This window comes from Homalodisca vitripennis, chromosome 6 (assembly GCF_021130785.1).
Source record: "Homalodisca vitripennis isolate AUS2020 chromosome 6, UT_GWSS_2.1, whole genome shotgun sequence".
NCBI classification, from domain to species: domain Eukaryota; kingdom Metazoa; phylum Arthropoda; class Insecta; order Hemiptera; family Cicadellidae; genus Homalodisca; species Homalodisca vitripennis.
The window spans coordinates 116,614,696-116,758,874 of record NC_060212.1 but is presented as its reverse complement, the minus strand read 5'-3'; the positions used below and the strand labels follow the sequence as shown (position 1 = coordinate 116,758,874).

The window sequence follows — 144,179 nt, the reverse complement described above, 5'->3', positions numbered from 1 at the left end:
GTATAACTACCTATTTCTACTGTTTATTTTCTGCATAATGTTATTAACATAAAAAATACATGTAACAAGTCTATTATAATACAAACTTACTGTTTGACTATGTCACTTACATGTATAATAAGACTTTGTCACTCTGCTATTTCTGTAACATGACAATATAACTTTATTTATTTATTTGATTCTATGGGTCCATTCTGGCACACAGTCCCAGATCTGTTAAGGATTATTTAGAACCATTTATCAACCTGCACCATTAGATCATTGCAAATGTCTATTTATACAGTAACACAATACCTTCCATGATTAATCTTTACATCTACCATATTATATAAATCTCACAAAAGCAAACTCAGAAACTTTTTTATTAAAAATCAGGTTCCTACGACGCAACACCAAGAAAATAAAAATAAGCTTGTTATTCCACAACACCGACTGACCAAATTTTGAACATTCCATATGTGTGAATTGTGTAAAAAATAGTTTTTACAAGCTTCCAGAAATTGCTCTTGTTAACTTACCATAACTAATTAAAAAAAGGAAACTGTATTTGTGGCTTTTGCGAATAATTCCATTTTACTCAATTGACAAGTATTTAACGTACTATGAATTTCAATATTCAGTTTTAAATCATTAGGTTTTAGGTTGTTTTACAAAATATATGTTTATTTCACAACTATTATAAGGAACATGTTTTGAATCTGTTTTGTGATTTTCCATAACGAGAGATGACCTATTATTAGTGAATGATTTATGCTACAAAAGTGTATTGACAATGCCCATTTCATTGTATATGTGATCAATGGCAATAAAGATCTTATTATTATTATGTTATTCTCTCAAAGAATTATAACAAAAGAAACATCAGTAAACACTCAATGAACAAGGAGAATAACAACACAAAGTCTCACAAAAAAACTTGTATATGCCTCAAAGCATGTAGCATCCAAGCAGTTTGGTTTAATAACCTACAAGACTGCGAGTACCAACTGGACAGCAATTTATTCTTGTTTCCAAAAGAATAGAGCCCCAAATAAACAATAAACTAACACAAGAAAACAGTTGGCATCATGAAAAAAAAACCAGCTGATAACTTGGCAAGAACGCAAAGGTACCTCACATGGAAGTTGTTTACAAGACTAAATAAAGTTTTCATGATGGTATCTCAACCATGGCAATTAACACGTTCACGACAATGGCCTTGTTTTTGGAAATTTTTTATTTCGGCCTCAAATTTTTTAATAATACAATGGCAAACAACCGTAATCTTTTTTATGTTAAAACATCTTAGTATACACGAGAAATATATGTGGGGTTTGCAATTTTGCACACAACAATTATTTCACAAATGTTTTTTAAATGTTTTCTCCCGTGTACCCCCCAAGGAAAACTTAAAAAATCAATTTACCTTCAAAAGGTAGAATCATGCACCCAACAATCTAAGTGAGTTATTTATTTAAGCTATGGGGATCACATATAAACAAACCACCAAGACAGGCAGAAAAATAAAAAACGCAATCTAAGGAAATGCATAACGTGTACCCCCAATTCGGCACACCAACACGCTTTATAAAGCCTGGAGTGTATCCGATCGGGCACTTTTTGAAAGTGGACGAAAGGGGTACATGTCATTGTGAGAGTAGGAGTTAGAAGATAATTTTTTTAAAGAATTTTATTGTTTTTTTTTTCTGTCTGATATTCTGAATGGCTGTATCATTGTTATCATAATATAGCATCATATTAATCTCTAGTTTGAGCTCAAATGATGCAGACTCTTTCTTGAGCATACTAGGTGCTGGTTTTTTATTATGATTTCCATATCATTTTTTGTTTCTTTTCAAGGCGGGCTGGGAAAGGACAATTACAATGGCACCGGCCCCTTTATTTCTGTACTATGGAGAGCTAAGAATGTTTCAGCAAGTCAGGATTCACTATGTTTACTATGTAGCTAAACACTAACTATAATATGTACAAACCTAATTTGTAGCTTCTATACATGCTGAAAAAATTGGACAAAACCAGAATTTTAAAAATGAAACACTCACACCACTTTTAAACAATTTATAAACTATGTCTCAAAAGCAACACATAAAGTCAACTGATTAACAGATCACATTGTAAAAATTGCGAAAACAAATCTAACGATACAATTTATCATATTAGCAATAAGAATTCATACCATAATGCCAACAAGCTCTTGAAATATCAAATAACAAAATGAAATTTGCATAGTATCTTTTCTCCTATTTTTTATTAATACATCCAAATACCTATGTCCTCAATCCCTACCAATTCCAGTACATATAATGTCTTCAAGTAATTGCCTAATTTGTATTAAAAGTAAAAAAAAACTTTGATTTCAAGTGTGTTCTCAAACACAACAGATAGAAAATACTACATTCACATGTACTAAATTTATCATCTTAAATGACAGGTCCATTAGTAGAATCTTTGTAACATTTCTATCTTAAAATATTAAATATATTATTATAGAATATTTCAATTGACAAAATTATAGAATTTATTACTTGCTGTGTAAAGATATAAAAAAAATAGAATTTTCTTTTAGTAGTTTGAAATTTAAATTTATCAATGTATAAATCGAGAGTGTACAACTCTACTACTTTCCATTTGTATTGTTCATTTTCATTTTTATTTGTGGGTGAAACTCACTAGTTTAATATACAATAAGCTTAAATCGTTTAAAAATATTTTACAAATTTCCCCAAAAACATCACTTTGTTTAAAAACTAAATAGAAAACAAACATATTCCTGTTTCAACTCGTTAACATTAAAATCAGTATTTTTCCGGAGAGTATCGTATAGATTTCTAATAAATTACTTTGTTTTATTAAATTTTTAATAATTGTCACTATGCATTGGTACTAGGACATGACAAATTCTACCTTCCATTGAATGATCCTTGGATGAGGGACTGTTACAATTTTATTATTATGTGAATGAATAAAAAATGTGTTGCTTTGATTTTGAGTGAATACGACCTAGTTATATATACGGAAATTAAAATCAATAAAGTAAAGCCAGCTTATTCATTTAAAACAAGAAAGTACACTTTATAATCTTGAGGCCAAAGTTGATTTGTAATAATAAACATTTAACCACCCAAAAGTTTGCTGCCTAACAGTTAGTTAAAAACTTACAACAAAGTAAAAAGTTCAACAATTACATTTTATTTATTATCTGCAGTCTTTTAAAAATCTTTTGTCTGGTCAAGCTTATATGTTACTGGGAGTGCCTGTAAAAACTGTAGAGGGATTTTCAGGAATAAGGAAGATCCAAAATCTAGGCACTCAATTTCCTGTTACAGACTTGAATTTTGCCAGAGCCAACATGTTCATGGATTTGGCAATGGATTACATGGATGTTAACTACTATCATAAGGATAAAAAAAAATTAAAGCCTATAAACAACGATATAGATGTTTCTTCTATGCCATTATTTATCTTTCTGCCAAGCCAATATGAAATAGCTGAGTCAAATTGGTGACAGAGCTGAAATTGTTGCTTGTATTCTTGGTTGACCAACAGTGTGGACCATGCATAATCATCTTAGTAGGTTAACCTATGAATATTGGTGCATGCCGGCATTTACGGTAATGGGCAACTATGAGTACACTTATGGGGTGTGAAAATGAAATTTGAGAAAATTTCTTTCAATATTTATTTACCCTTTGGATGTTTTGGAATTACGAATCAGAAAACCATTCGACCAAAGGGTACATTCATGCATTTAGTGATTTCTTCTGTATATTTATCTTAGGGGTTATTTTTCTACAATTTGCATAGTTTTAGATGGTTGCAAAAGAACAAGAATTATTAGTCGACCAAAAACGTTTGTCATACGGAATAGGAAGGATTGCAATGAACAAGAACTTGGAATTTGAAAAATCCATCTACTGATATGGATACAAACAGCCATAACACATTACATCATGATATGGTTGTTCGAGTTTTTTGAAAATGCTTATGAAATATAACTAAACACTCTTTATTCAGTTTCATAAAAATACATGTTTCGTTAATACGTTTAGAATTGAAAAAAAGAAAGATAAGTTACTATATTTTTGTAAGTTTGTCAACGCTTATACTGGAGTATACAAAAGTTTTTGCCAAGGGAGATTAATAAATGGGTAGTGAACATATGTAAAATTATTTTAGTCAAGAAAACAATGGTTTTATACTGTCTGCTAAAACTTGCAACAGATTGTTTGGGTGGTAAAATACTCATTCAGAGAATGTCTTTTATATATGAAACAATAAAATTTTAAATCTACATTAGTAAAAAATATTTTTAAAAACTTAACAAAAAGCATATACATAAGACCTAATCTTGAAAACTCATTTGTTAATTATTGCTTCATATTCCCTGAAAAACCAAATGATAGCTACATATATATTTTTTGGTAGAGTAACTATTTTATTTTTTCTATAGTGTGCTGAAAATTTGTCATAAATGGTTAGTGTCTATAAGAAGAATTTAAATATGGATGACATTAGTGTAGCGAAGTGAGATTAGCCAAAGATTACGAGCAATTAATTCAGAGGGCTTACCAAGAATCCAAAATTATACTGTTATTGTTAGATTTTCAATATCAATATCAAGTTATCAAGATAAGAATTTATGGTTTTAAGAGTACCTTAGCATAAACATGTATATATTCTTAAATATGTTCTGAAACAGTATTCCCATTTTAACTTGAGTGACAATCGAGTAGTATAAAACGTATGTATTGATACTTTTATACAGTTTATTCCAGCAGTTAAGAAAAAGAAATCTACGTTTTTGCGCATAAATATCATCATATAAAAAAACTGTAAACTATTTTTATTATTACATAAATACGAAATGAAACATGATTTAATGGTTAATTACTTTAGTTTTTCAAACGCGATGTTTTGGAAAATTCAACTATAAAAGAAGGCGGCTTACTTCCCCCCCCCGAGAGGAATGACCGCATGGAACCCAAATGCTACCACAAGTTTTTCACTCTATGGTAGTTTGTAAAAAACTAAAAAATACAAAAATAAATAAAAAATTTATGAATATAAATTGCTGGTGTATTTGTTGTACCATAAAGGCAAAGAATGGGTTGCCAAAGAGTCTACTTTCGACAGTAATATAAAATTATGGCGTAAATACATCTGTAAATAGTTAATAATAACATTCCAGTTTTTTGGTTGGTTAATGTGTAACCCAATATTTGTTGTAAACATAACGTCTTTTAAAGTCCTTTCCTTAATGTAATAAGTATAAAATCTCAAAGTCATCGCTATAAAAAGAAATTGCTGAATATGGCGTTTTTTTGAAACTTGTAATTTGAAGATTTAAATTATATGGATAAAACAAAAGAGTATAAATGTTACCTCACAATGAGTTTATAACCTCCGTAAATCGCAAAACAATAGCAACATGTTAATATTCTAATTTGCAGTTGTCAATAAGTGTTGATATTTGTTGAAAACTATCTAACAGATTTGATGAACTTCACACAGTATCCCAAACAGATAAATATATTAATACACAGTTTATCTCATTATAAAAAATATGTATAAATACAATTAACTTTTTCTTTCTAGTGCCTGTGTACATTTATTTCTCGAAGTCTGCATAAAAGTTCTGAGGTCGAAATCTCTGTAAATTTGCTAAGCATCTCAGAAAAAATCTATGTACAACTAACACATTGGATTAATATCTGCGTTTTTGAGTTTGCAAGAAACAGAAGAGTAGGATATAACAAAATAATCCCAATACTTGTTGAAACATTACATAAATGCATCTTTCATACATAATATAAACTAGTTATCTGACACAAAGTTGACTCTCGGTGTATTTTCGAAGAGAATCTCGTATTGAAACGACCAGTGATTGCTCAGTACTTTTATATATTATATGTTGTTTGGTGAGGTGGGCTCAACAATAATTGGGGGATATGGGAAAAAGGATTATCGTAAAACCATTTAACTTCAATATCTCAATATTTTAATTTTTTATCTCCTCAAAATTTTATTTAAAGAGTTAGTTTGGTAAAATAAAAAACAATATATTGAAATATTCAATATCGTTTTAAATTACAACAAGTTTAAGAATATGGTCATCTCAGGTGATTTCACAAAATATGAAGTTTGAAGTGACGTTTTGCGTATTACAGCAATAATTTTATGCTTATGATTTTTTAAAACTCCCATTGTGAATCAGACTGCGACCTATACATATCGTCATCGCAGTATTAGAGGCATAGTGACAAGCTTATGTTTGACAAATATAGCGAGTCTGTTTTGAATTTTTTTTATTTACTTATACTAGGACAAAAAAGATATCATACCACATCATTGGAGGAAAATCCTATCTCTTTAAAAGGGAGAACTTGCGAAGTGTTTGCTAGTCATTCTCAGACCGAGATATTTACTGGCAAGTGATTGGCAAGGCTGTAACACTAAAAATTCTCTGAATCTAATTCTCGAAACCAGAGATTATGAAGTGGATTCATATATAATACCACTTTTGGCTTGATTATTATAAACGGTTGTTTCCAAGATATGCAAACTGAAAAGGATCTTGGAAACTATAAAAGATACACCTAATAGAGTCCCCCTAATAACCATCTTATTACAACTGGCGGTGAAGTGGTAGTCTACTTAATATTTTTAACATCCATATGAGTATAGACCAAGGTGACAGGTGGACAATTAAACATCTGGTATCCAAACCAGTTGCTGTTTGAGAAACTTTCTATACTGCGTCTATGTCAACACTCAAAGACTGCACATATGGTCAAATTATGTCCGGGGTATGGCTGTATAATGTGATCAACATTATTCTGTATTGTTATATTCAATAAGTTGAAGTCTATGTAGGAAGGCCAATGAATCATCTATGTACTACCAAGAACAACATTCACGATGATGTGTTACCCCCCCACTCGTCCACCACGATCCTGATCCACAACTGGCTGTATCGTGTACCCTGATCGAGGAGAATTAAAAATGTTGTGCTCGATCCGGGGTAACACGTTGCTATGCAGTTTACTTGTGTCTTTTGTATTGGCCTGTCTTGGTGTGATTTGTTAAATTTGATATTGCGCTTAAATAAGTACCCTCAGGGGCTATTGTGGTACTTCGTTTGGAGAGGGCATGTTGGAGTGCGTAATTTTTAACGTCAACCAATTTTGGGGGTACAATAGAGAAAACATGATGAAATAACATATGGAGGCAATATTATTTGTGCATAAATTGCAAAGCGTACATACTTCTTTCTCATTATACTATTAGATGTTTAACGTAAAAAAAAAAAATCAATTACCGGTTTTTTAACCATATGATGTGAAACCGTCCTAATCTAAAATCGGCAAACTAAAAGTCTGGGAAACAAGCTGTTGAGTGAACGGTGGATAAAATGGAGATTATTATAATGGGCGCTATATTTACACTAATAATATGACCATTCTCAAGCAAAAGTATTTCTTTCAAATAAAGCCATTTATAAATATAAGTAGTAAGATTTGTAAAGAAAATTATGTATACAAAACGGCGGTGAGCAGCGAAAACCAAGATTTATAAGAAAATGCCCCAATGTACAATTCCAACTCAATATCTTCAACTAGGTTTATCTATTTCTACATGCAGAAAATACATATAGTTATCTAAAATTACTAAGGAGTTTTCTACACAAACTTTTAACAGCAAGTTTGCTTAACTTTTCTCTTATTGCACAAGTAAAGGAAAACTTAGTTAGGAAAAATCACGCGCAATCCTTGATATTGTATTTAACTTACAAAATAATTTCTTTATATTCTCTTTCAACGATAAAATAATTAATTTGTAAACCATCACTTTGTGTGAGATATCAAAGCAATTGCTAACTCTATTCTATTAACTACACTTTAGTATCATCAAAATTGCTAACAAGCTACTATTGCTCCTACGAAAATTTAAAAAAAATTATTCATATAGTAATTTCTCAGTTAGGTCAAGTAAGACATTATGGGAAGAACTACATTATGTTACATACTACTTAACACCCACAACTTTGAGGGTTAGTTTTGGTATCCTGAAATGATTCCTAAACAAAGAGGTTTGTTGGGAAAGGCGGTAATCCTAGTCTCTACCAGCTGGCATTCTTCTTTAGAGCACTTGTAATCAAAAGATGAGGTTATTCAAAGATAAAGAGTCAGGTTCTCTTATTTCTCTGGTCACTTCTACCATAAGTCGTCAGTACTAACTGCCGGCTCGGGTCCTAGCTGATTACGGTCTGCATTCACTAGTGGCACTTAGAATTGTACCACTATATACCGGATTGGGTGTGTGAGGGCTCACACAGAAACTCTGGCAATCTTGAGGTTAAATTGCTAAAAACAAGATCATGATACAGGCAAAATTACACATTCATACTCGCGTAGCATAGCGTAGGTTTGAAATTACTTATGAATGGTTGAAACTAGTAATGGTGGATTAATCATATGTTTGTCGAGGGAAACTGGATTCTTGGACCGAAATTTATAGAATAGGCAACCTAGATAAGGCGTAAAAAATGAAAGTTCACAATGGGTAAAGTGTAACAGGCTAAATTGGGCTGCCAATTTGGGGGAGTAGGGGTGCTTAATTGTAGCAAAGCTGGGGTACCTTCTGATAAATTGGTAGAATCCTTACTGTAGATCTACAGGATCAATAATTCTCCCCAAATACGGCTGTCCTATGGGAAATGTGTCGTAGTTGTGAATCATGGAAAAATGGTAGAACAAATAAATAGTGATGTGTCCAAAGTCGCCTTCAGAGACCTCAGCTTGGGCTAACTCTAACCGAGCTTGTATATTTTTAGAGAACCTCATTTCTATTGGGTTGATTAATTGTATATTGAACACAAGGCACGTGATATACCCAGATTTACGAGACAGGAAGCTCAGGAAGCACTTATTCGAAAACCCGACAGCATCGGACCTAGCAGCACTTACAATGCCTCCCTTCTCGGACATAGGATCAAGCCTCATTCTAAAAGTCCTCTCTGAAACACTAAAGTTTTAAAAAAACCAATGAAAATAATGTCTAAAATCGCAAGAAAAAACACTGCCTGGTGTCCCTGAGTTTTTTACTTGAATTGGATGAGTTTCTTGTAGGCACACTCAGGATTGAGATATTCAGATAGCATGGGTTCAAATCCTGGGGGTCTGTGTCCCCTGAGAACAACTTTTGAATATGAATGGGGGTTTGGACCTTGGCATAGTCAGTTGTATGAAAAGGTCGAGAGAATTGGATCTTAGATTTTGTAAGATAAATGCCGTCCAAAAATTTTTAGAATTAATATGTGACTTAACTGCAGTACAATATCTCCAAAATTGTGCGACTCACATAAATATATTCTATTCTAGTATGTTCATATTTGAAAATCTGTCCTGAGATTAACCCATTGCGGATATTCACTTGACGAGCTGGGCTTGGTCACTCAGCGGCCCCGGGCCTAACGATGACGAGGCCTCAGGTACTGCAAAAGTCGATCTGCTTATGTAAACGATGTTCCCCCATCAAATAGTTCTTATTAGTAGTTCTAAATAGCATCGGGCGATCTCGTCTTCACTTGCGTCAACTAAAGTGAGTGTGAGATGGTACAATGAGCGGCAGCGATATGATGAATTTTTGTACCTCACCATTGCGTGTTCGAAGCGGCCGCTTACCGATCACATTAACTATTCGTGCCCGCTGGTGCCCCCAATACAATAGCGACTAAACACAAGTCACAATCCCGCAATGGGGTTAACTTTGTGGGCAACAAGTTTTGGAGCCAACAACTCAATTTTTACAAATTTTGGGTTAAAGCGTTTTCCACAAAAAACTAGGGTTTTGCTATCCTAGTTTCAGAATGGAGTTTCCTCCGAAAATGAACACCATTTTAAAAATTTTGGGACTTAAACTAATTCTTTTCTTATTTGGATACTTTAGTCATCAACACCAAAATCATTTCCAATCAGACCAAGCAGTTCTCAATGGAAAACTTTACATACTGAAATATTTGTACTTTTATGAGATGGAAAACTGTATAAAAAATCTTTTGAGATCACTAAACAGTAAATTTATTTGGATGGATATTGTATATCTGAGCTTGGTTCAATAGATATATATTCTACGAAGACTACCGCATTACGTGGTTTTACTGGGAGGGGGTCGGTGAGGGAAACACTTGCGACAGTGGGGTGGCGTGGAGGCAATAACGAAAAATGAGCACCCAACATTATATATATTGGGGGGGATAACCGGAAACAAGGCACCAACATTAGTTGTAATGGGGATAACCCGAAACAGACACCATTATATTGTCGGTGGAGGGGAGGATAACCGAAAACGGACACTCACAATAAAGCCATATGATGGGTGATAAACCAAACGGGATACCCAAAACTCCGTGTGATTGGAGAATAAGACCAAAAACAGCACCAACATTATGGATGGTATCGTGGGGATAACCGAGAAACGGCACGCAATATCGATATGAATGGCTATAACCAAACGGACACCCCCAAATTGTGGGCGGTGAGGGATAAACCGAACAGGGGGCAGGAGAAACAACACAAAAATCATGTGGGATTGTCCAATAAACCGATACAAGCACTAACATTGTGTGGTAGGGAGATATCCCGAAAACAGCACCAATATTGTGTGGGCTGGGAATAACCGAAAAACGGCACCAATATCAATATGAATGGGCGATAACCAAGACGGACAGTACCCAAATCGAACCCCCCCCCCCCCCCCCCCCCCCCCCCCCCCGGGCCCCCCCCCCCCCAAGTACCCCCCCCCCCCCCCCCCCCGTGGGGGGTGGGGATAACGCGAGACGGTACAACAAAATCATTGTGGTTGGCAATTAACCGATACAGCACCAACATTGAGTGTGGATTGGATAACCGACAACAGGCTAGCCATTATTGTGTGGTGGGCGATCAACCGAAACGTACCCCAATATCATATGATGGTGATAACCAACACGGTACACCCCAAAATTGTGTGGGGTGAGGATAACCGACAACGGACAACAAAATCATGTGGGTTGCAGATAACTGAAATAGCGAGCAAAACATTATGTGGTGGACTATAACCGAAAAATAGTCACACCAACATTGTGTGCGTGGGGATAAACACGAAACAGGCAACAACATTGTGTGGAGGGGATACCGGGAAACAGCACTCTGGGTGTGGACACTGTGGAGGAGATAACGAAAATCTATAGCACTGACATTGTGTCGTTGGGGATTATTTGGGAAAATCCATTGAACATTCATAATGGATTGGGAGATTGCAGGTGGGGAGCAATTATGTACTCTACACAAAGAGATTTCTAGGCTGGGAGGGAGAAGTTCAGATGGCTTGTCTACACAAGTGATTTGTTTAATTAGGCAATATAAAATTAAATTTTTCTAATTAAAAGTTATTTACATCAGTTGCCTTAAAAAATACATATATTAATGACATGTTACAAATAATAAAATCAAGGTATGTCTTAATACAAATCAACCATGGTGAGGGACCACAATTTTATACAAAATTAGCTATGCCTCACTCATATGTAACTTACTGTCATTAATAAATATTTAACAACAACCAGCAAAGGAAGTTAAGTTAAAACTAAGAATAAAGATTATATATGTGCTGAATCTTTAAAGCCATATAGTGCCAAAACTTGCATTACAACTACAAAATACAATCACACTGCTGAGAAACAATTACATCACAAAAAATCAACAAAATACACCTAACATAAGTATACGTAAAAAACAACCTAAATGTTTGTTTAACCTGCAGTGAGGTTAGTTACCAGCACTACAATTATTAGTAATGAAAGGCATTGGAGCGAACAGAAACAAGTCCCATTCTTGCCATTTTTTGACGTGCTTGTTTTTTAAATGTTGGGGGGGGTTAATTGTTACATAAGCTTGTATTTAATGAGAGGCCCTTGTGCAACTGTTTCATTAGAACCCAGTAAACCAAGAATGGGGGGCTGGGTAAAACGAAACAAAATTGAGTGGGATCTCCGAGTAATTTTCTTAGCAGATATAGACCAATCACTGCTTATTAGTTGCTGCACTAACCTTATAGCATATAACAAAAATTATTTGTAACATTTTAAAATAAACACCAAAATAATAATTTGGTAGAAATCTCAGCAATAAATGTTTTAAACCTGTATGATGGTTTAAAATTTTTCATACATCATAAACTTTTGTGATAGTGCTTAACCAAATTATACTCAACAATATTCACATGACTGCCAAAACGGCCTGTTGTCCTATGCCAGCCATCTTTATATTTAGCCACATAATACCAATATATAAAATCTAAACACTTTTATCTGCCCATTGTTGGGGCGGTGGGTTATATATGAGTGGAAAGGAGGGTGCTCCTCATTTAAACGTACAACTATTAATATGAATGCCAAACATACCTTTTGGACATAGTAATTGGTTTAGTTTTAGAAAAAATCAATCAAACTTTTTTGGTATTCTTTCGTAGTTAAAGATAACTATAAAAGTATTCACATTTACAAAAAAATGTAAATACTCTAACAATAGCTTATTTTATCCTGGGCATCCTTGTCCTATGGTTCGTCGTTTATTTCTAGCATTTTAAATCAACTATGTTAGAAATACCATAATATTATTTACATCATAACGTGTGATGACTGAAAAGCTAAGGACTTCGAGAACTTTATATCTCCCTTATTAGACTCAAGATTTCCTCCACACTCTGCCCTAAAAACCTAGTTCAATCTTCACTACAGAAACCTTTGGGGAGGGCTATTCAATAAAGAATCATGGAAATATTAAAGATGAAATTTCAGAGGTGCTTATAAAAAAAGTTTTCACCTCTCTGGACTTCAGAGCCCCCATTCATTTAAACTTATATCTAAAATGAGAACCCAAGAGATTAGAATATATCTTTCATGTGACTACTACCACTTTCCAATAGCGGATCGCTTGGTAAAAAGGTTTAAAAATAAATAATATGGCTCATGGTTGTCTGTTTTTTCAATAATGAAATTACATGCTAAGGGACCCGTGGACAACTACTAAGTAAACACAATACCATTTAATGGTATTCTTTTTATCTTAATTCCAACACAATAGAAATTATTTGGGGTGGGAGAATGTTTAATTTATTACACATAACACTTATAATTATCGCAACACTCATTATATAAGGAAATTTTTCACTTTAAATAACTAAAGGGTACATTGGCCTTCTTAAAAAAGAGAGCATGACTAGAAGTCAAATAATTCTTTTAATTTTAAAACTTTTTAATAATTCCATAGTCTCCACACAACTATAAACTCGCTAGTTAGTATATATCAGAAATTGTGTAAACATCAAAAACTAAAGGAAAAAATTACATGATCATTAATTAGGTCCAATATATGAACATCATCCCTATGAGTTATTAGTTTCATTCAAAACTTCTAAATCAGGACAGGAACCATGATGGCTTTAGATCAGCTAGAAAAGTTCAGCAGTAACAAGATTTTCCATATTAGTTTAAATTAATAGCTTGGATGGGAAAATGGAAACATTTTGAAAACTGAAAACCAACCTGTGGGTTCTTGGAAAGGCCTCTAAAGATACAAATTAAACGTATCCCCCTAATACTAGATTAAGCTATCAGATCCCTGGGCAGCGACAGACCTCTAGAAGCAACTTCTGGCCTCTGATATGAACATATTGCGGCCAGCTGACAACAGCTTCACACTGTCTTCTTGAAGGTCCGAGACCTTCTGACAGCTCTCAGTCTCTAGAACTCAAGGGCCCTGGGAGCTTTTTGCGAGAGGAGTCTCGCAAGAGGTCACAGCTTTTGGCAACCTTCATGGCCTCTGAGAGTTCCTTGGATTCTAGCATTCTTATCATGTCTTTGGACGAAGCTTCCCCTGTGGCCCTTCGAGGGATTTTTAGCCTCTAGAATGACTCTCACTCCTAATTGACCTCTGGGTGGTAGCTACAAAACGTCTGAGGAAAATATTCAGGCTCTGAGAGCTTGTCTGCTCCCTGGGGCATTTCTGGGCTATCCAAGTTCGATAATCCAATAAATAACAAACAAAACATTACAATTTGTTACCTCCAAGAACTGAGGCATTTAAAGGAAAATAGAAAACAACCCAAACCAGCTGTAAAATTTACCTTATCAGATGTTTAGAAAGGGCTGTGAGGAATGAAATTATTAGGAGGGGGGGGGAAAACATTCCGATATATACAATAATTTATCTTCTGAAAAAAACATTTTAATCACATGTCACACTTCAATAATTGTTCTATGAGTAGTTTTCGGTTGATTTTTCAAAAATGGAGATCATCACGATTTTTTATTTTAACACATATGTACCAAGTGACATATATATTTTTAATAATCAAAACACTATTACATCAACTTCGAGTTTCAAAAATTGATTTAATAATCAAGACTATCCAATAAATAAGAATTGTTTTTTATCAGAAGACACGCCATAAAACAATTGGATTTTCGGAGTGAAAATATTTTTTGATATGACAAAAATAAAAATAAATTTTCCATAAAAACATTCTGAAAAATTACTTTCTTCAGTTTTTATCTACCCCGAGCAGATGGCATCATTGAACACACATTAATATTGTATATTAGGTTAAATTGATTGCAGAGTTGATGTATAACACCTCTCGTGGGTTAAGAGCCGTCAACTCATTATAAACTTGTGGGACCAGGAACTGGCCAAAGCGCCCAAAGTGGACACCCTTGTTTTTTGTGGTTGAGGAAAGCTCAGAATAACACAAACAAAAAAGTGGCAGAAAAGCATTTTTTTTTTGTAGTTTTGAGAAACATTAATGGTTATGTGTCGGAGGGAAATTTTAAAATTCTAAGTAAGGATGTGCACTCTTTCCAAAAATGTTAAGAGTTAGAATTACTTAAAATACTTGTAACAGTACATTATCGAATAAAACTTGACCACAAGATTATGAATTTTATTTTTAAAACAACAAATTTTATATCATGCTCCCGCATTTATCCATTATATTGCAGTAGAGTTATCTCAAAACTTATACCATAAAAAATACTGTGTTGAGTAAAGCCAATGTTTGTCTCCCTCGTACGTAGCTTTGACAATATTGGGTTTTTTACATATGGTTGAACATAACATTAAAAAACCTATGAGCATAATAAATCACACTGAAAAAAAAAAATCAATAACTCGAGATTGCGTAAAAACAAGAAAAAAAAAAATTCCTTCTGTTACAAAGTTTGAGAAATGTTCTCAGGGACAAGTCCTAAAATTTTGAGTGGCTTTGTGATTGGGGGGCTTTCAAGGCTAAAAAAAACAGTCAATGCTCCTTGAATTGAGGGAGATTCCATATATATATCATTCATTCATATCATTTTGGTGATTTTAATTTGGATTGGTCGTCTTTGAAATCTAAATTTTTGCTATGAAGTCTAATTGTTATTAAAATCACAAGGGGCTTCTTATTGCTAGGTGTTTTTGAAAATGTGTACATTCAAATAAGTGAACGTTGAAATTAGAAATATTTACTTTGTGGGTAAAAAAAAGTGTTAACAAAAACCCATGTGCTAGTGCCTATTAATTCAATAAGAAAAATATGAAAACTAGATATTTCTTTCTTTATTTTGATTAACATAAATAACAATGCGGTATTGCTAATATAGTTATATGAAAACAAACATGTAACCAGCAATAAACTGAGTATGAAGTAAAATTTGTGATACCAAATAACTTCCTATAATTATAAAAACACTACAAAAAAAAAGGGGTACATACAATAAAATAGAAGTAGTAGTCGATTTCAAACTGATTTAAACAGTCTTCTATGGGGGGGAAGTATAAAATATACTTTCCATGCCATATAAACGATTAAAAACTGGTTGCCAACTAGCATTTTACTACGATAATTAAAACAAAAATGTTGGAAAATTCTCGTGTTTTATTACTTTCCAAATGCCGAATGAAATAAATGACAACCAAACAAATAGGATACAAAATAATTTCTTGTTATCTTAAAAAATTCAGAAAGTTCTAAGTCCACAACACCATTTAGATGTAACTCATAATTCATTATGTACAAAATGTTTAAAACTGTGCCTTAAAAATTGGCATTTTACTAACATATCACACGAAATATCCGACACATATCTAGCCTATGTACACAAATTGGCTGTGATAATTCAAAAAACTAGTAACAGGGAAACTATCTATCAGTAGTTAAAAACAGTACAACTAATGGAAGGCACACATGAGAGAGAATTGTAAGACGAACAGAAAAAGGAAGAGAACGGCACTGTATCATAAGTCGTGGCATAGCAACATAAAAAAAATTTCCCGGGCTTTTTCGAATTACAAAATAGAACAATTTATAGTGCCTCCTAAGTAATTAGAGTAAAAATTCACACACCATTAACTCTAGGTACTGATTTTTCCACTACAACTACTGGAAGTGACCCCCATAAACTACTTGCTCTACAATAAATAACATTTCTGGGCATCAACACTTTATATTCCACCCCATCGCTACACGGAAGAACAAAATTTACTACTTCTAAAAAAACAAGCAATGTCACACTTGTAATATAACACGAACAATGGGAAACGAAGTTTGGTCAAAACTCAGATATAGAAAATATTTTAAACTGAGAGTTTCAAAGTAAAATTATTGTCACTCGCATCCATACAAACATAAATGTATATTCTGAATCCCAAAACTCTTCGAAACTGATATAATGAAATACCTGATACCATAATGAAGTGAGAGTTCCCTCATCTAAATAATTTGTAAATATCATTTAACAATTAATGAAATCGGTGAATGTTAGCAAGAAAACATATATTTAAATGACTTAGAAAAATTCAGTTTCATTGGAAAAATGACACAGAAGTATAGGAAATGAATAATACTTTTAGTAGGATTTGTGCATACAGAAACAAACAATATACAGTTAATTCATAATTACACTTAACATAAATTAGAACCATAAAAACAAAACAGCAAAGGTCTAAAACTAACAAAATTTAAAGTTCTATATTATTTATCTACCTGTTATACGTTTTGATCACACTTCTCTTTAGACAAGATCAACAACTAACAGAAATTGTGCACAGTACTACGACTAAATCGAAATACTGATTATGAATTAAGCTTAAATTTACCATGATGCATGATAAACCATGAGTTACAATCAATATTCTTCTGTGTAACTCGAAAAAGAAAATGTACTTACGAACCGTTACAAATGATAGAAGTATGTCGACAAATAATTATAAAAGTACAGTTAATGTTACGAATGAAAGTAGCGGTGAACGACTGCTTGGGTGTCCTCCCACTAGCAAACAACTCGCAGTGTACGTTACACGCAAGCTTGTTTGATGTGAGGGCTAATATATCAAAGCAATCAACTGTTATAAAACATGTCTCTTAACAAGCACAACATTTTATCAATTATGCTGAGAGGGGTGATCCTTTTGATTGACTTGATTCGTTATTCATCAGGTAAATTATATATTGATAAAACATCCACATACAAAACAGTATCACATTAGAGCCTGATTTATCATAGCGAATCTTGAGAGACAAAGAATCAACCCACACCTTTGGAATGAATAGAAAAGTACCTTAGTACAAGATAAATAATGTGTTATAGTACATGCAAGACTAATAATTGTTAAAGCTGTAACATCCTAGACAATTACAACCCTATTGAATGCCAACGGTCCCGATTTTACTCGACGTTCAGGAAAAAAACAACCCAAAATAAAAAAAACGTAATAATTTTTAAAACGAATATTAATAATAAATTGAGTTTGGGGTGGTGTAAGAACTGGGTTCTATTCTCAAATACATTGTTAATAGATAACACGTCCGCGATCAATTTGAACATTAAAACCGAAAACCAATCCTAGAACTCTCATAGAAAACAATTTTATCTGGTTCTGACCATGGCTATCAAGAACACAATGTGACATATAGTTTTCTTACCATATTGCTATAACTCACCTCATTAAATTAGAAGGATAATAGAACCATTTTTGTGTCAAAGATTTATAGATAATTTGCAATACTCTTTCCATATGGAGATGGGACACAAAAAGAATATGAGTTTTTATTGGTAATAATAATGAGGATTGAAAAATGAAACTTCTAAAATAAAATCCTGGGAAAATTTTTTGGAAGTAAGGTCTATTTTTTTGATATTCTTTAAAATTCTAAAATTTTTATGTATCCTTTGGTTATATTAATATGTTATAAGGCGGCGTTCCAACCAGATCTTTGGTAATTGTTACCATAGGTACACCATTATCTCAGAAACTACTGGGGCCATGCCAAACATCCTAAATTTAATTTAATACATACACTATATCAGGTAATTTAAGCGCACACTCACTGAGTTTTATTATTTCTATTGGTTGCTTGTAAATCTTAAAAAATAAATTTTTTATGAATTTGTTATTATCAAACACCCATAATTGTGAAATATCACAAACTTTTCTGGCATTTAGAATAAATTTTTTTTTAGGTGTACCTAATTATAAATAGGCAGGCCAATATCAAAAAAACTACAGGAAGATGCCAAAATACCTATAAAACATTGTGATAAAAAAGCGATTTCAAAGTCTATGATTGTCCAAAAATATGTTTCTGATGAAACTGTGTACCCATTGTAGAGCAAAAAACTGTAAAAAAAGTAAATTTGCGGGAGAATCGCAAAAAACGAATATAATGGGACCTGAATTTAAGCTATGATCATATAATCTTCTTTTCAACCTATAATATGATATGTTAATTGGTTTTTTATATAATTTTAAATGTGATCTTTAAATAATAAGAAATAGGCTATATAAGCTTTTAATATTTAGAATTAATCTATATTGGAAAAAATTTGTTAATCAAAAGTAACGCGATGCGGGTTAGGCCTATAGTCCATAACAGGAGTTAAAGGATAATATCAAAAAAAAATAAATTAAAGGCTATATTATTTTCAAACATTTTTTATTTTAGAATACATTTATAAGAGGAAATAACAGAGAAAATTATTAAATAGAACGTTATATCCTCAGCCACAAATAAGCAGTAAACAATAACAAAAGTTATAGAAAAAAACATGCAATTTATTTACCTGTAGCATTAGTGCATTCCTGGATCATATGCAGGCTCCACTTCAAAATTCCGTCCTCAATCCTTCCATTTTAAATTCCTGGTTTGGTCCTCCTTGCTTGTCTTTGAAAGTCACTTAATACGCACAATTTTCTCGTCGCACACGCGTCGTAGTCAAAACTATTTCATTGCGTCAATTGTCCTCATTGCAAGGTTCAATGCCTACAGCTCTAATCATATTGCATTTTTGCTAATTTGCCATCATTAAAAGTAGAAATAGCATCATAAGCACCAAACTCAAGTGTGTTCAATGTCACAAAAATCTTTTTTTGGCAGTTCTCTAGAACCGATGACATTATTGAATTGCTTTCATTGACATTTCTAGCGTCTTACCGGTGTAAACATTTTTGGGAAGAAGGTCAGGATTAGCTATAAGCCCTGAAAGATTGGTTTCAAGGCTAACATTATAGCTTGAAGGAATGCTGGTTCTTAATAGAATATGGCTCTTTAGTGTGCTTTGCCTTGTATGTATTTACACCATGTATTTTCTCCTGACGGGCAAAGGCCCATGCTGAGGATTGTCGACCGTCGAAAGTTTATGAAAGATACTATGTCCCAAACAGCTTGCCTTCATGTTCTGAAGGATATCAGTATTTTTCCCTAATAGCATTATCCATAAAGGAGGTTTGCAATTGATCAATTATGCCATCTGTTAGTCTATTCTTTCCACCTAGTTGGTTTGCCCGCCATCAGAAAGTGTTACGCCTTTGTGAGTCTCTTTATAGTTTCCTTAGCCTAGACCCCATTCTCTTTTGAATATGGCCTATACACTCCAGTTTCTGTATTTCCACTTCACCTAAGGTTTACTGTCTGCAATAGTTTTTGAAACTATTTGTATCTCCATCACCTAAATACTCTAAGTACCTAACATTATAACTTATTTACTGATCGGTGAAAATAGCTAAGGCTCCAGCTGACTCCATACCTCCGCTCGAGCCTTGATAATTTGCCGAACAAATAGCCTCATGTTGTTGTTTGTCCAAACAATTACAAAATTTTAGATAACACTTCTATGTCCATAACTTTTCCTGTGTCAACACTTGTACAAGTAACAATTCCGTTTAGAGAGCTAAAGCCACGCCGTTGCCAAGTGCCATCAATACCTACTTTTAAGTCGCGTTCGTTCTTACCTAAGGTTTTATTTTCCTCAACAGCCTCATCCACAGCAGTTTTCATGGATTCATCCATTACCTGTTTTAGCCTTGTCTTTTAAAAATTTATTATATCGAAACGGTTTTGTTGGAGGTTGCGGAAGATTCATTACGCCACATAACATTTTGCCTGCAGCCATACCTTTCCCGATAGACCTCAGTCCATACACTAGTCTAATATTTACATCAAATAGAGTCTTTTTTTCTAAATTAATATTCCTAGAACTATTAAATTTATGTACATATTTACAATGGCAACAATAAATCTCCATCTCAAAAGCCAGGCCAAAATGTTGAGCAGCACGCACTTGTAAACCACTTTTCTTGCAATTTTTACAAAGTGATGAACTAAAAGTTGATCTGATAAAATTTGCATGTTAATAATTTCATTGTCATAGTTTTCATCACAAATTAAACATCTCATACTTATCTATGTTTATTTTCTTTGAAGAGCTTGACTGAGATTGTGTTGACATTTCAGGCCTAGGGGTAGACTCATCTTTTGACATCTCATTAGGGTTAGGACTGGCTGGTTTTCTTTTCTACCACCAACTCCTTTACGGGGTTTAGCATAACTACTTTTAACACGAGGCATATTTATACATAAACAATCTTGTTAGCAATAATAAATATAAATTACTAACTAACACTCACTATATCACTTCACAAAGCACCAAAACACTAAGCAAAACAATAAACAAACAGTATAAAGTCAGAAGCAGAACTCAAAGCTGATGAAATAGAAAGTTAGTTCAGGCCTGCCAACACAACAAAAAGCAAATTATAGCACACAAAAATAAAAGGTCATATGTATAATAGTACATGTGTGAATAAACGCAAGCGCTGTCACAAATTTCTTCCTGAAACAATGTAAGCATATTTTAAAACTTTTTTTTTGTAGGTTTACAATTTTCAAATATGGGGGGTGGGGGGGGGGGGGGGTGGGGGGGGGGGGGGGTGGGGGGGGGGGGGGGTGGGGGGGGGGGGGGGTGGGGGGGGGGGGGGGTGGGGGGGGGGGGGGTATATTTCAATTAGTCTTTAGTGATTTTGTATTGAACTACTTGTTTCTCTACTTTTAAGGCTTTTCAATCTCTATTTGAGCACTAGAACATTCCTGTAGGTCATTAAAGTAGTTTTGTAATGCCCCTCTCTTTAACTCCAGTGACTCTAACCGTGACAGAAAACTCGTTGAGAGACTGCCTATGGATAAGAAGGACAAATTTCTTCAGGGTTTCCATACCTGCTTGTCAACATGCCTATTCCAGGCAGATTTATTTTTACTAGTGTTAAACGTTTACCGGAGAAGTGTATTACCTTTGTGAAATGTTTGTATATATGAGCGCATTTGACAGAATTGATAGTGGTCTATTTTCATTGCTAAACTCAATGGCCTTGACATCAATTGAACACTGCTGGCTTAGTTTGGATCCTATCTTTCAAGTAAATAGCTTATGATGAATTACGAGACATCTCTGTCCTTGAAGTTTAAAGTTATTTCAGATGAACTACAAGGGTCTCACATTTGGCTCATACTTAAATAACTTATTTATAGCTTATGTCGTCCAAATTGACAGCAAGTAGTTGCAATTCAACAATAATCAGAGTTTTCTAGATTATTATCGCAGCCTAGCTCTTGAATCTTGGTGCTACAGTAACTTGATGTGAATAAATGCCAAAAAGTAAAACCGCTAGTGATCTCATCAGGCATCTAAAACAGCACAATCTTACTTGTACTTACTTACTTGTACTTGATGGCATGTCCAGTTGGCCTGGTAACGGCGTTGGACGAGTCATTAGTGCCCTAGGAAAGGGTCACGGGGGGGGGGGGGGGGTGTTAACTTTCTGTTAAAAAACTCTGACAATGAGTAATAACTTTTTTTTATTAAAAAATTTTTGAGTTCACTCTTGAATTTGTTTACAGGAATTATGTTTCTAATGGAAAGTGGTAGTTTTTGATAAATTTTAAGACCTGACTAGAGTGGTTTTGTTTCAAACATTTTTAGGTTATGCTGCTCAGAATACAAATGTTTGTTTCTAGTATTGTACCTACGGGTGTTATTAACAAATTCAAGATGGTTGAACTTAATGTAGTTTGCCATTTCATAAATGTAAAGACTAGGTATAGTACAGATTTCCAGCCTTTGAAAGTGTTGCTTGCAATGGGCTTGAGGGGGCAGTCTCAGCATTGCTCTGATTGCCTTTTTTTGAATAATGAAAATTTTGCTCAAGGCTGACTCCTTTGCTCCCCATAGGGCGATTGAGTAGGAGATGTGCGATTCGACCAAGCAGTGGTAGACATTTTTCAGGAGTTTCAGATTTTTGAAAGCACTGAGGCTTCGAATGACAAAGATTCCTTTTGAGAGCTTGCTTTCTAATGCCACCAACTGCTCAGTCCAACACAAACCCTCGTCCAACATCACCCCCAACAGTTTTGCTGTTGAGGTCGTTTCCAACTCAACATCACCAATGCAAATGACAGGGGCTCCTGAAAGCTCAGTTTTGGATTTTCTTTGCTGGGTCTGAATGACCATGCATTTTGTTTTTTCTGGGTTGAGTTTGAGAAAATGTTGGGAAAAGAATTGGGCAAGATTGTTGATTTTGGTGAAAGAGTCAATTTCGAGAGCCTCCCTACTTCTTTGTTTGGTGATAAGAGTGGTATCGTCTGCAAAAATGAAAAGATTTTTTTCGGGAACGGCAATCAAAATTGTTGTTGCTCAATATTTGAAAAATTTAACTCTTGCCCTTTCTTTAGTGAAAACTCAAATTACAATATTCAAGACTTGTTGTGCTGTAACAAAAATTATTTATAATTATATGTAGTTATTAAACAATTAAAAGCATATGAATCTTTTGTAATTATTTTTTTATGATTGCAGATTATAAGGACAGCACATTCATGCTATGCAGCTTATTATGAATATGATCAATCAATTTTAATAATTTGGAACTATTTCTTGGGAAGTTTCCTACAAAACTATATACTCTCCATTCTTTGTGTATTGTAAAAAATCTCTGCCTCATACATCGGTTAAAAAAATGAAGGATTCCTCACTGATGTTCTTTTTAAGGAAACTTATTTAAACCAACAATTCAACAACTCCTTCTCAAAACACTATTAGTGTCCATCTACTTACATTTAAATACAATTTTTGAAAATGTAATCATTAACGTAAGACATAGTGTCATACATCGGTTAAAAAAATGAAGGATTCCTCACTGATGTTCTTTTTAAGGAAACTTATTTAAACCAACAATTCAACAACTCCTTCTCAAAACACTATTAGTGTCCATCTACTTACATTTAAATACAATTTTTGAAAATGTAATCATTAACGTAAGACATGGTTTGCACTAAATATAGGGATTACATAATACTGTGGGCTGGTTCTTAAAGTAATTTCCAATGAGATGTAGTAATAGAGAGTAACGATTATACAGAAGCATGTCTTAACAATAACTGTTTATCTGCGATACATGTAGTTAACACCTTCACTACTGGTCTATATTGAGACCAACAACTCACAATGAGATTCTGCAATGTATATCACCTGCCGGAGTCGGTGTATTAAGATCAATTGCAGAATCAATGCAATAAGAAAAATAGCAGGACTTCAACCTCAAGAAGTTGTAGACAAACGCACCAAAGTCTTAAAATCTTGACTTGACAGTACAAGCAATCTACATCCTAGAGAGTATCCTCCATGCTTCAGGGCAAAACTTTAATAAAAACTGTGATTTTTTAACTACCAAGAGATACATGCAACTTTGCCTTACCAGAGCACATAATAGAACTCTTTGCCCTCCATATGATGATTCATACTATTCAATTTACTACCACCTGAACTCAACAAAGAGTACTTGAAATACATGAAGACACAACTACGAAACTGCTTACTTGCAGATCCAATCTACAAACTGAATGAATTCAAAACACACAACCAGGGCTTACACATCACACGCTGGAGGAAATAGGCCCTACTGTCAATACAAGACCTACCAATTTAAATTTTGTATGCCTTATTTTATTTCATTTACACAACTTTGTATTCACATGTATGAAACTTGCATTTTTCAATGAAACTGTTAATAAAGAATGTTGACTCTAACAATGGCAAGTGTTGTTTGACGGTGGTGTTTCATCTGTTTCTTCTCTCCTTGGTGTAGGGTTTCAGTAATATACTTTTGACATACAATTTTGTTGGTATGTTTACTTTTTACCATTCTCATTTGTATTTCGTTGTAGAATTTCTTGCATGTTTTAGTGTTTGAACATGAAGAACAGAACAGATATCAGATCTCAATAGCCATGTTGTAGCCATCTGCCTATTGCACCACCCTCATGACAGAATTTCTGGGAGATTTTTTCATTTCTTCCCATTACGGCTCCCAGAACCTAAAATCACCATAATCTGAAGATTTATATGTAGGCATGTGAATCCAATAACTGTAATCATTTTTAATATATTATTCAGATTAATACATTGACTGCTGTGGACACAGTTTACTATTATCCCAGCTGTCCTGAAGTTGGTACATGACTAGTGCCATAGAGAATGCGTTAACAACATTCTGTAGCTAAAGATGTATCATAATTTAACACATCTGACGCTAATGAGGAAGACGCAGCTTAGTATTATGATCCGGCTGTCTTGAAGTTGGTACATGGCTAGTGTCATAGTTAAGGTGTAAACTTGGTACATATACAGTATTTGTACATTGCTGGATAACTTAGTCAGTTTGATCAAACAATAAATAGTTTCAAGTTGCCAACTGTTTGTATTGGTGGAAAGTTTTTGTCTCAGTTATTTCATATAGACCATAGGATCTGACATGCTAGACCATACAGTTCCAAGAAGTATTCAATATCATTGCGGAAATAGGAGTGAATATGATAAGTGCCATGAGTTGTAACTTATTAAAATTAAGGATGCTACAGAGATAATACTTTACACATACGTTGGATAAGTTTCAGTCAACTGTTGAGTGAATTGGATTGCACAAGAGTAGTAAACATGTATCAACTACGTTAATTTATTACCATTGCTAACAACAAATAAGCTATTCATTTTTGTATTTTACTAGTTATCTTTATGTGCCTTCACAATTTTTTCTCTTCTCATTGATTTTTATGAAGTTTTGCCTTAAAAGACCGCCATTTTGGAATTATGAATAGTAGATTCTTTAGTAGACAGCTAAATCCTAATAAGACAAAATGTGCAGAATTACAATGCCTTAATTTAAACTGTTTCTGAATTATGATTTTTTAAATTAAATATACAGACAGACAGATAGATAATAAAGCAAATATACCTAGTGTTATAGAAACTGTTTTGTTTATTTGCACCTATTAACCACATACTAATATATTCCCCTATATTTTTGTGTACTCTGTATAGTAGTTCAATATATTTATAGCTTTTTGTACACTATTGTTTTTAACTGACTATCTTATCACTGCTATCTAGAACATAAACATTTTGTTTGGCTGATCAGCTTGCACTCAACCCCCCACCTAACCTAGCAGAAGTTAATAGAAAACTATTCATCTGGTATTCCTAGAAGTGTCAGAGTGAACTCATAATGATCACAAGTATTTACCAATCCAATCTGCACATACTGCTTTGATGTACACTGCAATGTGCTAAGGGAGGTGGATCTCTTTTTAATCCAGTCACATGATTTAGCCCTTCATAGTTATTATTTGTTGGTTCAAACAAACATTCAAGGGTCTATGCCCAATGAGAATCAATAGAATTAAAAGTAAGAACAAAACACATTTTGACCTGTCTTGGTTCGTGTGGGTAATGTGACTGTATTACTGTACTATTTGAACTTAACTTGCCAGCTTTGTTATATGTAATAAGTTAAGCCAGTAATGACACTTTCTAAATACACTCTTAATTATAGCATTCATTGATTAATGAAATATTTTATCATAGCCAATATTTCAAGTTCCAGTTAAATTTAAAATTAACTCAGCATTATTGATAGTGTTCTGGAAATAAGGTTGACTTTAAATGCAGTAAATAAGGTTACTGTCTTTCTCAGAATGATAACCAACTTGTCAAATTACTGAATTTGTATTGACACGAAATTGATCATGTTAATGGTTTAAGCAAAACACTTTTGAGAGTTGCTTTTCTGTTTTAGAAGTTCAGATCTATAATATCTATTGATTACCTTAGGATATCATATTTTGGATTATTCCAATCACGTATTGCTTATGGCTTGATACTTTTGATTCAGTATTATATATTTAGAAAAAACATTTCATCATTCATTTTGACTAGCAACTTGCATAATTATAATACCAGAAATAAAAATAATTTGTTATTGAGCATTGTATATTAAGCAAAAACAGCATAGTCATATTATAAGCACTCCAAATATTTACAACAAATTGCAATATCTGGTTAATAGTTATCCAACAAAACTGTTCAAAGTCAAACTGTACAACTGGCTTCTCAAAAACCCATTTTATTATTTGTTAGAGTTTTTTATAGTATGATATAAATGAACTTTTAGATAGTTTAGTTTTATAAAGTATAACTATTTACTGTTTTTTTTTCTGCATAATGTTATTAGCATACAAAATACATGTAAAAAGTCTATTATAATAATACTTACTGTTGTATTAGACTATGTCACTTAGATGTATAATAAGACTTTGTCAATGCTTTCTGTAAAATGACAGTAAAACTTTATTTATTTATTTGATTCTATGGGGCCATTCTGCAATAGTCCCAGATCTGTTAATCATCCAAAAAAGGATTATTAGAACCATTTATCAACCTGCACCATTAGATCATTGCAAATGTCTATTTATACAGTAACAGATACCTTCCATGATTAATCTTTACATCTGCCATATTATATTATCCACAAAAGCAAACCTCAGAAACTTTTTTATTAGAAATCAGGTTCCTACACGCAACACCAGAAATAAAAATAAGCTTGTTATTCCACAACACCGACTGACCAAATTTTGAACATTCCATATGATGAATTGTGTAAAATGTTTTTACAAGCTTCCAGAAATTGCTCTTGTTACTTCCATAACTAATTAAAAAAAAGAAAATTGTATTTGTGGCTTTTGAATAATCCATTTTACTCAATTGACAAGTATTTAACTATGGATTTCAATATTCAGTTTTAAATCATTAGGTTTTAATTTTAAAATATATGTTTATTTCACAACTATTGTAAGGAAAATGTTTTGAATCTGTTTTGTGATTTTCCATAACGATATGACCTATATTAGTGAATGATTTATGCTAAAAAGTGTATTGACAATGCCCATTTCATTGTATATGTGATCAATGGCAATAAAGATCTTATATTTTATGTTATTCTCTCAAAGAATATAACGAACAAACATCAGTAAACACTCAATGAACAAGGAGAAACAAAACAAAGTCTCACAAACTTGTATATGAATCAATGCATGTAGCATCCAAGCAGTTTGGTTTAATATCCACAAGACTGCAGTACCAACTGGACAGCAATTTATTCTTGTTTCCAATATAATAGAGCCCCAAATAAACAATAACTAACACAAGAAAACAGTTGGCATCATGAAAAAAAACCAGCTGATAACTTGCAAGAACAAAGTAACTCACATGGAAGTTGTTTATAAGACTAATAAATTTCATGATGTATCTCAACCGTGGCAATTAACACGTTCACGACAATGGCTTGTTTTTGGAAATTTTTATTTGCCTTCAAATTTTTTGATAATAATGGCAAACAACCGTAATCTTTTTTATGTTAAACGTCTAAGTATAACGAGAAATATATGTGGGGTTTGCAATTTTGCACACAATTATTTCAAAATGTTTTTTAAATGTTTCTCTGTGTACCCCACGGGAACTTAAAAAATCAATTTACCTTCAAAATGTAGAATCATGCACCCAACAGTCTAAGGTATTTATTTAAGTGCGGGATCACATTTAAAAAACCACCAAGACAGGCAAACAATAAAAACGCAATAAGGAAATGCATAACGTGTACCCCATTGGGCACACAACACGCTTTATAAAGCCTGGAGTGTATCCGATCGGGCACTTTTGAAAGTGGACGAATGGGATACACATCATTGTGAAAGTGTTAAGAAGATGATTTTTTAAAGAATTTATTGTTTTTTTTCTGATATTGCTGTCTCATTTATCATAATAGCAGCAATATTAATATCTAGTTTGAGCTCAAATGATGCAGACTCTTCTGAGCATACTAGTGGTTTTTATATATTTCCATATAGTTTTTGTTTCTTTTCAAGGCGGCTGGGACAGGACAATTACAATGGCACCGCCCTTATTTCTGTACTATGGAGAGCTAAGAATTTTCAGCAAGTCAGGATTCACTATTTTACTATGTAGCTAACACTAACTATAATATGTACAAACCAACTTTGTAGCTCTATACATGCTGAAAAAATTGACAAACCAGAATTTAAAATGAAACACACACCACTTTTAACAATTTATTAACTATGTCTCAAAAGCAACACATAAAGTCACTATTAACAGATCACATTGTAAAAATTGAAACAAATCTACATACAATTTATATTAGCAATAAATTATACCATAATGCCAACAGCTATGAAATAAATAACAAATGAAAGTTGCCATATCTTTTCTCCTATTTATACATCCAAATACCTATTCCTCAATTCCAATTCCAGTACATATAATGTCTTCAAGTAATTGCCTAATTTGTATTAATAGTAAAAAAAACTTCGATTTCAGTTCTCAAACACAACAGATAAAATACTACATTCACATGTACTAAATTTATCATTAAATGACAGTCCATTAGAATCTTTGTAACGTTTCTTTAAAATATTAAATATATTATTATAGAATATTTAATTGACAAAATTATAATTATTACTTGCTGTGTAAAGATATAAATAAAAAATAGAATTTCTTAGTAGTTTGAAATTTAAATTATCAATGTATAAATCGGAGTGTACAACTCTACTACTTCCATTTGTATTGTTCATTTTCATTTTTTAGTGAAACTCACTAGTTATATACAATAAGCTAATGTTAAAACTATTTTACAAATTCCAAACATCACTTTGCTTAAAACTAAAAATAGAAACAAACATATTCCTGTTTCAACTGTTAACATTAAAATCAGTATTTTCCGAGTATGTATTGATTCTAATAAATTACTTTGTTTTATTAAATTTATAATTGTACTATGCATTGGTACTAAACATGACAAATTCTACTTCCATTGAATGATCCTTGGATGAGGACTGTTACAATTTTATTATATGTGAATGAATAAAATGTTTGCTTTGTTTGTGAATAGACCTAGTTATATACTGAAATTAAAATCAATAAAGTAAAGCCAGCTTATTCATTTAAAACAGAAAGTACACTTTATAATCTTGAGCCAAAGTTGATTTGTAAATAATAAACATTTAACCACCCAAAAATTTGCTGCCTAACAGTTAAAAACTACAACAAAGTAAAAGTTCAACAATAAATTTTATTTATTATCTGCAGTCTTTTAAAAATCTTTTTGTCAAGCTTATATGTACTGGAGTGCCTGGTAAAACTGTAGAGGGATTTTAGAATAAGGAAGATCCAAAATCTAGGCACTCAATGTCCTGTTACAGACTTGAATTTTGCCAGAGCCAACATGTTCATGGATTGCAATGGATTACATGGATGTTACTATCATAAGGATAAAAAAAAATTAAAGCCTAAAAACGAAATAGATGTTTTATGCAATTATTATATTTCTGCCAAGCCAAATGAAATAGCTGAGCAATTTGACAGAGCTGAAATTGTTGCTTGTATTCTTGGTTGACAAACAGTGTGGACCATTGCATAATCAGTTTAGGTTAACCTTGAAATTGGCGCATGCCGCATTTACGGTAATGGCAACTATGAATACTTGTTGTTAAAATGAAGATTGAGAAATTTCTTTATATTTATTTCCCTTTGGATGTTTTGATTACGAATCAGAAACCATTCGACCAAAGGACATCTGCATTAGTGATTTCTGTATTTTTCTTGGTTTTTTTCTACAATTTGCATAGTTATTTGTTGCAAAAGACATAATTAGTGACCAAAAACATTTGTCATACTTATGTAAGTTCAATGACAGGAACTTGGAATTTGAGAAATCCATCTATGATATGGATACAGCCATAACATACATGATATGGTTGTTCGTTTTTTGAAAATGCTTATGAAATATAACTAAACACTCTTTTAGTTATAAAAATACAAGTTTGTTAATACTTTAGAATTAAAAAAAGAAATATAAGTTATATATTTGTAAGTTTTCAAGCTATACTGAGTATACAAGTTTTGCAAAGAGATTATAAATGGATTTAAATATGTAAATTTTGTGTCAAGAAACAATGGTTTTATACTGTGCTAAAATTGCAAATATTTTGTGGTAAATACGCATTCAGACTTTTTATATGATATAAAATTTTAAATATAAGTTAGTAAAAAAATATTTTAAAAACTTAACAAAGCATATACAGAAACTAATTTTGAAAACACATTTTTATTATTGCTCATTTCCTGAAACCAAATGATAGCTACATATATATTTTTGGTGTATTATTTATTTTTATAGTGGCTGAAATTTGTCATAAATGGTAGTTCTATAATAAGTTTTAATATGGATGACAATAGTGTAGGAGTAAATTAGCAAAGATTACGAGCAATCAATTCAAGGGCTTACAAGAATCATTATCTTATTGTTAGGTTATCAATATCATTATCAATATAAGAATTTATTTTTAAGTACTAGCATAACATATATATTTCTTGAATATTTTCTGAACAGTATTCCATTTTTATGCAATTAGTATATTATGTTGATACTTTTATACATTTTATCACAGTTAAGAAAAGAAATAGTTTTGCGCATAAATATCACAATATAAAAATAACTGTAATATTTTATTATTACATAAATAGAAATAACATGATTTAATTTACTTTAGTTTTCAAACGGATGTTTGGAAAATGAACTATAAAGAAGTACTCGAGGAATGACCGCATGGAACCATGTTACAAGTTTTACTTATGTATTTGTAAAAACTAAAAATACAAATATAAATAAAAATTATGATAAAAATTGCTGTGTATTTTTGTCCATAAAGGCAAGAGTGGTGCCAAAGTACTTCACAGTAATATAAAATTATGTAAAACATTTTAAATATTAAAATACATTCCATTTTTTGGTGTTAATGTAACCCAAGATTTTGTAAACATAACGTCTTTTAAAGTGCCTCCTTATGTAATAGTAAAATCTCAAAGTCATCGCTATAAAATTGCTGAAATGGGTTTAGAAAGTAATTTAAGATATTATTATATGGATAAACAAAAGTATAATGTTACTACAATGGTTTATCTCCGTAATCGCAAAACAATAGCAACATGTAATATTCTAATTTGCAATACGTTGATATTTGAAATATCTACAGATTTGATGAACATCACAAGTACCACAAAATATTAATAATACACAGTTTATCTCATTATAAAAAATTTAATACAATTAACTTTTTTAGTGCTGTGACAATTTCTCAGTCTGCATAAAGTTCTGAGGCGAAATCTGTAAATTTGTAAGCATTCAGAAAAATCTATGTACAACTAACACATTGTTATTATTCTTTTTTGTTTGGAAGAAAGAGAAGGATATAACAAATATCCCATACTTGTTGAAACATTACAAAATGCATCTTTCATATAATATAACTAGTTTGAACAAATTTCTGGTGTATTTTCGAGGATCTCGTATGAAAGACCATTATGGTCAGACTTTTATATATTATATGTTTTGCTCAACAATAATTGGATATGGGAAAAAGGTTATCGTAAAACCATTACTCAAATCATATTTTAATTTTTTTCCTCATTTTATTAAGAGTAGTTTGTAAAATAAAATACATATATTGTATTCAATATCGTTTTAAATTAAACAAGTAAAAATGTCATTCAGGTTTTTCACAAAATATTAAGTTTGAATTACGTTTTGTTATACACATTATTATGTTATGATTTTTAACCCATTGTGAATCAGTGACGTAACATATCGTCATGCAGTAGTTGGGCATGGTGACAAGCTTATGTTGACAAAGCGATCTGTTTTGAATTTTTTATTTATTATATATAAAAAATATATATACCACATCATTGGGAATCCTATCTCTTTAAAGGGAGAACTTTGCGAAGTGTTTGATGTCATCTGATATTTACTGCAGAGTTGGCAAGCTGTAAAATAAAATTCTCGAACTAATTCTCGAAACCAGAGATTATGAAGGGATTAGATAACCACTTTTTTTGATTATACAGTGTGTTCCAGATATGCAAACTGAAGGGATCTTGGAAACTATAAGAGATACACCTAATAGTCCTAATAACATCTTATACACTGCGTGAGTGTAGTCTACTTAATATTTTTAACATCCATATGTATGACAAGTGACAGGTGACAATTAAACATCTGGTATCCAAACCAGTTGCTGTTTGAAACTTCTATATGCTTGTATGTCACCCAAAGCTGCACATATGTCACATTATGTCCTGTATGGCTGTAATTGATCACATATTTTGTTATTTCAATAAGTTGAAGTCAATGTAGAGGTCCATGAATCATCTAGTACTCAATAACACATTCACGATGATGTGTACCCCATCGGCCACACGATCTTTCACAACTGCTGTCGTGTACCTGATCGGTTAAAATGTGCTCGACGGGGTACACGTTGCTATGCATTTACTTGTGTTTTTATTGCCTGTCTTGGTGGTTTGTTAAATTTGATATTGCGCTTAAATAAGTACCTCAGGCTATTGTGTACTTCGTTGGGGGCATGATTGCGTAATTTTTAAGGTACCAATTTTGGGGTACATAGAGAAAACTTGAAATAACATATGGCAATATTTTTGTGCAAAATTGCAAAGCTTACATACTTTTCTCATTATACTTAGATGTTTAACGTAAAAAAAAATCAATTACGGTTTTTTACCATTGATATTGAAACATTCTACGGCAAATAAAAGTCTGGAAACAAGCTGTTGTGAACGTGTAAAATGATGATTATAATGGCTATATTACACTAATAATTGACATCTCAAGCTATGTATTTTCAAATATGCATTATAAATATAAGTAAGATGTTAAAGAAATTATGTATACAAAACTGTGATAGAGCTAAACCAATATGAAGTAATGCCAATGTACATTCCACTCAATATCTTCAACATTTTCTATTTCTACAGAGAAAACAATAGTTATAAAATTACTAAGGAGTTTTCTACAAACTGTTATAAAGTTGCTTAACTTTTTTTATGCACAGTAAAGGAAATCTAGTTAGGAAAAATCACGATCTGATATTGATTTAATTACAAATATTTCTTTATTTCTCTTTCAACGATAAAATTATTTACCTCACTTTGATATCAGAGCAATTGCTAACTTATTCTATTAACTACACTTAGTATCACAAATTCTAAGCTACTATTGCTCTCGAAAATTAAAATAATTTATATAGTATTCTCAGTTAGTAAGATTTGAAGAACTACATTATGTACATACTACTTAACACCCAAACTTTGGTTAGTTTTGTATCCTGAAATGTTCCTAACAAAGAGGTTTGTTGGGAAAGTATCCGAGTTCCAGCTGCATCTTCTTTAGAGCAATTGATCAAAAGAGAGGTATTCAAAGAAGAGTCAGGGTCTTTTTGGTCACTTCTACCAAAGCGTCAGTACTCTGCCGTCTCTGTCCTAGCTGATACGTCTGCATTCACTAGTGGCACGTTAGAATGTACACTATTACCGGATGGGTTGATTTCACACAGAAACTCTGCATCTGAGGTTAAATTGCAAAACAAGATCAGATAAGGCAAATTACATCAACTTCTGCATACGTAGGTTGAATACTTATGAATGGTTGAAATAGTAATGGTGGATAACATTGTTTTCGAGGAAACTGATTCTGCTAAATTTATAGAAATGCACCTAGATAAGGCGTAAAAAGGAAAGTTCACATTGAAAGTGTACATGCTAAATTGGCAATTGTATGTTGCTTAATTAATCAAAGCTTGGTACCTCTGATATTTTAGTAATGGCTTACTAGAGATCAATATTTCCAAACCTGTCCTATGGAATTTCTTAGTTTGAATCATGGAAAAATTGAACAATAAATAGTTGTGTCAAAGTGCCTTCAGAGACCTCAGCTTGCTAACTCTACCGAGCTTGTATATTTTAGAGAATCCATTTTATTGTTGATTAATTGTATATTGACACAGGGCAGTGATATACCCAGATACGAGACAGGAGCTCAGGAGCACTTTCGAACCCGACAGCATCGACCAGCAGCACTTAAATGCCTCCCTTCTCGGACTAGGATCAAGCTCATTAAAAGTCTCTCTGAAACACTAAATTTAAAAACCAATAAAATAATGTCTATCGCAATTAAAACACTGCCTGGTGTCCTGAGTTTTTTACTTGATTGGAGAGTTCTTGTAGCACACTCAGGATTGATATTCATAGCAGTGTTCAAATCCTGGGGTTGGTCCCATGAATGTTTGAATATGAATGTGTGCCTGCATGCAATTGTATGAAAAGTCGAGAGAATGGATTTAGTTTGTAAGATAAATACCGTCAAAAATTAGAATTAATATTGACTACTGCAGTACATATAAATTGTTGACTCAATAAATATATTCTATTCTAGTATTCTTTTTGAAATCTGTCTGATTAACCCATTGCGGATCACTGACGAGCTGGGCTTGTCACTCAGCGGCCGGGCCTAACGATGACGAGCTCAGGTCGCAAAAGCGATCTGCTTTTAAGTTTCCCTCCAAATAGTTCTATTAGTGTCTAATAGATCGGGCGATCGTCTTCACTTGTCAACTAAGAGTGTTTACAATAGCGAGCGATATGATGTGGCGCACCATTGCTGTTCGTGCGGCCGCTACCGTACATTAATTCGTGCCCGCTGGTGCCCGCGCGCTAAAACAATACAATCCGCAATGGGTTAACTTTGTGGGCAACAAGTTTTGGAGCCAGACAACTCAATTTACAAATTTTGTTAAGCGTTTCACAAAAACTAGTTTTGCTTCCTAGTTCAGAATGAGTTTCCACTGAAATGACACCATTTAAAATTGGCTTAAACTATTCTTTTATTTGGATATTTTCATCAACACCAAAATCTTTTCCAAATCAGACAAGCAGTCTCAAATGGAAAACTTTACATACTGAAATATTTGTACTTTTTGTAAAACTGTATAAAAATCTTTTGATCACTACAGTAAATTTGGATGATATTGTATACTGGCTTGTTCAATAGATATATATTGAGACTACAGCATTACGAGTTACTGAGGTGAGGGAACACTGACATTGTGTGGTGGGCATAACGAAATAGCACCAACATTATATATTGGGGATAACCGAAACAGCACCAACATTGTGTAATGGGGATAACCGAAACAGCACCATTATTGTGTGGTGGGGATAACCGAAACGGCACCAATATCATATGATGGTGATAACCAAACGGATACCCAAATCGTGTGATTGGGATAACCAAAACAGCACCAACATTATGGGGTGGGGATAACCGAAACGGCACCAATATCATATGATGGCGATAACCAAACGGACACCCAAATCGTGGGGTGGGGATAACCGAACGGACAACAAAATCATGTGGTTGCAATAACCGATACAGCACTAACATTGTGTGGAGGGGATAACCGAAACAGCACCAATATTGTGTGGTGGGGATAACCGAAACGGCACCAATATCATATGATGGCGATAACCAAACGGACACCCAAATCGTGGGGTGGGGATAACCGAACGGACAACAAAATCATGTGGTTGCAATAACCGATACAGCACCAACATTGTGTGGAGGGGATAACCGAAACAGCACCATTATTGTGTGGTGGGGATAACCGAAACGTCACCAATATCATATGATGGTGATAACCAAACGGACACCCAAATTGTGGGGTGAGGATAACCGAACGGACAACAAAATCATGTGGTTGCAATAACTGAAATAGCAGCAACATTATGTGGTGGATATAACCGAAATAGCACCAACATTGTGTGGTGGGGATAACCGAAACAGCAGCAACATTGTGTGGAGGGGATACCGAAACAGCACTGACGTGTGGAGGGGATAACGAAACAGCACTGACATTGTGTGTTGGGGATTATTGGAAAATCATTGACATCATATGGTGGGGATTGCGGGAGCAATTATGTACTCTACACAAGAGATGTAGGCTGGAAGTCAGATGCTTTCTACACAAGTGTTTGTTTAATTAGCAATAAAATTAATTTTTCAATTAAAGTTATTACACAGTTGCCTTAAAAATACATATATTAAGATGTACAAATAATAAAATCAAGGTATCTTAATACAATCAACAGTGAGGACCAATTTATACAAAATTAGTATGCCTACTTATGTACTACTGTATTAATAAATAATAACAAACAGCAATGTAGTTAAGTTAAAACTAAGAATAAATTATATAGTGCTGAATTTTAAAGCCATTATTCCAAAACTTGCATTACACTACAAATATCATCACACTTCGAGAACAATTACACAAAAAATAACAAAATACACCTAACTATAGTAAAAACAACCTAATTTGGTAACCTGCAGGTTAGTTAAGCACACAATTATTAGTAATTGAAAGGCATTGGAGCTACAGAAACAAGTCCCATTCTTGCATTTTTGTCTGTTTTTAAATGTTGTTAAATTACATAAGCTTTTTAATGAGAGCCATGGGCACGTTTCATTACCAGTAACCAAAATGGCTGTACGGAAACAAAATTGGTGGATCTCCAGTATTTTCTGAGCAGATATGAACATCACTGCTTTTATTGCTGCACTACCTTACATAACAAAAATTATTTGAACATTTAAAATAAAAAATAAAATTGGTAAATCTCAGCAAAATGTTTTAACTGTATGTTGTTTAAAATTTTCATACATCATAAACTTTTGATGTGCTACCAAATTTTACTCAACAATATTCAATGATGCAAAAAGCCTGTTGTACTAGCAGCCATCTTTATTTTAGCCACATAATAACAATATTAAATCTAAACACTTTTATGCCCATTTTGTGGTTATAGAGTAGTGGAGGGTGTCTCATTTAAACGTACACTTAATATGAATCCAAACTCGTTTTTGGACATATTAATTGGTTAGTTAGAAAAAATTCAAACTTTTTTGTATTCTTTCTATTAAATACTATAAAAGTATTCACTTTACAAAAAATGTAAAGACCTAACAATGCTTTTTACATGCATCCTTGTCTATGGTTCGTTTTATTTGCATTTTAATCAACTATGTAAAATACCATAATTTATTACATCATACGTGTGATGACTGAAAAGCTAAGGACTTCGACTTTAGTCTCCCTTTAGACTCAAGATTTCTCCACACTGCCCTAAAATAGTTCAATTACTACAGAAACCTTTGGAGCTATTCAATAAAATATCATGAAATATTAAAGAGAAATTTCAGAGGTGCTTATAAAAAAAGTTTCACTCTCTGACTTCAGAGCCCCATCTTTAAACTTATATCTAAAATGGAACAAGAGATTAGAATATCTTTCAGTGACTACCACTTACCAAAGGATTGCTTGGAATAATGTTTAAAAATAATATGCTCATGGTGTCTGTTTTTCAAAATGAAATTACATGCGAAGCCGTGGAAAACTGCTAGTACAATACCATTTAATGGTTTTTTTTCTTAATTCACAAATAGATTATTTGGGGAATTTTAATTTTACACATACATTATAATTATGCTACTATAATAATGAGATTTTCACTTTAAATACTAAAGGGTACATTGGCTTTAAAAAGGCATGACTAGAAGTAATATTCTTTAATTTAAACTTTTTAATAATCCATAGTTCCAAATACTATAACTCGCTAGTTAGTTATACATAAATTGTTAAACATCAAAACTAAAGAAAAATTACATGATCATAATTAGGTCAATATTGAACACATCCTATTTATAGTTTCATTCAAACTTCTAAATCAGACAGGACCATATGGCTTTTCAGCTAGAAGTTCAGGTAGAAGATTTCCATATTAGTTAATAATACTGATGGAAAATGGAAACTTTTGAAAACTGAACCACCTGGTTCTTGAAAGCCTCTAAAATACAAATTAAACTATCCCTGGAATACTATTAAGCTTCAGGTCCCTGGCAGCTACAGACCTCTAGAAGCACTTGGCCTCTGTGAAATTTGGCCTCTGACAGCTTCCTGTCTTTGGAAGTCCGAGACTCTGACAGCTCTCAGTCTCTAGGAACTCAAGGGCCCTGGGAGCTTTTGGTCTGCAAGAAGTCACAGCTTTTGGCAACTCATGGCCTCTGAGAGTTCTTGGATTCTAGCATCTTCATGTCTTTGGAAGCTCCTGGCCCTTGAGGGATTTTAGCCTCTAGAAGCTCTCACCCTATTGACCTCTGGTAGCTACAAACTTCTGGGAATATTCAGGCTCTGAGAGCTTTCTGCTCCTGGGGCTTTTGGTATCCAAGTTCGATAATCAATAAATACAACAAAACAAATACAATTTGTTACCTGGCAAGACTGCATTTAAGGAAAATAGAAACAACCAAACAGCTTAAAATACCTTATCAGATTTTTAGAAAGCTGTGATTAATGAAATTATAGAAAATTCATATATACATAATTTTCTTAAAAAACATTTTAATCACATGTCACACTTCAATAATGTTCTTGAGTAGTTTTTGTTGATTTTCAAATGATCATACTATTTTATTTTAACACATATGTGACATATATTATTTTAATAATCAAAACTATTATCAATTCAGTTTAAAATTGATCTAATATCAAGTTCCAATAAATAGATTTTTATCAGAACACGCATAAAAAATTGGATTTTGGAAATATTTTTGATGAAAAATAAAATAAATTTCCATAAAAACATTGAAAATTACTTTCTTCAGTTTTTATCTCCCCGCAGATGGCATTTGAACCACATTATATTGTATATTAGTTGATTGCAGTGATTATAACACATTCGTGGTTAGAGCCGTCACTCATAATGTAGACCGGTGGCAAAAGCCCAAAGTGGACCACTTGGAAGCTCAGAATAAACAACAAAAAGTACAGAAAAGCATTTTTTTTTTGTATTTGAAACATTATGGTTATTGGAGATTTAAATTCTAGGTAAGGATGTGCACTTTTCAAAAATGTAAGATTAGAATTTTAAAATACTTGAACAGTAATTCGAATAAAACTTTACCACAAGATTTGAATTTTTTTTAAAACAACAATTTTTCATGCTCCGAATTACCATTATATTGCAGTAGAGTTTCAAAACTTAACCATAAAAATATGTGTTAGTAAGCCAAGTTTGTCCCTTTACGTAGCTTGACAATATTGGTTTTTACTATTGTTGAACATAAAAAAACCATGAGCATAATAATCCACACTGAAAAAAATCAATAACTGAGATTGTAAAACAAATTCCTTCTGTTACAAGTTTGGAATGTCTCAGGACAATCCTAATTGTGGCTTTGTGATGGGGCTTTCAGGCTATAAACAGTCAAGCTCCTTGAATTGGGAGATTCCATATATATATCATTCATCATATATCATATCATTTTGTGATTTATTTGATTGGTCGTTTGAATCTAAATTTTCTAGAAGCTATTGTATTAAATCACAAGGGGCTCTATTGCTAGTTTTAAATTATTCAAATATTGACGAGAATAAGATTGAAATATTTACTTGTGGGTAAAGTGTACAAAAACCATGGCTAGTGCCTATTAATTCAATAAGAAAATATGAAAACTAGATATTTCTTTCTTTATTTGTTAACATAAATAACATGCGGTTGTAATATAGTTATGAAAGCAAATGAACAGTATAAACTGATATGAAGTAAATTTGATCCAAATAACTTCCATAATTATAAAAAACTACAAAAGTACATACAATTAAATAGAAGTAGTCGATTTAAAACTGTTAAACAGTCTTCATGAAGTATAAATAAACTTTCCATGCAAAAACGATTAAAAACTGTTCAACTAGCATTTTATACGATAATTAAAAAAATGTGAAAATTCCGTGTTTATTACTTTCCATTGCCAAATGAAATAAATGACAACCAAAAAATAGAACAAATAATTTCTTTTATTAAAAAATTCAGAAGTTTAGCCACAAACCATTAGATGTAAACTCAAAATTCATTATGTACAAAATTTAACTGTGCCTTAAAAATTGGCATTTTACTACATATCACACTAAATTCTACACATATCTATCCTTGTACAAAAATGCTGGAAATTCAAAAAACTAGTACAGGTAAACTTCTATCAGTAGTTAAAAACAATACAACTAAAGGAAGCACACAGAGAGAATTGTAGACTAACAGAAATAGGAAGAAAAATGCACTGTACATAGTGTGGCATACATATATCGCTTTTCTAATTAATAAATAAACAATTTATAGTGCTCCTAAGTTTTAGAGAAAAATTTCACACACAGTTAATGTAGGTACTGATTTTCCACTAAACTTGGAAGTGACCCATAAACTACTTGCTCTACAATAAATAACATTCTGGGCATAACACTTATTACACGAGAACAAAATTTATACTTCTAAAAAAACAAGCAATGCACACTTGTATATAACAAGAACAATGGAAACGTTTGTCAAACACAGATTTAGAAATATTTAAACTGAGTTTCAAAGTAAAATTATTGTCACTGCATCATAAAACATAATGTATTTCTGATCCAAACTCTTCATAACTGATATAATGAAATACTGATACCATAATGAAGGAGAGTTCTCATCTAAATAATTTAATTTCATCAATTATTAAAATTCAGTGATGTTAGCAAAAACAATTTTTTAAATCTTAGAAAAATTCTTTTCATGGAAAATGACATAGAGTATAGAAATGAATATAATTTTATAGGATTTGTGCATACAGAAACAAACAATACAGTATTATATTACATTAACATAAATTAGACAATAAAAACAAAACAGCAAAGTTAAACGTAACAAATTAAGTTCTAATTATTATATCTGTTACGTTGTTATAATTTTTAACAATATCAACAACTAACAGAATGTGAGTATACTAAATCAAATACTGTTTGAATTATGCTTAAATTTTACCACGATGATGATAAACACGTTACATCAATATTCCTGTGTTACTGAATAAGAAAATGTACTTACGAACCGTTACAAATGATAGAAGTTGTCAACAATAATTATAAAGTACAGTTAATGTTACAATTAAAGTACGGTGAAAGACTGCTTGGTGTCTCACTAGCAAACAATCGCAGTACTTACACGCAAGCTTGTGTGTGAGGGCTGATTATCAAAGCAATCAACTGTTATAAACATGTCTCTTAACAAGCCAACATTTTATCAATTATTCTGAGAGGATCCTTGATTACTTGATTCGTTTTCACAGGTAAATTAAATTGATAAGATAATCACAACAAAACATTATCACATTAGACCTGATTTATCAAAGATTTGAGACAAAGAATAACCCACACTTTGATGAATAGAAAGTTCTAGTACAAGATAAGTGTTATAGTACATGCAAGACTAATAATTGTTAAAGCTGTACATTAGACAATTAACCCTTTGAATGCCAACGTCCGATTTTACCGGACGTTCAGGAAAAAAAACACTAAAAATAAAAAACTTAATATTTTTAAACGAATATTATAATAAATTGTTTGTGAAGAACTGTTCTTTTTAAAATAAATTGTTATAGTACACTTCCGATCAATTGACTTTAAAGAAAACCAATCTAGAACTCACATATAAACATTTTTGGTTGACATGGCTATCAGAAACAATGTGACATTAGTTTCTTACATGTTGCTATAACTCACTCATTATTGAAGATAATATACATTTTTCAAGATTTATAGATAATTGAATACTCTTTCCAGTGATATGGACAAAAAAAGATATGAGTTTTTTGGTAATGATAATTAGGTTGAAAAATTAAATTTAAATAAATTCTGGAATTTTTTGATGTAAGTCTATTTTTGATATTCTTAAATTTAATTTTATGGTATTTTTGTTATTTTATGTTAATTAAGCAGAGTTTTCAAAGAAAAATTACAAAAAGAGGATGCTGATAGCTTATTATAATCAAACTGTGAATTTTTTAATGAAACCTTGCAAAATGCCTTCAAAAGGGCTGGCACTTTTAGGTGCACCCACTAGAAAAACACCTGGCACTTTTCAGTACACGCACTGAATAAATACTTGGCACTCAAAGGGTTAATTAGTTTGACAAATTTATCGTGTTAACGAAATTCTAAAGAAAAATTCAAATGGAACTCTTGAAGTTATGGAAAAAGTCATTGCAGTACCCATTTTTTTAATCTTTAAAAAATGAACAAATCAAATAATCAAGGAAATTCAATGACAACAACAAACATTACAAGCACAAGACATATAAAAATAAATATATTTATAAAGGAAGTAACAGTGACTAGTAGAGTGACAGGAATGCGAGATTACACAGCAATCTGAAACAAAAATAAATATTCCGTTGTACAAATCTAACAAAGATATTTTAAATTTAAACACTTGGTGAAGTTTGAAACAATTTATTATACAATAAATGTGGGGATTATCTTATATATATATATATATATATATATATATATATATATATATATATATACACTCTTCTAAGTACTTTAAAGTATGTACAAAAACTCAGTGCTCAAGATTAATTTTCGAGTTCACAGCTCCTCATCAGAACCACACTGAATTAAAACATACAAACAGAACTCAAACCAAGAACAAAAGACATAACCAAAATAAAATTTTAACAAATAAATACCATAAACAACAAGTTTATATATATATATATATATATATATATATATATATATATATATATATATATCAGACAGTAAAAGAGTGAAGTTTGATAGCTACCCCTTCAAAGTCATAATAAACGATATCACGCATGCATTGTATTGATATACACAAGACATTGGCATTGTCCTTACAAGTTATTTTTTTCCTCTCATTTGTCCATAACTTTTGCTAGAAACAGTGTAGAGATGTTTTCTTAGTATCATTGTGTTTCTATTTAATAGACCTTTAATATGACATGTCACAAGATAGGGGTTGCAATTTGAAAATTTAAAGTTAACCCCCCTTTAAAAACGGGGTGAAATGTTTTTTCCCTCAAAAAAATCTAAAAAGTAATTTAATAAGTATGGTGAAGATTCTACATTGATATCTCAATCTGTTTGGAATATATCCCGGCATATCAGGACTTAATTTACACCCTTAGATGTAAGGGGTTGTTTGCCCATAACATTTACTAGGATTGTAGTAGAGATGTTTGTTCATGCCATTGTGTGTCTTTTGTATTTACCTTTCAAATGACATGTCACAAGATAGGGGTTGCAATTTGAAAATTTAAAGTGACCGCCCCATCTCCAAAAAAAGTATTTTGAATAGGTATGGTGAAGATTGTAAATCAGTATCTCAATCCGTTTGGAATATATCCAGACATATCAGGACTTAATTTACACCCTGCATGTATCAGACAGTAAAAGGGTGAAGTTTGATCAAATTGATTATATTTGAATGCTAATAATCACAATCTTTCTGTGTTATTTATCAACAACTAAAAATATCTTCAAAAGTGGGAAACAATCAATTCTCACCAATTAATTGCACTTATGCCTCAGTGTTGGCATCGTCGTAGTTCTGGTATCGCTCATTGTCGGGTGGGGAGGAGTCTGTACCGTAATTGCGTTGTAGGGTTTCGCCTGGACTGTAGACGGTGACCAGGTCTGGCTGCCGCGGCGCGGTCTGATCGCCAGAGCTGGCAGCACCGCGCAGTAACACGTCCGGCACAAACTGGTGTCTTGCCGCGCCACCGTGCCGGGGACTGCTCAGACTAGGACTGGCACTCGGAGCTGGCTTCGCCTGCAGTCACACGATGTTTGTCATTATGTAACATAGAGATTTTCTTTATTTTTAAATAGAAAAAGTACATAAAACTCATTAATTAATTAATTTTAATTCTCTAAACTCTTCTAAACATCTAAGCAATAATCATCTGAGATGCATGTAAAATTTGTATCACAAAAAAAGTTTGTTCACTTTTATCAATTTAAAACTAAGGCATCCGAATAAGTATTTTGAAGTAAAAATAACAATACTATTACGTTTATGAAATTCCACTTAGATTGCATATTACCCGGAATTTTGTATTTTTTTACTTACAAACAGTATTTTCTAAACCAATTACTATTAAACCTGGCAAATTAATATCTACATCAGTAAATATACAATATTATTTAGAAACACCATTGGTACAAATATGTATTTACATTAATTATTACCACAAAATCAATTTCCATAGACATAAGACACTTTCACAGGAAGTCTGGTGATATCACTCAAAGTCAGTTCAGCTTGCTGCAATACGTAAACCAAAATTTAATTGTTTTTTCCCCAACTAAAGTAAAATTTGTCATACCTCCCTTACTGTCAATATTAATTCACAGTGTTTGACATAAATACCTTTCTTATAAAATATCACACCTTTTTGTGTTCTTGATCAATTTTGATTGTTTTGACAATTTTAACCCTTAGTGCGCAAAACAATAGTTTTAAAAACCTACTACTATTTTGTGCTTAATTTTAAATATTTCTTCTAAAATTACTTTCCAAAGTTAATATTTAATATATTGATTAAATAATGTATAAAAATACATTTTATGTTTACAAAGAAATTGCATGTAATAATAAATTTGAAATTTTTGTTAGTAATTGATTCATTTGTTCAAAAAGTATAACTTTATAAGAAACATACAAAATTATGAATAACAACTGAATTAATACAAAGAAATCCAAACATTTTAAGCCATATTTTTGCAAAACCATGTACGAGACATATTTCTAAAATAAAAGCTGTTGGCTTATATTTAAATATTGGTATGTCTGAATAGAATTTCTCATTTGCAGAAACATTTGATGACTTCCTTTCATCTGTTGACTTTAGCTCCTTCTCTAATATACAAATCTCCACATTTAATCCATATTATTATCTCCACACACTTCATTAATGTTTTAATACGAAATATTTGGAACAATTTAAATAAATATGTTCAACATACTGACAAGACCAATGTAAAATGATTAAAAATTAAAAATATAAATTTGAGTAAAACAACCCAAATTAAAAAACAAAGAAAATGTACTGTGTTTGATGATGGTGTGAACAAACATTGCTACTAACACTAAACTATTGTGTAATGTAAACCCACAACCATTGTAGTGAAAGTATGACACACACAATGTGAGTGTGTAACAAACAAAATGTACTGTGTTTGATGATGGTGTGAACAAACATTGCTACTAACACTAAACTATTGTGTAATGTAAACCCACAACCATTGAAGTGAAAATATGACACACACAATGTGAGTGTGTAACATGCATTAAGAAGTTTATTATATATAAAGTTTGGTATCATCATACTTAATTTTATCTAGTCTAATAATTTTTTCCAGATGATAAGACATTTCTGAAAAACTTAAGATTTTGGAATTAGATCTAATTTTCAAAAAATGATTGAATAGCGATGCTGTCAATATCATACTTTCTATGGTTAAAGGCAGCTACATGATCTTCAATCTTGAAAAAAATTAAGATTTCCAATCAAGTAACTACAGATGTAGACAATAAGCTATAAATTAAAGTTTTGTGTAATACTACATTGAATAAGACATTAGTAAATTAATTAATTACTGTACAAAATTAATTTTAATTGAAACATAAACAGATACAATGGAGTATGGCATTGAACCACCCAACAAAATGTAATAAAAGAGATACCAAGTTTTACTGCCTTGTAATCTTTTTAACCATGAAATTAACACAGTTCTTCCTTGGTCACAGAGGAACCTATATATATCAAGTTTCAAGTCTCTAGGACCTTCTAGCAAACAGACAGACCTTTTGGCCTAAGGAATAACACTATTGATTTTGAGTTCCGAATGTCAAAGGGCGGTCCATAACTCTTAATAGAAAGATCCTTGAGACTTAAAAAGAAAAAATTGTTTTGAAATATTAACATTAAACAAGTGAATAATTTTTATAGTCTACTGATTGTTGAAAGCATATTGCCATTGCAGTAACAAATTATTTGCCTCCTGACAGACATAGTTTGAACAAACAATTTAACTTTGTATGTGTTAATAGATTCCTACAAGATAGATAGCTAATGGGCTAATGGAGAATAAATCAATACTACCCCGAGTGGTTTAGCAAGCAGACTAGCATGCATGATACTCAGTACGTGTATACGCTAATAATGTATGTGTCCAGCTACGCTACAGAGATGCTTACAGAAAACAATGTTATTTTTTATTCTGAAGTTTTAAAATCTATGTAAGTTCCAATAACTGATCACCAAGTATTTATTTTCCAAGTGAATTATTAAATTAAAACACAGTTGTGTATTTGTGTATATGTGCGTATTTGTTTGGCTGGTCATAAACATAAACCAAAGAGCTCTCTATGGCATTTTGAAAAAAGTATTCAATCTTTTACATACAAATAATATGTACTTCTCATTATCAAACATTGCACTCAAATTAATTGTGGACACATATGTAATACATCCAGAAAGTAAGTGTACTAAGGCTCTCACCGCCAGATGGATTTCCCTCCCGGATATGTTGGCTACACTGCCATGTAGCCTGATTCCTCCACTCTGTAACGAGACCGACTGAAGGTCAGTACGTTGAGAACTGTTGATGCGACAATACGTTTTTATGAAAAATGTCAATCTAATCTCCTGTTATCTCGTTTGGAAGGGAAAACCCTGGTTGAGATTTATAATGTGGTGAAAACTACATATGGATATAAAGCTTTGAATCGTATACGAGCGTGTTCAAGTGGTGTTGTGAGTTTTAAAACGGTCTTATGTCTGTGCGTAATGATCAGAGGTGCGGAAGACCTTCATTGTGGCCAAATTGAAAATTCCTTCCGTAAAACTCGCAAATTTACTGTGGATAAACTTTCTGCAATATTTCCAAACATTTTCAGATCTCTGCTACACACAACCACCACAGAAACCCTCAGATATTGGAAAATGTCCGTGAGGTGGATCCCAAAACAGTTGACAGACCAACACAAGTTGGATTGTATGGAAGGTTGGTAAGAGATTTTCAGACGCTACAAATTCCATGGAGATAAATTTTTCCGCTTCATCATTTGGAATTATGCAGTTTTTACCTCAGAGAGGTCTTGTCAAGATATAGGTGTGTCAATAGGTGTTTTTAACTAGTTCATTTGAAAGTGTTTAAACTTTTTATTTAAAGTGAATTCTGTCAAGATTTTTGGTAAAATTGTATATCAAGACAGTGTTAAAGTGGTTAACAAATAGTTTCTGTTTTTAAGTTAAAATTATTTAAATCATCAAATATTTAAAGTTACAACCTAAAACTAACCTTTCTGCAGCACATTTTGGTAGCAGGTATTTTAAGTAAAGTCATACTTTTATAGTTCAATTTTGGCTATTTGATTATATTTGAAGGAAGAAACCCTATTTAACAACAACCAACAACTGATTCTGACTTTTTCATTTTTCATAAGATAGGACTGGGGGTTTTCCAGTGTAAGCAGGTTATCTGGACACCAAACAGCTGGTGGTACTGATACAGCTTATCTGGCTTTATCTGTTGCCCTGATAACAACTACTATAGCTCAGAAGGTTAAGTGCTGTACTTCTAATTGGGAGATACCTGGTTCAATTCCCTCTAGGAGTGTAATCTTTTTGCTCCACTGAAAAATAAATTTGCTTTAATTTAAAGCTTTATTTTGTTGTTGTAAACAAATTTGACTATTTGTACAAAAGTTTTTAAGACACACATTAGGCACACAGAAATAATATGGCAAAATTTCTTGTGGAATTTGTGAAATTAATGTAAGGTCATCAGCAAATCTTATGTACTGGCCTATGCAGCAAATGGTTTCATTTTAAATGCGTAAGTTTGACCTTATCCAATGTGAAAACTATGGAAAAGGAGGATTTCGTGGGAGAGTGGAAATGTATAACTTGTCAAGATAACATGCAAACAAATGAAATCCCTAAAGGTGTATTAATTAAAAATAATGAAGAAAATTTTGATCAAGTAAATTCTCCCTCTCTTGCCGATGAGATTAACAAATCTATCATACATGAAAATGAGGAACTTAAACAAGAACTACATTATAGCGAAGAACAATAGCTCTCTCTATGTACTAGAACTCGAAGATAAGATACGACATGATGAAGATACCATTTGAATCACAAAAAAAAATCATTTGATAAAAGAGAAAAAGAACTAATAAGCCAAATACAATCTTTAGAAAAAAAACTTAAAAATGAAAAAAGAAGATAACGAGAACCTCATCTCAATTATTGAAGAGGAAACAGAAAACGAATTAAGAAAAGAAAATAAACAGCTAAAAAAAATAAATGGGGAATTGCGAAACAAGTTAAAAGAATTAAATGAACAGAAAAAAAAAGCATCCCACGACACAACAGGGACTATCAGACGCAGATTATTCTGGAGGAATTAAAAAAGGAAAAGCTGGAAAGTGAAAATTTAAGAACAGGCATCTTAAAATCCTACAGGAAGAAATCAGGTGTTTGGAAAATAAAAATTCAAGAAATACAAACATCTAAGAGAACCTGCTTGAGTTGCTTCCCAGCCATACAACAATCACATTCCAATATGGACCTTTCAGGTTCATTCATCCCCCTGGATAACACAATCTAGAAGAGGAGCTGGCTGGCCCAAGCATCCACAGTCACCTCAAGGTTTACAGTGCACAAATGGGTTTTCACCCTTGGCTGTGGCTGACGAGGAGGGGGAAGAAGATGATGTGGGGCAATAAAGAAGTTTCACAATCCGAATACTACATCTATGGCGACAGCCATGGGCGTGACCTGGCATATCATATTAACCAAAAGCGCAAGTCGAATAATGCATGTGGTTTTGTTAGGCCTAGAGGTCGAACCAAGGATATATTAAATTGATACAAACTTAGAGACAATAAATTTGAAAAAAGAATGATGTCTTAAATCCTAATATGTGGTACAAACGATGTGGCCAGAAATGAGGCTAGCGAAGCCTTGAGGGGTCTAACTCGTACGTTAAACAAATATAAAACATACAAATATTGTACTTGTGGACTTACCAAATAGGTACGATCTGAAATCATGGTCGTGTGTAAATAAAGAGGTTAGGAAAACAAATATTTCTTTGGAAGAGAACTTTGTCGACAGCATCCAAACGTCACGCTGGTAAAAGCAAGTGAGGCAGAAAGGCATTTTCACACCCGACAGGGTATGCACTACAACTACAGGGGGAAAGTTTGGCTAGCAGAAAAAAATATCAAAAGCAATAAACAAGATGGGCAGTAATGCACAAAGCCAAGCTCTGGTCAATATGGAGCTGAGCCTTAATGAAGAGGAACTATCTGAGAAGTACACTGAACAGGGCGGTGCAGAACTTCAGGGTTCTTCACTGAAGAGGCAATGAAGGCATGAAGCACCCTGAACAGGGCAACGTTGAACTGCAGCAGCCCTCGTCGCTTGGCGTGGAATTGGCAGGAAACTTGGAGGCCTCTATGGGAAAACTACCGGGAAGCATCAACAACCCAGATAATGTAGCAAACTTACAAACATCACCTCTTTGTATTTTACATTTAAACACCCAGTCAATTAGAAATAAATTAAACTTAATAAAACCTATTTTTGAATGATTTTTATTGTGTGACATTTTCATGGTGAATGAACATTGGCTGTTTGACGAGGAAGTTTCTTTGTATATTCCAAATAATTTTATTTTAGCTAATTCCTTTACTAGGAATAATCTATCTAAAAGAGGTGGTGGATGTTCTATTTATATTAAGCCAGAGATTGAATTTAAAACAATTGATTTAAGACCTTTTTGTGTAACAGGCCTTTTTGAGGTAGCAGGTATTCTCTTGCCTAAACTTAAGTTAATAACTGTCACTCTATATCGTACGCCAGACTCTAATGTACCACAGTTTTTAAATACTCTTGATTTATTTTTATTATTTTTACATGACAAATACAATAATTTACAGTATATATTTCTTCAGACTTCAATATTAATGTACGACAAAATAAACCAGAAGTGAAGTGGTTTTTAAATATTTTAAGATCAACATAACATGTATTTGTTAAACAATGAGCCAACTAGGGGCGAGGCTTGCCTAGACAACATTGTAACATCAATCAGTAGAAATAAAACTAATTGTAATGTTATAGAAACCACATTTATCTGATCATTCTGGTGTATTTGCTCAATTTTTCGACATGTATGTATGTAAAAATAAGCCTAAATTTGAAAAAAAATGTATTAGAGATATGAGTGATTGAGCAATTTTTTAATTTTAAGTATGACTTACTTCAAACAAACTGGAGTATTTTAAACTTGTTTTAATGATGTAGAACAAGCCTTTGATTATTTTATGGAGTTGTTGACGATTTCTTTGAGAAAAAATTGTAAAGTTAAAGATGTTAAGGTTAAGGATAAGCAAAAGAAGGTAAAATTAAAATGGCTCACACCTGAGCTGAAACAAATCAATGAGTACAAAATTAGCCCTCTACGATAGATATAAAATTAGCAAAGGTACAGCCCAGGAACCAGACTACAAAAAAGATTATATCAAAGCAAAAAGATTGTTTAAAATACGAATAGATCAAGCCAAACGGTTGGAGAATGAATGTTACATAGAAAACTCTAGTAATAATAAGTGTTAAAGCTGCTTGGGAGATAATTAAAAAAGAGTCTAATTCAACAGCCCAGAGTTCAGAGTGTATTATAGATTCTAGTACCTTTAATGATTATTTTGTTAATATTGTGAGTAGTTTAAATCTTAATAAGAGTAAAAGTGTACCTGATAATAAAGCTTTAAAACCTAGTTAATAAGTATATTATACATAAAAATATTGATACAAACCTAACTTTTAATTGGCATGAGATTAAAGCAGAAGAAGTTTTAAACTGTGTCTCTAGATTAAGTAATTCAAGTAGTGTAGATATATATGGATTCTCGAATTAAAACCATAAAAAAATGTTATTGAAGGAATAGTAACACCTCTTACATGGTTATTTAATAAGATGTTGGAGCAAGGGATTTTTCCAAAGGCATTAAAGCTAACTAGAGTGTGTCCAATATTCAAGAAAGGGGACAAATCAAATCCCTCAAGTTACCGCCCAATCTCCTTAATACCTATACTTGGTAAAATATTTGAATTAAACATTAAACAGCAACTTCATTTTTACTTTGTCCAAAATAATGTATACTGTCAAGAACAATTTGGGTTTATTCCAGGGGGAAGTACAATCAAAGCAGTAGAGACTGTAATTGATAATATTCTAATGAGTTTTGAAGAGCGTATGACAACATCTGCTATGTTAATTGACTTAACTAAAGCCTTTGATTGTATAGATCACAAAATTTTAGTGGATAAGTTTTCACAGTTATGGAATTAGAAATAATGAGCTTAATTTACTAAGGTCATATCTGAATGACAGAAAACAGATGGTTTGTACAACGTAATGATAAATCTAGCTTTAAGGAATATTACCAAAGGTGTGCACTCAAGGCTCGATCTTAGGTCCTTTTTTATTTGTAATGGCAGTCAATGATTTTCTCATTCAATGTGACATGTAAGTCAGTATTATATGCTGACGATACTACTCTGATTAACAGCACAAAACATTTAGATGAATTAATGGACAAAGAAAATCAAACATTAAAAATGGCATTAGAATGGTTTGAAGCAAACTCACTTGTTGTAAATAGTAATAAGACGGAGAAAATAGTTTTTTCTTTAAACAATCTATTATTAGAAGAGAGTACTTCAACTGCTAAGTTATTAGGTATTTGTTTGGACAGTAAGTTGGATTGGGCCTATCATATTGATTACCTTTGTAAAAAAACTATCTAGAATAGTTTATCTTCTAAGAAAGTTAAGAAATTATGTATCTATTGAAACATTGTTATTAGTTTATAATGCTCTTTTTCAATCGCAATTAAGATATGGTGTAACTTTATGGGGAAACAGTACTAGTGCACAAAGAGCATTCATATGGCAAAAAAAAGCGATTAGGTCAATAAAAAATGTATCAGACAGAGAAAACTTGTGTTCCTCTATTTAGAGAGAATAAAATTATGACACTGCCAAATCTTTATATTTACTGTTGTTTAGTAAGTGTAAAAGAAGTCCTCCCCAGCTTTACAATTAGGGAACAAGTACATGGGTATAATACGAGGAGGAAGTATTTTTTAGATCTTCCTCAAGTAAGATTAGAAAAAACTAGAGGTAGCCATATTTTTATGAAAATTAAACTGTTTAACAAATTACCACAAAATGCATGGATTGTACCTTTAAACAATTTTAAGAGAGTATTAGAGAACTGGTTCAAGAATTAAATATTTATTACTCAGTCTCAGATTTCTTAAGCAGCGATATTTTTACATGTTTATGCTTTTAAAATTAATATTCGTTGTGTGTCCCATTGATTTGTTAAAATTATAAACCGTAATTGTTTGTTTTGTATTTGTTTTATTTATTCATGATATAGTATGTATTTTAATTTATTAACTTATCTGTATATACATAAATGAATAATTTTTTTAAATTTTGTCTCTCAATGTATTTATTTATTCAGTTATTTATTATTTATTTAGTTTTAATATTGTTGACTTTTAAAATTTTATCCATGTTAAATGTGTTAATAGTTATTTATTATTGTTAATTTATATAGATCTGTTGGTTGTTTGGTTATTATTGTTATTAATTGTATAGATCTATATATTTGTGGTAGGCTGGATTGAGTAGGTAGAATCTGAGTAGTTTGTTTTGTTTTAGTTTAGTGTTTTAGTTTTAGAATATTTTTAGTAACTTGACGAAGTCCATTGCACTATTGAATGTGTTTAAAGAGCCAATAAAGATCTTGAATCTTGAATCTGAATTTAATTAACTGGAATTTTTCCCTTCCGAACAACATAATCAATGATGCCGTGTATTTCCCTCTTGGAGGGAGATTGGATTGACATTTTTCACAAGACATTGTCGCATCGACAGCTCTCAACGTACTGACTTTCAACCAGTCTCGCTGCAGAGTGGAGGAATCAGAAAAATATCCCTCCAGCCATGAGAGCTTCAGTACACTTTACTTTCTGAATATGCCTTGTACTTTGAAAAAGAGCAAAACCGAGACAAAAATAAATAGCGCAATCGGTTCTCACTTGAAATAAAAATATCCCATATGCATAAGCAAGACAAGATTTCCAAAACACTTCTCAACCTTTCGAGTGCCACGGTGTTGCATATGCAACTGTGCAAAATGTGTGTAAAGTGCCAGCCTCAACCTCAAAGACATTCATGTTTAATTAATAATAAAAATAAATTTATTACAGTTTGACTTTAATATTGACAATGTCACATGAATTCAATATTTATTTAGGAAAACTATATTATTAATAGTTAAATTCAAGTATAGTAGAAGTCCAATTATATGAGCTGCCAGGTTAACCAAGACGGTTTCAAAAAATTAATAACCCTTTAGGATGCATACACAAAACTACACGAAGATACCAGATCTGTTTTTCATGTGTTGAGACGCAGAACACCGCATCACACAGTTTGCACGTCTCTGTTGGCTATTGTTAGTTCGAAAATAACAGTAAAGGGTTAGAAACTTCCAATTGGTTGTAGCTGAATACTAAGTCATGTAATTTATTGCAAAAATATATCATTTTATGAATCAATATAAGTTTTTCTGCGAATTAAGACATGTGAAGGAAATAGGATTTTCTTGGACACTTGCCATCGTTCAGTGATACAAAAAACAGTAACACTATGTTTTGTGATCTGGAATGAATCAATAAAAAAATACCCAATTCCGTTTTTTTTTCTGCCATTTTGTTTCTGCCATGACGATCACCATTTAATTGGCCATTGGTCATTCAGTGCAGACCTATTGTGAACTGTTTCTTTAGTTCAGTTTTAAAGGTTAGTGTTTGTTTCATTAAGTGTATTTTAAGGGATAAATAATGTGAATGGAGTTGACACACAACATGGTTGTGATTCCTGACTTATGCGTGTAATAACGCTCTGGTATGATTTGTTTATTTTGCTCTAGATTGTAGGTATGTATTAGATTGATTATCCACCGGAGGTAGATATCAGATTGCAGTTTCCATATTATCCAAGATTTTCATCATCCAAAGTATGAGAAATGTTTCCATTTATCTTGGTCAGTTGTATTTCTACTGTACTTCAAAAATAAATGACAGTTAAAAGAAATTTGGTGATGTAATTTTTATGTTATTCTTTTATCTGTTGTGCAGTTTAGTTTAGTATTAAACAATTAAACATTTAAAAGACTAAAAGGTAGTGATAAAATCTTGTTAACCCAGAGTTGACATCATTCACAGAAAATATTCAATGACCATTTACCACTATCTACATGTAACTGTCAGCCACAAATAATTAATGTGAGTTTTAATAATTTTCTTTTCTCTCTCCATGATATACGAATCTTTGTTATTATGATGTTGATTTGTTCTGATGTTTTACAGCCCTTGATGGTGGAAACTGATGGTGGGCTGTAATTTAACAAATATATAGAAAGTGCAAAGCAGTTTGTTTAGTTAAATTTGTTTTCACTGCATATTATACATGTATTTTGTTTATATTTTCATAAAATTTTCCATGGCATATGTTGTAAAGGCCAAACAAATGATGTAGTCTCTACAAGTTAGGTAAAATATAAAATGTTCTAAACAATCAAAAGAAATAAATGTTCTGCAAATTTGCTACTTCATTAATTTGTACAAAACTGGAACAATATGTGTGCCATATTCTTGGTTTTATAACAGTATTTTTCCAAACGATTGTCAATTTATTAAAGACACTCTGCAGTTTGTGAAAAATACATTTTTACTATAAGCCTATATGTGTGTTATACATTATTTTTATCATGAAAATGTGGAGATAATTATGGTATAAAACATTATGCATAACCATAAATGATAAAAAAATTACTACACTAAAAAATATTCTTTTTACTTTTTTAAGTTGTGGGACTGCATCTGGTAAAAAGTGTCATAATATAATAAATATTAGAATCTGAGATAGCTAAGTTATTCTTCATAGTATCTAATTTCAGAAAATATAAAATGGTATCCAGGTTCTCTTGAAGAAAAATTAAATATATTGTAAAAACCGCTAATAACAAATGAAAGGCTACATTTGTTACTATGGATACGATTTTTTTTTTAATTTACAAAAAATATCATTTTTACACTAAAAGATACAAAAAGTTATAGAAATATGTACACTACAAAACAATAAATAAATTATAACTGATTTTGTATTTTTGAAAAGTGGTGGGACATACCTAAATATGTTACTATGGTTACAAATGTTTTGCAAAAATTAGCAAAGGAAAAAATAATTTTTACATTAACCCTTTCCGGGCCAGGTGGCAATATATTGCCGCCATAGATCGCGTCTGATAAGTGCCAGGTGGCAATATTTTGCCGTCGGTGACATACGCGAAAAGCGCCAGGCGGCAATATATAGTCGCCTTGATATTCGTTGTTTTCTTAAATAAATACGACGTCAAATGATTAAAGTTTTATGTTTTTTTATTCCCTGGTATATTTTTAGATAATTAATATGAATATAATTTTTATTTTGGAGGTCTATGCATTTTTATTTCGTAATTGTCACGTGACATAATCAGCTGACTCGATCTATTGTTAATTCTTTATGCTTAAGTGTAATCGTACTATTGTATGCTGGATTCTTCTTCATTATTTTATTTTGTGGTTGTAAATATCAGTAGTGTTAGTAGTTACGTGCTTAGCTATTGTGTGTAGTAGTTACAATGACTGACAATTTCCGATCTCACAGGAGTGAAATTGTAAGTAACATATTTGTAAATAGAAAAAGTGTAAATAAATTTCAAATAAAATTGTGTAAATATTTCTTGGTAAATAGTGTTTTTAACTGTATTGAAACTATTTCTGGATCCTACAATCATCTGTTTACTGGTACATCTATAATGTGAATATTTATTTTTAAGTTTCTTGTAGTGTAAGAGTCAGTTGCTTTATCACTTGTTGCGAAGTACAATTATGCGTATTTATACAAAATGTGTCATAACAAATTTATTTATGAGAGAAATAACACAAAATTTTGTATGATTGTTCCTTTCTAAATGTACAATATAATAAAATAGCTTTGCACTGTAAAATTATTTTTCCTTTTTTAGTTATTTACAAAAAACTTAAAAAAATATATTTTTTTATGTAATCTATTAAAAAAATTTTTTTTTTTAAATTTTAAATTACTTAAAACTACATCTATATATATTTTTGTTGATATTATATATCTATACGAGTAATTTGGTGCAACTTTTAGGTCATTCTCTAATTTTTATGAAAAGTTATAAATTTTAATCTAAGAGACTGCCAAATCGCCAATTGTAGCCTGGTACTTTTGACTAGTCACAAGCGGATATGATATGTGAAAAAATTTTGCAACATCTCATATTTGGTCCTGGCCCTGAAAGGGTTAAATGTTTCCAAAATAAGAGTATATCAAAATTTAGCCTACTATAGCCTAAAACAAAGCTATAAACCAACATAGTAAACCATATCCATGATATATCACTAATTTTCAAAATGGCTACATGAAGACATTTTTCTAGCAAGTTTTATGACATCACTGTGTTACCAAAACAGCAAAACAAATTTCACCATTGTAACCAGTGATTCTTTCTGTTTGAAGTGGTACATAAATAGTGGTGGTAATGTTGATTGGTGTACTATAGGAACTGCCAAAACACGTGCATGTTAAATCAACATTATAATGTTGATTGCCAGTTCAAGGGTTAAAACATAATATTCAGTATACACTAACAGTTTTTCTTTTGATTGACTGAGCATACAATTGGGATTAAGAAATGGTAAAAACAAGTAGTGGTATTTCCTTTTTAAATACACATGTGAAAAATGCTCTTAGCTGGTTCAGCATTGTAAACATTCAAAGTTGCTCTGTGTATTAAATGTTTCATCCTACAATTAGTTCCCTCTATACAAAGAATGGGTAATGTTCAACTTTTACCGGTGAACTTACTATCCACCTACACCTCAAATTTAACTCTATAACTTGCCAGGAAGTGGCTAATATTTTGTGACAGAGAGATAATGATAGGATGGGTCCTGTGCAGTTTTATAATACACAATTTAAGTAGGAAAATACATAACATTTTTAGAATACAGAAAGATGTTGATCTGGCCTTCAATTGACCCTCTCCCCACCCAAAAACACAATTTTCCAAACACAATACTTTCAGAATGGTGACCATACAAGAGTAATGTGGATTCACAGTATAAATATAAAAATCAGATTAATTTAAAAAAATTAAAAACTATAGTATATTGAAAAAAGAATAACAGTATTTTGGACATTTGCCATTTTTGTATGTTACAAAAGGTAAAATGTGTGTTATACCTTTTGTAACATATAACAATGGCAAATGTCTGAATCCTGTTTATTCGTTCAAACCTTCCATGATCAATAACAAACTTTAAACAAAGAAAGGAAAAAATAATATTATAGTATATTAAAAAGAATAGTATAATATATTGAAAAAATAGTATAGGCTATTGAGAAAAAAAGAGAATAGTATCGTATATCGAAAAAAGAATAGTTTAGTATCTTGACAAATGTATCCACTCATTGTCTTTGACTACATTAGTTATTCTTAGCTCGATCAAGACTACGATCTAATTATTTCCTCTACACTACACAATATCAAAAATTAAACTTGCTAATTTCTCCAGTATAGTGGAAATGCTGCAATAAACAAACAAGCATTCAAATGAAATACTTCTCACTACAAAAACTATCCAGGCTTATCAGGCTTGTTATTTGAAACATTTGACAAAACATACAGTTGTTTGTAAAAAATAATTACAGCACTAACAGTAAAAAATCAATATATACAAAACTAAATGTTAACAAATGGAGGGACTAAACAGCATTAATGATTTATAATGATGACAATTAGTTTAAAATATATTTACAATTTTATACACTAACTAAATTAATGATGATTTTCTGATGATTTCTTAATTGTTATTGCAACGCCAAGCGGTTTATATTTTTAACAATTTACAGCTCCAACGCATAGAAATAGCCTACCAAGTATCACTGCTATTGTATGCTATACTTCTCTATCCCTAACCAAACATGTTCATGCTTATTCATTGACAAACTCATCACTATCTCGTTGGTGTTCACTCACTGTGTCCCCTACCTTTTTCGCTTCCTTTTTTAACTGAGGCAATAACAGAGTCCAATATTACATGTCTTTATCAAGAACACATCTGAATCTCTTCAGATAAAAAATACACAGGCCCGATTTTGTACCTGGCCAACGTACAATGTTCTTGATATTTCCATATTTACTCTAATTTATAAAACATAATGAAATATTTACCTGGACTACTGGTAAGGGGAAATGTAATTAAGGTCTTGGTTGCTTGGAAAAGGAGAGATTGAGGAATGTAATTCAGCTTTCTAGAATAGACAAAACAATATGTATCAACATACGTAAGTAGTATTTATGTTTTCAAACTGTTGAAACTAAAATAAATAAAAATAAAATATTAACCTTCTACTAGTTGGATGTAAAATAACTAGAACAAAAATTACACAAACCTAACCAAAACAAGAATAAAAAATAGTGAAATAGTCTTAATATTTTTTTCAATTTATCAGTACTATACACATTTTTAAGTACAAAAGTTACATTTATATTATTGTTTAAAAGCTTCGTAAGTCGTCAATCAACTTTAACTAATTTAGTACTTTTCCAGTATATTATGTTAGATGTCTTTATTGGGTTGACTGTATGGTGTTGGCCTTTTTCATGGAATTAGTCATTCTTATCTTATAAGAGTTGTGGTCAATGAGTGATGGTAGCTCTTGAAATTTGTCTTCTTATCTTGACTCGCACAGTTAATTTTTCCTGTTGTATCTGGAGTGCCTCAAATATCTCATATGAAACCATTTCTTTTTAAAATGTACTAATGAAAATGCTCAAAATATTGGAGAGGCTACACTCTTGATTGTTTCTGATGATGGCAACATTTTTAGAGATGTCAAGAGGGATAATGCAGTTACCCCACTCATATTGACTGCAGTCATCAACTGGTATTGCGATAATTCTATAGATCTCAATGTTTCTCAAAGTTGTGACATTATTGACCACCTCAAAAGGACCTACTTATTCTCAATTATCTCACTGATGATGAGCCTCTATAGAGAAAGAATGGTAATAATGACCCTAAAATTGCATGTAAATTCTTTTGAAATTTGTATAAAACTGGATGTTGTATGTTAGGAAGAAGAAGAAAAAAAATATTCAGAAAGATTCCAAATACACTGCAACAAAAGAGATCTAAATTCTAAGGTTAGCTACTAAAAGTTAACATATATCATCATATTCTTAATAAATATTTTTTAAATGTATTAAAAAGCTCAAAGCAAAGTGGCATCATCACCATAAACATCTCAAAATCATTAAAACTTAAACACTATGAAATTATCAATTTCAATGATTATTTCTATAACAAATAAAAATAAATAAAAAAACCGTTAAAGCAAGGGATTTCTCATATTGTTTAAGACATGTTCTATCACGTTTGAGCTCTATGACACAATTATCTAAAGTTTCAGTTCTGTATCACAAATATTTTGCAAGTTATATAATTTTTATATGAAATAATTTAACAAAATAAACAAAGTATTTCAGTACAACACGTGTTGAAAGGATTATTTTCTTTAATTCTGATGGGAAAAAATACACAGACTGAATTGTCAGAACGTGCCGCCTGAGACTGACCTGGTGGTAGATGGGGCTGATGAGACCGCTGCAGACACGCAGACTACTGTGCAAGATCGCAATGATGATAGTCAGTACGAAGCCGGTGAGAGCGTAGATTGAGATGGAGTTGAACCCCTGTCGCATGATGGATAGTAACATGAAGCTGGCCTGCAGCAGCACGATGGAGACTACCACGTAGTTTATGGCCGTGGCATGGATCCTTGTGCTGATCTTGCTCGGACCATAAGCAAAGTATAGGTTGTATCGGTCCACACAGTGCTTCATCCCCATGTACAGCAAACCTGACATCACCACATCAAGTAACAACATATACTCTTGATTGTTTAAAATGAATTGAATTTATCTCCCTAAAATTACTTATGAATAAAAATTAAGACATGGGGCTAATTATTCTATATGAATTTAGAGACCATTTCAAGATTTTCATTTGCTAAATAATAATCTAGTAGCCAAAAACCAACTTGCATTGTATAAGCACACAACCTTGAAATCGATAGAGAAATTTTTCCATAAAAAGGAAATTGATTATCAGCCAAGCTAGTTTTGGTGGAGGTCAAAATGGGAGCGTACCAAAAGGGTTAAAAATATAAAAAGATAATTTTTTCATCAGATTATATTTTTTCTAGCTTGATACACTTAAAATCAAAGTCAGACATATAAATAATAGATGTATCATTGTCTGATAACTAGATAAAGAGACTGAAATAGGAACATTTTATTATATACATTAAAAAAACTCTTAGGCTATTTTTTAACGTAATCCCCATTCAAATTGAGAAATTTATCATAACATGATACACGTTTTTCAATTCCAGCTTTGTAGAAATCTGCCACCTGAGATCTGCACCACTGATTAAGTAATTTCATGAAGTAAACTTTGTGAAATTTGTGGGAAATGTTCTGAAAGTTCAGTCATTGTGAAATGGCGATTTTCACAACCTTTGTCATTGATTATCAACATCAAATCTTCAGTCACTAGACTAAGCCGACCGCTATGACTATCGTCATGAACATGCAGCCATTTTTAAAGTCAATACAACACTGCCTTACACTGAGCCCACTTTACAAGTGGTGGGGTTTTAAATTGCAGTACACATTTTAATTAATCACAGCCAGAAAAGTAATAGAGATACAGACTGCATGCGACTACAGCACGATGCATATTGAACGCCGAAGTGTTTTGACACCAAGATGATGGCTGTTGGCCCTCACACTGCCGCACCATTCAAAAATGTCTATTACTTTCTGGATGGACCTCATACAATAGAAATTGGCTTTCAGCTCCAAGACTGTAAGCTTATCAAATCCTCAAAATTAGTTTAGAGGATGTATAAAACCTGTAAAAAATTTATTTCAAAGCTGGCCAGTAGTAAATTTTCTATACTGGGGTTTATTCATACAAAAAGTGACCCAAGTGCAATATTATCAAACGATCACAGAAAATACTTTCAGTAACATAAATTTAAAAAAAAACTGTAAAAGGATGTAAATAGGATGGGTGCTAGTTCATATAATGTTGACCACTGTTTAATTCTGTGTTATTCAAGGTCGACTCGCAACTGAAGAAGGCGGGTGGGGATATTTACTTATATTTTCACCGAATAATTAAGGCCTCTTTTGAAGCCTCAATAGAGGTAGAAAACATTGAGCTCCTTCCTTGCCTTAATCACTTTTCGTGCATGGTACAGTAACAGTAGGAAATGTTGAGATTGTTGGATTGATCTGTTGCCCAATGTTAACTGCAGCTGCTAAAGGATGTGGCTAGCAGTTTTGTTCATGTCACAGGTCATGACCTAGACTAAGCGCCCCTCTTTCGCCTTTACTATCCCTAGTTTAATACTTTGCACATTACAAAGCTTATGGGCTGTTTAAATTTGTTTTGTTTTTTATACGTGGACAGACAACAGTTTACATTGTCACTTTGTCAAAGTAAAACTCACGCTACTCGTGACTTCTTCTTACATTGAGTTAAACTTCAAAAGATTCGAGAAGAATATAACAATTACAAACTAATCCTATACAAAAGAGATTTGGTTGTAACAAAAGTATATCGATGTCCAAATTTGTAATCCAACTTGAAGAATATCACTGTTAGTAACAAAACCACAAGTAAAAAGAACAAATAAAGTTAAGTTTCATATAAAGTACTTTAAGAAAATGAGCAAACAAATAAAAAAAGAGTACTCACCAAATGGTGTGATGAGTGGACATGACAAGCTAAACACTGTAGTCATCGCGAAGATGAGCAACATCCAGGCATACTGAAGTCCGAACGGAAACTCCCACATGATTGTGTTTCTAAGGGACACTGATTCGGCTTTAGATCTACAAACACATTATTGATAGTTATGTAAATGACAATCAGAGAGAAAAAAGTCTGTTTAAACATTAAGATTAAATTTAAATTAATTTACAACATGCATACTTTCAAATCGGGTTGAGATTCTTTTTAAATACATGCTTACTCCTCTGTAACTATCAAAGAACTGATGGGAGAATTCACAGAAACATAGAGGCACCTAATACGCTTAAGTTTAGTATCACTGAATAAGTGATTCAATCTGTATAAGCCATTCTAAATAATTTTCAGTCATTGCCTAAAGCTGTTGAGTAATAATTAAAGACAACAATGTCAAAATTTTCTCTGTCAGAATAACATTTTAACGTAAAATATATTTATTAAATGTATAATTTTCTAAAGTTGCATAGATTAATTTAAAAGCGTTTCTTTGTATTATGTCTTGTGTAAGACCTAAACTATTTGATGGAGTGCTATGACGGGAAAATCAGGGTAAACGATGAAAGGTCACTCTCTCACAAAGCAAATTTTACATTTCTTTATTTGTCTTCTGTAAGACCTAAACTATTTGACAGAGTGCTATGACGGGAAAATCAGCGTAAAGCATGAAAGGTTTTTGCTCTCACAAAGCAAATTTTACATTTCTTTATTTGTCTTCTGTAAGACCTAAACTATTTGACAGAGTGCTATGACTGGAAAATCAGGGTAAACCATGAAAGGTCACTCTCTCACAAAGCAAATTTTACATTTCTTTATATGTCTTGTGTAATATGACTTGGATTATATATCAATTCATAGAAAATGTAGTCAATGATATTTATATGACTACACCTCAAAATGTCATCTACGAAATTATGAAATTTAATCACTTTTTAGGAACTTGATTTAGTTTCACTAATTGACAGATAAATAAGTTGGCTTTAATAACATCAAAGGAATAAAACCCTGTTTACCATACAATACTGTGATAAATTACAATTAAAACCTAATAGGTTCTAATATTGGCTAAACAATTTGTAAACATTCAGTTGAGCAAAATAAAAATCTTTAACCTGGCCAAGCACAAGCGAAGTGCATAGACGAACAGCTCAGGAAATCTTATCAGTTCCAGGCTTGTTCCGATGAATGCTGAGGTGATGACGTAATTGACGAAGAAAGCACCTTTGTCCGGCATGAACAAACACTCCCAGCGATAGGTCTCATTGTGCGAGTGGAGGGCGAACAGTACAAACGCCTGAGCACTGTCGACACAACAACAGGATGTGATGATATGGAAACTAGTTGTTGCAATAACACATAAAAAAATATGCTAGTCAACTACACTAGTTCAATTCAAAAATTTAGAACAAATGTAACCAAGAGTTAGGATTTAATGAAATTTAAAACTTAGTCCAATCAAAATAGTCTTAATATACAATAATACACCTTTTAGCACTATTTGATAGATTTTATTTAGTACAAAGTATATTTCGAATTCAATAAATTCATCTCAGGTTGAACCTACAAGTACCTGATGATGAATTCAATGAATTTGAAATGTACATTGTACTAAATAAAGTCTATCAAAAAGTGTTAAAAGGTGTATTATTGCATATTTATATCAAAAATATAATTTCGAGGCTACATCTCTAATACGAAATAGTCTGTCTGGATGTCCAATTTCATAGGTTTAATGAATTTTGTAATGAGATGCGCTCATATAACTTTGACCCTCCGACTGATAATAAAAAACTCCCAGAATTATACACTGGATTTTGTCTTTATGCAGCATATTAACCCTCCGGCTGACAACGTCGTAAATTACGACTCATTTTTTCCCGCCGTGAACTGGTAGAGTCGTAATATACGACTCATTAAACATCGTCTACTAATTACGTCATAGTTCCGATAATTACCGCTCGAATCGCATAAAAGTTATATCACTTTAATCACAAGATCCCAAGCCTTCTAATAATGTATTCACTTTTATATATATATATATATATATGAATATTTGTTCTTTTACTGGCCGCTAAAAGCTCCCGACTACTTCCGTGTGACGTGACTCGGCAACTGTTAGTGCTTGTATATAGTCTTGTTTTTTTCAATTGTAATTTTATTTGTAAATAAAAGTGTTTATAACTATGTATTTTCTTTTTTTGCATAAGTAAGTGAACATTATGCATATTTTAGATTTTTTAATAAAATTAATTTTGAGTTTTTTTTAATAGCATAATATAAAAAAGTGTTTTTTGAAAAAAAAAGTTTTGAGTTCTGACCATCAAACAACCACCATTATTCAGGTAAGTCAAATTATAATTATTTTTATATTGTACAACATATTCTGCAGAGTAATTTGATGTATAACACTTTTGTGTTTTCTCTCCAATAATTAATTGTACAGGATAAAAAATTAAAAACTCTGCATGAAGCTTCAAAACAGGGTGCCAGTCAAGGCTCAAATGCGTGCCAGCCGGAGGGTTAAAAAAATGTGCTAAATGCTAAGTAATAAGTGTTATATATAACATTTTTGTTAGAAACCAGAGAAAATTTTAAAATAATACAAATATGCACTTACTTATGGTAATATGAGACCGTTAGATCACTTTGTACCTGTGTATATCACTTCCCTGTACCAGAGAACCCTTTGATCAATATTAATGTGCAATTTACTAAATTACTTGCTGGATGGGTTATTTATTAAGTTCAGCTGCCTAAAAATACTTTTAAAATACTACATAGATCAATTTTGCAATCATACAAACAATGTTTCTACATTTGATGAGATTAGACTGAAGAGGGAGGTATAAAGGACTTTTAGTCTTCAAAGCATCAAGCTTACTGCGCACCCCAGGTTTTGCTAGTACGGCCTGGCTACCCTTGTATCTTAAACGATACGTTGAATTCATCACCTGGCTTTGAGGTTCCAATACGGTTTTCCTATCCTCGAACCTCTCACAATCCAAAATAATGTGTTTAGCAGTCTGCTTTGGCTAGTCTACGCCTAGGATCTTCAGTAATGAGTCCTAATATATGTGCAAGTGTTTCCTGAATTGACCGAGTCATGATCATGATTTCACGACAGAATGTTCTGCACACCTGGTGAGTCCTAGCGCAGGCAATATGAGAACCATGAACAGGAGGAAGATAAAGGTCTTGCGCATGATAGAGTGATTCCGCTGTGACCTTGTCCAGTGGCTGAGCCACTCATCGGAGTGCGACACAATGACCGGAAGTAGTGCAGCCACAGTCCACAATAGCAGTGTCGGCAGGAACTCTGAGATCACGGGACCCTGCACAAAACCGGAAAATCACAGCCTTCCACATTTCAAGCTTGCAGTATTAAAATTATGAGAACTAAGTATTTTTTTTATTAAAAATTACACTGATGTTTACAACAATACTACCATATTTTATAGATTGAAACTGACACTGTAATATCTGAAAGATTATGTGAATTGATGAAATTTTTCAAATCATACGAGATCCAGAATTTGACAGATCTAGAACAGTAGGAAATTGAACTTGGGTTAATCCTCTATATGCTGTATATTTTTATTTAACGCTAGATACTATCTGAAATATAAAAAGATTTTGAACATGTTTGATATATGGTACAATAAAATATACAGATTCACATAAGGTACATAATAAAATGATTCACATAAAAAAATTATCACTTTATATGAAGATATTTTTTAAATTACTTATTTCTTAATACTTTAAAAAAGTAAAATAAATATATACTTTGTGTACAGCTTTATTTTTTACTTTATACGTTACCAAAATTATATGATTATCATAACAATAATTTATTTAAAGGATGTAAATGTAAAAACAGAATGAAAAATATGTAAGTATATTGAAGTCTTTGATGACGGAATGATTGTGAAGGTAACATGATTTTTTCTAACACTTGCCATCGTTCAATGATACAAGAAATCAGTAACACTTACGAGATCTGCAATCTGATCTCTTCCCCAGGTGAATAAGCCCCTGATATCCTCGGCTTAAAAAGCCCCCCACCAGAGGAAGAGATCAGAATGCAGATCTCAAAACTAATTTGAAAGAATCCAGTTATATTGAACAAAATTAAACAAGGACATAATAAAAACACTGTGTAGGCCTACTTCTCAAGCCTGGCTATATTCCTAGCAATCTATTACTAGTCAGGTATCTACTATTGTTTCTTATACCCTGATCTGCAGTGAAAGAAGTACCTCATCACAATTCATAACCTACATTTCAATGTTATATTTGCTCACTTTTAAAATAAAACTCCAATTAAGGTTTATTGGACAGAATGTTACCAGCGTCTGCCTTAATATCACTATTAACTTACTGTGACTTATTCATTGTCATAACAAAAATTTAAATTCACTACAGCACAGAAGTTGACTCATTAATTTATTCGTAAGTTTGTATTTTCATCTTTATATTTCAAATATAACACAATAAATTGTAAACTGAAGCACCAACTACCGGTACATGCTGACATCCAATAATGGTAAGTTAGTTTCAAAGCGTTTGAATAAAAACATTCAGTACAACTGACTTAAAAGTTAGCCAATATTTTAATAATTCTTTTAAAAAGATTAAACAAAACTGTAGTAACCAGATTGTTTAATCTTTTTTATTACTATTTTATTCACAAGCATTTGGCACAAACATTAGTTAGTGAAGAGCACACCCGACATGACAACACATGTATAGCTGAGCTACGACAGCCACATGTAAAGCTGGAGGCAACAAAGTAAGCTCACTTGTACTTAGAACCCCAGGAGTACAATGACTTTCCATCCACCATTAAGGTATTTACTTATAACAGATTAAATAAACATGTTCGAACTTTATATGCTATTTCACTAAAATAATGTTTTTCGGGTCTAGCCAAACTTATTTCATGGTTCAATCAACTTTTAGATATAGCTACCTAAATTTAAATATAATTAGCAGTTACCAGCGGCTTTGCACACAATTTTGTAGGTTTTAGTTTTAGACGTATATGAGCACATCTGGTTCGAGTGAATTATATTTCCAACGCCGGTGTAGAGTTGTCTAGTTGCCACGATCAAGAAAATCTCTCAAAAGTGCATATTTATGGCCATTTTAATATAATGTGGTCTTAGGATTTTTGTTTGTTGTCATGATTTTGCCTTGTTTCCTGTTCAAGAAAATATGTATACATACATAGGACTGAGACGCTTACTTCTATCAAGACAATTAAGATGGGTTTTATAACATACTTTAAGCTTATAGTAATAGTTAGACAGTGACTTTGTCTTTTATCTGTGAGGTTTGCTCGATGATTTCGCATTGCCAATCGAGCTGTTTCACGAGCTGCCTCTCTTTGCTCTTGTCATTGAAAAGCATGCAGTCTTGCCATACTAATGCGGCGCCCTTCTTGTGCAACTTCTTGTTCTTCTTCAGTGGTTTCATTTGTGATGTTTCAAATCCTAATTGCATTATGGTTTTGTTGAGAAAGGTTAGATCTTCTCGGTCGCGGCATTGTTAATAGGAATAATTCTTGTACAAAACAAACACATTACCTGTGAACTTAGTGTTAATTCAAAACAAACCATAGACAAAATTACGTGAACTGTCACTTGTGTTTTGTAATATCACATCACTATTATCACAGATGTTTGCCTCTTTTATTATTTTTATTGATAAAATATCATATTATTAATACTTATTATCCTATTCCAGACAAAGACAAATCCAAAAACACAAAAATCATAAAATTTGGTCTAGCCGTTCTCGAGTTATAAATGGTGTAACTAACGCGACTTTCTTTTATACATACATTACTAGCTGTTACCCACGGCTTCGCACGCAAATCTTAAGAACCGAAGTCCTTATATTACTTAGTAAAAGCAATTATGCGCGATTGGCTGCGGGTAACAGCTAGTTCGTCAATAAATTCGTAGTATTTTATAACGAAAACTCTTGATTTTCAATAAAATACCAATTACAAAACCAAATACCCAGATACCCACGGCTTTGCACACGATTTCCTACAGAAAAATTGGGACATAGGAGGCATATTTCTTTTGAACGTCGTTATCACCCTTCTGAGATAAATGATAGTCACTGAAAGATACTCCAAGCTCATGATCTATTTAAGATTTAAATGTTAAAACAGTCTCAATATGCACCTGTGAAATAACTGGAATTTTTCTCCAATATTCTATGATTTTTGTATACAATTGAACTATATTAGACCATCGTGGACAGGAGTCAAAAAGTTGGAATTCATTAGCGCACATACAATGTAACAAAATGATATTTTGAAACGAAAATAGGTATATTTTAGGTACATATTATTACAGTCTAATGATTATGAGCTTCAGATGTTAAGCGAAATGGCGTATGGTTTTTATTTTAGGCTTTGCGCGTGTTTCACTTCTGGATCAAATTAGTTATATCTCCGATGCCATGATTGAGCTTGCTTTGTTGTCTCGATCGAGAGAATATGTACACACGGAGTTTTGAGAACCATACTTCTGTCAAAAAAAACAACTAAGGTTGGTTTTGTAACATTCTTTATATTTGTAGCCAACGTAAGATAGTAATTTTGATATCTGCATTGCTCTTCTGATCAAGCATGCGCAAGGTTTATATTAATTATTAATAAATATTGCAGTTAAAGGTGAATTTTTACGTCAAATTTGAATTGTATTATCTGGATAGTAAAGTCTATGTTTAACAGTGATTGCTGTTTCTCTTAAGCTTACTCTATGCTTTCAAACTATAAGTGTAAAGAAATTAAAATTAGTAATTAAATTATGTAAACATATTTGTTTGTCGCATTATATATGTTTACAAAGAACAGCTGAGTAAATTTGAACAGGCTCTTTCACTTAATAACATATGTTTGCTACAATGCATTTCTTACGGGTATTTCCGTAACTTTTAGAGACCAGTGGGGCGGAATCCTGAATCGGGAACGGGATAAAAAAGTATCCTATGTCCTTCTCCCAGTCCTTAGCTACCTTCCTACCAATTTTCAGCCAAATCGGTTCAGCCGTTCTTGAGTTATAAATAGTGTAACTAACATGACTTTCTTTTATATATATATATATATAGATAATTATTCATATAAGTTTGATTTGTAAAAGGGTTAACTGGAATCCACGTACAACTTAAGACTTTAGTTATTTATGTATTTACTATATGTGAGAAGTACAAGCATTTTGTTAATCTGTTATCAAACCAGTTTTAAGTGGTGTGTTTTAATGGTTGATGATAACAACTTACACAGGCACTTTATGGATAGTAATTATTACCTGCACCACTTGAAGGGTAAATGAAACATAGGTTTGGTTTTTGCCTCCACGTGTACATTTTTTATCAATAATGACAACATTTCAGTGTCAATTTATCCTCCGCTTCTGGTTTGATGGAAACATAAATCAGTAATGTACACATAACTTATCCAATTTGGACAATATCAGCACATTTCGAGATTAACAAAAATAACTATAACTTACAGTGAAAACTATTTAATTTTTTGACGGTATTCTTAAACTGTAATTGCTGTAATTGTCTACTACAATAATTACGACAGATTTTTCTCTAGGGGATAAACTAAATCAGTGATTTGAGAATACCAACTGTGTTTCAGGAATTGACAGAATAGATTACAAAGACTAACAAAACCGTATTAAAATAATAACAATGATGAAATCTAATATAGTGAAAATTCCCTCTGGCTTAACCGTTTCAGTTGAAACTTAAAAAGCCTCATTATAAGATATTATGATACTATAAACAATATGTTGAAGAAAAAAGTACATGCACTATGAAAAGCACATATTGTTCCTGTATTGCTAATAATATCTGAAATATCTCTTACCATTTTCTCAACCTGGTTGAAGACTAGAGTGTCCATGACACTAACGACAACAGGAGGAGTCGTGAGGAAGAATAGAACAACAAACAGGAACACATTGAGCATCACAGCCTTTATGAAGAAGTTTTTGCGCGACACAGACAAGTTCTCCCTGTGAAATATATAACAATACATCGACATTCACAAGTAAACTGACAATTGGAACATTTTATTTACTATCTTTGGTTAGATCTAACAAGCTCATGAGTTATATAAAAGCATTTCACCAAGTTGTTAATGTGCTAAACAATAATTACACTGTGGAACAGTAATTATGTCACGTATACAGTAATTGTGTTTTGATGATTAATCCTTTGAGCATCGGCTGCTTGAAACCTAGGTCTACTGAGAAACACAAATGTGGAATTGGCCACAAGTTTTTGTTTAGAAACTCATTGCATATTTGTATATAGATAAATAAATCAATTTTGTGCTGTTTTGAGGTAAATTGGATGCTCTAAAAGGATATTTAATAAAAATATAATACATTATTTATTACTTTTGAAATAAAGTAATATAGGTTTTGAAATCTTGCGTTTATTGTAAAATTAGGAAAATAAACATATTTTTATTTAGACCTAGAGATATTTCAAAAATAGGACACTAGTGTTGTAAATAAATGTTATCAATAAGTGTCATTTTCGTCTTTTTAACATACAAACAAGTTCTTAAAGTTTACCCAGTGCAGTTTTATAATCAAGGTGGTATCAGAAAATTCCCGGACTGTACTCACCATTATTTTGAATGTGACTGTACAAGCCAGCGCTCCAGTAGACTTTGCCACAATAGCCGCTGAGTCACTGTGCCGAGTTTTGTTGTTGTGAGTGGTTAGATTATGTCTACCAGTTGTGCTTTCTTGTTGTGTGTTATCATTATGTAGCGAATTTTGTGATGGCAGCTAAGTTCGAACAACAGGCTTGCATCAAGTTTTGGTTTACACTTAAGAAATCACTAACGCAAAACTATTGCAATGCTTCAAGAACATTCACTGAGCAGAACACAGGTTTTTGAATGGAACATTCTTTTCAAGGCTGGCTTAACTTTAATTGAAGATGATCACTGAAATTTTTTAGGATGGCCTACCACAAGCAAAACAAATGAAATTGTTGGAAAAATTCTGTACCTCATTCATGAAGACAGTCGTCAGACAATAAATGTCTTATGTAATAGTGTCAGTATTAGCTATGGAAGCTGTCAAGAAATTTTAAGTAAAAATCTAGGCATACATCAAGTTGCGCAAAATTTGTGCCTCAGCTTTTGACTGTTGATTAGAAATAGTGACCCCACATTCATATCCAGGATCATAACTGGTGATGAAAGTTGGTTTTTATGGTTATGATCCAGAGACATAACACTTTTTTACATTAAAGGCATTGACCATTGTGAGTTCGTGCCACCTGGTGTTATAGTGAACTCTGATTTTTATTTTGATATTTAGAGGTGTTTGAGAGAAAATGTGCGTTGGAAAATGCCTGATTTGTGGAAAGATAAAAACTAGCTGTTGCATCACCACAATGCTCCAGCTCACGCTTCCAAAAACAACATTGCTATCGTTCAACAACCTGCCTGGGTTCGTTGAATCAACTCAAATCTAGCTTCCTTCGAAGGGGATAATGGCCAATAACAGCCCAGGTAAGAAAACAAAACCTAGTCCGCGAAATTTCTAATACCACCTTGTAAGTACTTTGTGGGAATTTTTGTCCAGCTCTCAGCATGAATTTAGATTCCTGCATTCCTCTATGGATATTTACAGTAAATGGTGGTTTATTGTGAACCTTTTTACAGATCTTAGATATATTTTAATTAATGTTGAGTAATTTCTGACCTGAATGGGGCAATATGAGTCTTAAACTCATGAAAAATGAGAACCAGCATTGTAAAAAAGTAAAAATAGATAAATACTGATGAGTAGTATTAAAATTGCTTGCAGTATATTGCTTGCATTTTATCTTGTGTAATGGAGTACGTTAAATTTTAAAAGCCCCATAAGAATATAACTACCGGTATTAAAAAAGATTACGATTGAACATAAAAATTATTGTTGTTTCCATACTCTTTTTAGCTTACTGATATCACTAACGATTTGCACACAATCAATAGAAATGAGGATCATAACTGACCAGCATATATCCCTGGGGGAAGGAGAGAACTGCACCTTCCACTTATGAGGTTTGAGCCGTCGGCTGACTGAGGAGTCCGGGGGGTGGATGGTGCAGCCGTAGCGGAGCTGGTGATCCGAGTAGACTCGCTTGGCTGCGGCCAAGGACACTAACGTCACAAACACTATACCCAGAGGACGCTTCAGTGCTGTTGTCCTCTCAAGGTCCACCTGCAAAACACACGAAAGAATTCAACCAACTGTAAACGTTCTTAGTCTTAATAATAAATATAAATTGGCATCAAGATAAACTATGCAGTCTCAAAATTACGTTTTTCAATAAAAATATTACTCTCCGCTCAAAAAGTATAGAAACCCGAGTTTGAACGTACACAACACACTAACTAATTAGCAGAGCTTTAATAACGGGAGTTACATCAAATCTTTTCTTGTAATCTCGCAGACTGCCTAAGCAACACAGTCTTGGGCATTCTGGTGATTTGTGCATTCATACGAACAGGTGCCTGATTTTATGAATTTTACGAGTTATGAAATTTTATAAGATAAAGTTTCGTTGAAAATCGCTAGAAACCTGTACCATTTTTCATCCTTACCAACATAAAATTGGAAGTGATGGTTTTTAAATAATTTGCTTTATACATCTAGATGCAGAAATAAACAAGCAAAATTTTAATGTAACTCCCATTATTTTAGTTCTACTAGTTAGTTTGTGGTTAACATTCAAACTTGGGTATCTATAATTTTTGTTCTGAGAGTAGTTACAAACTAGGTTAAGAAAAATAAAGCGTTTATGGCACGTCAAATCCTTTATATTTGTAAATTGGTATAAGTTATAATGGCATTTTATATAAAGTGATTTATTAGTAACTATAATGGTTGAAGGATTTGATTGAACATTGAAATACTTTTAAAAGCTACTGCTAACTAAACACTGTTTAGCTAGAAAACTATATTAACTTTATAATTGCAAATCCTGTAAATGTAGAGATTACTTGACAGTGTTCACAAATATTTCTCAGTTTATTGTAGTACTGTCTGTGCAGTTAAACAAATAACAGGATCCGTCCCAGAATCCAGGGATCAACCAAAATCAGTCTTAAATTCCCAGGATCAAAAGTATTGATCTAGAATTATTGAAACTTAAAACAACTGGAGTATGTGTTTTTATAAGTCAGGATGAGCTGAGGGTTGGATCGCCTTATGTACGCACAACTTCGCCTTATGTACTTCATCATAAAGTTCGTGCACAGGGTTCACCCTAAAATAGTTTTTGTATGACTTTTTAAAGAGTTAGGTATAAGAAAAGAGGAATCCACGTGCCTCTTTCAGCCACGTGAAGATGGTAATGCAAGTTTCCCAGTCCTAGCCAAGATTGTTAACCTTCACACCTCTGTCAATGAGGGAGAAACTCTAACTTCAACTGTATGTCTATTGATCACACGAAGACGTAACTTCCTGGAGTATTGACTGACCTGGGCTTGCAACCGGCTCTCCTCATCTGTGTAGTAATCGATGGCATCAACAGTTGGGCAGCCGTACATGTCACAACATGCGCAGATGTTACCACACAGGTACGGCCGCATCTCCAACCGCACCCCTGTGTCCTTCAGGTAGTTATCACAGTACAGCCGAGCTTGATATGCAGTTTCTCTGCAACATAGATGCAGCAGATATTACAATACAGGTATGTTTTATTTTCTTTATAGATATATTCTTTAATTAAAAACTCATAAGAAGTACACACACTGTTCTTTTATTATATATAAATTTTTATTATATTTTAACAAATGATGCCTACCAAAATATTTTTGAAAATGTTTCCAGTTATGTAGGCAAAATAGCACTTGAAAAAAATATTTTCTCAAAACAACTGATATACAATACTACTATGTACAACTAAAACTGTACATATACGCCAAACATTATTTTACTATCCACAAACCGCGAAGATAACATTACATTTTTTTTATAGACCTACATTTTCTCCTTTTTCTCGTAGACCTAGTCTAAACTCATGAGATTCAAACACAGTTTATAAAATACACAACCTATCACTGAGTACTGAATAAGTGAAACTTCATTTAGAATAAAATAGTAAAAAATTAATTTCCTTCAAAAAACTATAAAACAAATCTTATATTTAAATTTTAATTGATTTATAAGTTAATATATAACACATTTTTACTTACAATATTTATTTTTTCAGTTTTACAAGGGAAATAACACTGAAAAATTATTCCACTATAAAACATAATATCAATTGAAAGTAAAAATTAAACTAGATACAAACATAAAAGTTTTGATTCATACTTAAAAAACTGTTAAAGTATTTTGTTTTTGTGAAATCAAAAACTTTTTATTTTTGTGTTGTTTTACACTAAATTTAAACTAAACATCTAATAAACGTAATTAATCACAAAATTGCTATAAATATTGTTTCCTTGTAATCTGGTCCATTCTGATTGTTTACATACCAAAACATATATAATATGGTAAAAAATTCATAGCTAAATATATACGGACGTCAGCATTTTCGCAATGTCCATATTTATATGGATGTTGACATTTCTCTGTAGTTTTTCAAACGTCCGTATATATGGACATTGATTGGCACTAAAAGGGTTAAATTTGGCATGAAATTTTATTCCCACATATACGAGGAAGAGTTCTATGATGGTGCAAGACAAAATGTGGAATTTGGTCGAGCATCATTAAATCCCATCATCATTCAGTAGGCTGACATAATTTCGCTTGTCTGTGGGAGGAAGAAACAATTTCTTTTCCGTTTGATGTATGTCTGTCTTTCTGTCCACAGGGCATCTTGAGAGTGACATGAGATTTAGACTTAAAAATTGTACATGAAAGCTCAGTGAAGCCTGCTACGAGAAAAGTGGCGTAGAGTTCTCCTACTACTTTGCTTCATTACTGTTCAAACACAAATTTATTCAAGTAATGTTGGATAAAATTATTTTTATCCAACTACATATCATTATCATATTTTTATCCAATAAATTATTTATGTACAACACACTTTTACCTTCAAACTAAATAAACTTACCTTTCTTTATCCAAACGGCTAACTTTGGTAATATTGTAAGCCAGCTGGATTCCTTGCACTTCAAATTCTGGATAAGCTTCCCTATAATAAAGAAAATTAGATCAACTTCTTTGGTTTGAATATTTAAAAATAATTGTTAGTAATAAGTAAAAATTAAACAAAATATAAAGAGTAATTTTAAACTCAGATTATTGTGTATCTGCTAGATGTTATTTACAAAACAAAACAATTGACTTTTTATACTCTTTATATACACAAATATAGAGCAGTTAATGTATATCACAACTTGGTAATTTTCACTTTTATTAAATTACAATAAAAACTACTGCAATCATTATTTTAAGAGATATTTACTTGAGCATCCACTGTAAACCTTTCATGAAGTTTTTCTTATTTGACAATATTAAACTTAATGATATTTAAATTTAAGACTGTATAAATACAGCACTGATTCCCTACATTTTTTCAGTCCACTAGGAACATATCATTAGCACTTAGAAATTCAAACAAGTGAGTGTAGGAGCACACAGGTGCATATCATGATTAAACAATGTTCATTTTTAAGATATCACACTAATTTGGTACAAATTGTTCAGAAGGTTCTAAATTATATATTTAATTTTTTTTATATCTCTATATGCAATATAACGAGCATAGGAAATGCAATAAAAACATCCATAAAAATTTATTAATAAACTTTTGTTGAAAAGCTGAAAAAATGCTTAAAAACACAAGTTTATACTAATCATAGACATTGACCATTTGAGTGGAAATGATAGGTTTGAATAAACAAATAATAAAACAAAAAATACTATTTGAGTAATATATAAAAGGAATTCAGAAGTGAAGCCTTATGTTGTTCAAAGACAATCACACATGGTTTATTTTCAGAACCAAACCTTTCGTTCAGGATGGCTAAACTTTCTGCCACAAGAAAGAAAACTAGTTACTGTATTACATAAATGAAAAAATCAACAAATACTCTTACCAAAACCATAAAAATCTTGAATGTAATTAAATACCAATGTAGGCGTAAATCTATAGATATTACGTTCAATACACATACCGAAAGTGCCTATGTAAGTCATCAGCATCACAGGAGCGTCGAGGAATGTTGGAAATCATGAGAGTGCGTGAGACAGTGTCACGGTCCTCCACCTTGAGGTTGACAGAGAAACGTCTCATGATGTAGATCCCCAGAGGGAGATAGAGAAGAGCCAGAGTCACATGAACCCATAGCCAGTTAGAGCTGAAACATACAATAGATCCATATAGGAACAGCAAGGAATGTTGGAAATCATGAGAGTGCGTGAGACAGTGTCACGGTCCTCCACCTTGAGGTTGACAGAGAAACGTCTCATGATGTAGATCCCCAGAGGGAGATAGAGAAGAGCCAGAGTCACATGAACCCATAGCCAGTTAGAGCTGAAACATACAATAGATCCATATAGGAACGCCAAGGAATGTTGGAAATCATGAGAGTGCGTAGACAGTACCAAGATTCTACATCTTGAGGTTGAAAGAGAACTGTTCATGATGTAGATCCATACAGGAGATTTGGAAGAGTTAAAGTAAAATAAAACCCATAACCAGTTAGAGCTGAGCAAAGACATACAAAATTATACATTTTCTGTAACCAGACTAAATTTGTCCTTTAGGCTATCTTGTAATTTGAAAGGTATATACTTAACTATATATTCTGGGCACATGCCTCTCCCTTTTTTACATGCAAATAAAATTCCCCACTCAATGTAAAACATTCTAATTGAAATATTAACCCTGGTTACTTATTATCATTATATAATACTGTTCATTTTCAACAAAAGGATTCCAAATACAGTTTGGTTTGCAGTAAAAAAACTATTTTTTATAGAGTTTAGAAAGGAATCTTGCAAAACTAGGAAAAAAATGTTTGGCATTTAAGGAAAATACTAAGGGCAGTCAGAGTGTTAATTACTGGTAATTGTTTAACAGAATTTACTTTGAGACACAGATAAACTTTGTGATAATCACAATTTACTTTTTATCAGCAAATATAAAACTGTACTTTTTATTAAATGGATAATTTAAAACTAATTTTGTGAATTTTGTTTAATAAATCACAAGAGATGGGATAAACACAATCAAGAAGTGGATCAAAGGTCAATACTGCAGCTGGTTTGACATTTACACGGGTGTTATTTATAATGTTTCTGTCATCCTTTTATAGCTCCTGGGTCTATTTTGAGATAACATCAACACTATGCTATATAAAGACAGATAATGTGTTCAAATACTATAAGTAATTCTTTTCATATTTATTAATAACTTTGAGACAGTAAAATCATTTAGTGACCAAACAATTTGCTCAGAGTATTTATTGCAAGAGATAAAATGTTTAAATATGTGAACAGTAGAACTTATAAAATACACTTGTAAATAGTCTACTAAACGAATATAGTTCAATATACATGTAATGTGTATATCCTCTTTTTGTTATAAAGCTGGTATCATGTCATGTGATCACATTTACAAAATATTTAATTGCACTGTATTTTGAAACCAATAGTGGGTGTATCCAGTGATGGCAATACTTGTTTCCTGTTGATAACCAACACTATTTTGAGATAACAGTGTGTTTACTTTTCCTAGTATCAGTTACAGGTCTACATTCCTAAATGTTCAAGCGTAAATATCATATAACACGTTCTGACAACTAACTGAAGTTATATTTTACAATTTCCCAATGATCTTTGATTGGTTTTCCTTCTATCCAGAATAGTTGTAGAATTGTAGAATTTTGCAGCAGTACAAACATTTATAAATAATAAAAAATATATATTAATCCTTTCGATCCCTTCATTTTAAGCAAAATGGTTACTGAAAATCCTACTGATTTGGTAAAATGTAACAGCTAAATACTCAAGCACTAAATAGCCCATTTTGTAAATATTTGTGTTTTGTAGTTCTTTTTTTACTTAATTTTGAAAATATTTTCAAGATATTATTTTTTTAGCGTAAAATATAATAAATTAAACTCAAATGACGGCAAGAAATATTTAATCTATTAATGTAAATACATTAATAGATTAAATATATCTCTACAAATGTATATAATGTATATGTAAAGTGCGTCGCGCACCCGATGGGGTACAAGATGGTATCCATTTCCTTATTGCGTTTTTATTGTTTGCCTGTCTTGGCGCACTACTGTGTACCCCGTTTACTTAATTTTTAAGATAATTTAAGTTTTTAGTTAACCATTGAGGTATAAAGAGAACAATATTGAAAAACACATAATTAAATAATTGTTTATGTACAAAATTGTGAAGCCTACATACCTTTCTCATTATACTTAAGACATTTGACATAAAAAAAACCGATTAAGGTTTTTTTTGTTATTTTTTTATATTTTTCTTTGTACCCTCAGGTACCGAATTAATATTTAATTTTGTAACAGAAATTTTTATGTGTGGGCTTAGGGTCAGTTAAAAAAAATTAAACTACCATATAACACGTTAAAATGTAAGTATTTGGTTGTCTAGCATCAATTGCATATCTGTCACTAAAAATGACACAGCAACAATCAAAACAAACAATGAACAGATGAAACAGTAAACAACAATCGATTTTGAGAGAGTTGGCGAACTTCAAAATCGAACATGCTATATTTTAATAAAACATTGATATAATAGTAAAATGCCTAAATAATCGTTATCAGGAATATTTTTTATATTTTATTCTTATCAGGAATATTATGTTTTTGTTAACCACACAAAATTTCATTAGTTTATCTCAATAAAAAAATTAAATAAAGAATTTTTTTATATATTCAAACTCTTTCAGGAATTAAGAGTTAACTCAGAAAATATTTTTAACAGCAGAATTAATATTTTTTTACTCCAAATTACAAACTTAGGGTGTAGGGCAGTGCTCGTCATCGGTAATTATGTCGATACTAACTGATGACATGCAATATACGTCATTGGTAGCCAATGAGTTAACATTGACAAACCATACAAAATTTCATTAGTTTGTCTCAATAAAAGAATTAAATAAAGAATTTTTTTTATATAATTAAACTTTTTTTAGGAATTCACAGGATAACTATCTCAGGATAACTAGTAAAAATCAAACTAACATTAAATAGAAAACACTGATGAAAAAGAAATATAAACATGTAAATAATAATAAAAATTACCAAGTAATAAAGTCAAACAACAATGTAGCCTCATTAACAATAAGCTATATAATTAGTTCTTATTTACAGTTCAATTACATATAAAAACATAGCTAGTCGCAACACAACCAATTACACATTTTATAGCATTTTTAAAATACTATATAAATTTTAATTCCCAACTAAGACTGATTCTTTTTTATCATATTGGTACAGTACAAGTGTAAGTTTGGTTGCGTTTTATATTTTCAAGTAATTAACGTGTAAACGTCCATATATATGGATGTTGGTATTTTATGCAGATTTTTTTTATATTAGTATAATCATTACAATTTATTTACATATGATACATGAAAAATATAGGAAATAGAAAGCGCAACCACAATATTATTTTTAAAAGATTGATAATTGTTATTTCAGTTATTTATCTATGCCAGAGAATAAGCAAGATTCATTCCTTTTTAAACAAAATGTATGACAAAAACATATTAGCGTGTTTTTCAGTAGGCTACAATACATGAAAGAGTTATCTCTTTCCTTTTGTTAACTACCTCCAATTGTTCTTTCTAGTACTATTAGTCAAACAACATTAATCCTCATACAACAAAAAGCTCACTTGACGCTTCAGTTTTCCATCGTGGAAAGAGTCTTTAGTCTCGAATGGGTTAAAATTTAATTCAGTACGACACTCACTTGTGTGAACATATTTAGTAATAGTCTGAATCAGTACTTATTATCATAATGTGACCATCTATTACATGACTAATTTTTTGTTTAATGACAATAAAATGTTGTATATACCTTGGGTCCAGATTGCTGACAGTGGTGTGACCGAAAGAACGTTCTTCAGTCTGCAGATCACCTTGGAAGTTGATAGGCAACACCACAGTCAAAGATATAACACAGATTATAGCCACTAGAACAATGATATGTCGCTGGAAAGAGAGGTACTGGACGGCATCGTATCCGCTCTTCGCCAAAATATTTTCATCTCTGAAAAGAAAAGACGCAAATGACAACTATGGCGGTTTTAGTAAAACACATATATAATACTTTGTACATGTTTATAATACTTGATTAAACCAAACTATCGTAAAATATATATATATATATATATATATATATATATATATATATTAAAATGAGTAACATCTACGAGTACAAAAGAGTTGGTTGCCAAGAGATAGTCTGAGACAGTTGGACTTTGAGCATGGACTAATATAAACGCAAATCCTGCTTGAAAGTCATAAAAAAATCTTAAATTTCACTTCACAAGGTCCTTGAATAAGTCTATGTTCTGTTGAGGTGAGCAAAATAAAACCATTAACTTACATCAATAATTCCCGGTGATTCCACGTACACACTAGTTATTTTGTGAATAGAAAAATCTGTACGCATACAATTATTTGAAATAGCGTCCAAATATCAGTAAATAGAAACTTTAAAATAAAGTTGTGTGTACAAAAAGTTATTGTTAAAACTTATTTGAAGTCTTAAAAATCAAAACTGCATTTTTTATCCACAAATTATATTAGCTTTAAGCTATTTTTAAAATAATGTTAGTTACGTTTTCAAAATAATATTTTTTTTATTATTTGATAAAATAATATTTTTCTACCACAGTAAAACCTAGTAGTACCAAGAGATTCTTTTGTACTGTTATTCTGTAATATGACACTTTAAATCAATGTTTTATTAGTCTTGTAAATCATTACTTGTACTTGACTAATAAGACTTTTCAAAGATTAATTTTGAATAATTATTTGTGATTTGATTTTTTTAATTAACTCTGTACTGATACAAAATAAATTACTTCAACACAGGCATATATAAGTTTTTTTTCTTTATAGCTTTATAACAATTCTTTTCCGTGTATGCAAGTGTGGAATATAGTGCATTATGTAAGTACTACAAAGTGAACGCTGATCGACATATGATTACTATCCTTTAAAACAGTACCAAATGTAATAGTATTAGAGAGATGGGTAAATTTAATAAAAAGTTTGGAAAAAAATAGGTTGGAAACATCTCTGGTCCTATATAAAAATTTACCAAGCTTATACAAGCAAACTCAGTTTCACTTAGCAAATTATTGTACATTACGAAACTTGGCCACCAAATTTGACAAGAGTAACATTAAAGACCTCTAGTTCGCACCATTGTTCTTCTTTTTATAATACCTTTAAAATGAGATGTCACTTGCTAGGGGTTCCTATTTAAAAATTTTGACTTACCTCCAAAATACCCCATTTGGGGGGGGGGGGGAGGAGGATGAAGGGTGGTCAAAAATTTTCAATAATCAAAAAACTCCTCAGCTGGTCATATAAACATCCCCAAAAGTAAATCACTCCATCTCTATTGATAAAAAAATTAATAGGGGGGGGGGGGGGACTTTTAAGACACCTGGTAAAATGAAAAGGTGGAATGAATGCTTACTTAATTTTAAAAATCGCTATGATCCATGAACAGAACCCCCGGTCGATATGTACAGTTGAGTCAAGTGAAGTGACAGAGTTTACCTCTGTCGCTCCTACCACATCATCCAGTGTCCCGTAAAACAGCTGGGTCCATCTGTAACACACGGACACACTGTGTTACTTTACTGCAACACTCTTCTTGGACAAGTATTAAACACAGGGTGATATGTCTAGTAGTAAAGGAAAACGCATATTAATTTGTGATCAAATCTTTAAATGGTCTACTATAGTTGAGAAAATAAATGCCTAAACAATAAAATTAATGTTGTAGATGGAGCTTATATTGACTTTTCTCCATTCAATCATTACATTGAAAAATCACAAATTAATTTTCATCTCCAACATATCATTGGTTGTAAATCTGTTATCTGATTAAACAACAATAATCCAGAGCAATTATCTACCAACTAGCATGACAGATGATAATTGGGGGAGACAACTGTGAAATGTCCAAGGCTTCGACCTTCAAGTTGACATCCTCCGATAATTGTCTACTTTGGTGCCTTAAGAACTAATACAATTCAAATGACAGATTTATTTTCTGTGGTATTTACAAGAATGGTGAACAATATCAAATCTTTGTTTAGGGACAGTAAAACTTGTAAGCACCTAACAAACTGAACACAACATATATAATTACATAAAAATTTTATAAAAACAAATAAAAACCATAATAAAACAAACAACCATATAACACAGAATGAGCATGCTTAAACACAATAGAACAGTAAAAAAGAAAACACCAATATATAAAAACTTAGAGTAAATTTTTGTATCCAGTATAAGATTAATAATTAACTTAACTTAGTATGTAAATATATTGCATATAATTAAGGGGTTACAATTAAACACAGCTTTAACTCATAATAAATTATCAAAAATAATTACTTTTAACAGTAATTTTTTTGTATAAAATATAGTATTTGTGAAGTTCCAACAACTTTCTAACATTCCATTAAAAAATATCACATTCTGAGTTAAATTTGTTTGTTTGCAAATGGTAAAACATGCCTCTTTAATAACTGGTAAAGAAAGTTTCTGAAATTCTCAGACCTCCTAGCGGCTAAATGGTTAAGTATATCATAACAACACTAAGAATAAAAAAGTCTTAAAATTGCATGTTAAATCCGAATTGTTGGAAACTATAAAGATTTCCAGAAGAAATTTCAAAATTTACCACCATATTGGAAAATGGCAACGGAATTGAAAAAAATTACACTATATAATTTGAAAAAGCCTAATAATAAGATGGGGTTTCCCAAATTAAAGTTTGCTGTAAACTTAATAATTTCTGAGTACCCAATAGCTTGAGTTGATCACCCTGTATAGGGGTATGACTTTCTGGACTAAAAGTTCCTACCAACATATCAATGAAATTCATTTGTATTCTTTTCAACAATATGAAGGAATCAATTTAAAACATCTTGATATTAATAATTTCTTTCTTCTCAAGTTATACTATAGTAAAAATTTAATTTCAGAAAAATGCAACTAGAGTACAAAATCTTTTATATTTGTACACAGATATATATATATATATATATATATATATATATATATATATATATATGTGTGTGTGTGTGTGTGTGTGTGTGTGTGTGTGTGTGTGTGTGTATATATATATATATATAATAGGCATGTTACTTTTATATTTATATATATATATATATATATATTTATATATATATATATATATATATATTAGTAATATTCTGTTTATTTTTGTAGGATTGTTCCAAGAAAATGTCTTTTTTGGACGGTACAAATGTTAATTGTGAAGATCTTAGTTGCTCGCATAGGGTTACTGACTTTAAACACTGGTCAGTAAAATTGCTAGAGGCTATTTCACTGGTAACTACTAAAATATGTGAATTGGATGTACTGAAATAGATAAGATGTATGATTTAAACACATTTAAAACCCTTTGGAAAATTCTGAATAATTCCGAAAACTCTGAACATCTATTAATAAATATATGTTGTTGGCTCCATGAAAATTAACAAACATTTTAAGGATTCCTCTTTATTTATCAAAGGACACTTTTGTCAAGAAGAGTGTCTTCCCTTGGAGAACCCTTGGCATGTATGTTTATTATGTATTTTTAAATTAAAGAAATAGAAATATTTTGAAAATAGATACTTTTGAATAGAGATTTATTTACTATTTTAACTTATTTTTAACTGAGTATACATGTAACCAAAACACAACATTAGCAAATGGAAGCAAAAGCGTTAATCATTAGAAAAACAAGCAACGTACTTGTCTCTATAGATATTCTATAAGAAAGCAATGTTATTAAACTTCTTGACTAGAATGTGTATGGTGTATGTAGTAACAGCATTTAAATACAATATTTGAGAAAAAATAAACAAGTTGAATAAACCGTGAATATTACAAAGAATTTTTCAGTAATTTATATTATTTATCAGTTAATATATTGTATTTAACAACATTTTACGTGTTTTCAAAATATCAGCAAAGATTCCAATAGTGATTGCAAACCTGAGTCACTTGATAGTAAACGTGAGTCAAAACTATTGTTGAGAGCTATCAAGTTGATTCTGCTGTATGTAGTAGATCTGGGCCAGTGCAACACATATAGAAAATTTCCATACTTTCATGCTCTTGGTTGAGTAAAGAATACAATTTTGCATCACTGGCTTCTTACTATACTTTGATCAAGTCTGCTGCACTATTTATTTCTTTAAAATTTATGGTGTGGAATTAAGAAAATTGTGAGGACTCTACGATTGATGATGAATAGGCTGTTGAGGTAGCCTGTGCACGAATGTTGGATACTTGCCAGCATTATTAGGATGACACAAAATGCATTTCCTAATTCCTAATTGACCATGGCAAGTTTTACCTGTACTTGCACTGGATGGGCATAGTTGCAAATCTGCGTGTGAGCATTTTGTGGTTGATAGAAGGGGTATGACACATATTACTGGGGGTTTGGCAATGATGTTATAGACAAAATGCTCACAAACATTACCAATTGGGATCCAGTCACTGCATTTGTAAGGTCTGTTGTGAAGCACAAGAGAAAGAATGTGTGACTGAGAGACCTTTGAAAAGATCAGAGCAGCTGGCGAGGATGTTTTTCTTTTATGACACGCCACGTTTTTAAATATTTAATGAGATTTGAATCTCAGGTATCATATCAGTGAAACATAGAGTTTGGTTAGAAGATTTTTAACCCATTAGATCTAAAGAAAAACAAATATTGCAAGAAAAACTAATTATTTAGAGTAACTCCAGATAACAGTTTGCATATTTGAAGTAGAAAATGGTGGGTCACTCGCTAGCAGACTATATCTATATCAATGAACATAGTTTTAATCATGTTCCATACTGGTTTGGATAGACTTTATGGAACATTGACACACTGCTGGACCACACTATATATATATATATATATATATATATATATATATATATATATATATATATATATATATTGTGGTTTTGAAAATAACACCTCAAGAATTCTGATCTATTCTTACTGAAGCTGAAAGACTCAGGAATGTTTGTTATGAGCATTCAGTTCACACCTGATATTTCAATCAGACATAAAATAAATAAGAGCAGGTACATTTTTATTTTGATACTCTGATCTTTGAATTGGAAATAAACTTAACTTTACAGACATACAGATGTATCTAGACTCTACATTTCTGGCAAAGAAGTTTGTTTAGATCAGTAAGAAAATCCTCCTTTCACAAAATGATCTGAATTTTGGCACTAACAGCAGCTTCACACCTGTTACCAACACTCTTTCAATCAGTGTTTCAAAGGCTTCCATTCCAAGTTCGCCTTTTATTTTTTTTTAAGAGAGGCCGATAACCTTTACAGGCTTATTCTGGCCATTCTTGTGGACCAATGACCTGCGCAAGGATCTTAAAAAACAAAATAAGCAGGTAGGTCAGTACAGCAGGTTAACAGTACTGACAAAAATCGCAACAGTACAGGAAAGATTTGAACCTGCGCTATTTCTAACTGTTATCCAAAGACTGATGCCTTGGATCGTGCAACCACTGACTTTCCTATTAGGTGTAACAAAGATTAGCAATTATCACTACACTAATTTCAATACACTTCAAATTTCAAATCCTACTCAATTATTTGGGCCAAATCTTCCTTGGTAAATTGCTCCAAATCAATCCCATTCTCCTGCATTAAGCACGTTTGTACAGCTGCCTTTCCCTCAGCCAGAACCATCCCCACCAAGGCTTCTTACTGACCTCCGTACAGCATACTGTGGCAAAACCATACACAATTCTTTGATCCAGTGAACAGCACTTCTACCAACACCGAGACTCATTTTATGCTTTGAAATAGAGTTAGAAATGCTGAAAAATGTTACCATACTTTTTCTAATAGCAGTTGTACAAATAATAGGTATTAATCTATTCATTATCAATGCCCGACTTGTTGAAAATTAATTTTTAAAAGTAAGTCAACCATCACAAAAATAAAAAAGAGAAAAATATCAAACCAAACATAGGTTTTAATTTTAGTTGAAATAATAGTTTAATTTACTGTAATACATATGGACAAAAACATTCAAGCAATGTTCAAAGACAGATGTAGAGGTCCATAATATTAATGGCAGAACAATTACTTGCATAAATACTATTACAATATATTTAGTTTAAACATTCTCTTATTGTGTTTAATTTAAACAGTATTTGTTAGTAGATAATGTAATAGATAGCTCTAGTGGTTAGTACGTCCAATTTTGGATGGCACTCAGTGTACTGCAATGCACAATTTCATTTCAACACGCCCACTGTTTTCATAGTCGCAGTAATTTACCGCCTCTCTCCAATAACTTTCAATCCTTTATACTTCTTTTAAATGGATGTTGAGTATTAAAATGTGTACAATGATGTTCGAGTTATGTTCAAAAAGTATCAAGAATTTTTAAGTTTCACAGGATTCGAGAGTCTGATTGTCAAGATTTATTTTATTATGTTGGTACTCATGCTGCTTTCTTTACTTTTTCAATGGCAGCTGTTAAGGTTAGATGTGTATCAAATTTTGAGTGAAAAATGAAATAAAGTTGATAAAGTCTGGAAAATGTTAACAAAGGCATATGGTGAGTCTGCTATGAGTAAAACAAGGGTTCATAGTTTGATACTGTACTTTTATTACAGTTAATAAATCCTTTTTAAGAACGGCAAATGGCAAAATATTAAAGGAAATTATACTAAGAAGTCTACTTTATGTTTATATATATATATATATATATATATATATATATATATAAGCTAATATATATATATATATATATATCTATATATATAAAAATGAATGTTTGTATGTTTGTCCTTTATGGAATCGTGAACTATTGGACCGATCATGATGAAAATTTGTACGTATATGTATTTTTCCACGGAGAAGGTTTATAAGCTATGCCCATCCCTTTCCCGATTCAGGATTCCGCCCCACTGGTTACAGAAATACCCATAAGAAATGCATTGCAGCAAACATATGTTAACGTCTTTTCAAATTTTTAATCAGCTGTTCTTTGTAAACATATATTACACTTATAGTTTTAAAGCATAGAGTAAGCTTAAGAGAAACGACAAATTTTGTTTAAACTGTTTTTTGCAATCACTGTTAAACATAGACTTTACTATCCAGATAATACAATTCAAATTTGACGTAAAAATTCACCTTTAACTGCAATATTTATTTAATATAAACCATGCTCATGCTTGATCAGAAGAGTAATGCAGATATCATAATTACTATCTTACGTTGGCTACAAATATAAAGAATGTTATAAAATCAACCTTAGTTGTTTTTTTTGACAGAAGTATGGTTCTCAAAACTCCGTGTGTACATATTCTCTCGATCGAGACAACAAAGCAAGCTCAATCGTGGCATCGGAGATATAACTAATTTAATCTAAAATTTATTATAGTAAAAAAAAAAAATTTACTAAGTAATATAAGGACTTCGGTTCTTAAGATTTGCGTGCGAAGCCGTGGGTAACAGCTAGATAGAGGCAGGAATATGGTACATACCTTCATAATACGCCCAAGAGGCTCACGATGGAACGACTATCAATTATCTCAGCAATGTTTAGAATGTGATAGAAAAAGAATAAGTGAATATAGTGTACTGTTTTCAACGGGAAATTGCGTGCGAAGCCGCGGGCAACTTTTGCAAAAAATTATTGAAATGCGCAGCAAAGCGCGCCGGGCCCGCTAGTATATATATATATATATATATATATATATAAAAGCTAATATATATATATATACATATATATAAGCTAATATATATATATATATATATATATATATATATATATATAAGCTAATATATATATATATATATATGTTTAAACTTCGCATGCGTATATAGATTAGTTTCTTGCAATAACACTAGTATTAAAATATATTTTGATTTGTTTATGTTTGAAAGAAACCAATTAAAGCAGTTTTGTATCATTAGCAAATGTGCCACCTATTAAGAAAGCACAACTTTTTCCGCCTAAATTACGTTATAAACAAAGAAGATTTTCACCGACAAAAAGTTTCATCTCAAAAAATAAATACTAAATTTGAGTGAGAAAGCCAAAACAAGCTAAAAACTAGGATATGCTTTATTTTATCATTTATTTCACAACATTTTACATATTCATAATTTTTAGCTTAAAAAAAATCATGTAGTAAATTACCAGATACTGTAGATTATAACCAAATATTTAAGTGTCCGTTAATAAAAAAGGCTAAAAAAGAATGAATTGTGATTAAAACAATTCTAGGAACTTTTTACACATACTCGTATACATTTTTATAGAACGTATAATTCTCATACAATATTATTGTAATAATTACATAACAAGATATTTATTTTTATACAGATACAAATGCAAGAGTATAAAATAAAATTTAAAAAACCATAAGCAAAACATTTTTTCTAAGTGTAACTCAAAGTAAAAGATAAAAAGCTTTCTTCTATTTTAAAAGTTATGAATCGCTAGAATAATCTAACTTGTAAATTTAGATATCTAGTTCATTACAATTGATGGGAGAATTTACTAGTTAGTAGTAAAGAAGACAGAATGGTCACGCATGTTAAAATAATAATAGGCATGAAGATACGAGTATTATGGTGTCACAGCAAATTTAACACGGATGCCAATCTTTAACATGGAATTTCTCCAGTAATTTATGAATCAATGTGTCATAATTTCCTTTCAAGCACATTTTTTACTATGTTAGTTAGATAAATAACTTCACACAATATACTTTCTCTAAAGACAATCAAAAATTATTTTTGTAGATTCTGTTTCCGTTTAGAATGTCATTTGCATTAGTGAATTAAAAAAATGATGTTCTTAGGGATTTTTTCGAACAGCACTTAAATTGTTGTAACACGATTTTAATTTAAAATTTTTTGGTTCATTACATTTACAACAACTTTTGTTCCTAAATGTTTAAAAAATTTTTTGAATGTTTCTAAATGGTTGCCATATAAAGATTTCAGAATTATTATATAATAAGGTCAAAACAATACAAGTGAATACAAACGTGATTTTGAGTGATATCAACCAAATCCATATTTTTAAAGACTACCACTTTGCTTATAACAATTTATATCCATTTTAATATGATGGCATTTCTAATTTCTTGAACATAGAAAATATATTAACATGCCAACCAATAAAGAGTTTTATTTTATCGGTGTTGTAAAAATTCAAATTAAGAACTACAAATGTATCTTCAATTTGACATTTCAAGATCACAGGCACACATGGAATTTACCATTCTTCCATTTGTAACTGAAGGAATATTTTCAGTTAAAAAGTGATAAATTTAAACAGCTTTCTACAAAAAAATGCAACTTTTAAACCTTAAAGATACTACACTTTTCATTATATGATTGATCTGCGACATCCAGCAATAATGTGTGTCCTTGAATAGTCCTCGATATTCATTTCTTCTTGTTTGATCCCATGTTCTGTTATTGATAGAAGGATAGTGTATACATTGTATAGAAGATGGTTTTGCCTGCCACCATATGTTCTGGTAGAGAATAGTTCAATTGTTTTTCGATTTCTTCTGATTTTTAGGACTAAGGTCTAAAAATGAACCAATATTTATGGAGAAATCAGACTGGATATTATTGAAGACAAACACAAGAATAAGATTTTTCCAGATTTAAAAATACTAATCCCTGAACTTTATTATAAAATATTAAAATTCATACATATAACATATAAAGAACACTATTTTGATATTATATTATGTTTCTATATTAAGGCGTAATCCTGAAGAGAAAATAATTTTTAAAGCAAATAATTTAGTGTTTATAGTTTCTTTAAATCTTGGGGTGTGTGGTATTTATTTCTTAACCTGCACTGGGTTACATGATTAACTGACTGTTAACTGCATGATTAATTATCCAATCTTATGCTAATTAGTAATGAGATAGGTGACTCACCCGAGCACTCACTAAAGACATGGTCCTATTGTATAATCAGTGATTAAACAAATGAAGGTTCCACTTATTGGAACGGCATTGACCTTGAATCTCACTAACATTCATAATTATTACAGTCTCGATGGAACAATAGCATTTGCTAAGTACATTTGTCAATAACACTTTTATGGCAAATAAAGATTATAAAGATACAACGTACCTTTCTTCGTTTTTTTGTACCAAAGCCAGTCGGCCATAGTTCCACGCTCTTTTCCTCAAGCAGGCAAATAATGTAATCAGCATCTGCAAGAGTAGAAATAACAATAATTAAAACAAATGTATTGTTTGATTAGTAGATAAGAAATATTTAGATTGAAATGCATTTTAAATAATTAATACAGGCTTTCCAACAAGAAATCACTGTTGTATATGTTTTGTAAAGTTCCACTATTATAAATTTTATGAATAAATTGGAAACAAGCTTCTTGCTTTTCACGTTATTTTTATAATACTGAAGATTTTGGTTTACAAAATCTTTTCCTTCTGACATTGTATTGTGCTTCAATGGATTATAATATCTTATTGTTTCTATTTTATGGAATTCTTATATGTAATATCACCATTTTTGGATTTTTCTTTACTTAAAAATTTTTAATTTGAGTACAGCTTGATGTATTAAGTTAAAATTTGGTATATAGCTTTATGATCCATTTACCTAGTGACAGAAAAAATATTAATCATTTACAAGTTTTATTTTTTTAAAGGCGGCTTCTTCGCTTTTAACATCAATATTTGAAAAAAAATAATAACTCAGTTGATAAATAAGGGTTGATAAGATCATTCATTTTTAATAAGCTTAGTATTAAACAATATCAGCTGTCATTATGTGACAGCAGTGTTGGTGAGCCACAACAATCAGCTGAGTAAAAGTTACATTGTTGGATTGTGGTGGCATTCTAGCATATAAAAATAAAAATGCGTAAAACCCACAAAAATAACAACTTCATGTACAGTTCGAGGACTTTAGCTGTGCGCGTGACCTTGAGTGTGTGGTGATAGGCAGGAGGGGTGGCGGGGTAGCATTATGCGCTGCGTCCCGAAAACATTTCCTGTGACTTATGGGTAAAACCCTCCTTTCAGGAATCGTATTGGCCCAAATAACTCACCATACTCGCTAAAATCAGTCTGTTTTGTGACAATGCTGATTGTGGTGGAATTAAATAACAGTATAATACCAAATAATAACAATAATAGGACTTATCCTTGTTTTTTCCAGTTGTTATAGTGTTGTTTAACGTGTTTTTGAAAATAACGTATTTGTCAATACTAATCTGCAAATCGAAATCGTGAGTATAAAGTCGTTAAAGCGATTGCTGCGCCCTTCACCTTAGCGGCTAGCACGTAAACGCAACCCGCCACACAGATAGCGTTTATTTGTTGAAAGGGTAGTATTAGGGCACTAGGAGCACAGCTAAATTCCTCCAACTGTACATAGTACTGCTAATAAATGTAACAAATTGCTTTGAGTAATTATTAAGGTTTTGAACGTTTAAATATGATATTTTGATTTGTCTTTGGTCCAAACATAATACCTAAACAGGGCTGGAGAGAGAGTTAGAATTCTGGGGCTCTCATACACATACATAATAAAGAAAGATAAAAGACTATCACAATCCTTTAATACTTCAACATATTATCGTTATCAAAAAAGATATCCTGACTGTAAAGGCAACTTCCCTGAATTTTGACATACACATATATGTACATCGCAACTACGGTTACCATCATGGCACAGAATATCTATATATCTATAAGGGTAACTGTGCAGCTATCTGACCTTTTGATTGCAAAATCAATACAGTTCTTCCTTGGATGGAAAGGAACCTGTAGTGAAAACAAGTTTATGTAAACATATGTTTTATAATTTTAATTCGGTTGCTATGTAAACAAATGGTTAATCTTGTTGATACTACAGATTTAGTTGCATTCAATATCATATAACTTACTTTGATTTCTCTGTATAATAAATCATACTTTAATAACAAAGAGGTATTTAATTCCAACAAGGATACAAGCAATTATCTCTTTAAATCTATGTACCAACTTTCAAGTATCTATGATCATTCTATCAAGTTATTCCATAGACAGACAGACAGATAGACAAACAGATCACACAGTTTTAATTTTAAGACCCTGTTAGGGTCGATACCACTTTTAAAAATCTCATAATCGTTATAAATCTATTTCTTATTCATAATACAAAATCACTGTTTAAATTCAAACCGTAATGTTAATCCTTTCAGAAAGAAGAATAACAAAGAATGCACTGAATTATAATTCAGTTTAATAGGTGTCCTTGAAGATATAACTGGACATATCTGAACATTGGAGTCCAAAGCATAACAATACTAAATCCATGAACATGATCAGGTCATCCCTTATAAATTAAGTTTCTGTAAATGGAAAGCTCAAGTAATGTTTGTTTTAAGAATTTAAAGTTGTGTTAAGAAAGTGAGGCCTTTCTGTTGGTAGGGCTCACACAATAATTTCCTGGTAGACAATTGATTAATGTGGAAGAACATCACAATGTGGAGGAGAGTTGTCAACACAAGGTGGACATTATTGACGCAAACTGCTTGCCACAAAATGGTGTCTTTAACTACTACGCTACCAAACTTTCCAACATTCTCAACATCACAAATGCGGTATAGACTGGTATTATATTCATATTGGTTAATTGATTTGTTCTAGTTATCCACTAAATAACAGATTCCTTGCAGCTGAACCACCAAAGGAAATGATACCTTATCTTATCAGAATCCACATCCAGAAACATTTGTTGCTATCATGAGTGTTGATTGCAACAAATGTTTCATTTGAAGTGGACAGTCACGTTTCCTCTGGGAAACGCTTGCCTCTAATATTTCTTACTCATCACTTTCTGGTCTGTCCCATACTCAAAAAAGCCCTTTCTGTTCAATAACTTCTGTTGTAACGTGTATGTGTTAAATGTTGGCATTACCATGGCCACTAACCATGACAACCTGAACACCTCAGACAACAGAATATTGATTCTGAGTTTTGAAGGCTTCTAATCACAAATACATCTTGAGATAGTTTGATTACATTTTCATGCTATCAAAGGCTACTTTAAATAACTAATAAGCGTCTTCAAAAAATACAGAATGAGATAGATAAATATTTGTTTTCTTTTTATGTTTTAATAAGTAATATATTCATTTGCAATGGTAAATTCTTAAACAGGTGAACGAAAAAGAAATGATAAGTTAAAGGAAACAGTCTTACAGAAACTATAATTGCCTCCTCATACTAGGAACTGTGCTTCTCTATCTAGATAGAAAAAAATTCGATTTCTTTTATATCAAGGTATGAGAAAGAAATTAATTAATGCAGGTTGACTATACATTGCAATATTGCCTTATTAAAAAATATAGCTTTTTTATAAGTGTTTTAATCAGTCCTCTTGATAATACATTTATTGAAATCACAGATATCTGTGACACGTAACTTAACAATCTGCATTAGGTGAGAAAATCAATTCTTTACCCCTTTCACCACTATTAACATAATAATATAACATAATCACTCTAAGACTTGAAGGTTGCAATGAAGAAATTGCTGCAGTATCAAGGAAAACTTTGATAAAGGTTATGGAGAGAGAATTTTAATGAGTATTAACGCAGAAGAACGCCATCTTTCCGATGTTATTTAAAAAGTGCTTTGGAATTCTTAATACCCAATTCTCAAATTGTGTTGTTTGTGAATTGTTTTAATGTTAATAAAACTGTTGTCTGATTAAAATAAACTTATAGCATTTTGAAACATATGCATTCTTTTTGTGTCACCCTGTATTTTAATGTCTTATTCGGTAAACCATGAGAGATCATATGAACTGCTTTACTTAAGTAAATTAGATCCGAACTAACAAATATAACCTTATTTTAGTAATCATTAAGAACAATATTAAACATTGTTTGTATTTTAGTGTTTAAACAATGCGTAAAACACTTGTGTATTGTGAATAGGGACTAATTTGTAAAATGGTATGTAACAGGGAGTGATGCTTATAATTCATACAATACAACAAAACCCTAGTGCTATTATTATGCATTGCCATAAATAACCACGATTCTGCTTCAAAACCAGTGAAAATAACCAAATAAATAGGCAAAACATGTCTAAAAAATATAGCAATGACAATATATTTATGCTTTGCAAATCTGGATTACATAATTAGCAAATAAAAACATGTAAAAATAAGTAAACAATGATAGCTCTCCATAAGTACTTAAAATGCTTATGAATGATTAAAATTAATAGATTAATTAATTAAGATTAAAATTATGAAGATAAAAATAACTGCATTAAATTTTCAAGAAAAAGTTTCAAAACTTAATGTCAGAATAAATATTTCCAAAGCATAATACATTTTATTTCTATTATGTAACACAAATAAATGTATTAGCACAACTCAGTCTATCCATCTGTATAAGAGGAAAATAATGTAAAATATCCAAGGAAGAGTAAAGAAAGCAATACTGCCTTAATGGATATAGTTATTTGTAGAAAAGAATCGACTAAGATAACAATGTACTATTAGTAATACAACACTATAATGAGCCAATTAGTCAAAACATTCACTGCTATCTGTTATTTCAACTAATTTGATGCTTGAATCACTACTTCCTTCTTTACTAAAACAGAAAGAAACTATTTATAAAAGTGGTATTTCTTTAAATCAAATTGTGTTAAAATCTAGAATTAAATTATTCATTTTTTGTTTTAAATGTTTTAAAGAGCTTATTAAATTATTTGCTAAAATCTTGCTTATTGCGATGCTTTACAATGTATGTTTTATATTTATTGCTTTCCTTGTCTTGACAAGTGTAAAATGGGTGACCATCAAAATATCACATTAACCCTAGCAGGAAAAATAGGTGATAAATCGTTCAAGCTTGTTTTGTCAAAAAAGACAGCTAGACAATATATTGTCCATTCGTGATTTTTGTTAAAAACAAGCAGATTTATACAAACATTTATATTTCATGGCCTTAGAAACTTTGATTGTCTGAGGTTTTCCTGATTACTCCAATGTTTTCTAACATGAAACGGAAACAAACAAGTGATCATTATGGTTACACTGTGTTTAATAAAGATAGCACTAAAAAAAAGCAAAATAATTGATTTGTCAATTAATATTTTTTAATTTGTATCAAATTCAAGTATAATTTGGCACACTTACTGTCCTTTAAATGTAATTTTAAAATATCTCTTCCCACACATTAAAACACATTTTTTTGTTTTTATGCTACAAAGAAACTAACTTAAAAATTAACAAAATATATTTTTTGTCTAATCTCTAATAAGAAAATACATAATATTTATGCAGCTAATACACTTAAACGTCAATAGACAATCTAGTAAGAGACATTTTAGTAAAGGAAATACAAAGATTTTACAACTCAAGTTATAAATTATTTGGTATATTTCTGCAAATTGTTCATCTTGGGCACAGTTTGTACGAAATTTATATTTAATGCAACTTGATAACAAAAAATTCTAGTGATATTGAAAAAAAATTGGTTTGTCACAACCCTTAAGGGTTACACTTTGAAATACAGAATAGTTAGTTTTAACTGATTTAATTATCACTCTACAACAAATAAGTAACAATAGTGGTAATCTAAATTTGAAATGACTCAAGATGCAGCATTTTATAAAATAAAATCTTGTAAAGTTTTTAAATATATGGCGTGAAATATGATTTTCTAAAAAAAATTGTCTTTTTAAACAGAACTGTAAAATAAATTAATATGCAGATACAATGATCAACAACTCTATGATTCATTAATATAGTACAACATTAAATACACAATTACAACTAGTATAATTATTATTATATAGCACAGCATTTAAAACTCAACATTTGGATAAAACCTTTGGGGAAAAATATGATCCCTTAAAGTAAAAATGCCCATTAGATGTCCAGTATATAACACTGTTTATGTATTCCATCCCATATGTGATACCGAGAACGTTCAAGGAATATTTATTATATGATGGATAAGGAATATTGTTTTCATGCAAGTTTATAACTGAACTTTAATTTAAATTACAATCAGACAGCTATCTTTTCTAATTTCTTATATAATTTTACAAACTCTTGAATCTAGAGCTTAAAGAAACCTTATGTTTTAATGACTCCTCATTATGAAAAGAGCAGGTCATAAATAATTAATCAGGAGTGACACCATAGCCCAGATAAAGTTAGAGTGTGATTTGACGTCACATTGTTAGGCTGTCAATGGCAATAGTAATCTGCGATGGATTGCGGTTACCTTGTGGTTACCACTGTCTACTGCTAGGGAAACCAAACAGATTACTAAACATACCGATGCGGTTAAGTAACCGTGATAACCAGTAAGCCTCACTAAACTGGATGAGCCTTATCTCCGTCTCAACAACCATCACGTTCCTTTATGTTCTGTAAACATTCTGTTAAAACTCACGCTTTATGACAAGAAATCAGTTCAGGAATGTAGTTTAAACATTTGTTTTATCACTTTGTTAGTTATGACGCCCAAAATCAAAGTATTGTTAATTGTCTTGAATTTTAAAACCTTATTAGTTTGAGATTAATTAATTACAACACATCGAGGAACTAGTGTTGAAGCTTGTTAAATCATAATTTTCTATGCTAAGTAAGAGTGAAAATATGAAATGCATAGAGGAAAAGCTATAATACTGATTTAACTTAAAAAATCTGTATTGATTCTGAGGAATCATAATTAACAGATTATTCAGTGATGGAACATTTACTTGATATAAAACAAATATATCTGACAGATCTTTATTAAGAACCCAACAGCAACAATCGTGTTGTCTGTCTGTCTGTGAGATATACCATTGATAGAAACTTACTAGAGCCTTGAAACTTAATGCATAAGTTTCTCTAGGTACAAGGAAGAACTGTTCTGAATTTTTGGGTTAAAAGATCAAAAGGTGCAGTCCATCTGTCTGTACAATAATTATTCTTGTGTTAAGTTTTTTTTCAAGCCCTTTTATAATCCGTTGAGTTAGTTCAATTTGTTACAGATACAGTATGTTAATAATTCATTAAACAGTTTAGTTGAGTTGCTTTGGAATGTATTGTAAAATTAAATGTATAAGATTCAGTAAATATCTCTCATTTAATTATTTTTAGTATGGTATACAAAAATGTAAGTAAGTGACAATTTTTAAATGCTGAACTCATTGTCACTAATTTTAATTATAATTTATGTAAGGAAATTACCATTTTTACTGATGTTTATATATTTATAATTGCTGGATCTGTAATCCAGATTTGTAAACTACACTGTCAAAGCCATTAGTTAAAAATCTCTATATTGTTTTGTACTGGTTTTATGGCAAAAAATTACGGTACTTCATATCACTGTAAAACAACAGCACGAGAGTGCATTTTGTCCTAAAATATGAAATTTGAACAGCACCCCCTGTTGCACACTAAATCACAAATTAACTCAGCCCCTGGATAAAGTTTACAATAAACATGTGTTTTAAAACATGCTGAAACACAACATAATGTTTAATTTTGTTCTCCATGGTTACAAAAAGTAATTAATAGTTCCTAATCTAATTTACTTAAGTAGAGCCTTTGTGTTTTACTAGGTAAGAAGTTACAATACACGCCACGGTCGTCAGCGTGTAGGAGAGATAGTGCAACAGATAGTGAATATTCCCCACCATAGTTGTGTACAGTATGTTCAAAAACTAACTTTCAAATTCATTTTTGTTTTATTTCTTTTTGTTCTCTTAGGACAAGAATCTTTATAAATTGCACTTAGTCCTGTAAGAACCTTAGCGCTGCTTCCAGAGTGAAAGGATATTCTGGATGGGTAAGGTTTGAGGTAGGGCCTGCATCCTGTTGAGATCCATGAGGAAGAATTAGGGCACTAATCTCAAAGTCATGTCCTCTCGAAATAAGGGGAGGCCTGCTCTGAATCAGCCTCTTCAGTCAAAGCGGGCAGGGAGGTGGCACACCCTTATGTTTAGGCTAGCAACTGTCTTTAACACTTAGGGAGCCCCACCAACTTCAACAGTCATTCCTCACAGTAGAGTAGACATACTGATCTACATTTGCACCCCAATATCGCAACATTTGCGGTTAGTGATGTGCCACTTCTGGACATAGATAGGGTGGTCTAGATTCTGTAACATTGGTTTTTCTATACTAGTGTAGGTTCAACTAGAAGGTATAAACCAGCCAGAACTGATTGATAAAGGTTATTTCCTTTCATAAATAGAATAGCCTTGCACATACAGAAAACAAATTAAAACATTTTAATGAGAAATTTAAAAACTTTTTGTGACTATCATTTACAAATATTTTATTTTATGCACAATTTTGGATTAGTATAGAAAAATGTAACATTTTACAATTTTCTAGATGTTTTGCTGGTTCAAAATGATATAATACTTGGTTTAATTCAATAATGAGTAAATAATAGTAATGAAACACTTACCAGCCATCCTAGGAAGTTTAGCAAGAGATTCTCCGGTATACCCTCATAGGCTGGAGTTATAATTCTCCCAGTGGTGCGGTTATAATATATGCATTTCTCCTTTGTAGATATATTAGCTATGTTTTGTTCATTGTAGTTGGCCAGTCCAAACAGGAACATATTGTTAAAACCTGAAAACATTCATGCACAGTTAGTTTAGCCTAATTATTGAAATATCATATCAAATTAATGATGAATAAGGATTTTGAGACACCACATATTTTGATATATTTTTACCACAAGTATCAAGATAAATATATTTACTAATCGGCTGGATCAAGAAAAATATGTAGTACATTTTGTTCAGTTTAAGATACAGACATCAAACTTTCACCTAGGGAGACGTGTTTTTTATATACAGGGGTGCTGAAAAGTCCCGGGACGGTCTAATAACTTTTGAACTAATTACAATATAAGAACCAAAATTTACATCAAGCTTTTGCTCATATAAAACTATTATTTTATGTATTTCACCATGATATCCTGCTTATGGGGGACGTCCCGCTAGGGGTTGGTGAAAATTCTTAAATAGAAGCATAGGTCGAGTCGTACATAAAATTAAAGCTCTTTTTAATTAGAAACATTTTGGCGAAAATCTGACGTAAAACAGTTGACGCATTACAAAATGGCGGACACTCAAAGATTATAAAATACAGAATTTTTCAAATGCAAACATTCTGGTTGTTAGAGAAAACTGAGACACTTAATCTTTTATTTTACTTCTTTTACTTCAAATCACTTACCAAAACAGTTATAACAAATGTTCAAAGTGTTTGCCTTCAGTTTGCTGACAATATCCCAATCGATTGTAGAACGCTGATATCGCATTGTTTATCTGGAAATTCCTTATCAGCAGGTAAGGTTATTACCTTCCTTATCTGGAAGGTAATCAGCTGGAGCAAACAAGACCAAAAAGACAACAATGAAATTGCCAGCTGACAGATACAGTTGTTTTATCAACTCAGTCACTTAGAAGTCTTCAAGCCCTAATTTTGCAAGTAGTTTCAGTAGTGCTAGTTTATTTTGCTATGGCGCTTTCCGAGAGAGAAAGAATAACTTTATTAATGATGCGCGGGTTTGGTGACCATATTAGATCATGTGATGAGGTAAGGCATCTGTTTAATGATACTTTTCCCAATAGACCTCCAATTTCAAAATCTACTGTGGGAAGGAAAATACAGCGGTTTGAACAGACAGGAAACATTGCAGATCTCCCTAGATCCGGAAGGCCCAAGACCGCGACCAATGAGGACAAAGCTTTAGACGTTTTACAGTGTTTTGTTGAGAACCCACATGAATCGATTGTCTCAATAGCACAACAACAAGGAATTAGTCGATATTCAGTCTCAGATATTTTAAAAACTAATAGTTACAAAGGATATAAAGCTAAATTGGTGCAGGAACTAAGCGAAGACGACTTTGATCGTAGAATCGAGTTTTGCGAAGTTATGATGAATAAAATCAATGAAAACTTGGGATTTTTAGCAAACATTGTATTTACTGATGAGTCAACATTTTGCTTGAATGGAACAGTAAACCGCCACAACTGCCACTATTGGAGCGATACAAACCCACATTGGATGATACAAACACATACTCAGCATCCAGAAAAGTTAAATGTTTGGGCTGGTATTGTGGGGCGGCATGTGGTAGAGCCATTCTTTGTAGAGGGAAATTTAAACTCTGCAGTGTATTTAGCATTACTCCAAAACCAGATAATTCCTGAAATTCAACGTGTTTCCGGTGATAATTTTGAAAATATCTGGTTTCAGCAAGATGGAGCCCCTCCACATTATGGCGTACATGTAAGACATTTTTTAGACAATGTCTTTCCACATAAGTGGATTGGTAGAAGGGGAACAATAGAATGGCCTGCCCGTTCTCCAGATTTGTCCCCTTTAGACTACTTCTTTTGGGGCTACCTCAAAAAAAAAGTGTTTAAAAACAAAACCTCAAAATTTGGATGAGTTGAGAAACCGTACTGTAAGAGAAGCTCAGGGTGTTCCTGTCCAAGCTTTAAACAATGCGATATCAGCGTTCTACAATCGATTGGGATATTGTCAGCAAACTGAAGGCAAACACTTTGAACATTTGTTATAACTGTTTTGGTAAGTGATTTGAAGTAAAAGAAGTAAAATAAAAGATTAAGTGTCTCAGTTTTCTCTAACAACCAGAATGTTTGCATTTGAAAAATTCTGTATTTTATAATCTTTGAGTGTCCGCCATTTTGTAATGCGTCAACTGTTTTACGTCAGATTTTCGCCAAAATGTTTCTAATTAAAAAGAGCTTTAATTTTATGTACGACTCGACCTATGCTTCTATTTAAGAATTTTCACCAACCCCTAGCGGGACGTCCCCCATAAGCAGGATATCATGGTGAAATACATAAAATAATAGCTTTATATGAGCAAAAGCTTGATGTAAATTTTGGTTCTTATATTGTAATTAGTTCAAAAGTTATTAGACCGTCCCGGGACTTTTCAGCACCCCTGTATATATATATATATATATATATATACCAGGTATCTTAAAAGTCCTCCCCTCACCACCCCCCCCCCACATTATGACCACTTTTGCACAGTAACTGGCATGAATGTGTCTCACATACTAACTGGAAAACAATAAGAGATAACATGGCAAAACCAGCTATTGTGGTATTCCCAGGACTTCCTAATGGACTTCGGTCAGATAAAACAAATCCTAATAAATGCTATGTTAATAATGGTTGTTGATGTTTGTTGATTCTTGTAATAACTTGTTTCATGATTTTATGTTCTAGGTTCTTAAAATAACTAGTGAGTGAATGTTTTATCTGCCTTACAATAACTTTAAATGTAATTTAAACTGTGGGGGTTTCATAAAAAAAGTTCAAACTTTAATTGGCCACAAAATTTGATAGAGTAACATTAGAGATCTCTAGTTTGCGCCACTATTTATGTTTTTATAATACTGTTAAAATAAGGTGTCACTAAGGGTTTCTATTTGAAAATTTTGACTTACCTAACCCCAAAATACCCCATTTTGGGGAGGGAATCAAACATTTTCATACGTCACAAAACTCTTCAGTTGGTCATATAAACAACCCCTAAAATAAATCACTCCATCTCTATTCATAAAAAAGTTAATGGGGGGGGAGGTGGGACTTTTAAGACACCCGGGGTATATCTGTATATATATATACATAAAGGGGCCATGTCCCTACATTACGTAACACTACAGGGGGGAGGGTTTTCAACAGTGTTAAAAGCACCATTACAGGGAAGGGTGGGAGGGTTCAGTGTTGCTTTATGTAACTATTAAACCTCAACTATTAATTACTTGAATTCCTGGTTCCCCAAAGATTTTAAAGTAGTATTATGTTTTCCTCCCTTAAAAGTATCATACCAGTGAACATCACACAAATATTCTGCCTATGATCTTCCACAAATATTGTTGAACACTTTTTTAAACTAAAGAAATTATTTTATGGCCCTACATAGACACAGTATTATGACCCAGTGTAACTATACTCAATAACACAGGAAAATCCTCTTAGCCTCTTTACTTCTGAGATTGCTTGATCGTGGTTCTCATGCGAACCTATACCTATAATTAATTAAGATTCACTCATTCATCATTAATTTACAAGACTTTGCCAATATCAATAGATAATAGTGATATTAAACATGACGGCACAAAACCTCTACAGCTAATTCAAAATGTTGGGGCCCAAGATAAAATCACGAATGTACAGATCTGCATTTACAGAGGTGTGCAATATATCAAGGGATTAGCTTTGTATTGTACTATAGTTAGAATCACTAAGAATAACATTAAAACATCACTTTTAAATCTCTAGTATAAGAAATCTAATGTACATATGTCAATGTTACATGTGAACTTTAGGACTACTATAGATTTTCTTTTTTTATCATAACTGTGAATAATGATGTTTAACCAGTAACACTATGAAAAACCGAGGAACTCCTCTATAAATTCCTCTAAACTTCAGGTGCTGAAAAACATAAATTTGAAACGTATGGATTTAATAATAATTTTCTCAATTGTCCAGTACAACTACAAAAATTCACAGACTCTCATAGCCTCTTAATACATTGTGACCATTTTTATGGTTCTTATTACTTTACATTCTCATTCTAATTCTCTACAAGACAAATTTATCACTCACCCCCACTAGATTTTGATTACATCAGTGGATAGTACTGACTAAGAAGGTCAATAAAATCTTGAAATTCAATATGCATTTTTATGCATTGTTACATTTTGTGTATAATCAAACAAACCTCAGTCAACAAAATGTGTACACATCATGAAATTAAGTCCAGGACAAAAACATAGGAGTAGGGGTGGTTGCCTTTAAACTTCCCCCTCCTAACCATCGCCTTCCTGTCTATTGTTCCAGATGTCATGCAGGAAGTTCTGACATTGAATTTCTTGTTAGTATCCCACTTTCACCTACACTGGTGTGAAATGTGATAGTGCTCTTGAATTTGCATACTTGTGACTTGCATCCTGTGCAGTGATAACGCCTGAATTCATTTTCTCCTGTCTGGACTCAAAGTAGATTTCAAGTACGTTTGACCCATTTCCTTTCTCTTTCTTCTGTCTTTTCTTTCTATTTTTCACCTGATGAAGAAGATAGATTTCAATCCTCGAAATGTTATGTCACACATTTTGTAACATACAGTATAACGATGGCAAATGTCTGAATCCCATTATCCTTTCAAACCTTCCATCGACAATAACGAACTTTAGACAAGGAATACTTTTACTGTACACCCACCAATTATGTCTCTTTTTTACATTTCAAGTGCTACATCAGAATTTTATGAAGACTCAAGTACCTTTTAATAGCTGTTGCCAGTTGTTTTAATGGTCCTCAAACAATCAGTAGCAAATGCGTGCACTATTTCCCCAACAGTCATTGAATATTTGTCTATATTCGAAGTTTCATGCAAACTTTAAAGTCTACAGATGGAATCTTTCTCAAGATATCTTGCCACATGGTACATTTACAATTAATTGTGTTCATTAAGTTAAGTTTCACAGCAGTGTTCAAATAATAAAAGTTCTGGTGAGCTAGGAGGGTACTACAACACAAGTGTGCACTAAAATCAAATCTTGTCATAGACATTTAACATTGGTTTTTCACTCTATAAATAAAAGCCTACTCACAAAGTCGGCTACATGTATTAATGTCACATGTCTGTCAAAAACTCATATGATTGAATTCAGTTTGTTTACAAATTTATTATTCTGCTCTTTTCTCATTGCCATCATAGTTACCAATAAAACCCATGTAAATAATATATTTGCTAGCACTCAGCTAAATCTTAGAGAGTGACATGAACCATAAATTAAGTGGTGCCTATTATAAAGCAATGAAGCTTCATGCAACATTTTAAATGACTAGTCAGTTTGTTTTCAAGATATCTTACAGAAATGAATTTTTTCCAACCTCTTGAATGACAGGCTTTAGTAACAATCAGACAATAATACATTATATTGTAATCAAACAATTGAAAATAAAATAAAAATACATAATCCTAACAATTTTGCTCTATTTGTATTTAAAAGGAAATGAAATTCTTTGAAATTAAATTTGTTATTAGCCCAAGAGAACATGTTACAAGGTTTTAAGGCTCGTCAAATAGATATGAAACCTAAATACTTATATAAAATAATTTAATCTTACTTTTATACAAAATTTGGAAAATAATTTTAAGTACAATAATCATCATAATTCATCATCATCATCATCATCATCATCGACATCATGGAGTCAATATGACTGTTACTAAGTTCATGGTGAATTCGGCCTAAAATCATCAAATGTATATATTTTATTTTCCAGCAAAATATTTTTAATGCCTCTTTTGAAAGAATTTAATGTTGGAATCTGTTTCCACACTATTGGTAATTTATTGAAAAAATATTGGCTGTCATAAAAAAAATTTTTTTTAAACTGGCTAGTTTTGTGTATGTGGACTGGAATAGCATTAATGTTCCGGGTAAAATAATTACAAGTATGTTGGGAAAGTAAGTAAATGCTTAACATAAGTAATCAGTGGGCGCTTTGAATATTTAATTCAATTACAATTGTTTGACTTCAAAATTTTGAAATGCAATTTTTGTGTGTTGGGATGCTTTGCTGGTTAACATATTGCAAGTAAATGATTTATGCTATAGTAAATTAAATAAATGAAACTACATGTTTGCTTACAAATAATTTGGTTTTTTAGTATCAATTTTATGGTTAAAAGCAACTTAAAACTATGACTACTAAAGACCAAACTGAGAATACAGCACAGTATGCTGTGACACATGATGAACTCATCTGATCTATTGTAATCATGACCTTCGCTTGTCAGCTATGAGTCTAGTATCAGAAGCTGGTTTAATCCTACATAGTAGACTCTCCTTGTGGCAGTAATTTAACTCCTTATTAGGAGGCTTATTGAATGTTCTTTACTCATCTATTTAGGAAATAAATAAAACTTAAAATATATATTATATATAAATCATGTTGTACAGTATTGTTTTCAGAAGAAACAAATTTCACTATGGCAAAAAAACTCTTGATAAAAAATAATATTAATTTTTTCTATTTGTAAATATAATTAGAAAAAAATATAGAAAAGAGATAGACAACTATGCTATTTGATAAATCCAATTTAAAGGGGAAAATATCCTTTTGATATAGCCATTATAATACATATTTTGCATAACATACTTTCTTAAGGTTATCACATTTTTTGTTGTATTATGTAGATTAATACGAAAGTTATGGATACAAATATGACAGGGTGCATAAAACTGAAATAAAATTTATGTATTATTATAAATAAAAAATGCATTGGAAAGCATAAAATAACCCATTTTTCTTGTGTAAGAAACAAAAAATGCAAAATATGTGTTTTGGGACTGGTACACTTATGGAAGAATATCACTTTCATATATATCAATTTCACGCGAACCAGCCACCACTAATTTAAAGTGGGCTTTCACGCCAGCTTTACCATAGACTAGTAACCCTCATATTACAGCAGACTGCAAAATCGTCAGGCACAGGAATCGAACCCAAGACTCTAAGGCCAATAGCACCTTAAGCCATGCAGCTAACCTGACTTGATGTATTGTATGTAAATAGTTAATGTTATGACATATATAAACGTTCCAAGTTGATACGTTTATATTTCACACTATATGTAGCGAAAGACTCAGTGCTTGATCTTTACGTGGATAACAGTTGATTAAAAGAACCAAGTTTTCTTTACTAGGCGGATATCCACTGATTGCCACAAAGTGGTTAACTATTAAAAAATATCTAGAGAAATATATTTTTCTCTATCTTATGACAAGAGGCTTAGAAATTGTACTTAGTCCTAAAAGGGCCATTTCCCTTTTGTGACAGGATATTCTGGATGAGTAAGGTTGGGGGTAGGGGCCGCCTCCTGTTGAGATCCATGAGGAAGGATTTAGGGCACTAATCTCAAGTCATGTCCCCTTGTAAGAAGGGGAAGCCTGCTCTGAACCAAACTTTCCAGTCAAAGCAGGCAGGGGGTGGCACACACTTATGTCTAGACTAGCAAGAACCTTTCACTCTTAGGGAACGAACCCGATCAACTCCTACAGTCATTCCTCGCAGTAGACTAGACCTATCGAATTACCCTTGCACCCCAGAATCTCGACATTTGCGGTTAGTGATGTGTTCCTGGACATCCATAAGGTTGCCCAGATTTAAGTGCCAACGGTTTTTGCTATACCCAGTAGTAAGTTCAACTGGTAGGTATATAAAAGCCAGAAGTGATCCCTCCTGAGTATATAGAAATATTACTAATGGCCAAATCGATGTACAAACACAGCCAGGTAGGCCTTCATATTTTAAGCCAAATACTAATAAAAGATTCAATTTTGATGAGAAAAACGTAGAATGAGGTTGTTAATCTTATTTTTTATAATTTATATCCAATAAACTTCTTTTTTGTGCCTTTTTAAGGGCATAACGAACAGGGATAAATGTGTTAGAAAGACTTATTTGATGCTGTAGTGTATTAATACATTTTTGTTAAACTGATTACCTTCTTAAAAAAAAAAATACTCCATACTATGGATAACCTTGTGTTAAGGTACAGCAAATCTTAGATCTGGTGTGCGTAAAATATATAATTTTAAAAATTGTATTGTCAATTTATACAAAGCAAGTTTGTAGTTCACATAATAAGTAGTTTACTTATAACAATGTTACAAACAGATTATACATTTCAAAAAATTAGGGTGTTCTTATATTGATATTCAACCAGATCGAATAAAAAGACCAAATGCTGTCATAGTTTAATTTTACAATCACAAAAACTGAACACCTCATTCATTATACCATTAATTTTATCCATCCTGTACAAATAAATCAACACTCAGCACATTTTAGTTTATTTAAACAACTATTTACTAAAATAGTAACAATGATTATTATAGTTATCACACACAATTTTAATTAAAAGTAATCACAAATTATAAATTCACAAAACACAACTGCTGTATCAATATCACACGCAATGATGTGGGCTGGGAACATTCCCAGTAGGAGGGAACTTTTGAAATAGGAATAATTCTTTGGGCCAGGAAGATTCTTAGAAATTGGAAAATTTATGAAAGTTTAATATTTTGAATCTTTAACACTTACTAACAGAACCTTAAAACTAGGTTAACTAAGTAAATTCATACATTTTAATCCAGTAATTATCATTATATCGAAATACTGTATTCATAATTCAAAATGGAAAGGATAAACGCTCAAATAAAAAAGTATTAAAATAAAACAAGTTAATTAAGACAATCATAAACCATAGTTTAGCACTTAAGGATAATTTAATTACCATGTGATTTAATGGGGAATTTCTTTCTCACAAGACAAAAGAGGGAATTTTTCTCATGTTTTTATTTAACCAATAATAATATTTTCTATACATATAAGAGTGTGTGTTTTATTTTATTTTACAATTAGGTACCACATTGACCTATAATTTGAGTGATCGATTTCGCTTTTAAAATTGTAAATCCCCAGGAATTTTATTTAATTATAATTTAATTTCAAAATATATTTCAGTTTTTGAGTTTGATTGAAACATATAATTACTTTTTTGCCTATTAATTTACAGTTTTTTGAGCTATTTTGCTAATTAATCATAAATTTCCGGGAATTTGTGAATTTTGAGAATACTGCCAATAATATTTCCTCGATCTTAAATTCCCGGGAATTTGACATCACTAATCACACACAATAACTAATCAATAGGCATGCTGAGGTCAATAAGGTCTACTTCTCTAATCTCCTGAAAGTTGATGAAAGTGAATCATAGTACACATCAATCTGTCCAGAGAAATATCAATGCCAACAACCAACACTATCAGTTGAGTATTATTTATAAAAAACATTTATTGATATATAAGAACACAACATTAAGTGTTATTATCGATTATGTTACAAAACCAAAAAAATTAGTTATTCACAGAGGTTTAAATCATTTATTCAATGATTTAAATAGAATAAAACCATGTATACAGTAATCTTGGATTTTAATTGGGCATAGTTATGTTGGTCGGGAATAATGCCAGTGAGCTGGGAACTTAGGAAATAGGAATATTGCTGGGACTATTTCTTTGGTCTAGGAAGATTTCCATAAATTTGAAATTTATGAAAATTTGAAATTTTGAATGCTTTACAGTTCAAGAACCTTAAAATTGGGATAACTAAGTGAATTCATACATTTTAATTCGAGAATTATCATTCCAAGCATTAATTTCCTATGTATACAATATCCTGAGAATTTATTAAACTAAATGGATTTCAATTCCTAAACCATTATTAAAAGAATAAGAATAAGAAGAATAAGAATCATTTATTCCATTGATCTGTTTACAGAAATAGGACAAGTCATTTTAAAATTACATACATTGTTAGAGCTAAAAATTACATTAACACAAAAGTGTTGTAAAAAGTTCACATGAAATTTAAGTAATGTAGCAATAAATAAAAGTAATTATAGTTAGTTATAAACTAAAACCTAACATTAATATGGCAATTCATGAATTCCTCAATGCTGTAAAAAGGATTTTTCACTAGCCAATCATATAACTTTAAATATTTTAAAGGAAACAAGTCTCGCATCATCAGGCAGCTTATTAAAAAAATTTATAAAATTTAATTTAAACGAGTTTTTAGTTTTAGCTAGTCTGTGAGGCAATATATCAATCTTATTCCTTCCCCTAGTGTTGTATTGATGGATCTCCTGTCTTGTATGAAAAAGATTCAAATTAGATTTTGTATACAATAAAACTTGAAAAATATAAAGATTTACTATTGTGGGAATTTGAAATTGTACAAAAAGAGGTTTGCAGTGTTCAAGTGGGTTGGCTCCTCCAATATTACGAACAGCCTTTTTCTGTAGCACAAGAATGTCAATGACATGTGAAGAATGACCCCAAACAAGTATACCATACAATATGTGCGACTGAAAAAGCCCAAAATATGCTAATCTTAAATACTCTGGACTAACAAAACTTTTGAGTTTCCAAAGTAAGTAATTTACTCTAGAGATTTTGTTACAGACAGTATCTATATGAGTTGACCAGTTTAATTTTGAGTCTACATTAATTCCTAGGAGCTTGACCGATACCAAATTGATTTCCTGTTTGAGGCTTAAAGTAATACAATGTGTTTTATCCAAATTGCATGCTAGCTTATTTGCTGCAAACCATTCATAAGCCCTTTTCTCAGATTGTTGGGTAATTTGTGCCAAACAGTCTAAATTATTATGACTAGAAAGTAAGGTGGTATCATCAGCGTAAATCACTGAATGAGTATTGAGGTTTTTAGGAAGATCGTTAATATAAACGATAAAGAAAAAAGGCCCAAGAATAGAACCCTGTGGAACACCAGTTTCCACGGTTTTCATTTGAGAGCATTTATTTCTGACACATACATATTGCAATCTATTGGAAAGATATGACTTAATAAGTCTTAAAGCATAATCACTAACACCGTAAAATACAAGCTTATCAAGAAGAACATCAACAAGGACACTGTCAAATGCTTTACTGAGGTCACATAAAACTAATGAAGAGGAATCCTTTTTTTTCAAAAGCCTCTAGGGTATGATCAATTATGTTTAATACAGCCGAAGTTGTAGATCTTCCCTGGCGGAAGCCATATTGACTATTTGAAATTAAATTATGAAACTCAAAATAGCCATTCAGCTGGTTGTACATAATTGATTCAAAAATTTTTGAATTTTGATTAAAAAAAAAACTCAAGCATTTAAATATCAAGCATTGTTAAAAGAAGTAATTTCATCTTGGAACTCATTTACAAACATCCTAGATCTAAAATATTTAAAAACAACCTTTTCTAAATTCACTGTTACTTTGTTTTCAGCTTTACAATAATTGCCAATATTCCCGTTTTTATATTACCAGTTTGATTTAATTATAATTTTATTTCAAAATACATTTCAGTTTTAGAGTTTGATTTAACCATATAATTACGTATTATTTTCCATTTTTTTTAACTATCTTACAAATTAATAATCATTTTCTGGGAATTTATCAATTTTGGAAAAATTGTTGGCAATATTCCCTGGTAATATTTCCTCGATAATAAATTCCCGGGAATTTTACACCACTAATTGGGCATTAGTATACATTTGTCTTATGAGTAACCATGATGGAAACAAGAAAATCGCAGAATTAAGAAATGTGAATACAAACTACGTACAATTGTATGACAATGTAACATGTTGCAAGGTAAAACATGCAGTCTATTTATTCACAAGATATCCGGAAAGAGATATTTCTCTATTTATTACAACAATTTCCCATTACATAGACTTGATACAATATTGTGCATTTAACATTATACATGTAACCTGTGGAAGATAGTGTATATGTTATTGTCATAACATGCAGTATATAAATGTCTTTTTCCCTGGCATAATCCGAGAAAATTCTTTGTTTCAGTACAAATTTTTAATTAAAGTAACTGGCTAATGGTTTTTTTTTTTTTGGATCAGGTAAAGCAATATTACCTTTCACTTTAAATAGTTCTCGTGTTTTGCGAACTGAATATTCATTAACACTGAATTCTTCTGCAAATTTTAGAAGCTTTTCCATGAAAGTATTTTTTTTTTTTTTGGGACAAGAAGCTTATAAATTGCACCCACTCCTAAAAAGACCTTTGCACTGCTTCCAGAGTGACAGAATATTCTGTATGGGTAAGGTTAACAGCTCTGAACCAGCCTCTCCAGTCAAAGTAAGCAGGAAGTGTTACACCCTTAAGTTTAGGCTAGCAAAAACCTCTGAGGTTATGGAACAAACCCCATCAACTCCAACATCTCTCTGAATAGACTAGACCTATCGCATTGCCCTTGCACCCCAGAATCTTGACATCCATAAGGTGGCCCAAATTTAAGTGACACATCGGTTTTTGCTGTGCCCAGTGGTAGGTTTAACTGGAAGGTATAAACCAGCCAGAAGCGATCCCTGTTGAGGTATTCTGCAAGAGTTAGAATCTGATTTCTCTCAAAGCGTGTAACTAGTGTTTCAGAAATCAGAAATCTTAATTGTCGTTGACATTTTACAAAATGCATGACAGTTCGTCAATTTGAAACTTAAATGTAGACTTAAGGAAATAGTGCAGCTATTTCACCATAAAAATCTGTAATATTATACAGTGGTTTATTCCATAGCATTTCCTTAAGTGCTATCTTAAAACATACTATGAAGTGTCAGAGTTTTTAATTTTTCAGGTAATCCATTATACAATTGAATCCCTTGATACAAAAAGCTTTGTTGAGTCGCTGAAAACATGCATCTTTTTTGTGCTATATTATATCTATTTCTTGTAATATAATTATGTATTTCACTAACTTTAGTTGTGATTTGCAAGTTTTCCCTTACATACATAAGAACTGAAAAAACATACATTGACGGTAGAGTTAGGATACCTAGCCTAACAAAAAATGGTTTCCAGTGATCCTGCCAGTCTGCACCACAGATAAGACGGACAGCTTTTTTTTGTAACACAAATAATTTGTGAGCATAGGAACAATTCGCCCAAAGTGAAGTTCCATAGGACAAGTGGCAATGAACATGACCATAGTAGATGCAAAGGAGAACATCAGGAGACACATTCCCTCTTAATGATCTAATCATAATTAGACCCTTTAGAATTTTTGCGGCCAGATTGTCAATGTGAGAGTGCCATTTGAGGTTGGACTGAAGATGGAAGCCCAGGAAATTTAAAGATGCCAATCTCTCTGAACCAGAACGAAGGCAAAGTTGTATGTCCTGAACCTTCTCCCTATTTAAGCTCAGCTTATTAGTATTACACCAGTCATGTATTACATCTGATTTAGAGGTAACAATATCTTTAGGTGCCTTTCCAATGTTACCTTGCCCAACTCAACAAGTCTGCCCATGTCGTTAGTTTTTTTCTTGAATTCACCATTTATTGTTGCTTCACAAATCACTAGGAAAAATTGCTTACTTAACTTACTTTTTTATTTAAGGTTGAACAAACAGATTCTAATTTCCGTTTAGAGTAACTAGGCTTACTATGAGATGGCACTACATGTGGTTTAAATGGAGATTCTCCAATGTCAATTAAAGAAGTGTTCTTCTAAAACCATATCTTTAATTAAAACCTTTTCAACTTCACTTGTCTTCTTCAAAATTGTTAACCTCTTCAGTTTCATCTTTTTTACTGTTCAAGGGTTTGGTTCAAATTACTAATTTTTTAACCAGGTATTGCTTTGTTAGTTATTTATAAAATAGTATTAATGTTCTCTGTAAAGTCCAAGGATAGTGTTTTTAAAGTTGTTGTAATTTTCCATCTGTGGCTTTGAAAAAGGTCAAAATAAGATGTTTGATACATATATTTATTTAAATAAAATATCTGTGGTGGTCACAAATGTTGGAAATCAAATATGTATTTACACAACTTTTTTGTTGAGTAAGTGTTTTTTTTCAAATTCACTTAATAACTCCACACTTGTTAATTTCTCTCATTTAGTATAACTTTTTTGTGGCATCCAGTAGCATTATGTTGTCCCACAGTACAATTAAATAAACTTGTTTCTGGTAGAGATATTGTTAAACATTTAAAAGTCCATCTCAAATAAAACAACCATGCTGTGAGATATTTTTAAATAAAAACCACTCACTAAACACAACGTTTTGAAGATAGACAATAGACAATATTCTTTATTTGCAATTTCTTTAAGAAATACAATGGCGTCAACATGTGGTAATCTTGCTTTACAATTTTATGTATCTATTTGTTTATTAATTTTGAGTAATGTTTTGTCATCTTACCTACAACATAACTCAATACAACTACTATAACGTATTTTATATTGATCACTGCTCTGAAGCTGACTCACAACTGAGCACCAGAAAAACAGGTACACTGAAAGGTAACCATTCATGTTGGATCCTACAAACTCAGTGAATGAGGCAGATTGTGATAATTTCAATTTTCACATGCATTGGAGATGTAGTGTGTAGATAGCCTTATCTTTTTCATATCCTGAATTGTATCTACCACTGTTTCCTTGATATTAGTCCATTCATTCAATCTATATTATATTAGTAGCTATATAAACTAAAAATAAACCATAATTGATCTTTTAAAAATTACCTTTTACTTAAAAACTTTAAAAAAATATATAAACCTTAGTTGTCTTTATTTATGAGGCTTAAAAAATATTGTTGGTATTCTTGTAGGTTCTATAATAAGCTGCACTAATGTGGTAAAATAATTCTACTAAGGCATCTTCTAAAGGTATTAGGATTAGTGTCAAAGAAATCTACATCACTTGACATCTCATTACCCTGTCTTATGAGTCAAGGAATGCAGCTGTGATGGCTATTAAGTGAAGTCATGACTCTCTTGAAAAATATATCCTGAGAATGTATGTTTCCTGGAATACGAAATTCCACCACTTTAAGTAGTTTAGGGCAGTTATAAATCTGTTCATGTTAGACCACCTGTCACATCCAAAATACTGAATATAGTGAGTTGTATTACACTACTTTGTTTGTTACATTTTTAATAAATCATACCCATTAGATAGTTTTTAATTAATTAATAAGTTACTACTATTTATGATATAAAACAGATCTGATGTATATTATAATTTGAAATACCTCTAATAAAATTTAGTACAACTAAATAATAACTAGTAATAAATAACTAGTAATAAATGCATTTGTCATTTTATTGTTCAGTAGTTTAGCTAATAAGAAATATCGATGATTTTGTTGTTGTGGTGATGGCTTATTGTACTGCAGTACTTAACCATAATTTACCTCCTTCAAATGTGTTATTAATGTTTGTACAATACCATGTTTAATAGCCCATATATGATCTGTTTAAACAAAAAATTCAAAATATAAATGAAAGTACACTATTATAGGAAATTATGAAACTGGTTTTTAATCGTTAGGTAACAAGGGTAAAGTAATACTTTCTCTCATAGTTATACTATACTGTATATTTTCCATGGGCATAATATTTTTATCTTTGTTTTATAGATAATAGGCACTACAAAACAAATTGCAAATAATTAAAACTAGCAAATATTTGTCTTGAGAGTAATACGGAATCATACTTACGAAATAAAAACTGTCATCGAAATTGCATTGAATACAAATCAAAACACAAATATCAGATGGAGTTTTTAACACTATTGCGAAATTCACCCATATTTTCTCATAAACTGCCGACCGAACCGAACTGAACTCGAATTGTGTCGTCCTACTTGCTTTGCTTGTCGTCTGTCTTCAGCAATACACTACATTGACAGAACAGAATCAGCTGTGTGCGATGCTCCTACAACCAATACCAAGTAAGTACATTTTTTTAATTAAAAGGGCTTGCTCTAAAAACAGCTTACTAAGTTAAAATAAAGTGTTAAACCATATAACAACTGAAATTATAAATATCAGAGTAATATCTGTATTATTTATACAGAGTTGGTCAGATGATATGTTTTGGTTGTTACTTATGATTCTATTGATTGATTTTTTCAGTGGTACAATCTATTGCTATTAATACACATTGTTAATTGCTATTAATTCCGTTGTATGAGTCAACAGTTTATAAATTACATAATAATGTAACAGGAAGTCATATTTATTTATTTTCAGTGAGCTAACCACAAAGTGTATTTTGTTTCAATTACTCTTGTACATTGAAACAAAGCACACTTTGAGGTTAGCTCACTGAAAATAAATAAATATGAATACTACCATAAATTTACTATAATATGTACTGTAAAAATGGTGGGTGACTCAGAAGACGCTACGTGTTCAGTCTGCAATTTAATTATCCCTGGTAATGGAAAAGGACTTTATTGTGACGGGTTTTGCAAGAAATTGTATCACCCATCTTGTGTGGACATTTCTTATCATAGATATAAACTCAGTAATTAAGTTTCAGAAAATGCGATGTGGTATTGTACAACTTGTGCTGAGAAGATCGACAGTTAGTTGCTAGTGTTTGGAATGTGGATGACCTTATAAATTTACAATCAGTTGTTGAGAATATGTATTCCGCAACCTTTATTCTCGTTGCCTTGACAATTTTTCAGAACTTAGGTAGTGTGGATTGGGTGGACTACTCGAGGAAAACCACTTGCTTGCCGAAGACAAGTTTGCTTTATTTTTTACAAAATGCTTGGAGTTGTTCAACCAAGCTTGCCCTTTGAAAATGTTGACAAACAGTGGCGTAACCAGAAATTTCGTTCGGGGAGAGGTCCGAAACCGGGGGATCCGTGGGACGTTTTGTGTGTTATTTGCCAGTGAGTTCACTGGTAAAAGGTAAATACCAAAAATATGGAGCTTTAGTAACTACAGTACGCCGTATAGAAAGTGGAAAGACGTAATAAGCAAATTCAACTATCACAGCAACTCTAGTACCACAAATTTTCTTGTATACCTACAGAAACTTTACGAAGTTCTATTCTGGCCGAGTAGAAGGCACCAAAGTGATGTTGGATTCACTGGATAAGAAAGAAAAAGAACAAAACAGAGCTTTCACTCAAGCGTATAATTGACACAACTATATTCTGTGGAGAACATTAAATACCCCTTCGGGGACATTGGTCCACTGACGGCCGAAAACCCTTTAGAAAAGGAGGGCAATTTTCGAGCGTTGCTCGGGTACAGATCAAACTAATGGTCGGAAAATGCAACGGAAAAACTCTACTGATTAGAAGTTCGGCTACTTTGGATTTCACTGATTGAGGTATTTATGAATGAGTTATAATGACGATTTTTTGTATCATTACACTGTAGACGAGTATATAATTATCGGGAAAAAATATAAAAAAATCACTTTCGGTCGGAAATAAAATGCACCTGAAAAACTCTAATGATTAGAACTTCAACTACTTCGGACTTCAGTTATTGAGATAAACGAGGTATTTTTGATTGAGTTAGGACGACGATTTTTCGTTATCATTAAACTGTACTCGACTACCTATATAATTATCGAGAAAAAAATCACTTCCGGTCGGTAAATACCGTTGGAACGCTCTCTACAAATTCAAGTTTTAACGATTTTGGATTTCACTGGTTGGGTGGTTGAGGTAAAAGTGGTACAGTACTTATAATTATATTAGGACATTGATTTTAGGTAAATTCAATGCCGCCTAATAAATTTAATATATAATTATCGAGAAAAAAAACAAAATTAATTACTTCCGATTGGAATATACTAAGGTGAAATAATACCTCAGTCAGTGAAATCCAAAGTAGTCGGATCGTCTTATCAGTAGAGTTTTTCCGGTGTATTATCCGACCGGAAGTGATTTTTTAAATTTTTCTTCGATAATTATACAGGGATCAGTCGGCGTTCAATTGATACATAAAATCAATGTTCTAACATAATTATAAGTAACACTTTTATCTCAACGACTCAACCACTGAAATCCAAAATCGTCAAAATCTGAATCAGTAGAGCTTTTCCTCAGTATTTTCCAACCGGAAGTGATTTTATTGTTTTTTCTCGATAATTATATATGTATTAGTCGGCGTTGAATTAACACCTAAAATCAACGTCTTAACATAATTCTAAGTACCACTTTTACCTCTAACACTCAACCAGTTAAATCCAAAATCGTCAAATCTGTACAGAGCTTTTCTTCGGTATTTACCGACCAAAAGTGATTTTTTTCTCGATAATTATATAGGTACAGTGTACAGTTTAATGATAACAAAAATCGTCGTCCTAACTCAATCGAAAACACCACGTTTACCTCAATCACTGAAATTCAAATTAGTTGAAGTTCTAACCAGTAGAGTTTTTCAAGTGTATTTTCCAACCGAAAGTGATGTTCTATATTTTTTTCGATAATTATATACACGTCTACAGTTTAATGACACCTAAAATCAACGTCATAACTTAATTCTAAGCAGTCATTTTACGTCCCCAAGACGAATTTGAACGAAGTGGTCGCTAATTTAAACTGTTCGCCGTGTTACGGTTCAGGTTACTTTGCGACGTCACGTGACCGCGCCTATACAAATACCGTGACTACACTACACTATCCGAAAGGCCGAGTCCAAAAGTATCGATTGATACTTTATGATTTCAACGAAAGGACAATTATATTTTAACAACGGTCACTTTAATAAATTAAATCAATCAACTGAATGTTTGTGGACAAGATTAATGATAACTCTCCTTTTTTCTCCTGTTCTATGCTTTATTTTTTAATATGTCTTAAAATTTCGGGGGGGGGGGTCCGGACCCCTGGACCCCCCCTTCGCTACGCCACTGTTGACAAAGAAGAACAAATAGGCTAGTGAAACAAACTCAACATCAAATTGTTACACTCCGGAACTAAAGAAAATTAAAGATAATGTTATGGCCTATCGCACAGTTTACTTGTGCATTAAAAATCAAGAGTCACATAGAGTCTACAAACATCCCAGAAATCTATATAAACAAGAGGTAAATAAAGCTAAACTAAATTCAAATGTGAAATTTATTGAACTCTCAGCTAACAAATGTCAGGCTGCCTGGACCTTGATCAGGAAGGTGTCAGCTCGAGGACGACAGGTTGCAGATGGTTCAATCAGCGCGGAGGACTTCAACAACTACTTCATCGAGTCGGTCAGCACACAAACAACACACCGCCACCATCAACCTCTTCTGAGGATTTGCTGCAACGAGCGAAGCGACCCACCTCACTCTTCGAGTGGGAAAATGTGACCAGTGAAAATGTGATTAGTGTTGTGTTTAAAATGAAAGCTTTTAAAAGCAAAGATGTGTATGGTCTTTCAGCTAACATTATAAGGTATGTCGTTAATGCAATCTTATTACCACTCGTAATTTGTATTAACTCTTGCCTGCTAGAAAGTGGATTCCCCAGCTCTCAACAAATCTCAAGAGTTGTCCCAGTTTTTTAAAAATGGGAAAGGTGTCAGGTTAAAAATTATTGTATAATTTCTCTAGTGCCTGTTTTAGATAAGATCATTGAAGCAGTTGTAAACACTCAGATATACAGTTTTTTAGAATCCCAACAAATTTTGTCAGAATGCCAGTTTGGTTTCCGCAAAAGAATGTCTTTCACAGATGCCCTAGAGCATTTGGTCTCTGGAATTCTCTCTGCTTTTGAGGGCGGAAGTCTTGCCCAGACTACTGCTTGTGATCTGAGCAGGGCTTTCGATTGTATAGATTATGGTATACTTTTGGGTAAATTGGAGTACTATGGTATCTGCGGTGTCCACCTAAATTTGTTCAAATCCTACCTGAAGGGCATAACTCAGTTTATTTATGCAGGTGGTAACAAATAGAATTGTTCCGAGGTCATTTTTGGGATGCCTCAAGTGTCTGTACTGGGGCCTCTCCTTTTTATAGTTGTTTGTTAATGACTTGGAAACGAATATTAATGCCTCATCAACCATCATGTTTGCAGATGACACTACTATTTTAAATGTGCATTCAGATGAAAGCCTCTTAAAATTAAAATTTTATGACACTTTTGAAAGGGTCTGCTCGTGGTTTAGTGCAAACAGCCTTCTTTTGAATAACGATAAACCCAGAACCTACTTTGTAGCCTTAAAAACACTAATCATAGTTTAATAGAAAATAGTAATGTAAAACTCTTCGGTGTAGTATTTGATAATTCATTGTCTTGGATATCACATGTAGAATGTTTTTGTTAGATTATCTAGAGTTATATTTTTGTTAAGAACCCTTATGAGCATTGTTCCAGAGAATTATGTAAGAACAGCTTACTTTGGCTTCTTTCAGTCTGCGATAAACTATGGCCTAATTCTATAAGGAAATAGCTGTCATGTCAATAGAATATTAGTGTTACAGAAAAAAGCTTTAAGAATAATGAATAAGGCAACTTTCAAAGAACATTGTAACATTATTTATTAAACTTGTATATTTATGTATGTTTTTGTATATGAAGAAGAATTTTATTTTAAGTTTAGTTGTACATAGATCTGATGTACATAATCACAATACCAGAAATCAACTCCAGATAGATGTGCCATACGGTAGGCTAATTAAATGTAAAAATAGCTTTTACATTGTACGTCTGAAAATACTGTATTTAACAAGTTGCACAATGTAAGTACTCTTAGATTTCAAACTATTTAAGTTAAAATGTTACAATTGGTTAAGCTTAAGTCATTTTTATGATTTAAATGATCTTTTTAGCCTTAGATCTGTACATTTGTAAATGTTATCCTTGTTAACTTTGTAAATTTTAAAATCTGTATAACTTTTTGTAAATGTTTCAATTTTTAATCAAAATACTGTACTGTTTGGTATCTCATCGATCAATGTGTTGATGACCATTGACGTTGTCTATTGCATGAATGTGTTTTGTTTAGAGACAATAAAGGTTTGTGATTATGATTATGACTGTATGTTGTGCATATACTATGCTGAGTGCTACGTGACTACCAAGTGAGTGCTACTTTTATATTGCTATTGGCTCTACTCGGAGCGAATTGAATTGAGTGATTAAAAGATTTGAGCCTATCTCTTACTATCAATTATGCACTTGCTGGATAGTTCTCTATGTGTGTGTGGGGGGGAGGGCTCTCTATAACTTCTTTAGACCTCTGCAAATGCCTAACCAGGGGTGGACCGAGGAGCTTCTGGTTGGTAATCAGGTTTGTCACCCAATCATTGGACACAGACCAACGTTTCGCCCCCTCACGGAATTAATACATTAGACCCAGAAGTCATTAGAGCTCAGACGTGAGATTGCAGTGCGACGGCCCTTGTATTAGATGGTTCCATAGGCCTTGTGTTAGCGTTCTGAAATCATAATACTCAAAGTTAGTTGTAAATTCTGCTTATATATGGTACTGCACTAGGGCGGATTGCGGGATTACACCATCTCCAAACCTAGCTGATATATTAGACAAATTAGTGATCTTGCTTCAATGGTAAAAAAATTGGAAGAGGTGCCAAATGATACAAAGGTGATCAAAGCCAAGATTAAGACCATTCAAGAGAAATTTGTTTCAATTGAGCCCAGATTAGACGAACTTGATATATGCGTTCGTCTTTGGAGAATCGGGAGCCTACGAATGTAAACTTAAACGTGACTTAACAGTGTAATGGCTGAGATAAATAAGCGTATTTTTAGGACAAAATTATTTTTTTCAACATCCCGGAGTCTCACAGTAGCCAAGAACATAAGGTTAAAGGCACGTTAAAGACATTATTTATAAAATACTTACCATCTCAGCTCTGCAAATTAATCCCGCTCGAATCAGATATTTCAGACTTGGTTCTGAGCATAAAAATTAGAGGAGACCAACCAAATGGATTTTTTCATCAGAGCAGGAGGCTAATCTCGTGCTTAAAACCTTTTCATCTGATAAATTACGCTCTGCCGATCCTTCATTGAAGAGATGTCAAACTTTCAGGAGATAGAACGGGTAATGAATTAGAATATATAAAAAACTTCGATGTGAACTCGAATCATGCGTCGTTGCAGGAAAGGAACACAACCATAAAGTATAATAGTGGATTTCCTATGTATGTTAAAAATACCCAGTCCAAAAAACTAGTAAGTTTAACGGTAATGTACATTTCAGAGCTTATACTCAAAATGATAACCTCTTCCCGCATAGCGGTACTATACGGTGCCAGATGTTTTAGTTACCATTATATTTAGGTTTATATAAAAAAGTCCCCTTAAATGCATGGTGGCATCATTGGTGCCACCAGAACAGCTTACAAACAATTAGCTGACAAAAAGTCTGCAGGTAATAACAGTATCACTGATTTGTTATTGTTTATGTTGAATGTATGTGTTATTGTTGGTATATTTTTCATTTTAATTTAACTATTTATATAATGGCTGTTATTTATTTTAAATTTCTTGGTTTGTAACTAATGTTTTGTTTGGTGATGTTATTTTTATCATGTATTGTTATTATTTCTTTTGAATTTAGTAACTTTTCCCATTGTTTATTTGTAAAAAGATGAAATAGTAAATAAAATGATTTAGCATGGGACCATTGCTCTCAAATCACTGTATGGATATAGCTTTACCATATAATAATCCTCGAAGTAATATGAGTGCTAATTTTTACTCTTTTACAAAGTTGAATTACTTTTGTTATGCTTTATACCACCTACATCTTTGACTGTGCCGACACTCAGCGTGACTTTTTTCTCCTCTCTGTAAGTGGTGAAAAAGTTGAACTGCTGCATGGTGATGTCAAATTGCTCTGTGGTGACTGCCTTGGTTCCAAATTCGGTGTTTCTTTTGACGTGTTTTGTGTTTGATTACGTTGCAGGTTTCAAGATTAGGATGCAAACATGCATTTGAGAACTAAATTCTTACATGTTTGTCTGTTGAATAGTGTTCATAGAAGCTAGTAGAAGTTCAATACAACAGAGTTAAACAATAACACATATAAAAGGTAAATTAATTTTAAAACTAAAATTTTTTGGCTGTCATGTTAATTAGCATTTATGAATGGACAGAACATATGTAGTGGTTAGGCCTATGTATTATAGGTTAGGATTTTGAAGTAGGATATGTATGCCTATGGCGAAGTGCTCAAGATCAGTTTATACTAGGCTATGTTATGTATAAAAGATTAACTGATATGAAATTGCAAGTTGATTTCAATAAGGAGTTCTGTCCCATTTCCACCACCACACTTCATATGTACACTCCCCACCACTCACCTAAGGGAGAGAAAAAAAATGGCAGACATTGGAACCTAATTGCATAAACTTTTAATCTGTATGCTGAATAAAAGAATGGTATCAGTGCAGTTAATTGGCCGGAGTAGCCAATCAAAATTTCAACGTGGTTAGTAAATTCTGCTCATCCTCAATAAAAAATATGGCTGCAGTATAATAAGCGGCCACCAACGCAATCGGATTATGTTTATCAAATGATTTGGGTAGACTAAGTGGCCTACACTCATAATTCAATTACTATTATCGAATGATTCGATTGTTTTTATCTGAAGGAATAATTTAATATTACAATTGATTTAACTTAGCATATGATTTCAACTTATTAGTTAGTAATTTTAATGCAAACGATAAACAGCAAGAAGTAATTAATATTTGTAAACTTTGAAAATAGCTATGAATGAGGAAAATATGCAAGATATTTCGGGTAGGGTACGATAGCGGACCCAGTTTTTTATATCGATACCTAATATTCGAATCTCAAATCCTAGACTATCAATCGATAAAAAAGTATCTATAGTCCGCAATAACCAACATATATTTTAAATTAAAATGTGAATTTAACACAAACAGTGATAAAACAAATTATTATAACCGAAATTAGGAAAACTGAAGACGACCATATTTGCCCCTCTCACAGTTACATTTGTTTCTTTCCCACAAATTTCACATAATGTGTTTTTTGGTACGAGTCCTACATGTTGAAGCCACGAAAAACATATCTTATCATCTTTTAAAGCAATGTCTTGTAGTTTTCTAAAATTGACTGCCATTTTTAATAATCAAATGTTACTTATGTAGAATTGAAATATTACCTTACGTGTATTATTTGAAAGTGTTTACAGCTGTTGATATAGATTATTTAAGTTAATTGTTCAAAATAATTAATTAGTATCGACTGATTATATCGATCTTTATGATTAAGTAATATAGGTTGCCAATTTCGATATAAAAAACCGGGTCCGCTTATCGTACCCTACCCGATATTTCTCACAAGTGACTTTTTAAGTGGCTTTAACATCTGGATTTGGATCCTGGTAACCCATTGGGAGGATTATTTCTTCCATTTCACAAAAGTGGTTACTTGTTGATATCAAGCTGGGTAAGTTGTAATATTGTAAGGTTTCTTTGATATTTAAGTCTACACCATAGTTGGTTTTGTTGTTTTGTAATGTTATTGTTAAATTTATGTTTTTAAAATTGTAATGTACGAGATTCTTCTTGTTACGGTTATTTAAAACTCTTATTGTATGTTATTTTTACGTATCGAAGTGGGATAGTATATATAGAATTGTTCGATAACAGCAATCGAATAACAAGTGTAGGCCGCTTAGCTTATTATAGTTTCCGTAATGATTTGAATCATCAATATTCATGACTATCTAAACGACTGAAAGCAAAACGTCGGACAAAATAACGTAATAGATATTTCAAAGAACAATATGGTTTCGCTTGTTTTCAATCTTAAGAGATTAACGTATAAATATTAATATAATTACAAATTAAAATATAATATATAATTACAACAAAACAATAACATTTAATTACCTGATGTATTTTCAAGGATAAACGTGATTGCTTGTTAAACAAAGAAGACACATATGTCACTGTTCTTGCCACCACTAACTTAGTCAGTAATGAAACACATGATTTAAATTTTAGATTACTTTTTTAAATTATCACGATTTTACTTTGAATTAATTTTGTGCAAACTGAATTAAATTTTATGTTTTTAAAATCCTATTATGGTGAAACTATATTTTTATATGTAAAATAAATGCCTTTGTTTCGGATTGCTTAAAATAACTAAACTATATTTAAACAACGTTTAGCGTAGTACGATTAGTGTAACCAATCTAAAATTACATACATATTTGCAGATGGTACTGATGCCGTCAAAAGTACATTCATTAATAATTCAAAGTCAATTTTTTGATTTCAACTAAAATAGTACAAGATTTTTCATTATATTCATAATATAACATTTAGAATGTAAAAAAAGTCTTCTCCAGATCGTTTTTAGATATGCCATGTTCTTACTTTTCTTCTGATTTTCACCTTTAATTCTAATTTTCATCTTGTCAATACAAACTGGACAATTTGGATTTAAAGGAGCAAGGTTATTATCTTGTAATCATTTAAAACATTGCTCAGTGTTTATAAAATTATTTAGTCATTTGAGCCAATTTCTGCATATTCATCATTGCCATTGTGCCTGTCGTTATCACTAGCCTTTTCCTATATACAGTTGGAGGAATTTAGCTGTGCTTGTAGGGCACAAATACTACCCTTTCAACAAGTATACGCTATTTTTGTGGTGGGTTGCGTTTACGTGCTAGCCGCTGAGATGAAGGCGCAACAATCTCTGTAATGACTTTAAACTTAAGATTTCAATTTGCAGATTAGTATTGACAAATACGTTATTTTCAAAAACATGTTAAACAACACTATAACAACTGAAAAACAAGGATAAGTCCTATTATTGCTATTATTTGGTATTCTCTTATTTTTTTAATTCCACCATAATCAGCACTGTCACAAAAAAGACTGATTTTAATGAGTGTGATGAGTTATTTGGGCCAATACGATTCCTGAAAGGAGGGTTTTACTCATGAGTCACAGAAAATGTTTTCATGACGCAGCGCATAATGCTACCCCGCCACCCCTCATGCCTATTACCACACACTTAAGGTCACGCGCGCAGCTAAAGTCCTCGAACTGTACATAGACGAAATAACAACAGCTGGTAATGACGTCACTAGCGACAGCTGGTAATAATGTTACTAGTCTAAATAAAGGAAGCTGGCAATGATTATTTATGAATATCTATAGTTCAAATGTCGTATTTGATAGTATCGATATTTAAAATTGATAATCATAATCTTGTGTTGGTGGCTGTTTATTATACTGTTGCCAAAAATATTAAGGGGATGGAAATCACAAATAACTTTTTTTAGTAATTAAATTGTAATTGTAAATATGTGGTTATATTTTTTTACTGTGCTTGTTTATGATTTTCAGATATCTGCTCCCGAGAGCTTATCTGAGCATTTTGTAGTCAGAACAGCTTAGTTAAACAACATCAATGATAGCGTGCAGTAATCTTCAGTGGATGTTCAATAACAATAGCCTGTCAATCGTGGCGCGTTAATTCAGATAGTTAGTTTGTTTTTAAAGTTATTTACTTGTTTGACTGTGTATTACGTGAGCAGATAAAACATTAAAAGAAGGAAATTAATTTATTTCTTTTTAATTGGTTATCGTGTATTTTCAGAGTGAGAGTGTAAGTTTGTTGTGTAACCGTGTGTTATTTTAAAATCAAGATAAGCTATTTTTATATGACTGGAAATTTTCACATGGTATGTAACTACATACAAAGTTATGGTTACATTAATTTTGCTTATTTATTAAACTTATATTTGTTTTTTACACTATTTTATTGGTTTGTTGAAAGTTTCATTCAATTTATATAGGCTACATTATTTTCAAATTTATTTTAATCCATAACGGAAACAAGATTTGCATTATTAACGTATTGCTATTGCCCTACTAAACAAAACAATATACAATTTTAGGGTATCAAAATGACAAATAATGAATTTTAGAACGTTAACAGTGGAACTTGTAAGATAGTTATCGTTAGGTAAATTTATAATGTTTGTTTAAGTTACGTTTCCTATAAACAGTAATGACCGGAGGCATTCGTAGTCAGATCATTTAGAATTAAATTTTTTGCTGATAGGTTTAGTACCTCGAGGAATGTTTTTTGTATATCACCTTCAGTACTGGGCATCACCAAACTGTGTCAGGCTGATAAACTTTTATTCTTAGAAGGTCTATATAACAAAAAACGTCTTATTTGCATCAAACTCCCCTGATTTTAGCATTATTGTTATATAAGTATCTAAAGATGGCGTAACGGCTGATGTCAGCAGCAACCAATAGGAGGTTGACTTACGATCATAACAAGACCACAGTACGCCTGTAGAACAATGAAATATTATTCTGTAAGAGAACAGTAGTTCTACTGTTAATGTTCTCTAACTTAATTATTAATCAATTCCATCCACTGAAACTTTATATTGTTTTTTTAGTTGTATTTTGTTAGTTTTCTTGTATCATATTCTGCTAGTTCACAGTTACTAAAGCAATATACAGGTTGGCACATTAGTACTGTAACGTAGATTTAAATTTAATTTTTAAATTCAGTTAATAAATATTAATAGTTATATATATATAACTGATAAGGCCTGGAAAAACCCCATAAAAGTCATAAAATCATAGTAAAATCATAGTCTATCTTCTGTGGCAGAATTGAAACAGTAACAGAAGAAACCATAATTATGAATAAACAGGTGAAAGGGCTGCAGTATACAAGTGGATACCATTACAATTGAATTAACTATCGAATATAAAAACATTTGACCTTTAGATATTCATAATTATTAATTGCAAGGTGTTTTTATTGTACAGACTAACAATATTGTTTAATACAATCTTAGAAGCCTGTAACGTAATTCGTTTGGAAGGTGAGAATCTTCATTTGCGTTATAGGAGTAAGATGATCAATATTCTCTCGGATAGTCAGGCAGCACTGATGGTCTTGTTTGTTCAAATCTAAACTGGTCTGGGATTGCTATCAAGTTGTTTCTTCCCTTGCCAGAAACAACAATGTGAGTGACTGTTTGTTGGGTTCCTGGTCATAAGGGGATCCCTGGGAATGAAAGAGCTGATGCCCTGGCCAACTGGAGCTCAGCGTCAATTATGACAGGCCCTCAACCGTTTTGCGGTATTCCAAGGTGTTAATCCTTTGGAGCTGTCTTGAAATGGGTTCGTGCTGAACATGAGAGAAGGTGGAGGCTGCATCCGGGCATGAGAATGAGCAGAATGGTACTACAGTCGCCTTCCTCCAGAGTGGTGTTTGACCTTCTCTCACTAAATAGATCAGTGTCTTCTTGGGTTATAGGTCTGATCACGGGACATGGTCACTTGAGGAAGCTTCTTCACAAAGTCGGCATCCTTCAGGAGGATCCGCTCTGTAGAATGTGTGATGAGCAGGATGAAACTGCTGAACACTTGCTCTTTGATTGTCCTACAATAGCAAGAGAGTGGTATGCCATCTTTGGTAGTTTGGACAAGGTTGGTGAATTTCCCCAGGAGGACCTGATAGGTTGTTTTCGGCGGTTTTGTGGAACTGCCAAAATCATAGACTGGTAGGCCTCATGGTGTGCTTCCGGGGTGCACAAAAGGCCCTTGAGGCTTAACTGCATGGCAGTAGGCCGCCCCATAGAAGAAGAAGAAGAAGATGGAGTTAAATAATGTGTATGGTATTTGAGTAATGGTCGCTAGAGATGGGAAATACTGTTATTTGTCAATAATCTGTAATCAAAATAACGTGGTGAGGTATTTGGTTTCAGTAACCTGTTACCGTGGTTACATGTTACTTGCCGATCCACTCGGTAATAACATCATTTTATGTGATTTGAGTTTGGATTTAATTACTATCTTGGATTTTTTTTCACCAGAAGTACGGGGTGAAAGGTACGACCAAAGCCTGCACTGTTAGCCGGGGTCATATCGGTACTTTTCCGACCTCAGATCACGTGCCAGATTGTCTAACGTGATCTGATGTTTGAGAAGTTGCACGATCTAGGATATGATCTGAGCTGAGGAAATTACTGATCGGAAATGTCCCTGGCCATCATTGCGGGCTTTGGTATTGCCTTTGTATTCTTTATTCAACTTAATGTGAATACTACATGTCATAATGACAATCGGTTTTTGTTGTCTGTCTCTCAAAAAGAAAACTATTACGGCAAGAAGGAGGTTAGTCTGTCCCTATCTACCATTTGTTATTAGTGAAATAAGTAGGTTTAGATTAGGTTATCAAAATATGTTACTAGTTGTACCAAAGTTAAAGATAACCTTGTTGAGTGCTCACATGATCTGAATTTTGCGTACAATCTCGAGAGATGTCTTCCTTTATTTGCCAGAAGTGTGGGGAGTGGCGCTGAAGGCGACACCAAAGCCTGCAGTGATGGTCAGGGCATTTTTGATTGGTATTTTCCTGATGTCAGATCATGTGCCAGATCCTCAAACGTGATATGCTATCTGAAAAGTTGGACCTAATCAAGGTAGGGACGTACTGATTCTGGCACGTAATCTGACAAGAGAAAGTACTGATCGGAAAAACACCCCTTGAGATAGTACCTAAATTCAAGCTCAGATCACTTTGCATGTTAACTTTTTATATTTATAATACACTAGCTGTTCGCCGCGGCTTCGCACGCTTTTTGTAAGCTTTGCTCGTATATCAGCACTTCTGGTTCAAGTTAATTATATTGTCAACGCCGATGTAGAGTTTACCTTGTTGAAACTATCAAGAAAATCTGCCAAAAGTGTATGTTTATAGCCATTGTACACGTACATGTACTTAATAATAAAGTGGTCTAACATTCAAGCTATAAGGCCAAACAGAAATTCATTTGAAAGACAAATATCCGTAAAAACTAAGCGCCTTCACATTAGTGTGTGGTTATTATACACAACTATCTCGTAATTGTAGTTTACAATGTGCAGGCGCTTTGATAACTTATATATTTTGCAGCGCCTCCTGGTGGTGAGTTACATCAATGGGCATAGCATATAAACCTTCTACGTGGAAAAATACATATACTTACAAATTTTCATAATGATCGGTCAAATAGTTTCTGAGTCTTTAAAGGACAAACACACAAACATTCATTTTTATATATATACTAGCGGGCCCGGCGCGCTTTGCTGCGCATTTCAATAATTTTTTGCAAAAGTTGCCCGCGGCTTCGCACGCAATTTCCCGTTGAAAACAGTACACTATATTCACTTATTCTTTTTCTATCACATTCTAAACATTGCTGAGATAATTGATAGTCGTTCCATCGTGAGCCTCTTGGGCGTATTATGAAGGTATGTACCATATTCCTGCCTCTATCTAGCTGTTACCCACGGCTTCGCACGCAAATCTTAAGAACCGAAGTCCTTATATTACTTAATAAATTTTTTTTTTTACTATAATAAATTTTAGATTAAATTAGTTATATCTCCGATGCCACGATTGAGCTTGCTTTGTTGTCTCGATCGAGAGAATATGTACACACGGAGTTTTGAGAACCATACTTCTGTCAAAAAAAACAACTAAGGTTGATTTTATAACATTCTTTATATTTGTAGCCAACGTAAGATAGTAATTATGATATCTGCATTACTCTTCTGATCAAGCATGAGCATGGTTTATATTAAATAAATATTGCAGTTAAAGGTGAATTTTTACGTCAAATTTGAATTGTATTATCTGGATAGTAAAGTCTATGTTTAACAGTGATTGCAAAAACAGTTTAAACAAAATTTGTCGTTTCTCTTAAGCTTACTCTATGCTTTAAAACTATAAGTGTAATATATGTTTACAAAGAACAGCTGATTAAAAATTTGAAAAGACGTTAACATATGTTTGCTGCAATGCATTTCTTATGGGTATTTCTGTAACCAGTGGGGCGGAATCCTGAATCGGGAAAGGGATGGGCATAGCTTATAAACCTTCTCCGTGGAAAAATACATATACGTACAAATTTTCATCATGATCGGTCCAATAGTTCACGATTCCATAAAGGACAAACATACAAACATTCATTTTTATATATAGATATATATATATATATATATATATATATATATATATATATAGATGTACATATGTATTTACCTATGACCTAATAACAGTGGATAGGGATAGAATGGTCACCTCACTGACATTGCTTCCTTTCAGGAGGCAGAAAACAAGAACCAATTGTCATAATGACGTGTAACTTTGACAGTAAGTAAAATAACTAATAATCTAGTTTTTTAGGTCCCCTGTAAGAAAAACACTTCCAAAAATAGAGACCTTCAAATAATACTAAAGTACCAAATTCTGATATTATACTACTCGTATTATTTGATTAATTACAAAAATTATAAATATATTTCCTGCTGTTTCACATCCACAGAACGTCTAGACGCCCTTCGTCAGCAGTGATAGCCAATGGTTTGTGGTAGTAGTGCACGTCATACTGGGCCCGTTGCGCCGCTGCTCGTCGGACTGGTCAGGTCTAATACAAACCTTAGGCTAATGTCACATGGCATGCAAGGGCACCCGTGACTAACGAACGGGTGATGTGGGAAGAGCCTGTTACCTGCTCTAGGAGCAAATAGTTTGACAACTGCCACGGCAGGTGCCTGTGCTGTTTGGGCTTGGATTTGGTTCATTATTTCACCAGTGGAGTGGAAAAGACCTGACAAATTTGTTTGTGTTTTATTAGTTTAAAGGAGAATGAAAAAAAAAACAGAATACATTGTTTATTCAGATTATGAAGGAAATCTTCTCCATAATGTATATGCACTTTGTATTAACTTGAGAGATAGTGAAGAAACATTTGTCTATTGCCACAAAATAACAATCAGGTTTTTTTTTATAAACTCCTTGTACATATTCAAAAACATCTGCAGAAGAGAAAAACGAACATGAGATGTATTTAAGCCTTGAAGAAAATATATTGTTTATAACACTCATGAAAAATTATTTTTCATTTTTAAATTGCAACCTCTACTATTAGCGTGCAAACTCTCTCAGTGTGTATACCGTCATGATGCAAAAATACAATTCTTAAATTTACCCATTTTTCATTACTCGATCGTGCTTAAATTTTGTATAAACTCAAGTTCCCTAATATGTCATTAAATAAATTTGAATGATTAAATTACCTGGGTGTTCAAAGTAAACTTTGCGTCACTATAATAGTGGTTTATTAATAATCTGTTCTAAATATACCATCCGGTGTGAACAAAAGCTGAAGTAAACATTGGGTATATTATTGTTGATTGATTTTACAGTTCTATTTGAAGTGTACAAAACGTAAGGAGAAGCTTGCAAATGAAACAGAAGAGGAAAAGCGTTAACGCTTAGATATAATTAAAATGCAGTTACAAAACAAATCGCAAGTGGAACTTGAAGCGCAATTAAATTTTTATCATGAGCAATACATAACAGCACACTCACAAGAAACTCTACTTTAAAAATGTTACTACCACATGTAAGAAGCATTCCCTATAATTCTTGAATTACCTTTAAATACTTGTTATTGTGAAGTTTAGTTCTTGTAAAATAGTAAGATACAATTTTAGTTATGGTTATGTTGTTTCAGATTACTCTTCATTCCTAACTTGAAGTTGATTGTCAGACTTGCAGAAATGTATCTGACTACATGGGATGAATTCGAAAAAGCCGCCCAGAATATTTACCTTAAAGATCCTAGCAGGGTAAGACATGATAATTGTATATTCCTCCATTGAATTCGTATTATCCTGTTATATATAGGACTAAATCCAGTATTGGAATTATGTCAGAGTACTTGAGTGAAACTAATGTCTTATTTGGAATGGTAGAATAATCTAAATACAGAACTAAGTAATTTTTTGTGACAATATACACTTAATCCATTTTGCACTTAGATGTGTCCAGACCTATGGACCAAACTGTTTTTGGTTTTACTGTTATATAAAGTGTTGTGTTTTAATTGTATGTGTACTATACAAGATGTGCCATTGACATAAAATAATAAGAAATAAATGTAATACAACAGAGTAGCCTATCAAGAGCCCAACAGAACATAACGAAAGTAACAAAAAAATCCCCATTACATGTGTTACCATATCTCATGTTAAAATGTAAAATGTAATAAGTTTGCATACAAATGTTGTATTCTTTGATTTTTTTACTGTCATCGTGAAGAATATATGTTACTTTCATATTAAGAATAGGCCTAATAATAATAATAATAATTTAGATACTTGTGGAAGATTGTTCAGTTTTTATTATTACAGAGTAGGTTAAGTTTATGAATTTTCCTGTAAATAATGAAATTAAAGTGTTCACTTCTAAAGAATTTTTTGTAACTTAGATGGGTTGTATCTATATCATTCTATTTCCTAATATTTTAATCTAAGTGCTGTTCTAATTATAATTTTTATACATTTTAATAACTAAATTGTTTTAATAACTCTGAGAAATTAGTTTCTATACCCAATGTTTAACTTACTAAAAAACATGATTTTAACTAAAATCAAGAATGATATAACAGCAAGATTTGCAGTAGGCAATTGGCAATAACGAACTGGTTACTATGACATCCAGACATGGAATGAAAATCTGTGTAGGTTTATTAAACAAACCTCCTTGCATAGCTCATCATGAGCGGTTATCCAAGAGCGCGATCCAGACTTGACAAACCTTTGCTTACAATGATGCAGGAACAATTTTGGTTTGTTTGCGTTTCGGGATTTACTCTGGTCCTAGTTAGCTTTAGATCAGTAGAGATTATGATATAGGTTTTCCCTGTGTTTAAAAAGAGTAATGAGTGTTTTTAATTCACCACAAACATAGAAAAATAAGTTTTTTAAGTGGTATTATTTTCTTCAAAGCAACATATAGTTACAAAATGATTATTCATAGTAACTATTTTTTGTACAATAAAGGTACATAGTAAGTTATAGAATTTTGGCTGATTTGAAGTGAAAATTGCAGTGGTAGTAAACTGTAATCTAAACTGTTTTTAATTTATAGTCTTTAGTTTTTTTTTTAACACAAACAAATAGGGTGTGAATTTGCAGTGTATATGTTATATTATTGATGTTTGTTCAATATTTAAGTAATAAATGATTGTTTATGATTTGTTTTGTCTCTAACACAATCTCTGTTGTCTGTACATCTCATTGATTAATCAATGTTCCTTTTTACAGGCAAGGTACACTATGAAATATTTACATTCCAAGAATTTGCTGTGCATAAAAATGACTGATGATGTGGTGGTAAGTGTGACTTGTTTATTTTTTAAGAGGGTTTGAAGCTTTTCTCTTGCTCTTTTGGCATTTAAGACTATATTGGTCAATTTGTTACAAACCAACTAGGGAATTACCTCCAGCAGGGCTAGCCCCACAAGGTGAAATGTTATTCTGAATTTGAACTATTCAGTTGCAACTGGTACAGTAATAAATCAGCTTCTTTTAATCATGTTCTTGCCAATTAAAAAAAATTCTAAGCATTATGTCACAGCTTTAAAAGTCACACAAACAAAAACACTACTCATAAGTTTGAGATAAACCCAAAACGTAACTAATATCACAAAAAAAATTACACCATATGTTTTCAAAGCAGAAAGCTAGATTTCGCAGAAGTAACAGTAAAATATCATTATATATGATCATAACATGATCATAACAAGGTTCACACACTGTGGCTTTTTGAGATTTGAGAAAAAAGGAAAAGTAGGGCCGGTAAAATACCATTTAAAAATGTTTTGAAATGAAAATATGCATTAAATATTAATGTGTTGTATATCAAAATTCTCAGAAAGAAGCATAGAATGTAGTTAAAGACAAAACAAAGCAATTTGTTATGTTTTTGGCTACAAGGTCTCTTTAATATCAATGTAAAGAAACTACAGATTGTATTGATTCCATTTAGTTTCGTCCTTTGTATTTGGTTTTTATTCAACTCTAGTTTAAGGCTTAACTGAATAGGATGTAACAATTTGTTTATTTTCAGTAAGCAGCAATTAATTCATCATTGAATTAAGTTGTTTAAAATTATTGGTCATTTTACTGCATTACATGATAGGATCACACCACAAGTTGTGTTACAGGCTTCACTGAGGTTGCAAGCAAAATTGAAAGTTCATTTCATCCTCAATATGTCATGCGGAGAGATAGACAGACAGAGAAAACATTTTTACATTCCCGGCAGACAAAAAAAATTGTTTCAGCCTACTGAGTGATATGCTTCAATAACGTTCAGCCAAATTCCATGGTTGGACATGCACCATCATAGAACTCATTTTTGTCTAAGTAGAAAATTCTTGCGGCAGAGAGTGTTGCTATCCCAACAGCCCATAGTCAGCAGATTTTAAATCCGCCTCTGGGTCAGCTGAAGTTCAGACATCCATCCCCTAAAGACTGCCAGTCATCTAAAAAGGGGTGGATTTTCATCCAAAACGATTTGAATAATGTAATAGGATGAGTTACGAAACATAAAGTTCTCAATTCCCGATTGAACGGTAATAGTGAGTGAGTGAGTGGTGTGAAATCCTTCAGAGGGAATGGACTATGTTGAATAGATTTGGGACTGATGTTGGTAGGAATGAGGTTTGGAAATTAATAAATTAAAATGGGTCTTGCATTCCATGGGTTAGGCTCCCCATTGAATTGTGCTGCTGCGGGCCGAAACTCAAACAGTGCATCATATGGTTGAAGATTCTTCTGCATGTATTACCAGGGGTCTAACCCATTTTCATATATATATATACAGGGTGAGTTTTTTAAAGTGATCCAATAGCTAACTTTTTATTTACACGACTTAGCACCACACTTTAAATTTGGAACTTGCTCAATTTTAAGTTTCACTCAGGGATACACTTTCAAATTTTTTGAAGATGGCCGCCATTTTCCAATATGGCGGTCAACTTTAAAATCTCTTATGGGACACCCTGTATTTTATGTTGTTTTTAGATTCTACTCAACAAAATAATACATTTTTGCTTTTGAGAGTTTTTCAATATCTCTAATGGTTCAGGAGCTACGTGGACTGGAAGTTTTCATAATTTTTGCCAATATGGCGGCCAACTTTAAACTATTTTATGGAACACCCTGTATTTTATGTTGTTTTTATATTCAACACTACAAAATAAGACATTTTTGCATTTTAGAGTTTTTCTATATCTCTAATGGTTCAGGAGCTACGTGGATTGCAAGTTTTCGGATTTTTTCGGACTGATGATAAAAACTTGCAGTCCACGTAGCTCCTGAACCATTAGAGAACCAAAATAGAACCTTGAGGCACTCCATATTTGATAGTTTTAATTTGTGATTTTACAGAGCTAATTTGGCTGTCCTTATCAATATAAGATAGTTCAACATACTGGTTTCGATCTTTTAGGTATGACACAAACCACTCTAAAACGATTCCTGATATACCCAAGCTGTTTTAAAAACTCCGATAAGGCTGCTATGGCAGACACTATCGAATGCTTTACTGAGATCCATGAAGATACCAACGTCATGGTCTCCTCTATCGATAGCATCTAGTGTTGATTCAACAAACTCAATGCCAGCAGTAATAACAGACCTACCAGATCGGAATCCATGCTGCTTATCATCAAATTTATTATTGTTCTCAAGAAATTCAACAAGCCTTATATACATGACTCTTTCATAAATTTTAGAGAATGTTGGTAATATAGACAATGGGCGGTAATTACTTGGGTCAGTTGTGTTACCTTTCTTAAATATTGTTTTAATTTTAGAAATTTTTAATCTGTTAGGGAAAATGCCACTCACAAAAGAAGAGTTAATTGCATGAGCCAAAGGCTTAACCAAAAGATGCTTAACATTCTTAATAATGGGCATAGGAACTTCATCATAACCAGCAGAATATTTATTTTTAAACGATGATATAATTTTGTCCAGTTCAATTTCGTCAACTGGTGTTATATGGAAACGCTTATCAGATAAATTTTGAATGACAAAAGGTAAATTGTTAGGATTTGCATCCTTTTGCAAGTTTGGAATTACACATTCATCTACCATACCTATATAATAATTGTTGAAAATTTCAGATACTTTGTAAGGATCAGAGGTGTCCTCACCATCTGTGATCAATCTAATTTTACTCAAAAGTTCCTGATTAGGTTTTGTCTCATTATTTATTACTTTCCATGTAGACTTACAAATATTATCTGAGTTCTTAATTTTGTTGTTGATGAAATCTTTTTTTAAATTTTGAGCCTTTGTTCGATACATCTTTTTTTTTGTAATTTAATATTTGCTTTGTTGCTCTGTCTTTTGTTACTCGAATATTCTGGCTTAAGTGAATTAACTCCTCTTTATCCTTCCTAAGTTCATTATTTATCCAGTCATTTTTATTCCTAGGTAATTCTAAGCAATATATGGGTCAACCTCGATTTTTCTCATATTACAATATAATGTTCCAATAGTCAATTAGAAAAGGAAATGACTAGAATTTCTTGCCGGAAAGCAGTTATAGGGAGCAGGCAACTCATATTACAATATAATGTTCCAATAGTCAATTAGAAAAGGAAATGACTAGAATTTCTTGCCGGAAAGCAGTTATAGGGAGCAGGCAACCGCCAGACGGTCATATATTGCTTAGAGTTACATATTAGTGATCAGGGGCACTGACGTGATCTGGGCTTCAAATTTGGAACTACTCGAGTTAATTTTATTTCTAAAAGATCAAGCAGCACGAAGCGCTGCGCAGCGGGCAGGCATCGTGCGTGATCCTTTTTTTTATTAAAAATTTCTGATAAATTGTTATTACATATTACAATATAATGTAGGTAATGTATGTAAAACTATTTTAAACACATAATTACATGCTGGAAAGCAAAGTAAACCAATATAATCCGCCCAATACAAAATCTCCGTAAAAATCTGGTAAAGGAATCTGTGTCATTCCTTTGGCCTGAATCATAGTGCAGTCATTGAAGCATTATTGCTCCGAATTTTTTTACTGTGAACCGAATTGCATACAATTTTAGAATTAGGTTCACCTTACCCTTAACTTCAAAAGTGAAAATGATTTGAACTCCGCAATCACCCTGGGGGTGGTTGCCACCCCTTCTCGGGGGTGAATTGTTTTTTGTTCAAAATAACCTCGGATCTCGATAGAAGGCCTAATTTTAAGCAAAAAATCATCTATAAAGATTTTCGAAAAATCCGATAATTTTCAAGATATTGGCAACTGAAAATTCGCCAAAAATATACGTTTTATCAAAAATTTTATAGAGAACAAAATTGTAGCAGGTAGAAAAATAAACAATTAGGTTTTTTATAAAGTGTTCTAAGTGCAATATTAAGCTAGATATTAAAGATCAAATCCGTTTTTTATTTTGTTTGAAATTTAATCGATGTGGTCAATGCCATCTAGCGGCGAGCAGATGCATTTTAGGCATTCTAATAAAAAAGGGTTTTGTAGTGCTTGAAATAAGCTTTAAAATGAGTACTATTAAAAGTCTTTTGCACGTAAAATAAGTAAGCTGTATTGCAAATAAGAGGAGCATCTAATGTTTTTTCTTTTAAATCAATGGGTTTCATAAGTGCCATTTCAACCAAAATTAAAATTAATCGTATTCCGACTAGAATTAACTTTATTATGAAGATTGTGATAGATTGCATCAGTTTGGCTGCTTCAGGACACATATTTTTAAAAAAAGTCACGATTAAACAACAATTTCAAATTTTTAAACACCACCTTTTTTCATAATTTCTCAAAAAATGACGACAGATACGTATAAAAGTGTATGAATAAAAAATTTAGGTATCTTTCTGAAAAACAATTTGGTATTTTTGTTTTTTCTGTCAAACAAACATTGATGGAGATATGATTGTTTAAAGAGCGCGTGGCAGCGCAATCACAGCCTCTTTTAAGCCCTGTAACCCATCACCGTTTGAAAAAAAGGTTTTTTACTATATATTGCAATGAAGGATGTTGTAGCTCTCTTAATTACCTTTACAATGGTTTTTTATAAATTGTGATAGCATGAAAATTGAAGGTGTTATGGTCCAAAAACTTATCATATTTTTTCTACTTAGTAACTGAAAATTTCGGAGTGTGACTATTTGGAGCAATGTGAAAGTACGCATTATAATAGAGACCCAAAACTATTGTAATGTGTATATATATATATATATATATATTATATATATATATATATATATATATATATATATATATATATACATAATATGGCTCATATATTTTGAACGTTGAATACATACCAACGTTCTTATATGTATATTCACACATTTGAGTGAATTTGATATAATTTGGAAAATTGTATTCAATAAATGGCAATATTTTACTCTAAATTAAATTATTTTTAAATATGTAATCATATATATATATATATATATATATATATATATATATATATATATATATATATATTTACTGTTTTAATTTAGGGGTAGTTTTAAGAGTAGAAAAATTTATAATCATTTTTGAGAGTGTGGAATAATATGTAAATCCTTTTCATTTTACAAAAAAAAATTTTTACAATTTTTTATCAAGGGGCAGTTTTCAAGGGCTGAAAGGGGGTTAAAAATTTGATAATTATTATAGAGAATATAAAATATTACTTACTCTATACTTACATCTTTTATGCCATACCAAAGTATTTTTTGTGATTTTTTTCCCATTTAGGGGTTGTTTGCAAGGGTTGTAAGATTTTCAAGGGGTTGAAAATGAATTTAATATGAGGTAATTGTGTTAGAAAACACTTTACAATGTCACCACTTACTATTAGACATGTTTTCTAGCGATAAAATGGCTCAATGTCAATTTTTCCATTAAGGGGTTGTTTACACCCCTTAAAAATAATAGGCGGAGTTCAGATCATTTTCACTTTTGAAGTTAAGGGTAAGATGAGCCTAATTCCAAAATGTCATGCAAATCGGTTCACAGTAAAAAAATTCGGAGGTAAGGCCGTATTTTTCGCTTCAATGACTGCACTATCAATTCAGTATATACGAAGATCACGCACGATGCTTGCCCGCTGCGCAGCGCTTCGCGCTGCTTGCTCTTTTAGAAAAAAAAATTAACTCGAGTAGTTCCAAATTTAAAGCCCAGATCACGTCAGTGCCCCTGATCACTAATAGATAATTCTCGCGGTTGCCTGCTCTCTATAACTGTTTTCCAGCAAGAAATTCTAGTCATTTCCTTTTCTAATTGACTATTGGAACATTATATTGTAATATGACCCTATAACTGCTTTCCGGCAAGAAATTCTAGTCATTTCCTTTTCTAATTGACTATTGGAACATTATATTGTAATATGAGTTGCCTGCTCCCTATAACTGCTTTCCGGCAAGAAATTCTAGTCATTTCCTTTTCTAATTGACTATTGGAACATTATATTGTAATATGAGAAAAATCGAGGTTGACCCATATATTGCTTAGAATTACCTATTCCTATAAACTCTAGTTCTTAATAATGGGAAGCATACATTAAAATGATAAATAAATATATTGTAGAATAAGTCATATTTTTGATCAACTGGTGCAAGATATAAGCTCAACCATGATTCTGCCTCTAATTTCTTTTGGAATAAGATTGTATTTTGTTTTGTAAATTTTCTTTTTAATTGTGTAACACACTGCGTTTGCTTGACAGTTTTAAAAGCAACTTCCACCAGTTGAGCATCATGATCTGATAGCTCTGTTATCACACCAGACACCGCTACTTGTGACCTATTAATATTTGTAAAAACATTATCAATTGAGCTTGTTAAGTTAAAGCAGTTGCCCTAGAGGCTAAGGTTAGACATAGTGCTATTCATAGAATATTTGATGAAGAAAACAGAAATTTGCGCATGTAATGTATACAGTTTTATTTAAAATCGTGTTCTACATATTTCACATGTCAAGTACTGTTGTGTAAATAGTGTTGAAGTAATATTTGATTGCCTCAACGGTATAATAGTGTCTAAATCACACTTTGCTTTCATGTTTTGTATTGGTGATTCATAGTCTGCTCAAAATTTTGTTCATTTGTTTGTTGGTTGTAATAATTTTTTCAGATAACTAACATTTATGTCATATAATGTTAGGATAGAATAATTTTATGCTTGCATGTTTTGAGTATTTTTCACATTAGACTTAATGCTTGGTCTGTAAATAAGTAGTTGTTTTCTATCGAGTATAAGCTAAAGCTATTTCATGTATAAATTCTTTACAGAAATCTGTTACAAGACCCAGCTCAGTTATGTGGACTGTGTTTTCCTCACCTCTCATATTGCAACTCCTCCATTAATATGGTTAATTTGACTAAAGTAGACCGCTAATGAGTACATAGGAATCCTGAGCTGTGTGTTCTATTATAACAATCTACAGATGTATGTCTTCAAGAAGGTAGTCTGTTATTTTTTCAGCAGTTCCAGAATACTTTGTTCATGTAGTAGGTGATTCTTAGATTGGCCTGTATGTGGCAGTGAAAGGAGTTCACAAATAACCTGATTTTCTTTATAATAAACCTTGTGCAACAAAAAGTTGACATGGATTTCGGCCTGTAAATGACTTTTATGAAAAATAACATGACACCTTGTGGGGGTGATAAGTAGTTGATAAAGGCTCATTATCCCAACTCTTTATGGCAACAGATCTGTCGACTCCTTCAACTATTTCTAGTGCAGTATAACCTGCCTTCTGCTCTTCTTTGTTAAAAGTTTGTTATTGACAATGGGAGGTTTGAAAGGATAACAGGACTTTGGACATTTGCCATTGGTAAGGCAATGGAGGTACAAAGGGTATAACACAACATTTTTAGGATTGGAATCTATCCTCTTCGTCAGGTGGGGGAGGTATTAATACATACAAAAATAAAGAACAGAAAGAAAAACGAAGGGAAGGAAAATTGTTCAAACATACTCAAAAGCCAGGCATTACTGCAGAGAATGCAAGTCCCGAGCACAAGTCACCAGTACCAGAATCACAATCACACATCACACCGGCACATGCGAAAGTAGGATACTAATAAGAATGTTGATGTCGGCTCTTTCATTGGTACTGTTTTGTGTCATCTGAAACAATAGGACAGAAAGGCGATGGTCAGGAGGAGGAAGGGGTAAAGGCAAGCCGCTTCCGGCCCTATGTTTTGGTCTTAGACCTGTGTCATGGTGTGTGTAAATGTTTTTGGTTGAGGTTTGTTGTTAGTATGATCTTTTTAGGTTTCCTAGTTAGTTATTTTTTAATATTGGTACCCAAAGTGGTCTAACCTCAACCAAAGGTTGACTTAGCATTTAGTCTGCTAATTATTAAGTATTAAGCATCAGTAAGTTTGTGTTAGAAAAAATGTTGTATGTATTAATACCTCGTCCACCTGACGAAGAGAATAATTCCAAACCTTGAAACATTTTGTTAAACCCTTTGGAACTTTCTTCTGGTCATAACCATATGTTGGTGGGAAGGGTTGATTCTATGATCCATTTAACAGTGTCAGATCTCAGATTCTGCACTAAGCAGAAGGAGGGTTTCCTTCTGGTCTTCTAAAATTTTGTATCTTTACTTTTCCAACATATCTTGTACATTTTCACTAGTTGTACTCAATGATCCATTGATTCCTGCACTTCTCAGACAAAAGGGATGTAATGTATTGGCGAAAAAGGAGGTAACAACAATAATCCTGTTGTTCATTATCCATCTAGTATGGATGAGAAATAGTATGATATGTGTGGACATTAACATTTAATATCAAAAATGTTTAGCCGAAGGAGCATACAATCTATGGTAAAGACAATTGTACCTAGTAGTATAATATTAAAATAATGGTGATGTGGTGACTGATTTGTTTTAATTCATGAATTCTGTTTCAGTGCGTTCAGTACAAAACTGAAATTGCTCAAGATCTGAGAAAAGTTGAAAAATTCATCAACAACTTGATGAGACATATGACGTCAAAACCCTAATTCAGGTGCAATGGATTCAATACGTGTTGTACAGAACTGCCATCTCGTTGATATTTTTAAGACGTTAAATGTAATATATAAGAAGTACTACTTAACATAAAGAAATTGTTTATATAATTAATTGTGTTTTATTATTCCATATAAATTTTGTTACAGTGTTCCAATATGCAAGATTATTTGTTAGGTATCAGGATTGGGAATTGCAAATAAACAAGTTGAATTATGGTACAGATCAGAATAAAAATGTGATGCTTTTAGATTTGCGTATGTATTACCAACTACATAGAAAGAGGAAAGAGGAGATAAATAGAAATGTATAGGAATGACAGATGGATGCTCTAATATTGCCTTTTGTTTAACAGTAGCACTGGCCACACCAAGGTTGCAGACAGCTCGTTTTAGTTTTGCCGTAGTTTGTCCTCGCAACTCGTATGATTTGCATCTTCTTTAAACAATGCTATCAATCAATTAATTCCTTTATTGTAAATTTTTCTATGAAGAATGGACAACATCAGTCAGTACATTGTCATGAAAGAATATAAAACCAATGTCAAAGGGCTTAAAACATCGTTGCAGGGCAACAAACAACTGATAAGTCTCAACTGTGACATGTTTGGCACTCCTGGCTTATGTAGGCGTATCTTTAAAGTGGCCGTGGTCGCTTATGTGTTGTCTGATTTTGTTGAAATAATCACCGTTGGAATTGTTACCAAAATGTTAAAATTGTTGGTTTTTTGTCAAATTTTGTTAACATATATAAAACAGCTAATGCCTATGAAAAGACATAATGTTTGTTGCTCCCAGCTTGTGCAAGTGTACATTTAAAGTGGCCATGTTCGCTTATGCACTTACGGATTTCATTGAAACAAGTATCGTTGGAATCGTAATGAAATTACTTAACCTGTTGAGGAGTAGCTGAAAGTTGTTCCAAAAGAGTACAGACGGTTATAGCTGTTTGATCCCAAAAGAGTATTGACGGTTATGACCGTCCATGACGGGGTTGCTAAAACAATCAATATTGCAACTGTGTATGCACTCTAGTGGCGTTCTTACATACTATTTCGACTGTGAAATGTTTAAAGTAATTATTGCTGTACGGTGCTGGCTCCTAGTGACGGAATACATAATCACAGATTTGCCGCCAAATGTTCTGTAATTTTCTCGCGCCACGTCCATTGATAGGCTATACATGGAATCAAAAAACCCAAATGCTAAGGTTCACATCATGGACTTCCGAATTAACGTTATCAGACAGATACTGGAAGCACATGTTGCACCAAGAGAAGAGGCCGCAGCTGAGACGCGTCCGTTGGGCGGAGCCCAGCAGCCGCTACACTTGTCAGGTCGCCATTTCCCCCGCCCTACCAGTAAGGGAAAATGGCCGAAGGAAGCTAAAACGCTGCTTTGTGTGTTCAAATACAACACGGGGTGAGCGTAAAAGAAAAGAAACTGCTTATGAGTGCACAAAATGTGAAGTAGCACTGTGTACCCGTGTTTTGAACACTATCATACGTTTGTAAAATTCTAAAAAAAAAAACAAAATGTATGAATTTATCAAGTTGTAGATCCAAAAAATGCATTATTTTGATATTTTGTAAGGTTTCAATACATTTTGAATGAAAACAACAAAAATTTTTTCTTTACTCCCTGGAGGTCATTAAGGATAATTTTGCTTACTCTAGTATACACTAGGTAGGATGATGGTTATAGCCGTCAGTACTCCCCAACAGGTTAAATAGTTGATAGATGGTAAACTTTTTATAACTATACTGTTTTTTTGTAATTTGACTTGAATTTTTTCAACAGGCGCCATTTTGTTTACATGTGACATAGCCTATTGTAACATATGTTATTTAACAGCAATGAACAAATTGAATTTATATTAAAGTAAAAGCTATTATTTTTTTCAGTTTTCCTCTTATCTATTCAAACCTATGTGCAAAATTTGAATTCCTTAGCTTAAATAGTTCTAGAAATTTAACTTTTATAAAA

General features: G+C 32.1%; 2 protein-coding genes across 2 annotated transcripts; one reads left to right on the top strand and one right to left on the bottom strand.

Moving 5' to 3' along the window:
• Positions 1 to 36,620: 36,620 nt before the first annotated feature.
• Positions 36,621 to 115,250, bottom strand: LOC124364787 (calcium permeable stress-gated cation channel 1). Its single transcript, XM_046820534.1, has 17 exons — positions 115,061 to 115,250; positions 99,349 to 99,518; positions 91,023 to 91,105; positions 82,320 to 82,454; positions 80,685 to 80,876; positions 77,014 to 77,149; positions 76,791 to 76,837; positions 75,725 to 75,805; positions 74,139 to 74,316; positions 72,668 to 72,876; positions 70,512 to 70,659; positions 65,753 to 65,946; positions 63,727 to 63,915; positions 62,564 to 62,700; positions 60,373 to 60,656; positions 44,068 to 44,332; positions 36,621 to 42,906 (listed from the first exon to the last, which is right to left on the bottom strand). Exons 2-16 carry the CDS (start codon positions 99,505 to 99,507, stop codon positions 44,081 to 44,083), a joined length of 2,424 nt encoding a protein of 807 aa, XP_046676490.1. The 5' UTR covers positions 99,508 to 99,518; positions 115,061 to 115,250; the 3' UTR covers positions 36,621 to 42,906; positions 44,068 to 44,080.
• Positions 115,251 to 122,141: 6,891 nt separating this feature from the next.
• Positions 122,142 to 142,304, top strand: LOC124364786 (signal recognition particle 9 kDa protein). Its single transcript, XM_046820533.1, has 4 exons — positions 122,142 to 122,356; positions 131,858 to 131,972; positions 133,452 to 133,520; positions 142,095 to 142,304. Exons 2-4 carry the CDS (start codon positions 131,904 to 131,906, stop codon positions 142,185 to 142,187), a joined length of 231 nt encoding a protein of 76 aa, XP_046676489.1. The 5' UTR covers positions 122,142 to 122,356; positions 131,858 to 131,903; the 3' UTR covers positions 142,188 to 142,304.
• Positions 142,305 to 144,179: the final 1,875 nt, after the last annotated feature.

What these genes read in the sequence shown, in the direction of transcription:
- LOC124364787 (XM_046820534.1), bottom strand. Translation starts at nt 99,507, where the DNA reads ATGTTCCTGTTTGGACTGGCCAACTACAATGAACAAAACATAGCTAAT. An exon ending in AGCCGTTTGGATAAAGAAAG is followed by an intron (nt 74,317 to 75,724) that starts GTAAGTTTATTT and finishes TCTATGTTGCAG; the next exon opens with AGAAACTGCATATCAAGCTC. An exon ending in TCAGCCCCATCTACCACCAG is followed by an intron (nt 44,333 to 60,372) that starts GTCAGTCTCAGG and finishes GTGTGACTGCAG; the next exon opens with GCGAAGCCAGCTCCGAGTGC.
- LOC124364786 (XM_046820533.1), top strand. Translation starts at nt 131,904, where the DNA reads ATGTATCTGACTACATGGGATGAATTCGAAAAAGCCGCCCAGAATATT. An exon ending in ACCTTAAAGATCCTAGCAGG is followed by an intron (nt 131,973 to 133,451) that starts GTAAGACATGAT and finishes TCCTTTTTACAG; the next exon opens with GCAAGGTACACTATGAAATA. An exon ending in AAATGACTGATGATGTGGTG is followed by an intron (nt 133,521 to 142,094) that starts GTAAGTGTGACT and finishes ATTCTGTTTCAG; the next exon opens with TGCGTTCAGTACAAAACTGA.